The 108,725-nt window shown below is 46.9% G+C and overlaps 1 protein-coding gene across 1 annotated transcript; it reads left to right on the forward strand.

Annotated features, from left to right (window-relative positions):
- The first annotated feature begins 21,412 nt into the window (after window positions 1-21,412).
- On the forward strand, window positions 21,413-97,920 carry arhgef38 (Rho guanine nucleotide exchange factor (GEF) 38). The gene is made up of 14 exons (XM_078568642.1): window positions 21,413-21,608; window positions 53,401-53,588; window positions 55,857-55,980; window positions 62,626-62,773; window positions 63,602-63,619; window positions 65,886-66,085; window positions 68,129-68,262; window positions 70,518-70,622; window positions 73,835-73,957; window positions 76,624-76,962; window positions 79,742-79,894; window positions 87,794-87,992; window positions 89,227-89,510; window positions 93,192-97,920. The coding sequence occupies exons 1-14, from the start codon at window positions 21,413-21,415 to the stop codon at window positions 93,375-93,377; spliced, it is 2,397 nt and encodes a 798-aa protein (XP_078424768.1). The 3' UTR covers window positions 93,378-97,920.
- Window positions 97,921-108,725: the final 10,805 nt, after the last annotated feature.

Genomic DNA, 108,725 nt, shown 5'->3' on the forward strand with positions numbered 1-108,725 from the left:
CCTGAATAAAAACAACAGGAGATTCGGCTGATACTTTGATCCCTGAGAGAAATAGGCAAAGATGTTTCAGGGAGGAATAAGTTTGAGAAGTGGGGGGTGGGGGTGGGGATGAGGGGGTGAGTGGGGGTGGGGGTGGGGGCGATGTTAAAGATGGGGAAATGGATAAAGTCAAGTCTCTTTTCTCCATGCATCCTCCCATCCCCTGCCCTGTGGGGAACGAAATGGCTGAATGTTGGCTGGGTCAAAAACAACAACAGCTTGAAGTTACATTTATATGGCGCCGTTCATGCACTAAAACATCCCAAGGCACTCCACAAGAGTGTAAATCAGACCAAATTTGACACTGAGCCATGTAAAGGGATATTATATAGCAGTGATATTGACAAAAGGGATGCAATCACAGAAAGAGAGTGCACAGGAGGCCATTCAGCCCATTGTGCCCGTGCTGGCTCTTTGAAGGGGCTGATGATGGTGGTGTGAGGCAAAGGACGATGGTCCTGGGACAAGCACAGAAAAGGATGGGTCTGAAAGAGGTTCCAGCAGAGGGAGAGAGAAGCAAGGAAAATGCGGAAAAGAGGAGAATTCCATATCATGGGAATGTGGTGGAGAAAGAGGAGACCCCAGGGTGTGGACTACCCCATTGGCTGTGTACAGATAGGGGGCCCTACCCCAGCACAAGCCCACAACCACCACCCCCACCCCCCACCACATCCCAGTACTACCCCACACCCCCACCCCCAGCACCGACCAACACCCCCACCCCAACCACAGCCCACATTCCCTCATAGCCCCACCTCCAGCATCACCCCGCACCCCGAGCCCACAATACCAGCCCACGCCTCCCCAAACCCACCTCACTCCACCTCACACCCCCTGCTTCCTCACTCCACAGATTGTAAAGAAATCTACTATTTAGAACCTCTAACTCTGTCCTCCACCCCCATTTCCCTGAGGCAGGCAGCCATTTTCTGGTTCTACAGGTTTGGTGCCAGAATGGAGAAGTGTAACTATTATAGGTTAAGAGTGAGGGAGTGCTGTGCTGTCAGAGGATGAGTACTGAGGGAGTGCTGCATTGTCAGAGGGTGAGTGCTGAGGGAGTGCTGCACTGTCAGAGGGTCAGTACTGAAGGAGTGCTGCACAGTCAGAGGGTCAGTACTGAGGGAGTGATGCGCTGTCAGAGGGTCAGTACTGAGGGAGTGATGCGCTGTTAGAGAGTCAGTACTGAGGGAGTGCTGCGCTGTCAGAGGGTCAGTACTGAGGGAGTGATGCGCTGTCAGCGGGTCAGTACTGAGGGAGTGCTGCGCTGTCAGAGGGTGAGTGCTGAGGGAGTGATGCGCTGCCAGAGAGTCAGTACTGAGGGAGTGCTGCGCTGTCAGAGGGTCAGTACTGAGGGAGTGATGCGCTGTCAGAGGGTCAGTACTGAGGGAGTGATGCGCTGTCAGCGGGTCAGTAAGGGAGTGATGCGCTGTCAGAGGGTGAGTGCTGAGGGAGTGATGCGCTGTCAGAGAGTCAGTACTGAGGGAGTGATGCGCTGTCAGAGGGTCAGTACTGAGGGAGTGATGCGCTGTCAGAGGGTCAGTACTGAGGGAGTGATGCGCTGTCAGAGGGTGAGTACTGAGGGAGTGCTGCACTGTCAGAGGGTCAGTACTGAGGGAGTGATGCGCTGTCAGAGAGTCAGTACTGTGGGAGTGCTGCACTGTCAGAGGGTGAGTACTGAGGGAGTGCTGCACTGTCAGAGGGTCAGTACTGAGGGAGTGATGCGCTGTCAGAGAGTCAGTACTGAGGGAGTGATGCACTGTCAGAGGGTCAGTACTGAGGGAGTGCTGCACTGTCAGAGGGTCAGTACTGAGGGAGTGCTGCGCTGTCAGAGGGTCAGTACTGAGGGAGTGCTGCACTGTCGGAGGGTCAGTACTGAGGGAGGGCTGCACTGTCAGAGGGTCAGCACTGAGGGAGTGATGCGCTGTCAGAGGGTCAGTACTGAAGGAGTGCTGCGCTGTCAGAGGGTGAGTACTGAGGGAGTGCTGCGCTGTCAGAGGGTGAGTACTGAGGGAGTGATGCACTGTCAGAGGGTCATTACTGAAGGAGTGCTGCGCTGTCAGAGGGTGAGTACTGAGGGAGTGCTGCACTGTCAGAGAGTAAGTACTGAGGGAGTGCTGCACTGTCAGAGGGTCAGTACTGAGGGAGTGCTGCACCATCAGAGGGTGAGTACTGAGGGAGTGATGCGCTGTCAGAGGGTCAGTACTGAGGGAGTGCTGCACTGTCAGGGGGTCAGTACTGAAGGAGTGCTGCATTGTATTTTTTTTTTAAATATACTTTATTCATAAAATATCTGGAAGAACATTCCAAAACATTTCAAAATCACCATCACTTAAGTACAATCAGATTCAACTTTTACACATGGATCACTAGGTGCATCAATACAATCAATGAATATTACAATCATTTCAATATGGTCAATGCAGACAATCAGACAATGGGATTGGAGTTATCAACATACATCATGTTGCACTCTGAGGTGCTTCAATACAATTACAATACAATTAGTATTCAATGCAGACATTCATTTTGAGCTGTACAGCCCGAGGGGCTCTCAACAGTTCCCAGCCCCTCGGTGCATTGTGGCAGAAAGGTCTTAGACAGTGACCTTTTCCCATTGCGCCTTTGCGGCGGCTGCCCCAAGCTTTAGTGCGTCCCTCAGCACGTAGTCCTGGACCTTGGAATGGGCCAGTCTGCAACACTCGGTCGGGGACAACTCTTTGTGCTGGAAGACCAACAAGTTTCGGGCAGACCAAAGAGCGTCTTTCACCGAGTTGATGATCCTCCAGCTGCAGTTGATGTTTGTCTCGGTGTGTGTCCCTGGGAACAGCCCGTATAGCACAGAGTCCTGTGTCACAGAACTGCTCGGCATGAACCTCGACAGAAACCACTGCATCTCTCTCCAGACCTTCTTTGCAAAGGCACAATCCACAAGGAGGTGAACAACGGTCTCTTCCCCACCACAGCCACCTCGAGGGCAACATGCAGAGGGGGTGAGACTCCTGGCGTGTTGGAAGTATCTGACGGGGAGGGCCTTTCTCACCACCAGCCAAGCTACGTCTTGGTGGTTGTTGGAAATTCTGGCGATGAGGCATTCTGCCAAATGACTTTGACAGTCTGCTCGGGGAACCATCCCACAGGGTCCACCCTCTCCTTATCCCTCAGGGCCTCTAAGACGTTACGTGCCGACCACTGCCTGATGGGCTTGTGCTCAAAGGTGTTTCTCTGCATAAATATTTCCACCAGGGACAGGTGGTACGGCACGGTCCAACTACTTGGAGCGTTCCGCGGCAGTGTGGCCAGACCCATCCTTCGCAACACCGGGGACAGGTAGAACCTCAGCACATAGTGACACTTAGTGTTTGCGTACCGAGGGTCTACGCACCGCTTGATGCAACCGCGCACAAAAGTGTCCATCAGTATGAGGGCGATGTTGGACACGTTTTTCTCCCCTTTATCTAGAGGCTTGTACATCGCGTCCCTGCGGACACGATCCATTTTTGACCTCCAGATAAAGCGAAAGATGGCTCGGGTGATCGCCACCACGCAGGAGTCTGGAATGGGCCAGACCTGCGCCACATACAGCAACAGCGAGAGTGCCTCACACCTGATGACCAAGTTCTTACCCACAATGGAGAGGGAGCACCGCTCCCACATGCCCAGTTTTCTTTTCACCATAGACACTCGCTCCTTCCAGTTTCTAACACATGCCCTGGTCCCTCCGAACCATATCCCCAGCACATTCAGGCCGTCAGCCCTGACAGTGAAGGGGACAAAGGATCGGTCAGCCCAGTTCCCAAAGAACGTGGCCTCGCTCTTCCCACGATTTACCTTGGCTCCCGAGGTCAGTTCGAACTGGTCGCAGATGTGGACCAGTCTGCGCACCGACAGGGGATCCGAGCAGAAGACGGCGACATCGTCCATGTACAGGGAGGCTTTGACCTGAGTGCCTCCACTGCCTGGGATCGTCACTCCTCTTATGCCCGGATCCTTCCTGATGGACTCGGCAAAGGGTCCTATGCAACACACAAACAGGACAGGGGAGAGAGGGCAGCCCTGCCTGACTCCAGATTTAATAGGAAAGCTATTTGATTCCAACCCATTGATTGAGACTGTGCTACTGATGTTAGTGTAGAGCAGTTGGATCCAATTTCGAATTCCCTCCCCAAACCCCATTTTGGAGAGCACATCCACCATGTAGGTGTGCGATATTCTGTCAAAGGCCTTCTCCTGATCCAAGCTGATGAGGCAGGTATCCACACCCCTGTCCTGTACATAGGCAATCGTATCCCTGAGCAGCGCCAGGCTGTCAGAGATCTTCCTGCCCGGCACAGTACAGGTCTGGTCAGGGTGGATCACCAATTCCAGAGCGGACTTGACCCGATTGGTGATGACCTTGGACAGAATCTTATAGTCCACATTCAACAGTGAAATCGGTCGCCAATTTCTAATTTCCTCCCTTTCCCCCTTGTGTTTGTAGATGAGGGTGATGATGCCTTTCCTCATGGATTCTGACATACTACCGGCCAGGAGCATACTCTCGTACACTTCTAGCAGGTCTGGGCCCATCCAGTCCCACAGAGCCGAATACAACTCCGCCGGCAAGCCGTCGCTTCCGGGAGTTTTACTCTTCTCGAAGGACTCAAGGGCCTTAGTCAGTTCGTCAGGAGTTAGCGGTTTGTCCAGGCTCTCCTGCGTACTGTCGTCTAAGACCTCCGTGATAGAGGACAGGAAGGGCTGGGAGGCCGTGCTGTCTGTGGGCTTCACGTCATACAATCTGGCATAAAAGGATTTGCTGATTTTCAAAATGTCGGACTGCGATGACTTTACTGAGCCATCTTCTTCCTTCAGGCTGCTGATCACAGAGCTCTCTCTGTGTACCTTTTGGAAGAAGAAACGTGAGCACGTCTCATCCTGCTCCACGGAGCGGACTCTGGAACAGAAGATGATCTTGGAGGCCTCTGAGGCAATGAGCGAGGCTTGCTGGCTCTTCACCTCTTGGAGATCCTCCTTGACATCGACCCCCATCGACAGCAGCCGGAACAGGTTCTACATGTTTTTCTGGAGTTGGGACATTTTCCTCTGTTCCTTTCTAGCTTTCTGGGCGCCTTTGAGGATGAAAAACCTCTTGATGTTTCTCTTGATCGCTTCCCAGCAGTGTGTCAGGGACTCAAAGAGGGGTTTCACGGTTCTCCAACCTTTGTAATCCCTCTTGAGCTCCTCAATGTTCTCTGGGGTCAGCAGTTGCACGTTTAGCTTCCATGCCCTCCTGCCCACCCTCTGGTCTTCCTCTAAGTGACAGTCCGCCAGTAGGAGGCAGTGGGCAGAGAAGAACACCGGCTTGACGTCGGTGGATCTGACTGTGAACGCACGGGACACAAACAGGAAGTCTATCCTGGAACGGATGGACCCGTCTGGCCGCGACCAGGTGTATCTACGCTGCGCTCCGTCTGCAGGGTTGCTGAAGACGTCGTGCAACTTGGCATCCTTAACTGTTTCCATCAGGGATCTGGACGTAGCGTCCAATCTGCTGTCGGCACTGCCGGATCGTCCAGCCACATCGATGATGCAGTTGAAGTCACCGCCCAGAATGACCAGCCTGGAGGTCGCCAGCAGCAGTGGGAGCTGCTGAAAAACCGCCAGCCGCTTGGCCCCTTGTGACGGGGCGTACACGGTAATTAACCGGAGTGGAGCGTTCTTGTACATTACGTGCTGCACTGTCGGTGGGTGAGTGCTGAGGGATTTTTGAACCATTAGAGATTCTTTCTTTCAGGTGAGATGTTAAGCTAAGGTTCAGTCTGCCCTTTAATGTGAATGTTAAAGATGCCAACATGCTTTTTGAAGAAGCACCGAGAGTCCCATTGATGTCCTGACCCAGATTTGTTCTCCAACCAACACAACTAAAAACAAATCACCTGGTCATTATCACATGCCTGCTTGTGGGATCTTGCTGTGTGCAAATTTGCTACTGTGTTTATGACATTCATTGGCTGAGAAGTTCTTTGGAATGTCCCGAGGATGTGAAAGACACTTAATAAATTCAAGCCCTTTCTTTTGTCCTTTAGTTGATGGTGGGGTTTTTATGTGAAATCAGTTTGAACAGTCTCGATCAGCCCCCGGTGAGTGTAGAGCCACAGAAATATCCTGAATAAAAACAACAGGAGATTCGGCTGATATTTTGATCGCTGAGAGAAATAGCCAAAGATGTTTCAGGGAGGAATAAGTTTGAGGGGTGGGGGTGAGGGGGTGGGGGGTGGGGGTGCGGGTGGGGGCAATGTTAAAGACGGGGAAATGGATTAAGTCAAGTCTCTTTTCTCCATGCATCCTCCCATCCCCTGCCCTGTGGGGTACTAAATGGCTGAATGTTGGCTGGGTCAAAAACAACAACAGCTTGAAGCTACATTTATATGGCGCCGTTCATGCACTAAAACATCCCAAGGCACTCCACATGAGTGTAAATCAGACCAAATTTGACACTGAGTCATGTAAAGGGATGTTATATAGCAGTGATATTGACAAAAGGAATGCAATCACAGAAAGATAGGGCACAGGAGGCCATTCAGCCCATTGTGCCCGTGCTGGCTCTTTGGAAGGGCTGATGATGGTGGCCTGAGGCAAAGGACGTTGGTCATGGGACAAGCACAGAAAAGGATGGGTCTGAAAGAGGTTCCAGCAGAGGGAGAGAGAAGCAAGGAAAATGCGGAAAAGAGGAGAATTCCATATCATGGGAATGTGGTGGAGAAAGAGGAGACCCCCAGGATGTGGACTATCCCATTGGCTGTGTACAGATAGGGGGCCCTACCCCCAGCACCAGCCCACAACCACCACCCCACACCCCCAACCCCATCCCAGCACTACCCCACACCCCCACCCCCAGCACCAACCAACACCCCCCCACCAACCACAGCCCACATTCCCTCATAGCCCCACCTCCAGCATCACCCCGCACCCCGAGCCCACAATACCAGCCCACGCCTCCCCAACCCCACCTCACTCCACCGCACACCCCCTGCTTCCTCACTCCACAGATTGTAAAGAAATCTACTATTTAGAACCTCTAACTCTGTCCTCCACCCCCATTTCCCCGAGGCAGGTAGCCATTTTCTGGTTCTACAGGTTTGGTGACAGAATGGAGAAGTGTAACTATTATAGGTTCAGAGTGAGGGTCTCTCAGAATGCCAAGTAAACACCATTTTTTTTTTTTTTGTAAAAATATACTTTATTCATAAAAAATCTTCAATCACATTCAAAACCATTTCAAAAACAACATTACAAGGGTACAATCCAGGTTAAACTTTTACAAAATGTATCACCAGGTGCATCAGTACAAACAATATTACAATCATTTACAGCCTTTCATTTGATCTGTACAGCCCGAGGGGCTCTAAACAGTTCCCAGTCTCTCGGTGCGCTGTGGTAGAAAGGTCTTAGACAGCGACCCTTCCCCATTGCGCCTTTGCGGCAGCTGCCCCAAGCTTTAGTGCGTCCCTCAGCACGTAGTCCTGGACTTTGGATTGTGCCAGTCCGCAACAATCGGTCGGGGACAACTCTTTGTGCTGGAAGACCAACAAGTTTCGGGCAGACCAAAGCGCGTCTTTCACCGAGTTGATGATCCTCCAGCTGCAGTCGATGTTTGTCTCGGTGTGTGTCCCTGGGAACAGCCCGTAGAGCACAGAGTCCTGTGTCACAGAACTGCTCGGGATGAACCTCGACAGCAACCACTGCATCTCTCTCCAGACTTTCTTTGCAAAGGCACAATCCACAAGGAGGTGAACAACGGTCTCTTCCCCACCACAGCCACCTCGAGGGCATCGTGCAGAGGGGGTGAGACTCCTGGCGTGTAGGAAGGATCTGACGGGGAGGGCCTTTCTCACCACCAGCCAAGCTACGTCTTGGTGCTTGTTGGAAAGTTCTGGCGATGAGGCATTCTGCCAAATGACTTTGACAGTCTGCTCGGGGAACCATCCCACAGGGTCCACCCTCTCCTTATCCCTCAGGGCCTCTAGGACGTTACGTGCTGACCACTGCCTGATGGACTTGTGGTCAAAGGTGTTTTTCTGCATAAATTTTTCCACCAGGGACAGGTGGTACGGCGCGGTCCAACTACTTGGAGCGTTCCGCGGCAGCGTGGCCAGACCCATCCTTCGCAACACCGGGGACAGGTAGAACCTCAGCACGTAGTGACACTTGGTGTTTGCGTACTGAGGGTCTACGCACCGCTTGATGCAGCCACACACAAAGGTGGCCATCAGTATGAGGGCGATGTTGGGCACGTTTTTTCCCCCTTTATCTAGAGGCTTGTACATCGCGTCCCTGCAGACACGATCCATTTTCGACCTCCAGATAAAGCGGAAGATGGCTCGAGTGATCGCCATCGCGCAGGAGTGTGGAATGGGCCAGACCTGCGCCACGTACAGCAACAGCGAGAGTACCTCACACCTGATGACCAGGTTCTTACCCGCAATGGAGAGGGAGCGTCGCTCCCACATGCCCAGTTTCCTCTTCACCATAGCCACTCGCTCCTTCCAGTTTCTAACGCATGCCCCGGTCCCTCCGAACCATATCCCCAGCACCTTCAGGCCGTCAGCCCTGACAGTGAAGGGGACAAAGGATCGGTCAGCCCAGTTCCCAAAGAACATGGCCTCGCTCTTCCCACGATTTACCTTGGCTCCTGAGGCCAGTTCGAACTGGTCGCAGACGTGCATCAGTCTGCGCACCGACAGCGGATCCGAGCAGAAGACGGCGACGTCGTCCATGTACAGGGAGGCTTTTACCTGAGTGCCTCCACTGCCTGGGATCGTCACTCCTCTTATGCCCGGATCCTTCCTGATGGACTCGGCAAAGGGTTCTATGCAGCACACGAAAAGGACAGGCGAGAGAGGACAGCCCTGCCTGACTCCAGATTTAATCGGAAAGCTATCTGTTTCCCACCCATTGATTGAGACTGCGCTACTGATGTTAGTGTAGAGCAGTTGGATCCAATTTCGAATTCCCTCCCCAAACCCCATTTTGGAGAGCACATCCCCCATGTAGGTGTGCGATATTCTGTCAAAGGCCTTCTCCTGATCCAAGCTGATGAGGCAGGTATCCACACCCCTGTCCTGTACATAGGCAATCGTATCCCTGAGCAGCGCCAGGCTGTCAGAGATCTTCCTGCCTGGCACAGAGCAGGTCTGGTCAGGGTGAATCACCAATTCCAGAGCGGATTTGACCCGGTTGGCGATGACCTTGGACAGAATCTTATAGTCCACATTCAACAGTGAAATGGGTCGCCAATTTCTAATTTCCTCCCTTTCCCCCTTGTGCTTGTAGATGAGGGTGATGATGCCTTTCCTCATGGATTCTGACATGCTGCCGGCCAGGAGCATACTCTCGTACACTTCTAGCAGGTCTGGGCCGATCAAGTCCCACAGAGCCGAATACAACTCCGCCGGCAGGCCGTCGCTTCCGGGGGTTTTACTCTTCTCGAAGGACTCGAGGGCCTTAGTCAGTTCGTCAGGAGTTAGCGGTTTGTCTAGGCTCTCCCGCGTACTGTGGTCTAAGACCTCCGTGATACAGGACAGGAAGGACTGGGAGGCCGTGCTGTCCGTGGGCTTCACGTCATACAGACCGGCATAAAAGGATTTGCTGATCCTCAGAATGTCGGACCGTGATGACTTTACTGAGCCGTCTTCTTCCTTCAGGCTGCTGATCACAGAGCGCTCTCTGTGTACCTTTTGGAAGAAGAAACGTGAGCACGTCTCATCCTGCTCCACGGAGCGGACTCTGGAACGGAAGATGATCTTGGAGGCCTCCGAGGCAAAGTGCGAGGCTTGCTGGCCCTTCACCTCTTGGAGCTCCTCCTTGACATCGACCCCCATCGACTGCAGCTGGAGCAGATTCTGCATCTTTTCCTGGAGTCGGGACATTTCCCTCTGTTCCTTTCTAGCTTTCTGGGTGCCTTTGCGGATGAAAAACCTCTTGATGCTTCCCTTGATCACTTCCCACCAGTGTGTCAGGGACTCAAAGAGGGGTTTCACGGTTCTCCAACCTTTGTAATCCCTCTTGAGCTCCTCAATGTTCTCTGGGGTCAGCAGTTGCACATTTAGCTTCCATGCCCCCCTGCCCACCCTCAGGTCTTCCTCCAAGTGGCAGTCCGCCAGTAGGAGGCAGTGGTCAGAGAAGAACACCGGCTTGACCTCGGTGGATCTGACTGTGAATGCACGGGACACAAACAGGAAGTCTATCCTGGAACGAATGGACCCGTCTGGCCGCGACCAGGTGTATCTACGCTGCGCTCCGTCTGCAGGGTTGCTGAAGACGTCGTGCAGCTTGGCATCCTTAACTGTTTCCATCAGGGATCTGGACGTAGCGTCCAATCTGCTTCCGGCCCTGCCGGATCGTCCAGCCGCATCGATGATGCAGTTGAAGTCCCCGCCCAGAATGACCGGCCTGGAGGTCGCCAGCAGCAGTGGGAGCTGCTGAAAAACCTCCAGCCGCTCAGCCCCTTGTGCCGGGCCGTACACGTTAATTAACCGGAGTGGAGCGTTCTTGTACATTACGTCTGCTACCAGGAGTCGCCCGCCCACCACCTCCTTGACCTCGGAGACGGTGAAGTTGCCTCCCCGCAGCAGAATACCCAGGCCGGAGGAACGAGAGTCGTTTCCGCCCGACCAGATCGATGGCCCGTGGGACCACCATCGTGACCATTGCCTGTAGGAGCTGAGGTGCGGTATCGCACACTCCTGCAGAAACAACAGGTCAGCTTTGACCTTGGCTAGGTAGTCCAAGGTCGCAACACATCGCGTAGTAGATTTAATGCTACGCACATTTATGGATACAATCTTTAAACCCATATTAAAGCATTTATTCTCCTACCAAACCCACTGTCTCTGAGAGTCCCAGACCTTTAGTCTGCTCCTTCATACCCGTAGTGAGCTCAAATTCCTTCACTTTGGATGGGCTGAGGTAGATCTCCTTGGCCGTGTTCTGCTCCAGTGGCATCTGGAGGTTCACGTAGTGAGCGGATTTTGAGATGACCTTTGCTGGAGAAGCTTCTCCAAAACTCACCCCCTCTGGGGGGTTGCTGTTCCCGGCTTCCTGGAGCTGGGGTGCGATGATTGCCTCACTGCTCCCAGATTCCAGGGGCTGTGGTGCACTGGCCTCCTCAGGTTGCAGGCCAAGTTGGGGTGCGCTGGTCTCCTTGTTGTCTCCAATTTTCTGGAGCTCGGGTGTCTCGTCCTCCAACGCCCTGGAGCTTTGCCGCCTCTTCTGTCGGTGCCGCTCTGGCACTTCCTCATCCGAAGAGCTGCTGCCCTTGTCATCCGTGTCGGATGGGAGACGCCTCTTGCCGCTTCTCTGGGAAACGCCTTTGCTTCTTCTTCGCTCCCTCTTACTTTTCTTGTTCTTCACCGTCCGCCACTCCCCCTGCTGCTTTTCCACTGCTGCCTCCTCCTCCATTGATTCGCTGTCCTGAGGACTGGAAGGTTCAGGGGGTAGTGCTGTTGATTGGCTCTCTGTTGCCTCAATCTCTTTCTCCACCTTGTCTCTCTCTGTGTCCTCCTTTGTCCCGTTGAGCTCCCTGGGGGCCTTGGTGGTTGGAGTGACACGGAACATTTCTTCTGCTTCCCCGTGGTCGGCTTTGGCTGCCTGTGCGTAAGTACGGCAGCGTTTGGGGCAGGTCCTGTAGAGGTGACTTGCCTCGCCACACAGGTTGCAGCACTTGGCCTGTTTGCAGTCTTTTGTCTGGTGCCCTTCCTGTTTGCAGATCTTGCAGAGGGAGGCGCTGCAGTTGGCCGCCACATGACCAGCCTTGCCGCATGAGCGACAATGCTTGGGTTGCCCAGCGTAGACCAGGTAGCCACGGTTTCCCCCGATAGCGAAACTGGAAGGAGGGTGGAAAATGGCTCCCTTACCATCGGTCTTTAGCGTGACCTTAAACAGGCGTTTGCCTGTCCAGATCCCCAAGTCGTCTCGAATCTCAGTGCCGCTCCCCACCTTATCGAAGTACCTGGTGAGGAAGGTGACCACGTCGGCGACAGGGACGAAGGGGTTGTACACATGCACCATCACCTCACGTTCCCGTTGCAACGGCAGAGAAAAGTGCGGCTCCGCCGTCAGGATCTTCATCTCCGGCAGGTCTCTCTTCTCCTCGAACACCCTCAGGAGCCGGACGCAGTCTGCCACTTGCTTGAAAGTCACGTCGAAATAACCACCTTTGCGGGAGTCGTGCAGGGTGAAGATCTCCGTAGCTTGGAAGCCGCACGCCTTCAACAGGATCCTCCTGGTGAAGAAGCCCCGATCCATAGGTGATCCTCCTTCGTCGCTGTGGTTCACCGTGACTCGGACGGTGATAGGTAACCCACGGTATGAATTCGGATTGCGATTGGTTATCGCCCTTCCATCCCGACCTTGCCTTGGCAGGACCATGGTGTCGCCCCTGCAACACTACACTTGATCTTAGCCAAGAGGCCGAGAAAAGTAAACACCATTGTTACAGCAATCATTACCTGCTTTCTACCCTTAATATCACCATCAGCACATCTTTTAGCTAACATCACTAACATCAACACCTCTTTGTCCTTCTGTCTATGACATCTTTGGCAATCTCTCCTTTGCCTCCACCTATCACTGGCCCTCTATCCCGCTCCACCTGTCCCACCCCCCCACCCCCCTCAAACAGCTTATATTTCACCTCATTTCTATTCCTCTTTAGTTCTCTTGAAGAGTCATACGGACTCGAAACATTAACTCTGTCTTCCTCTCCACAGACGCTGTCAGACCCGTGGAGTTTTTCCAGCAATTTTTGTTTTTGTTTCAGATTTCCTGCATCCGCAGTATTTTGCTTTTAATCATTACCTCACATTTGCAAAGGTCTGTTCAATGCTCTGTTCTGTTGAAGGGTCATGAGGACTCGAAACGTCAATTGTATTTTTCTCCGCCGATGCTGCCAGACCTGCTGAGTTTTTCCAGGTATTTTTTATTTTTTGTTTTTTATTCAACGCTTTTGGTTCAGTCCAAATTGTTTCATTGACACTAGTGAATGGCCAATTGAGACAGAAGATACTGATGGCCACAATCCTCTCAGATAAAAGTGCCTTTTAAAAGGAACCTGGATCTGAATAATGGTGATAATGAGGGAGATCAGTTTCCAAAGGTAACTGTAGACAAAGAGGTGCCAATCCTTTAATTTCCCATCTCATATTTCTCTCTTGTCTTCACAAAACACCACAAACTTTATGCAAATTACAGCACTTAACATCTCCCTCTCCCAAAACCTCTCAAAACTCTTCAACCCCTTTGGCAGCTGTGCTCTTTCACAGTTTCACTCTTTCACAGTATTAGATTTATTTTATTATGCCTTATCCTGTTTATCTTCAAAGAGCTGCAGTGTATCTTATCCCAACAATGCCCCAAATTTAGAATACTCAGTGATGCCTTCAAATCCCTTCATGCCCTCCTCCCCCTCTCTATCTCTGTAACCTCCTGCAGCCACTGAGACCCCCCAACATAGTAAAACCTTCCATGGTGCTTCACAAATGCAATTTTAGGATTGATGATCAAAAGCTTGGTCAAAGAGGTAGGTTTTAAGGAGTGTCTTAGAGGAGGAGAGAGGAGTGGCGAAGCAGAGAGGTTTAGGGAGGGAATTCCAGAGCTCAGGGTCCACGCAACTGGAGGCAGGGTCGCCAATGATGATGCAGCGACATGCAAGAGGCCAGAATTGGAGGACAGCAGAGATCTCAGAGGGCTCCTAGTGTTTTCAGGGACCGGCTGCCCATTTAAGATCCCTCCCAACCCCCCTCTTAGACATGAGTGTTGCAATGTCAAAGGGAACAGAACAGAAACTCTGACCTGCTGAAACATTGCCAGAGAAAAATCCAGCCTATAGAGATTAAACCTATGTTCCCATTCATTTACTTTCAGCTCAACCTCAACTTATTGATGTGCTCAGTGCTTTGTTGGTTTAGGATTTAGAAAGAATGAGAATCTCTTATACACCTCAGGACTTTTCAAACTGCTTTACAACCAGTGAAGCACTTCTGAAGTGTAGTCACTGTTTAATTGGAGGAAACACAGTAGCCAATTTGCACACAGCAATCTCCCGCGTAGAGCAATGCGGTATATACAGATAGATCTTTTCTTTTGGTAATATTTATTGAGGATAAGTATTGTCCAGGACACTGGGGAGAGCCCCCCGCCCTCCCCAAACCCCACACCTTTCTTCGGAATAGTGTCATGGGACTCTGTTTAAAGTCTCATCAGAAAGGTGGCACCTCCAACAGTGCAGCACTCCCTTGGCTTTGGGATTGCATCACACTCCAAGGATACAAACCCACAGCCTTCTGATACAGAGACAGAGGCTGGGATTTTCCAGCCGCCCCCTCCAGCAGCGGGTTCCTACACAGCGGGGCCAGCGAGAGATTGAACCCTCGGTTCACATCAGCCGGACTGCGAGACCCAGCCAGTGTGTGGGGGCTGGAAAATTCCAGCCAAAGTGTTACCCGCTGAGCCCAGGCACTGAGGAGCAGCACTTAAATCTGCTTTTTTTTTCAAACCTCCAGCCCCCATACAATTCAAACAGATTAAACCAACAAATGAGAACTAGAGGTGCAAAGTGGGGGAGTCGGTGAGCCAGCCAGGGTTAGGCAGAATTAAGATGTGCAAATCCATTCATTGACGCGACAATGCTTCACTTCTAAGGATTAGTTTTAAGCATTCACACCATCCCCATTACCTCACCAACTCCTCCCAGCCATTTCCTCGCTGAAGTCATCGACATTTATTATTTAAACACTTTTTAAAAAATGAACATAAGAGACTGTAATAGAAAGTCACTGAAGTTAATGATTGATTTGACTTTATAGAGGTAAAAACTTGCAAGTTTACAGCAGCTTTCATCACCTCAGGACATCCCAAAGCACTTTACAGCCAATTAAATACTTACAAAGTCACTATGTAGGTAAATGTGCCATGGGCAGGGTGGCTGGGTGGGGTTTGGTTCTTTGAATCCTGAATACTTGAGTTCAGATATTGATGTACATATTCAACATTTTTTCATTAATGAACATGAAATATTTATGCAACAAAAACAAAAAATGCTGGAAAAACTCAGCTGGCCTGACAGAGAGAAACAGAGTTAACATTAAATATTTATGACTGCTTTTCAAATGTAACCAGGTGTATTTCGGTGTTCAAGTCCTGGAACACAATTGCACAAAACCTTGCGCTAATTCTATATAATTACTTAAGTCATTGTTAGCAACAACTTGCATTTATATAGTGCCTTTGACAGAGTAAAACATCCCAAGGTACTTCACAGCAGCATTATCAACACAATATGTGGCACTGAGCCGCATAAGGAGATATTCGGACAGGTGACTGGAAGCTTGGCCAAAGCGATAGGTTTTAAGGAGCGCCTTAAAGGAGGAGAGGTGGAGAGGTTTAGGGAGGGAATTCCAGAGTTTAGGATGTAGGCAGCGGAGGCAACCTTGCTGTCACACATGACCCCAAGATGAGCTTCTGACCCCCTTTGTGCCATCACTAAGACCACCGCTTGCCCCTCTGTATGTTGCCCGACTTCACTCTTGTTTCAGCTCATCTGCTTCTAAAACTCTCATTCATGCCTTCATTACACCTCAACTTGCAACGCACTCCTGGCTGGTCACCGAAGTACAACCTTCCATAAATTTGAGGTCATCTAGAACTCTGCTGCCCGTATCTTAACTTGCGGCAAATAAGACCATAAGAGACCATAAGACATAGGAGCAGAAATTAGGCCATTCAGCCCATCGAGTCTGCTCCACCATTCAATCATGGTTGATAAGTTTCCCAACCCCATTCTCCCGCCCTCTCCCTGTAACCTTTGATCCCCTTCCCCTGTCAATCCTGTCTTCGCTGACCTACATTGGCTCCCAGTCAAGCAATGTCTTGGTTTTATAATTGTCATCCATGTTTTCAAATCCCACCATGGCCTTACACTTCCGTATCTCAGTAATCTCCTCCAGCCCCACAACCCTCCAAGATATCTGCACTCCTCAAATTCTGGCCTCTTGAGAACCCCAAATTTTAATTGCTCCACCAATGGTGGCTGCACCTTAGACAGTCTGGGCCCCAAGCTCTGCAATTTACCCCGCACATGCCTCTCCACCTCTCTACCTCAATTTCCCCATTTAATACGCCCCTTTTAAAAATTCATTCAAGGGATATAGGCTTCGCTGGCTAAGCCAGCATTTATTGCCCAACCCTAGTGGCCCTTGAGAAGATGGTGGTGAGCTGCCTTCTTGAACCGCTGCAGTCCATGCAGTGTAGGTACACCCACAGTGCTGTTAGGGAGGGAGTTCCAGGATTTTGACCCAGTGACAGTGAACGACGATACATTTCCAAGTCAGGATGGTGAATGATTTGGAGGGGAACTTCCAGGTGGTGGTGTCCCCATCTATCTGCTGCCCTTGTCCTTCTAGGCGGTAGTGGTCGTGGGTTTGGAAGGTGCTGTCTAAGGAGCCTTGGTGAATTCCTGCAATGCATCTTGTAGATGGTACACACTGCTGCCACTGTGCGTTGGTGGTGGATGAAGTGCATGTTTGTGGATGTGGTGCCAATCAAGTGGGCTGCTTTGTCCTGGGCGGTGTCCAGCTTCTTCAGTGTTGTGGGAGCTGCACTCATCCAGGCAAGTGGGGAGTATTCCATCACACTCCTGACTTGTGCCTTGTAGAAGGTGGACAGGCTTTGGGAAGTCAGAAGGTGAGTTACTCGTCACACGATTCCTAGCCTCAGACCTGCTCTTCTAGCCACAGTATGTATATGGCTAGTCCAGTTCAGTTTCTGGTCAATGGTAACCCCCCTGGATGTTGATAGTGGGGAATTCAATGATGAAAATGCCATTGAATATCAAGGGGCGATGGTTGGATTCTCTCTTGTTGGAGATGGTCATTGTCTGACACTTGTGTGGCACGAATGTTACTTGCCACTTGTTAGCTCAAGCCTGGATATTGTCAAGTTCTTGCTGCATTTGGACATGGACCGCTTCGGTATCTGAGGAATCGCGAATGGTGCTGAACATTGTGTAATCATCAGTGAAAATCCCCACTTCTGACCTTATGATGGAAGGAAGATCATTGATGAAGCAGCTGCAGATGGTTGGGCCTAGGACACTACCCTGAGGAACTCCTGCAGTGATGTCCTGGAGCTGAGATGATTGACCTTCAACAACCACAACCATCTTCCTTTGTGCTAGGTATGACTCCAACCAACAGAAAGTTTTCCTCCCTGATTCCCATTGACTCCAGTTTTGCTAGGGCTCCTTGATGCCACACTCGGTCAAATGCTGCCTTGATGTCAAGGGCAGTCACTCTTACCTCACCTCAGGAGTTCAGCTCTTTTGTCCATGTTTGGAACCAAGGCTGTAATAAAGTCAGGAGCTGAGTGGCCCTGGCGGAACCCAAACTGGGTGTCAGTGAGCAGTTTATTGCTAAGCAAGTGTCGCTTGATAGCACTGTTGATGACCCCTTCCATTACTTTACTGATGATTGAGAGTAGACTGATGGGGCGGTAATTGGCCGGGTTGGATTTGTCCTGCTTTTTGTGTACAGGACATACTTAAGCAATTTCCCACATAGCTGGGTAGATGCCAGTGTTGTAGCTGTACTGAAACAGCTTGGCTAGGGGCGCAGCAAGTTCTGGAGCACAAGTCTTCAGTACTATTGCCGGAATATTGCCAGGGCCTTTGCAGTATCCAGTGCCTTCAGCCGTTTCTTAATATCATGTGCAGTGAATCAAATTAGCTGAAGACTGGCATCTGTGATGCTGGGGACCTCTGGAGGAGGCCAAGATGGATCATCCACTCGGCACTTCTGGCTGAAGATTGTAGCAAATGCTTCAGCCTTATCTTTTGCCCTGATGTGCTGGGCTCCTCCATCATCGAGGATGAGGATATTTGTGGAGCCACCTCCTCCAGTGAGTTGTTTAATTGTCCACCACCATTCACGATGGATGTGGCAGGACTGCAGAGCTTAGATCTGATCCGTTGGTTGTGGGATCACTTAGCTCTATCTATCACTTGCTGCTTATGCTGTTTGGTGCTCAAGTAGTCCTGTTATAGCTTCACCAGGTTGACATATCATTTTTAGCTATGCCTGGTGCTGCTCCTGACATGCCCTCCTACACTCTTCATTGTACCAGGGTTGACCCCCTGGCTTGATGGTAATGGTAGAGTGCGGGATATGCCAGGCCATGAGGTTACAGATTGTGTTCGAATACAATTCTGCTGCTGCTGATGGCCCACAGCACCTCATGGACGCCCAGCCTTGAGTTGCTAGATCTGTTTGAAATCTATCCCATTTAGCACAGTGATAGTGCCACACAACACAATGGAAGGTATCCTCAATGTGAAGATGGGACTTAGTCTCCAAAATGACTGTGTGGTGGTCACTACCAATACTCTCATGGACAGGTGCATCTGCAGCAGGCAGCTTGGTGAGAATGAGGTCAAGTATGTTTTTTCCCCTCTTGGTTCCCTCACCATCTGCCACAGACTCAGTTTAGCAACTATGTCATTTAGGACTAGGCCAGCTTGGTCAGTAGTGGTGCTACCGAGCCACTCTTGGTGATGGACATTGAAGTGCCCAACCCACCTGCACCCTTGCCACCCTCAGTGCTTCCTCCAAGTGATGTTCAACATGGAGGAGCACTGATTCATCAGCTGAGGGAGGGCGGTACATGGTAATCTGCAGGAGGTTCCCTTGTCCATGTTTGACCTGATGCCATGAGACTTCATGGAATCCGGAGTCGATGTTGAGGACTCCCAGGGCAATTCTCTCCAACTGTACACCACTGTGCCGCCACCTCTGCTGGGTCTGTCCTGCTGGTGGGACAGGAGATACCCAGATGGTGGTGTCTGAGACATTATCTGTAAGGTATGATTCCGTGAGAATGACTATGTCAGGCTGTTGCTTGACTAGTCTGGGAGACAGCTCTACCAATTTTGGGACTAGCCCCCAGGTGTTATTGAGGAGGACTTTGCAGGATCGACAGGGCTGCGATTGCCGTTATCATTTCCGGTGCCTAGGTCAATGCCGGATGGTCCATCTGGTTTCATTCCTTTTTTGTGACTTTGTAGCAATTTGTTACAGCTGAGTGTCTTGCTCGGCCATTTCAGAGGGCATTTAAGAGTCAACCACATTGCTGTGGGTCTGGAGTCACATGTAGGCCAGACCAGGTAAGGATGGCAGATTTCCTTCCCTAAAGGACATTAGTGAATCAGATGGGTTTTTACAACAATCGACAATGGTTTCATCATTAGACTTTTAATTCCAGATTTTTATTGGATTCAAATTCCACCATCTGCCATGGCAGGATTCGAACCCCGGTCCAGCAACAATACCACTACACCATCACCTCCACCTTAAATCTACCTCTTTGGCCAAGCTTTTGGTCATCTGCCCTAACATCTGCTTTTATGGTTCAGTGTCATGTTTTGTCTTGTAATGCTCCGGTGAAGGTTCAATGAAGAGTGCAGGAGGGCATGCCAGGAGCAGCACCAGGCATACCTAAAAATGAGGTGGCACCCCGGTGAAGCTACAACACAGGACTATTTGCATTCCAAACAGCATAAGCAGCACGTGATAGACAGAGCTATGCAATCCCACAACCAACTTAGATCAGATCTAAGCTCTGCAGTCCTGCCACATCCAGTCGTGAATGGTGCTGGACAATTAAACAACTCACTGGAGGAGGAAGTACCCCAAATATCCCCATTCTCAATGATGGCGGAGCCCAGCACATCAGCGCAAAAGATAAGGCTGAAGGATTTGCTACAATCTTCAGCCAGAAGTGCCGAGTGGATGATCCATCTCGGCCTCCTCCGGAGGTCCCCAGCATCACAGATGCCAGTCTTCAGCCAATTCAATTCATTCCACGTGATATCAAAAGCAGCTGAAGGCACTGGATACTACAAAGGCTATGGGCCCTGACAATACTCCAGCAATAATACTGAAGACTTGTGCTCCAGAACTTTCCGCGCCCCTAGCCAAGCTGTTCCAGTACAGCTACAACACTGGCATCTACCCAGCAATGTGGAAAATTGCCCAGGTATGTCCTGTACACAAAAAGCAGGATGAATCCAGCCTGGCTAATTACCACCCATCAGCCTACTCTCCATCATCAGTAAAATGATGGAAGGGGTCATCAACAGTGCTATCAAGCAACACTTACTTAGCAATAACCTGCTCACTGACACTCAGTTTGGGTTCCGCCAGGGCCACTCAGCTCCTGACCTCATTACAGCCTTGGTTCAAACATGGACAAAAGAGCTGAACTCCCGAGGTGAGGTGAGAGCGACTGCCCTTGACATCAAGGCAGCATTTGACCGAGTGTGGCATCAAGGAGCCCTAGCAAAACTGGAGTCAATGGGAATCAGGGGGAAAACTCTCCACTCTTCGGAGATAAATGGGAACACCGCCACCTGGAAGTTCCCCTCCAAGCCACTCACCATCCTGACTTGGAAATATATTGGCTGTTCTTTCACTGTCGCTGGGTTAAAATCCCTCCCTAACAGCACTGTGGGTGTACCTACACCACACAGGCTGCAGCGGTTCAAGAAGGCAGCTCACCACCACCTTCTCAAGGGGCAATTAGGGATCGGCAATAAATGTTGGCCTCGCCAGTGACACCCACATCCCCTGGACAAATAAAAAAACACTGTGGAAATCACAACCAGGTGACTGTTCCCAGGCTCCAGACCCCGCATTTGACCCTGACAGGAAGGTTCCGAAGTCCGCTGTAAAAACCATGCCCATAGAGCAAAACATCACAGGAGGCCATTTGGCCCATTGTGCCTGTGCCAGCTCTTTGAAAGAGTTATCCAATTATTCCCACTCACCCTGCTTTCTCCACAGTCCCTTTATCCAATTCTCTTTTTGTTGCAGTAATAAAGAGGTCCTTTTAGCCTGTTCATTTCAGACCCACAATAACTGGCTGCCTTAAAACATTGTTTTCCTCAAGTCGCCTCTGATCCAATGCGTCCCTTCTGGTTACCGACCCTCTCCCACCGGGAAACAGTTTCTCTTTTTTCCTACACCCTCAAAACCCTTCATTACCTGGGGCGCGTCTGCTTCATGGAGCTTTGTAAGAAACACATTCCCTTTAAACGCATCACATTTCGGGTTTGTGTGTGTGTGTGTGTGTGTGTGTGTGATCTTAACACCCAAATCCAAGTTTGCAACAAACGCTCGGTATTAAATCGCCAGGCAGCAGCGGAGAGGAGTGTTCAGACCCGGGCTGGAGTTTGCACAGGTTGCAGGTGTCTGTCTGGCTGTCTGTCTGTGCAACTGGGAGGAGCCTGTGGGGCTGCAGCAGGTAGACCAGACTCAGCCCCAGCTCCAGTGCCCCGGCGGCTGGGGCCATGGAGAGCAGGGAACCCGGCGGCTCCAGCGCCAACGCCAAGCGGAGGAACCTGGGCTTTTTCAAACCCAGGCTGTACATCCTGGAGCGGCGCCGCACCGACACCATCATCGCCGATGAAGCCGGCGAGGAGGAGAGGGCGGGCACCCTGCGGAGGAGCCAGTCTGATCGCACCGAGTACAGCCACAAGCTGAAAGGTGAGGGAGGGAGAGAGGGAGGGAGAGAACCAAACCCATCTAAAATGTTCCCCCTTAAATTTTCAGCAGCTCGGTGGCTTCACCTCTTGGAGTTCCAAGGTCATAGGCTGTAGGTCTGGTCTAGGACTTGAACCGCTAACGCAGCTGACACTTCCAGACCCTGGGGTGGGTAATATTTGAAATTCTTCACCTAGAGCCTGCCTTTAAGCTCAACTGAACCTTGTGACATTGATTTCAACAGACTGAAAGGTGAAATGAGTGGGCTGTACAGCAGACCAATTGGGCTCTGCCCAGTTGGAGGTATTAAAACCAACTCCAGCTGCCCCTTTTGGGTGAGATGAAGGGTAGAATAGGAACACTGAGTCACATCATGTATGAGTTTCAGTGCCAGTGTGATGCCAGGTATACAAGCCGTACGTCCCGACGATTGGCTGGTCGAATCAAGCAGCGTGTTTCTTTGATTGTTGTTCATAGGTTGATATCATTAAGCAGAGTAAAGACCATGCTGAAGTAGCCCATACTTGTAAAACCACGATTGGGCAACACTTGTTGCAAAATCCTGAGTGTGCTAGTACTTACGCTAACCAATTTAAGATAATCAGTCAAACTCATAACATGGCTCATTTACACTTGCTAAAAGTGACATACATTCACACACAGGGACCCACTCTCTGCAAATCAAAGGAATACGTTCAAGCCTTGTGGTTTTTTTGAATTATCCGGGAGCTTGGGGAGCTTACAGTTCCCCGTTTTTTTCCTCCATGGCAATGCCTCAGCCAATCAGAGCAGACTTACCAAACAATTAGCACCCTTTTCTGCTGTAGTATAAATTGTTGTGATCGTTTGAAATTTGGCATTCTTGCATTTGGCCTGGTGAGTGCAAGATGAAAAGCTTCAGCAACATGCCTCTCTTCAATATTCAAACTATGGTATATTCTAACTTGCACCAAGTCCTGCTCTCCCATCGCCTCTTGTGCACGCTGACCTATGCTGGCTCCCAGTCCAGCAACACCTCTATTTCAAACCTCCCATCCTCATGTACAAATTACTCTTTGGCCTCACCTCTCCTGATCTCTGAAACCTCTTCAGCCCAGCACCCTCTAAGATGACTGTACTGCTCCAATTCTGGCCACTTGAGCACCCCTAATTTTTGCTGCTGCATCACTGGCAACCAAGACTTCAGCTGTCTAGGCCCTAAGCTCTGGAATTCCCTCCCTAAACCCCTCATCAACAACAACTTTCTCTTGTCCTTCAGGATGTTCCTTAAAGTTTTTGGTCACCCATCCTAACCTGCCCTAAATTTGTGGCTTGTAATGTTCCTGTGAAGCATCTTGAGAAGTTTTATTATGTTAAAGACGCTGGTCGTGCTGGTCCCAGTTACAGTGAGAATCTTCTGTCCGCCTTTTTAAAAAGGATAAATAAGGGCTCCCACAGCATTGCTGATGAACAAGGGGCTCCTCCAATTGTCCGACTAACATTCCTCACCGTCCAAGAAAAGAATAGCCGCTGGTCATTAATCTTGAGTGTTTGTGGAGTTTTGGTGATTTGAGTTTCCGAAATTATGCCTTTGGTTATGATGTTTCCAGATGTAATGATGCAGAATATAAATGCAAGTTCTTTATTTTAAAAAAAAACATAAATTGGATTTGTGTTATTGAGAAGATGTTGTAAAAGTGGAATCTGCAACAATTGATGGATTTACTGGACCCTCCCTACAAGAATGCCAAAAAAAGGCAGGACAGTATTTACCCTTATTAATGATCATTAATGACCGGAATTTATTTGGTTTCAATCTTAGGCTTGAGTTTTTAAAACCTGAAATCATTTCTTAAAATTTATTTGGTATTGAAATTTGGGAAGTGTTTTATGATTCAGGTTTGTGACTCCGTTAGGACTGCTTTTGATTACTTACAACTCCGTGTACACTACATATTCCTGACTGAATGTCGGGTGTTTAATGCAGCCGAACAGCAGCGAAGTAAAGCCCCACCTGAACCATGAGCAGCCTCTAAGGTAGTTTTAATTATCTGTCATATCCGTCATTCTTTCTTTTCACAATAGGTGCGAGTTGGATTTCTACCAGTTACGTGGTAGTGATTCTGTGAATTGTAGCTGTCTTACCTAAAGGCACAGTAAAGGGTTAAGCATGAGCTCATCCCTCGATGAATCATTGTGTAACCAGAGCCTGGACTTGGCTCAGGTACATCTCATATCATCAGCATAATGTGATCTACCTGAGCCAACAGGTGCATAGCTGAGGACATGATGTAATGTGTTAACAGTTCCTGGTGAACAGGTGAGTACTGCATTCTCCAAAGCCCAAAGTCTTATGAGGAAACTGCAAAATTTGTGGCTTAACAGGCAGTACAAACATTTTATGATCGTGAAGTATATGCATCATTCAGAATATTCTAGAGTGGAATTTCCCCGCACTTTTCATGTTGCCATTGTTCGAGTCATTATTTTGCAGGCTAAAGTTATAAAATTAAGTACCTTTTAATTTAACTTTTTATTCTCAGTAGTGTGAATTAACTGAATTGTATTTGGAATCACAGGGAACTGTTTAAATAAGAACATCAGATAAAATAATAAACCATCCTGCATTGAACCAGTCCACAGTTCAGCAAAGTGTTACCAGCATCTGTTTGTCAAGGTGACCTGCATAGGTGATCTACTTCCTAGCTGCCATTCACTAGGTGTGTATTGCAATCTGTAACATTCTGGACAGGTGCAGATTCTTGTCCTCCCTGTCACCCTTGCCAGGGGCACAGAATCAGCCCCATTTAAAATACATCAGATGGTGTTTTCCCAAAACTTGTTAGAACTAAAGCAAACTAGACTACATCACAGCAACAACCTGCATTTATATAGCACTTTTTTAATGTCGTAAACCATCCTAAGGTGTTTCACAGGAGTGATTAGCAAACAAATTTTGGCAACAAGCCACAAAAGGAAATATTATGGACAGGTTGATTCAGAGTGGTAGCTTTAAGGAACGTCTTAAAGGAGGAGAGAGAGCGGTGGAGAGGTTTAGGATGGGAATTCCTAATAGAGCCCAGACAGCTGAAGGAATGGCTGCCATTGATGGAGCGATGGAAATTGGGGATGTGCACAAGACCAGAACTGGAGGAATGCAGAGAGGATTGTAGGGTTGGTGGAGGTTATAGAGAAAAGGACAGGCAACTTTGTGAAGGGGTTTGAAGACATGTTAAAATTGAGGCATTGCTAGAATGCGAGCACAGGAGTGATGGGTGAAGGGGACTGTGTGAGTTACAATGCAGATAGCAGAGTTTTAGATGAGCTTAAGCTTATGGAAGGTAGAAGCTGGGAGACTGTCAGAAGAGCAGTAAAATAGTCGAGTTAGGTGTTAGCAAAGGTGAAGGTTTCAACAGCAGAGCAGCTGAGGCAGGGGCAGAGACGGGCGATGTTAGAGGTTTTTGACAGGGTCTGATATCTACCGGAATCTCTGAGTTTGTGTTAGATCAAGCGCCTGTAGAAAATGTTAGCAAAGCTGTGGTCATTGGAGAGAAATAGAGCATGACATTTCCTGTATTGACCTGTGTCTGAAGACCATCAAACTATTGGGACAATGAATCAGACTGTAATTGCCACGACAAGGTCCATGACTATTTGGTTTTTGTGGGAAAATTGAGGGAGTTCCAGAATTAAGCTTTCCAAAACTTTAGATTCCCAAGTGGTGAAATTGCAATTTAACTTACTCAGTCAGTGCGAGATAGTGGCTTGGATTGTGGCTCCTGTCCTATATATTCAGCGTTTAAACAATCAGCTGTAGCCTATTGGAAGTAGCTTTTAAGCTCAAATAAACTGCCTTCTTGCAACTGCAGTGACTCATGTGTGGTTTGCCACTTGTTCCCTGCTTAATGTGTGCCAACCCCACTGTTATCAGCCCAATCCAAAGGGAGAGATGAATGGTCCACACCGCGAACTCATTCAGTGTCACCTGTAGAGCCTCATTCTTCAACAAGGTGGTTTGTGCTGCACTTCCTTTCTGCCCCTTCATTGCTCCTTCATTGTTGGTTGCCTAGCGAAGATCTGTCAGAGAGCACCTGAGTGAGATAAGCAGTTTGGATGCAGCTCAAGCCTATCTTCTCCCGAGTGGGAGATGAATACATTGATGCCTTTAGACATAAAGGCCTCAATATTGACATCAACCCTCTGGTAACCCAACATTAAACATGGTCTTACCTCACCATGAGCCCATTGCCGGAATATCAGGCTGCACCTCTTTGACCAAGCTTCGGTCACCTGTCCTAATAACCCCTCATGTGACTCAGTGTCCAATTCTGTTTAATAACACTCCTGTGAAAGACTTTGGGGCATTTTATGAAGTTAAACGCACTATATAAATCCAGGTCGTTGTATAAAGATGTTTTACCATATTAAAGGCACTAAGTGTAAAGACAGCTTGCTCTTGTTATTGTTAATTAAATTGAAAATGAAATCCAGTGGCTGAGGTTTAGGAATAAATTGTTCCTGCTACTCCAGAAACTCATCTTCTCCCATCTGGAAACACTGTGCCGAGAAGAATCCCATCAATAAACTGCCGTTAATTAAAAACCGCCTTTCGTACAAAAGGGTTTATTTTTTCTAATTATTTGAGATGGGTACCCATTGCCAGTAACACATCCTCCATGTAACTGTATTGGATCATTTGTAAATAAAATGAGCTGGAAAGGATTTTCAATTATTTTTCCCCTATTAGCAACAATAGAAGTTATTCCCCGCTCAAAGTAATCAGTTGGAAAGCAAAGCAGTCTATTGAACACCAGGGAAAGGGATTCAATTATCAGGATAAACAGCCTGATGGATTGGTGGGGTAGGTTAGAGCAGATTAGTTAGGTAAATACAAGCTAACTGAAAGCCTAGGGCCAATAGCTCTCAATAGCACCATTGTGAAGCATGCCTGTATCAAAGGAAGTCAACCTAAGAACATAATAAAAGGAGTAGGCCAATGGCCCCTTAAGCCTTCTCCATTATTTAGTAGGATCAGGGTTGGCCTTCTACTTCAACTCCACCCTATCCCCACACCCCTTGATTCACCAGAGTCCGAAAATCGTATCGTATCAACCTCAGCCTTGAATAAACTCCGTGAGCATCCACAACCCTCTGGGGTAGAGAATTCCAAAGATTCACAATCCTCTGAGTGAAGTCTGCCGATGCAGACACAATGGGCCAAATGGCCCCCTTCTGTGCCGTTAAAATTCTGTGATTCTGTAAAGAAATTTCTCCTCATCTCAGTCCTAAATGAGCGACCCCTTATCCTGAGGTTATGATCCCATGTTCTAGACTCTCCAGCCAGGGGAAACAGCCCCTCAACACCTAGACGGTCAAGCCTTCAAAGAATCTTACAATGCATCAATTAGATCGCCTCTCATTATTTCAAGTTCTGCTTACTATATTAGTAACTGTTACTATGGCAGTGTTCAAAGCCCTGGAGACAATAAAAACCTTAATTCAGGTCCTAGATTATTTCATTAGAATCTCTCAGTTCTGAGAGATGTGATTACAATCATACTGGCCTGAGTGAGTATACATTATCTACAGAATGGGAAGACAGACTTGCATTTATATAGCATCTTTCGCAACCTCAGGATGTCCCAAAGCACTTCATAGCCAATGAAGTACTTTTGAAATGTAGCCATTGTTGCAACATAGGGAAATGTGGCAGCCAAACTTAATGCAGCAAGTTCCCACATATAGCAACAAGATAATGACCAGGTAATGTTTATGCAATAAAAACAGAAAATGCTGGAAAAACTCAGCAGTCTGACAGCATCTGTGGCGAGAGAAACAGAGTTAACATTTCAAGTCCGTATGACTCTGAAGAAGGGTCTCATACAGACTCAAAATGTTAACTCTGTTTCTCTCTCCACAGATGCTGTCAGACCCGCTGAGTTTTTCCAGCATTTTCTGTTTTTATTTCAGATTTCCAGCATCCACAGTATTTTGCTTTCATCGTAATGTTTTTGCAATATTGGTTGAGGGATAAATATTGGTCAGGACATTGGGGATAACAGCCCTGATCTTCTTTTACAGTCACCTGAGAGGGAAGATGTAGCCTTAGTTTAACATCTGAAAGACAGCAGCCTTGACAGTGCAGCATTCCCCTGCTATTGCAGTAAAGCGTCAGCCTAGATTATAGGCCCAAGCCTTTGAAGTTGGATTTGAACCCACAACCTTTAGTTCCAGTGGTGAGAGTATCACCCACTGATCTGACATCCAGTTATAGCCAAAGAAAAGGAAAAAGACAGATTCTGAGGTAATTATTTTGGCTTCCATCCATTGGTTGAGGAGGGAAGGTAAACTTTCTATTTTTGTGCTTGCACTAGGGAGCCTTGCCCAAAGGCAGTGTGTGCACAGTGGAACATTGCATGATCTCAATGGACCAGTCTCTTACATAGACCCAGTAGATTATTCAAGCTTGTTACATAGTAACAGGAGGAGCCCATTCAGCCCCTTGAACCTGTTCCAATGTTCAGTTAGATCCTGGCTGATCTCAATTTACTCATCATTGCTCCACAACCATTGATCTTGCCTAATAAAAAGCTATCAATCTCGTTTTTTAAAAATTTTCAATTGACCCCTAGCCACAACCATTTTTAGGGGGAGAGAGTTCCAGATTCCCACTACCCTTTGTGTGAAGAAGTGCTCCCTGACATCACCCCTAAGCTCTAATTTTAAGATAACACTCACTTGTTCTGGACTCCACCCAACCCTCCCCACCTCCCCCCCCCCCACCCCCCCACTACCCACCACCCCCCACCTCAGAGAAAATAGGACAGTGAGAGAGAAAAACTGTTAGAAGGATTACAGAAGTGGAAAATATACCAAGATCTCCTCAAAATTGGGAGCAATGATGGTGGATCTGAGAATCGGTAACAATCCCTTAAAATTGGTTGTGAGGTACATGGATGTGAAATACACAAGATTTGAATATAATTCTTTGAGAACTGCACAGATCAGATAAATTATAGCACATTCCCCCTCACCTCGTGCCCTGTCCACACCCCCTGCAGATTTAGATTTGTATGTAGATAAAACGATGATAAATCTCAAAGGCGAATGACTATTTTTATGTAGGATACTGACTGAAACTTACACTGGGTGAAGATTTTAAATGCAGTCGTAAATTTTACAAGCATTACTTGCACAATACTCTCTGTGTAAAACAGGAGGCTTTAGTCACTGTTCAGTATGAGTGTTTTTGTTGATCCAGTGCTTCCTTGCCCCCTGCCCCCAGCTATTGAGCGATTGATGGATTCACACCTGGATAGTCACTGTACAACCAAGTCTAATCCTCTGCATGCTCAATCTTTACATATGCTTATTATCAGCAAGGGATTATTGGGTAGCGATCACGAGTGGCAATACCAGTTTATCTAAACTCAGATGTTACTACTCAGTGCCGAGTTTGTCTCAATGTGGAGCATTCTCTCCCTCGCAGAAAGAAAGTTTTCTCTGATTTTGTTCTTGTGATGCAGTTTGGGAGTTTTACTTAGCTGAAGACGTTATACAAAGGCAAGTTATTGTGCACGTTATCATGGCTGACTAAGGAAGCTGTCTTTCTAATGAACCATTAAAATTGAGGTAAGCTGCCATGGCAATTTATAAGGAAAAATAAAGAGTTCTCCTGGCCAACATTTATCCCTAAAACCCCCACCATCGCTAAAAAGCGCGCTGTTTCATTTATCCCGTTGCTGCTTTGGGACCTTGCTGTGCACGTGTTGGCTGCCCATAAAACAACAGTGAGGTTTTTTGTTAGGGGGTGTGCGCATCATTGCTGTGGCCAGCATTTATTGTTCATCCCTAATTGCCCCTTGAGAAGGTGGTGGTGAGCTGCCTTCTTGAACCGCTGCGGTCCATGTGGTGTAGGTACACCCACAGTGCTGTTAGGGAGAGAGTTCCAGGATTTTGACCCAGCGACAGTGAAGGAACGGTGATATATTTCCAGGTCAGGATGATGTGTGGCTTGGAGGGGAACTTCCAGATAGTGGTGTTCCCATCTATCTGCTGCCCTTGTCCTTCTAAAGAAGAGATTTGCCTTTAATTAATTGCTTTCAAAACTGCAGGATGTCCCAAAAAAGCTTCACAGCCAGTGAACTACTTTTTGAAGCATAGTCACATAGTAGGAAGGACAGCAGCCAATTTCTGCACAGCAAGCTCCCACAAACAGCAAAGTGATCATAAGTAGACAATTTGTTTCTGTGATGTTAATTTAAGTTTAAATATTGGCTAGGAACCAGGGATAACTTTCCTGCTCTTGTTTGAACTAATTCTATGGGATATTTCTATGTCCACCTTAGAGGGTATGTTGGGTGGGGTGAGGGGTCTGAAATATATGGGGTGCTGAGGCCCCTGCACCCCACTCCCCTCTCCCCCAACCACCGCCCAACCTGCTACAAAGTTGTGGGGGAGCCCAGCCATGGAAAGAACAATTGCCCTGCAGTACAGACTGGAGGTGCAAGTTCTTACCCTCAAGGACAGAAAGTCCCGCCTCAGAGAGCTGTCGGCCAATCAGAGGCCAGTGAGAGCGGTGGCCACTTGGTGATGAGAAGGTGAGCTGTAATGGTCAGAACCTTGTAAGTGCTTGGGAGTCAGCAGGGGTGTGAGGGGGCCAGGGTTTGAGAGGCCCGCGTGGGAGGGCAACCTGGAAGGGTGGGGGTTGACATCTTGGGTGGTGGGGGGTGGGGGAGGGGGGATGGAGGGGAGGTGCCATCAAGCACCTCAGTTGGCCTACTGGAAGAGTGGCCTGTCCAACACCACCTCCGACGCTGGTATAATTGTGCTCGGGCCTGGGGTGCGCAGGTAGGTAGTGGGCAGGCCACACGCTGGACTTAATGTGTCACCCCCCCGCGTTCAAACCCATAGGCCGGAGAGCCTTGAATCCAGCCTGGGGCCTCGGTTTAACACCTCAGTCAAAAGACAGCACCTCTGGCCTTGCAGCAGTCATTCAGCACTGCACTGAAATGACAGCCTAGATTTTTGAGCTCAGATATCGAGTGGAACTTGAGCCCAGAATCTCTGACTCTGTGGTGAGAGTGCTATCCACAGAGCCACAGTTAACACCAGTCACACCGGATGGTGCAGGCCACTGATTGTGCAGCTACTCTCAAAAAAAGCCTTTGCTGACTGGCTGCAGTGCTTCTTGTAGATGGTACACATTTCAATATACCTTCAAAAGCCTTTAATTGTCCGTGAAGTGCCTTGGGATGTCTTGAGATCATGAAAAAGTTATCTGAATGCAAAGTCAATCATCAAAACTAATTGTAATGTCTCTCTTTCCCATTGCTGCCACTTCCTGCTCTACAGAGCTAACCAGATAAACTGTCAGGTACTTCTTTAATGTCTTTGTTGATATGAACAATAGCATGGAATTCAGTCCTTTTAATTTTCAGTGAGGTTTGGTTGGTTCATTTTCTTCCACTTTCCAATGTTGCAAAATCTAGCTCTTCCTACAATCCAGACATTGGACTGGAATGCGGATAGATCCAAGTGTTTTGAAGTAAACGTTAGATAGGGTTTGTGGTTGAATATATTATAGATCACTAATGCCATAAAAGGCTAGTGAAGCAGAGTCTTTAAGATCATTTAAAAGACAATTGGATAAGTGTTTAAAAAGGAGAAAATGGAAAAGATGGCAAAATGCGATTGGAGTATAGGTACCTTTTGTTGAAAAGCTAACAGCAACATGCATTTATACAGCATAACACCTTTTATTTCCACCTGAGAAGGCAAATGGTAAAAGCAAAAAACTGCGGATGCTGGAAATCCAAAACAAAAACAAAAATACCTGGTAAAACTCAGCAGGTCTGGCAGCATCTGCGGAGAGGGACACAGCTAACGTTTCAGGTCCGAATGACCCTTCAACAGAACTAAGTAAAAATAGAAGAGAGGTGATATAAAAGCTGGTTTGAGGGGGGGGTGGGGCAAGTAGAGCTGGATAGAGAGCCAGTGATAGGTGGAGATAACCAAAAGATGTCACAGACAAAAGGACAAAGAGGTGTTGAAGGTGGTGATATTATCTAAGGAATGTGCTAATTAAGGGTAGAAAGCAGGATGAGCAAGGTACAGATAGCCCTAGTGGGGGTGGGGTGAAGGAATCGAAAAAGGCTAAAAGGTAGAGATAAAACAATGGATGGAAATACATTTAAAAATAATGCAAATAGGTGGGAAAAAAAAAATCTATATAAATTATTGGGAAAAAAGGGGGGGATCGGAAAGGGGGTGAGGATGGAGGAGAGAGTTCATGATCTAAAATTGTTGAACTCAATATTCAGTCCGGAAGGTTGTAAAGTGCCTAGTCGGAAGATGAGGTGCTGTTCCTCTAGTTTGCGTTGAGCTTCATTGGAACAATGCAGCAAGCCAAGGACAGACATGTGGGCATGAGAGCAAAAACAAAAAGCTAAAAGCTACTGCGGATGCTGGAAATCCAAAACAAAAACAGAATTACCTGGAAAAACTCAGCAGGTTTGGTAGCATCGGCGGAGAAGAAATCAGTTAACGTTTCGAGCCTTCATGGCCCTTCGGCAGAACTGAAGCATAGTTAGGAGAAGGGAGAAATATAAACTGGTTTAAGGTTGGGGGCGGGGGGGGGCGGGGGTGGGGGAGAGAGACGTTGAGGGTGTGGTGATTGTGGAGATGAGCAGATAATCAAAGGTTTTCCATCCACGGTCGTTGACAGGGCCCTCAACCGTGTCCGGCCCATATCCCGCGCATCCTCCCTCATGCCTTCTCCTCCTTCCCAGAAACATGATAGGGTCCCCCTTGTCCTCACTTATCACCCCACCAGCCTCCGCATTCAAAGGATCATCCTCCGCCATTTCCGCCAACTCCAGCATGATGCCACCACCAAACACATCTTCCCTTCACCCCCCCTGACGGCATTCCGTAGGGATCGTTCCCTCCGGGACACCCTGGTCCACTCCTCCATCACCCCCTACTCCTCAACCCCCACTTATGGCACCTCCCCATGCCCACGCAGAAGATGCAACACCTGCCCCTTCACTTCCTCTCTCCTCACCGTCCAAGGGCCCAAACACTCCTTTCAAGTGAAGCAGCATTTCACTTGCATTTCCCCTAACTTAGTCTACTGCATTCGTTGCTCCCAATGCGGTCTCCTCTACATTGGAGAGACCAAACGCAAACTGGGCGACCGTTTTGCGGAACACCTGCGGTCTGTCCGCAAGAAAGACCCAAACCTCCCTGTCGCTTGCCATTTTAACACTCCACCCTGTTCTCTTGCCCACATGTCTGTCCTTGGCTTGCTGCATTGTTCCAGTGAAGCCCAACGCAAACTGGAGGAACAGCACCTCATCTTCCGACTAGGCACTTTACAGCCTTCCGGGCTGAATATTGAATTCAACAACTTTAGATCTTAAACTCCCCCCCCCCACCTTAAACCAGTTTATATTTCTCCCTTCTCCTAACTATGCTTCAGTTCTGCCAAAGGGCCATGAAGGCTCGAAACGTTAACTGATTTCTTCTCCGCCGATGCTGCCAGACCTGCTGAGTTTTTCCAGGTAATTCTGTTTTGGTTGGGCATGAGAGCAGGTTGGAGTGTTAAAATGGCAAGCGACAGGGAGGTCTGGGTAATGCTTGCGGACAGACCGAAGGTGTTCTGCAAAGCGGTCACCCAGTCTGCGTTTGGTCTCTCCAATGTAGAGGAAACTGCATTGGGAGCAACGAATGCAGTAGACTAAATTGAGGGAAGTGCGAGTGAAATGCTGCTTCACTTGAAAGGAGTGTTTGGGCCCTTGGACGGTGAGGAGAGGGGAAGTAAAGGGGCAGGTGTTGCACCTTCTGCAGTTACATGGGAAGGTGCCGTGGGAGGGGGTTGAGGTGTAAGGGGTGATGGAGGAGTGGACCAGGGTGTCCCAGAGGGAACAATATGTTGGCCTTCATTGTGAGAGGACTTGAGCACAGGAGGAAGGATGTCTTACTGCAGCTGTGCAGGGCCCTGGTGAGACTACATCTGGAGTATTATGTGCAGTTCTGGTTTCCTTACTTAATACTTGCCATAGAGGGAGTGCAGCGAAGGTTCACAGATTGATTCCTGGGATGGGAGGATTGACGTATGAGGAGAGATTGGGCCGACTAGGCCTTTATTCACTAGAGTTTAGAAGAATGAGAGGGGATCTCATTGAAATATATAAAATTCTGACAGGGCTGGACAGACTGGAAGCAAGGATGATGTTTCCTCTGGCTGAGGAGGTCTAGAACAAGGGGTCACAGTCTCAGGACATGGGGTAGACCATTTATGACTGTGATGAGGAGAAACTTCTTCACTCAGAGGGTGGTCAACCTGTGGAATTCTCTACCACAGAGGCTGTGGAGGCCAAGTCACTGAATATATTTAAGAAGGAAATAGATAGGTTTCTAGACTCTAAAGGCATCAGGGGGAATGGGGAGAGAGTAGGAGTACGACGTTGAGATAGAGGATCAACCATGATCATATTGAATGGCAGAGCAGATTCGAAGGGCCGAATGACCTGCTCCTGCTCCTATTTTCTATGTTTCTATGAGAGGGCAGGCTGGGCATTGTTTTAACATCTCAACTGAAAGGCAGCACCTCCAACAGTGCAGCACTACCCCAGTAGGGCACTCGGAGTGTCAGCCTAGATGTTTGCTCAAGTTGAAATATCCTTTATTCTGTTTCATCAGTAACAATTGAAAACATTTTATTGCAAAGAGATCTTCATAATGAGGAAGTGCTGTCCAATGGGATGAATATTGTTTACTAAATTATTGTGCTCTTTTCAGTAGCAGCATGTAAACTGTACGTTTATTAATCAAGAAATCAGTTGTTGAGTTGGTTTTTATTGACAGAAGTGTAGAAAATATATCTTTTATCTTTAATCCCATTCCAGGGATTTGAGCACATAACCTAGGCTGACACACCCAGTGCCATTTACTGAGGGAGTGCTGCACCAAAGGAGGTGCCATCTTTCAGCTGAGACGTTAAACCAAGGCCCTGTCTGTCCATGCAGGTGGATGTAGATGATTCCATGGCCACCATTTCGATGAAGGGCTGGGGAAGGTACCGCAAGAAAGGCTACTTGCTAAGATAAGAGCCCATGGTGTTGGGGTTAGTATATTAGTATGGATAGAGGATTGGCTGACTAATAGAAGACAGAGTTGGGTTAAGGGGGGCATTTCCAGGATGGCAACCTGTAACTAGTGGAGTGCCACAGGGATCAGTGCTGGGGCCTCAGTTATTTACAATCTATATTAATGACTTGGATGAGGGAAGTGAATGTACTATCGTCAAGTTTGCGGATGTCACAAAAATAGGTGGGAAGGCAAATGGTGAGGATGATGCAAAGAGTTTACAGAGGGGTATAGACAGGTTAAGTGAGTGGGCATAAATTTGGCAGATGGAATATAATGTGGGAAAATGTGAGGTTTTGCACTTTGGCAGGAAGAATAGAGGAGCTGAATATTATTTAAATGGAGAAAGACTGCAGAAAGCTGCAGCAGAGAGGGATTTGGGAGTCCTTGTGCATGAATACCAAAAAGTTAACATACAAGTTCAACAGGCAATAGGGAAGGCAAATGAAATGTTGGCCTTTATTTCAAAGGGAATGGAGTATAAAAATAGGGAAGTCTTGCTAAAACTATACAAGGCACTAGTTAGACCACACCTAGAATACTGTGAACAGTTTTGGCCCCTTTATCTAAGGAAATATGTATTGGCATTGGAGGCAGTCCAGAGAACGTTCACCAGATTGATCCCAGGTATGGAGGGATTTTCTTATGAGGAGAGGTTGAGTAGGTTGGGCCTGTACTCATTGGAGTTTAGAAGAATGAGAGATGACCTTATTGAAACATATAAGATTCTTAGGGGGCTTGAACAGGGTGGATGCTGAGAGGTTGTTTCCCCTTGTGAGAGAGTCTAGGACCAGAGGGCATAATCTCAGGGTAAGGGGGCACCCACTTAAAACAAAGATGAGGAGGAAGTTCTTCTCTCAGAAAAAAAACTTCTGGAAATCTTGTAACTTCCTCCTCATCTAAGGAAAATGGATCAAACATAAACTATACATCTGAGCTCCGATGATGCTTCCTGACTCTAAGCCTGTCAGCGGAAAATATTGGAAGCAATTCTGGGAGACAGAATTACTCTACACTTGGAGAGGCAGGGATTAATCAAGGACAGTCAGCATGGTTTTGTTAAGGGGAGGTCATGTCTGACCAATTTGATTGAATTTTTCGAAGAGGTGACCAGGTGTGTGGATGAGGGCAATGCATTTGACGTAGTCTACTTGGACTTCAGCAAGGCTTTTGATAAGGTCCCACATGGAAGACTGATAACGAAGTTAAGAGCCCATGGGATCCAAGGCAATTTGGCAAATTGGATCCAGAATTGGCTGAGTGGCAGGAAGCAGAAGGTGATGGTCGAGGGGTGTTTTTGTGACTGGATGCCTGTGTCTAGTGGGGTTCCACAGGGATCGGTGTTGCTGTTTGCTGTTTGTGGTATATATAAACGATTTAGACTTGAATGTAGGAGGGTTGATCAGTAAGTTCGCGGATGACACGAAAATTGGTGGGGTGGTAAATAGTGAGGAGGATAACCTTAGATTACAGGAGGATTTTGACAGGCTGGTCAGATGGGCTGATCAGTGGCAAATGGAAGTTAATCCGGATAAGTGTGAGGTGATGCACTTGGGCAGGACAAACAAGGCACGGGAATACACGACGAATGATAGGACCCTGGGAAGTACCAAGGACCATGGGACCTTGGTGTGCATGTCCACCGGTCCCTTAAGGTACCGGGACAGGTAGATAAGGTGGTTAAGGAGGTATATGGGATACTTGCCTTTATTAGCAGAGGCATAGAATATAAGAGCAGGGAGGTTATGCTGGAACTATATAAAACGCTGGTTAGGCTCCAGCTAGAGTATTGCATGTAGTTCTGGAATCCGCGTTATAGGAAGGATGTGATTGCACTAGAGAGAGTGCAGAGGAGATTTACCAGGATGTTGCCTGGGCTGGAAAGTTTTAGATGAGGAGAGTTTGGATAGACTGGGGTTATTTTCCTTATAGCAGAGGAGATTGAGCGGGGACATGATTGAGCTGAATAAAATTATGAGGGGCATAGATAGGGTAGACAGGAAGGAACTTTTCCCCTCGGTGGAAGGATCAATAACCAGGGGGCATAGATTTAAGGTAAGGGGCAGGAGGTTTAGAGGGGATGTGAGGAAGAATTTTTTCACCCAGAGGGTGGTGGGAATCTGGAACTCACTGCCTGAAAGGGTGGGAGAGGCAGAAACCCTCATAACATTTAAGAAGTATTTGGATGTGCACTTGCGATGCCATGGCATACAAGACTATGGGACTAGTGCTGGAAAATGGGATTAGAATAATTAGGTACTTGTTTGACCGGCGCAGACTCGATGGGCCGAAGGGCCTTTTTCTGTGCTGTACACCTCGATGACTCTACGACACTCGATGCGAGATCCGGGGATGTAAATTTGTAGCCCTGAATTCCACCAGCGCTCACTTTGAATATGGACTGTTGGCTAGAAGCTGGGAATCGCCCCTTAGGACTGGAATGTTCTGTCACTTTCAGCTGTTCCCTCATGGTTTTGTGACCTCTTGTGTTTACCAAGAAGATCGTGAGTTGATGATCAGGATGTATCTAGTATTTTGTGTGCCGATTATTTGCATGTATTTGTTAATCGTAACCTCTATTCCCAGAGCCAGAGAACAGGACAGTCTTGGAAACGTGCGATTACACCTCCTGGCTTTTTGTGCTCTAATGCTGTTATGTGAAATTCCTAGAGAACTATTTAAAGACTAAAGGTTCACCCTGTAAAGAACAGGGAGTTCACACAAGCACTTTAGAAACAGAAAATTGACTGATGGTGGAACAAGTGATTAAGCCTGACTGCTAATCCAGTCAGAGAGCATCTGCAAGCAGGCAGACTTTAACCTCCCTCCCTGTTGGGTGTTGGTCTTTGGAGAGATTCGGATAGCACAGTGTATTTGCGCACTTTCCCTCTCTGGGATCCATATTGCTTTCCAGCTCAGACTGATGGGATTATAATTCTCTTTTCCTTCTCTCGCTCATTCTTGTTTTCATTGCGGTTCAGTGGTAGCTCTGTCCCCTCTCAATCTGTTGGTGGTGAGATTCAGACTTCAGCGTACAATCTAAGGGTTAACACTTTGGTACGGAGGGAGTGCTACACTGTCAGAAGTGCTTGCTTTTTCGAGATGTTTAGATGAATGCAAAAATAAATCCACTTGAACTATTTCAGGAAAAATATCCAACATATATTCCCCAATCAAATAGCGTTAACTGTTTGGTAACTGAGTATTTCATTATATTCAGCTGGTGGGCATTATTATTAATTGGGGATTCACGTGCTCCTTTCTATAGGAACAGACTGAAACTGTGGTTGTTGGGGGTCAGGCGATGCGTGTTTACAATGTGGGTCTGTGTAAATAAAAGCTTATTGAGTGTGTAAAGATCGCCTCTAGTTCTATCTTTCACCTGGTTGTCTGAAATATAGCAAACAGCACCAAGAATAACTGGTCACTTTCTTTTCCTGGGGCAGAGTTTTATGCCGGTGGAATTTTCCAGTCCTGCTGAAGTCAATGGACCTTTTGAACATGCTCGCTGCATTCTATGGCCCCGCTCCCACTGCAATGGGACTGTAAAATTCCCCCCCGCATGTTAGTGGGACCTAGCTTCACATGATTAGGCTGCAATGTGTAAGTTGGGGAAGGGGTGTTCGGGTTGCTGGGGTGGTGAAAAGATTAGTTCATTGTTAGATTTTTTTTTTAAAACTAGCGGTAACTTTTGCAGTGCCACACGTACATCTTTTATAGTCTTCCTTCACTGTGGCTGGGTCAAAATCCTGGAACTCCCTCCCTAACAGCACTGTGGGTGTACCTACCCCACAGGGACTGCAGCGGTTCAAGAAGGCAGCTCACCCCCACCTTTCTCAAGGGGCAATTAGGGATAGGCAATAAATGCTGGCCCAGCCAGCGACACCCGGCAACATGGTCACCCGGTGACATTCCATGAATGAATTTTAAAAATGCAAGAATGACACAACAAAATCCAACTGGGATTTTGAAACAAACGTTTAGGTCTGTTTTCTATCTCCTAATCTTATAAAGGCGTAATTTTAAAAAAACTTCCAGGCTAGGCAATGCATCATAATTTGGTAAGTCTCATTTGTGGCGTTAAGTTGAGTGAGGTCATCAATGGGTGAAAAAGAAGAAGCGATGAATGAATGACTACCGGAACAGCATTGAAATAAAAACAATAGGATACTGTCTCCCGTTCTTGGTCTGTTTAACTGGTTGGACCACTCCTCAGAGGCTGGTGTTGAAATATTACAACCAGGCATTAAAACATTTTACAGTGATTGTGTAAACTTTATTGGCTGCATGTGTGACACCTCGAGCTGAATTTTCTGGGGCCCATGATGGTTTCCCTGGTGGCAGGAGGGACCGGGAAAATAGTGGGGATCCATGTTGGGACAACTCCCCAGCACATTCCCACCATTAGGGAAGGTGCTGCCAGAACAAGCAGGAGAACAGATTGCTTGACCGTTGTATGGAGCTTCTATCCAACAAGTTGGGGGGTAGGGGGAGGAGGGTGCGCAGGCTGGAAAGGTATCTCCTGCAGCCCCAGCGATCCAACTGAGGGAGTTTCCCCTCAAATCTGAGGATCCTGCTGCCTTCCCACCCTCAGGAATAGTTAATGCTGTTTAAGCCTCTGAGGAAGCCTCCATTTTGAGCCTCCTTCTTCACGAATTTCCTGTCCTGGATTTAATTGGGGTAGAGGTGGTCCCTACCCGCCATCCTCCCACCCGATTAAGTGCCCCCTACCACAAACCTGACACAGTGAAGGGCATTAAATTCCACCCTGTGTGTTGGTTAAGTTATTCTTGAGAAAGGTGTATACAATCGCTGCAAACCCAGCTCGCGTGTTGAATTATCCGTCTATTCTTTTTCCTCTTTGAGTTCCTGTTGGTGGGTATTCCTGAAGCAAATGAAAAATTTACAAGGTTTTGGTTTGCAAAAAGAAGGCCGATGGTGACCTAATCTTCTTCAGTTCCCTGACTGAGAGCAGGCCCCACCCACAGCACCACGACCTCCACCACAGGTAGGCCAAGGAGCCAGGTCCTGAATCCACCCCAGCCACAACAGGGATCGAACCCCACATACACCAACCTGATCCACACCAGCCATCCAGCCACCTGAACACGCTGTCCCCCTGCCCCCACCCCCTCCCCCCCCACCACCCCCCCGAGGGGTCCAAGTTGCTGTGGCAACATACAGTTTTACATGCATGCTGTCGCCTGGAGCTATGGATTGTGATGGCAGAAGTTCCAACTTCTTTCCATCTCATGGCTAACCAGAAATCACTCCCACTCTTACTGCCTGCCATTGGTGTGTAAGATCATAAGACATAGGAACAGAAGTAGGCCATTCGGCCCATCGAGTCTGCTCCGCCATTCAATGAGATCATGGCTGATCTGATAATCCTCAACTCCACTTTCCTGCCTTTTCCTCATAACTCTTGATTCCCTTACTGATTAAAAATCTATCTCAAATGTCTATCTCAACCTTGAATACTTAACGACCCAGTCTTTACCGTAAAGAATTCCACAGATTGACTGCCCTTTGAGAGAAGAAATTCCTCCTCATCTCTGTTTTCAATGGGCGCGCCCTTACTCTGAAATTATGCCCCCTGGTCCTAGACTCTGCCACAGAGTGTTGGAAGGTTTTACACGCTGATACTCAACCTGTTTAGCCATGTTATGAACTCACTTTCCTCGGACATCAAGTCCCACTGTGGGACCGGAAATTCCTGACCAAAAGTCAACAGCCCTTTTTGCTGGTCCATCAAAATTTTGCAGCCCCCGTTCCCAACAATTCCTGCAGTGAGTGGGACCAGAAAATCCCGGCCCTCAAGTGGGCCTTGAACCCTGAGCCTCTGGCTCAGAGGCAAGGATAGCGCCCACTGCTCCACAAGACCTTATGACCTGGTAGAAGCATTGAAAATTATAAAAAGGTTTTGACAGAGTGGATACGGAGAGAATGTTTCCTCTTGTGGGGAAGACAATAAGTGGCAGTGATCGGCTGGTCGTTCAGTTGCCCCAGAATTGCATGTTTGGCTTCAAGTCCCACCCCCAGGGGCTTGAGCACAAAAAGCAAGTCTGACACTTGCAGTCCAATACTGAAGCTGCGCCGTGCTGTCTTTTAGATGAAACCTTAAACGGAGGCCCCATTTAACTGCTCAGGTGGATGTAAGAAAATCCCATCGGACTGTTTGGAAGAAGAGCAGGGGAGTTAACCCTAATGTCCGGGCCAATATTTATCCCTCAATCATCATCATCACCATCATCATCACAAGAACAGATTATCTGGTCATTATCACATTGCTGTGTGTGGGATCTTACTGTGTGCGAATTAGTTGCTCAGTTTCCTACACCACACCAGTCACTTCACTTCAAAAAGTATTTCATTGGCTGCAAGGCGCTTTGAGATGTCCAATGGTCATGAAAAGCTCTGTATAAATGCAAGTCGTTCTTTTTAATCAATGTGGGATAGTCACCAAGAAATCCAAAAGGGAATTCACAAGAAATTTCTTTACCCAGACAGTGGTGAGAATGAGAGTTTTTGAAGCAAGTAGCATAGACCCATTTAAAGGGACAGGCACATGATGGAGAAAGGAATAGTGGATTACAAAGACAGAATTAAATGAGGAAAGATGGGAGGAGGCTCAAGTGGAACATAAACGCTGGCGTGGACTGGTTGGGCGGAATGGCCTGTTTCTGTGCCGTATATCCTATGTAAGTTACCCACTCTGATCTAAAGCTTTGTTTTTTTCCCCATCTTCCTCCAACTTTCTTCCTTCCCTTGGCACTGACCTCTATGGATACACAGATGACCCACCACTGAACATCAAGCCATTGTATCTAGGACTGTCACTGACCTCATCTCCTCTGGAGATCTTCCTCCCACAGCTTCCAACCTCATAGTCTCCGAACCTCGGATGGCCCGCTTCTACCTCCTACCCAAAATCCACAAACAGGACTGTCCCGGCAGACCAATCGTGTCAGCCTGTTCCTGCCCCACGGAACTCATTTCTTGCTATCTTGACTCCATTCCCTCTCCCCTTGTCCAGTCTCTTCCCACCTACATCCATGATTCCTCTGACACCCTACATCATGTCAACAATTTCCAGTTCCCTGGCCCCGAACCGCCTCCTCTTCACCATGGACGTCCAATCCCTCTACACCTCCATCCCCCACCAGGATGGTCTGAGGGCTATCCGCTTCTTCCTCGAACAGAGGCCCAAACAATCCCCATCCACCACTACTCTCCTCCGTCTGGCTGAACTTGTTCTCACACTGAACAATTTCTCCTTAAACTCCTCTCACTTCCTCCAAATAAAAGGCGTGGCTATGGGTACCCGCATGGGCCCCAGCTATGCCTGTCTCTTTATGGGGTATGTGGAACATTCCTTGTTCCAGTCCTACTCTGGCCCCCTCCCACAACTCTTTCTCCAGTACATCAATGACTGCTTCGGTGCTGCTTCATGCTCTCGTCGGGACCTGGAAACATTTATTAAGTTGGCTTCCAATTTCCACCCCTCCATCATTTTCACATGGTTCATCTCTGACACTTCCCTTCCCTTCCTTGACCTCTCTCTCTCAATTTCTGGTGATAGACTGTCCACTAATATCTATTTCAAGCCTACCAACTCCCACAGCTACCTCGACTACAGCTCCTCAGAGTAAGGACTCCATCCCATTCTCTCAGTTCCTTCGCCTCCGTCGCATCTGTTCTGATGATGCCACTTTCAAAAACAGTTCCTCTGACATGTCCTCCTTCTTCCTTAACCGAGGTTTTCCACCCACGGTGGTTGACAGGGCCCTCAACCGTGTCCGGCCCATCTACCACGCATCCGCCCTCACACCTTCCTCTCCCTCCCAGAACCATGATAGGGTCCCCCTTGTCCTCACTTATCACCCCACCAGCCTCCGCATTCAAAGGATCATCCTCCACCATTTCCGCCAACTCCAGCATGATGCCACCACCAAACACATCTTCCTTTCACCGCCCTGGCGGCATTCCGTAGTCATCGTTCTCTCCGGGACACCCTGGTCCACTCCTCCATCACCCCCTACATCTCAACCCCCTCCCACGGCACCTTCCGATGCAACCGCAGAAGGTGCAACACCTGCCCCTTTACTTCCCCCCTCCTCACCGTCCAAGGGCCCAAACACTCCTTTCAAGTGAAGCAGCATTTCACTTGCACTTCCCTCAATTTAATCTACTGCATTCGTTGCTCCCAATGCGGTTTCCTCTACTTTGGAGAGACCAAACGCAGACTGGGTGACCGCTTTGCGGAACACCTTCAGTCTGTCCGCAAGCATGACCCAGACCTCCCTGTCACTTGCCATTTCAACACACCACCCTGCTCTCATGCCCACATGTCCGTCCTTGGCCTGCTGCATTGTTCCTGTGAAGCTCAACGCAAACTGGAGTAACAGCACCTCATCTTCCGACTAGGTACTTTGCAGCCTTCCGGACTGAATATTGAGTTCAACAACTTTAGATTATGAACTCTCTCCTCCATCCCCACCCCCTTTCCGATCCCCCTTTTTCCAATAATTTGCATATATTTTTCTTTTCTCACCTATTTCCATTATTTTTAAATGTATTTCCATCCATTGTTTTATCTCTACCTTTTAGCCTATTTCGATCCCTTCCCCCCCACCCCACCCCCACTAGGGCTTATCTGTACCTTGCTCGTCCTGCTTTCTACCCTTAATGTCAGCATTAGCACTTTTCTTAGCTAATATCACCACCATCAACACCTCTTTGTCCTTTTGTCTATGACATCTTTTGACAATCTCCACCTATCACTGGCCCTCTATCCAGCTCTACCTGTCCCACCTCCCCTTAAACCAGCTCATATTTCACCTCTTTTCTATTTTTCCTTAGTTCTGTTGAAGGGTCATACGGACTCGAAGAGTTAACTGTGTTCCTCTCCGCAGATGCTGTCAGACCTGCTGAGTTTTTCCAGGTATTTTTGTTTTTGTCACAGATAGTGGTAGTGGTGACGTGTTTTGTTGATGTGGCCATTATTGAAGTGTGATTGCTGACCAGATGCCTGACTATGAAAGACACGGGAACCTCTGCACAGCAACCTGGAGCAGGGATCTTTCCACTTATCCAACGCTGTCCAATAGCAGTCACTGACTAGGTCACTGGTGTGGCTGTGGTGACACTGTTTTAGTCACATGCACTAATTTTAGTAGAAAATGTCTCTCATACAGATAAACACACTTCACAAAGAGGTATATTTTCTAAAGAAACATTCACCACCATTTTGTGACCAAGGGGAATTGGGTAGGTCACAATGATCAAAAAACAGTCACACATTTTCCTGTTCAGCTTACCATTTACATCAAGTCACATTAAGTCTACAGCACTGAAACAGGCCATTTGGTCCAACTGATCTTTGTCAGCATTTATGCTCCACACAAGCCTCCTCCAACTTTAGTCTAACCCATCAGCCTGCCCTTCTATTCCTTTCTTACTCATGTGTTTATCCAGCTTCCCCATAAAAGCATCTATATTGTTCACCCCAACCGCTCCCTGTGGTAGCGAGTCCCACATTTTTATCACTCTCTCTGAGTAAAGAAGTTTTGCCCGTGTCAAAATCCAGCCCTTAGTCTCAGCTTCTTTAGCTGGGAGGATGGGTTAGGAAGATCTTAAACAGTTTGAAGTTTCACCTGATGATGCTCTGTGCTGGTGCTGAATTAGCATAAACATGTGCCTTCTCCAGGGTAAAGGTCCCTCTAGTGATTTTTTTTTTTTTCTTTTCTTCTTGAGGTGATTCATTAAGCTATTGCTAGGCAACTTGGCAAAAGTCAAGGATAGGTGATCACTTGGGAAGTGTGCAGCTGGGGTTTGGAAGAAAGTAAGGTCTAAAGGGAGTATTGGGACAGCACAAAAGCTGATCTGGAATTTCTAACCTCCACACTGAGTGTGGAAAAATATTCCATTCTTCTTTCTCTTAAAAACATAAACACTTTTCTTCACAAACAAACTGTACATTTATCAGGTTTTACTTATACAACCCTTGCTGATGTACAATTACACCATCACATGGCTGGAAGAATGTTAAATGTAGGAGAACATATTAGCTGCAATATGTTGCAAGGGCATGACACGTTAGGGTGTTAAGACTTGAATGTACGCCTCAGGATAAAAGTTAGAATCCATCTGTGGTTATTCAAACTCCAAGAGGAGTTTGAACCTTGAATCTCTCCCCATGAATGGCTGTTCTATAGAAGGAAGATTCCGTGCTCCAATTTATTCAATTTGCAGTCAGGGACAGGTCGCAGAATGAATAGTAAGCTTACTACAGTGCAGAAAATGGAGAGTAGGTGTTTAAGGATAGTTAATTAGCCTGGCAGAAGGTGGGAAGTGGTGTTCAACAGGGATTGGTGTTGGGATCACTATTGCTCAACATTTAGAAAAATGACTTGGGCTCAGAAATCAGAAAGACAATTTCAAAATTTGTGGATCACGCCAAATTAGAGGGTATAGTTAATACTGAGGAAAACTGTGACAAGTAGTGTGTGAAATAGCCTTAATGAAGCCTCCAGCATTTGTGTATAAGCCTGCTATCTAATGAAATTGAAGCTGGAGAAAAGCCATTTGGAATTCCACTTTCCAGGGTATTGTGTTAACTTGATGAGTTTGTTTTAATCTAAAACCTATTGTAGACCGTTGCCTTAAAGAGAGTGTAACTGGGGGTCAGATTAATTAGGAACTTTAGGAGTTATTATACTAGCGAGTAATTGTAGTCTTATGTATGTGCTTGAAATCTTTTATATTTTGTTAATAAATATTTTAATTTAATTTTTAAAATCTCTAAAAGGTCTTGGATTTATTACTTCTGAATTCGGTGCACACATCTCGCAATAAATGCAAGTTGTGAAATGGTTGTGATAATGCGACCAAGTTTCCCTTGTGGATTTGGTTTGCTTGGCACACATCATCTGCCACGTTATAACAAGACTCTCTTGACCTCTAAGCTAGTTTACTGTTGATGTAGCTAAACACTCGTCCCTTTTGTTCAACTTCGCTGATCATATTTGAATAACCTGGCTGTGATTACACATCATTTTTAATGCTTCAATCAAGTCCCCTTGAAGTCTAGAGTAAAAACGCCCATCTCTCTTAGACTCTCAGTTGTAAGGGGTTTTAAGCTAGATATTAATCTACTGGCACTCTTATGAAGATTTTCTAAGGCTTCTATATCTCTCACCATGACATACAAGGTTCAAATAGTCAGGAAGAAGCCTATAATTTAATTAGTTTTATTGGTAATAGCTTTTAATGAAGCCATTCTTAGATGATTTAGTCCCATTCCTAAATGATGTAGTGCAGCTCACTTGAGGAATTTGCTTTGGTTTTGATTTCTTCTATCAGGTAGTTCGATTGAGAAGAAAGATCCTTGACTTGATGAATTTTAGAGAGCCACGAAACGTTGAACATAATAATGGGGTTGAGCTTCGGAGAAAAACCATTTATTCTCTTTCATGGTGAGCCTGGGCTGTGAAATCCTCCACTTTAGACAAACCGAGGCCAAGATAAACGGAGCCTGTCCTTTTATACACCATTTACCTACCCCAGTAGGTAGTTTACAGTCTACCTCCAGGGAATGGAGAGAACAAAGAAATACCTGTGGCAAATTCAACAAAAATCCTCTCCAACTGCTTAAGACAATTGATATAAGGCACTAGGAGAATACAGTAGCCAATAACACCTCATAATCCCAGCGGACCAGCAATTTATTTACAAATGTCCTCTTCTTACAAGAATATGTCAAGTTTGCCATGTCAGTCATTTATGGAAGAACAGAGTTCAAAGCTCAGTATGCTGCTGTGAAGAGCCATGGTTACAGGAAGCCCATTACTTGTATAGGCTATCTTTGAGCACTGTGTCTAGTTATTGTATCTCCAGTGATAGCAAACTCCCTCAAATGGCATTTGTTGTTGCTTTACTTTCAATAAAGGCTAAATACATTTTCATGATTAAATATTTGTTTTTCCATTTTATTCAATGAGAGGTTTATTCACAATACAACAGGGTAAATAAATATGAAAATGGCCATTCAGTCGATTTTAGTTCATTCATCTAGAAAATCTACAGTCCCTTATCGTGGCACCAACTTTCTCTTAAATGATACCTTACCTACAAGTCTAATGTCAGTCACTGCATGAATAGTCTCAAATTAGCCTTTCACCCTTACATAGAATTGCACAATATTTACAGCATAACTGGTCTATGCTGGTGTTTAGGTTCTACACAAACCACCTACCACTCTCCTTCACCTTGCCCTACCAGCATATCCTTCTATTCCTTTCTCCCTCATGTTCTTATCTAGCTTCTGTTTAATGCTGCATCAATGCTAGTCATCTCAATCACTTCATGTAGTAGTGGTGAGTTCCACATTCTCACCACTCTGGGTAAATTTAAAGTTTTCAGTGGGGTGAGGGAGGCAGAATGGAAACTGAGTGGTCCACTCACTCCCACCTGCCATCTCAGTTCATCCAATCAAGGACTGGATGGCCAATTAGTGGCCGTCTATCGGGAAAGAAGCCAATTAGAGGAGCAAAGCGAGGGTGGGCGTGCGACTCTGCATCCAATTGGGACTGTAGGCCGGGACATCATGCGCAGAGGGGCCATCCTGCAAGTTGTTCATGGTTACAAGCAGAAAGGCCCCCTGCTCTCTGAATCAGCTTTCACTTTTTTTTATTGAGGCTCACAAAAGATAAAAATGAGTTAGAAAATCATTATGGATGCTGCCGCCTTCCCCAGCAGAATCTGCTGCCGCATTCAACCATGGCTAGGGTCACCAACCCTCCAGGATTGGCCTGGAGTCTCCAGGAATTGGAAGACCAATCTCCAGGACACTGCTGTGTGCAACCCTAAAGAAAAATCACTGGAATATTAAAAAATATTGGATTTTTTTGTCATTTTCTTTCAACATTTTTTACCAGATATAAAAATATTGAAAATGGCGGGGGGGGGAAGGCTGTTTGGCTTGACAGTCCAGCATCATCCAATTGGATAATGAGTCTTTCTGCTTTCCAATTGGCGTAGGAAGGCAGTACATCACAAGGATGGACGTGTTGGCCGACTAATGCCTGGAGTGTGGGGGAAAGTTATGTGATGTATTCCTCTGGGAATTCCTTTAATCACCGTTGACGACCCTACCGGTAGCAGACCTTCTTTTCCGCCCTTGTACCGCCTCATCACAGCTGCCGTAAAACATTCCCAAGATTTTTCACGTCCGACAGCGAAAAATGCAGCGGGTAACGAAACGTTGTGGTCAGTTGGGCCTTTAACGAGCACAACAGCTTGTTAATTAGTCATCTCAAAATGGCGGGCAGGCGGGCTGCCGATTTCCCCCACTCACTCGCCCTTCTATAATTTCGGAGACTGGCGGGATGACGTCGTATTGCTGACCTGACGTCATCACATCCTATTTTACGTTTGCACTGGAGGTGGACGGGTTGTGGGGGGGTTGGCAGCTGCCGGATTTGCAGATATAAAACACAGCCCAAGGAGCTTCTCCTGAATTCTCTATTGGATTTATTGGTGACTACTTTATAGTCACTAGTTTTTCAGTCCCTCAAAAATGGAAGCATCTTCTTTACTTCTACCATATCAAACCCTTTCATAATTTTAAAGAGCTTTATGAGGTCACTCTCAGCCCTCTTATTTCTATAGAAAAAAGGCCCAAACTCTTCAGTCTTCCATAGTTATAACCTACCACATCTGGTATTATCCTTTTAATTGCTGCCTATAATATCATAGAATGAAAGAACTCCTCATAATATGGAGACCAGTCCATGCACAGTGCTCTTAAGTTTAGTCTAACCTAGGTTACACATAAGTTATAACTCTCTCATCGTGCTTATCTTGAAGTAATGATATTTCCTTTTCTATACCATCCACGCTGCATGAACCTCTCTCAGGCACCTTAAAGGATCAAAATCCTCAGATTATCTTCAATAGTCAATTACTTTGACTAAGGAGATCCTGGAGGTTTGACTTGTGATTTACTAATGGCGACTGTGCCACTAATACACCGTGCCTATTGAAGGTGTCATGTTTAATGGATGGCCAAAGTCTATTTAGATCAAGGTTGTTCATTAAGTGTACATTACAACAACAACTTGGAGTTATATAGTACCATTCCATGTATTAAGATGATCCAAGACGTGTCACGCTTGGGCATCTGAACCAAGCGGAATGGGAGGAGGGTTGGATGAAGTGATAGAGAATGACGCCAAAATCAGAGGTTTCAGATGAGATGAGATGAGAGGAGTGAGGGGGAGCGAGAGTTTAGTGAAGATGCTCAAGAATGTTGAGCCAGCAATGACTGAGTGGAGGGAAGGGGTAAACACACAGTAGACCATAGGTGGGACGTTATAATAGGGGAGCAGGGACTTGGGGGTGAGTGCAGTTGCAAAGATATGGACAGGTCAAATTATGGTGGGATTCGAAGATGAAAAATGAAGATTTTGAAATCATCGAAAGATTCAGCACAGAAGGGGTCAACTTAGCCCATCGTGCCTGTATCAGCTCTTTGTAAGAGTGCATGGGGAGCCAGTGGAGTAGAGCAAGCACCAAGGTGAAATGTGAACAGGTGTTATATGGGTGAGCATTACCCAGTTTCTGTACCTTTCTCTGCAACAGTGATTACTCTTCAAAGTATTGAATTGGCTATGAAATACTTTTGGATGTCCTGAGGGTGTAGAAGATGCTCAATGAGCATCAGTCGTGTCTTAGTCGGCAGCACTCTTGTTTCTGAGTCACAAGGTTCTGGATTCAAGTCCTCATCTGGGGGTTAAGTACAAAAATCAATGTTGCCACTCCAGTACATTACTGAGTGAGTGCTGCACTGTCAGGGGTGCTGTCTTTCAGATGAAACATTAAACAACTTATGCACATAGAGCATCTTTTACACCCTCAGGACATCCATAAGTATTTCATAACCAATTCAATACTTTGAAGAATAATCACTGTTGCAGAGAAAGGTACAGAAACCAGGTAATGCTCACCCATGTAACACCTGTTCACATTTCACCTTGGTACTTGCTCTACTCCACTGGCTCCCCATGCACTCTTACAAAGAGCTGATACAGGCACGATGGGCTAATTTGACTCCTTCTGTGCTGCATCATTCGATGATTTCAAAACTATCTGCCTGCTCGGGTGGATGTGAAAGATCCCATGACACTATTTTGAAGAAGAGCAAGGGCTTGTTGTCCTGGACCAATATTCATCACTCAATCAACACCACAGAAACAGATTCTCTGGTCATTATAACAATGCTGTTTGCGCGATCTTGCTGTGTGAAAATTGGCTGCCCTGTTTCCTACATCACAGTGACTAGACTTCAGAATGTACCCCACCCCCACTAGGGCCATCTGTCACTTGCTCGTCCTGCTTTCTACCTTTAATGTCACCATTAGCACATTCCTTAGCTAATACCACCACCGACAATACCCTTTTGTCTATGACATCTTTGGCAATCTTTTCTTTGCTTCCACCTATCACTGGCCCTCTATCCAGCTCCACCTGTCCCACCCCCCTCAACCAGTTTATATTTCACCTAATTTCTATATTTCCTTAGTTCTGATGAAGAGTCATAGACTTGAAACATTAACTGTGTTCCTCTCTCCACAGACGCTGTCAGACCTGCTGAGTTTTTCCAGCATTTTCTGTTTTTGTTTCATATTTCCAGCATCCGCAGTATTTTGCTTTTATTTCAATAAGTACTTCATTGGCTGTAAACCTCTTGGTGCCATCCACGGCCATGAAAAGTGCTCTATAAATGCATGTCTTTGGCGGGGATTTTGGCTCCTGTTGGCGGCAGGTGGGTGTGAGCAGACATTATGGCGAGAAGGCCAAAAATCGGCATTACACCATCATGATACCAGTTTGCGATCGTCCACCCCGCCCGTTAATGGCGGGATGCGTTTCCCACTGCCACACGCACACAACCTCGTTTCAATACTTCAGCACAAGAATAAAAATACCTGGAAAAACTCAGCAGGTCTGGCAACATCTGCGGAGAGGAACACAGTTAACGTTTCGAGTCCGAATGACCCTTCAACAGAACATTCTGTTGAAGAGTCATACGGACTCGAAACGTTAACTGTGTTCCTCTCCGCAGATGCTGCCAGACCTGCTGAGTTTTTCCAGGTATTTTTATTTTTATTTTTGTTTTGGATTTCCAGCATCCGCAGTTTTTTGCTTTTATTTCAATACTTCAGCATCCCATTATAAGCCCTGCTCACCGGAATCATTCCCCCCTCCCACACTGGATCATCCGAGCACCACGCCGACATGTTTCACAACAGCACATAAACAACGTGCACCTGGTGAGCTGCACGTCACTCGGGACTTCGAGGTTTGTTTGCCTACCTTGCTTCGGGCAGCACTCGCAGTCATCAGCGCCAGGCTTCACAGACAGCACCACATCACTTTCAGGGGGGTTCACGGGCAGGTCTCTACCTACCAGACCAGCTGTAAGGTAGGGGGGGCAGGGTTTTCAATGTCTGCAGGGCTAGGGCTTACTTGGGGAGGAGGGAAGAAGTGGCCTCAGGCAAGGGAAGAGGCTGCAGGGCGAGGGCTGCACTGGGAAGGTGGGGTATCCCAGGGTTTCTGTGGGGGCACAAGTTGATCTGTGTAAGTGGTCTCAAGATGGTGAGGGCTGAGGAGACATTCTCCAGAGGAGATGAGGCCAGATGGAGATGTGAGGGTGTGTGTGAGAGAGTGAGTGGTCTTGTGCCTTGAGCTGGCAGTGAGTGAGATGCCAGTGAATGTGTAATGGCCTTGAGTGTGTGAGTATAGAGATGGTTGCCTTAACCTGGCAGCACAGATGTGATCATTCACATCTGTGCAGCATTGGCACTGCCCACCACTGCCACTGTCTCCCAAGCTGGAGTGGTGAGATTGCCGGACCTCCTTCAGCCAGAGTGGAGATAGAGGACATCATGGTGAGCCTCCAAAAGGCATTCCAGTGATGGTCACTGAACTCCTCTGGGCTTTCAGTGCCGTGTCTTCACTGGAGCTGTCCTGGGCTGCAACATTGAGAACTGTGTGCGCAGCTGCAGTTTAGATATGGCCCTCGGAGTGAGGAAACAGTGAGGTAATGGCATGGCGGGCAATTCAGAGGCTGCCTGCTGGTGAGATGGCGTGTTTCCTGTGGCTGCATAATTAATGAGGTGGGAAGTGGCCAATGTGGCGTGAAAACCTGCCATTGAGGCTAGGGGGGGAGTAAAACATCTTTTTTCACGCCCGCTACTGCTCTTAGTGCAAATCTGGGATAATTCCGCCCTTTCTTTCCTTTTTCATAAATGTAAATTCTTTCTTCCAAAATGTTTGCTTAAAATGCAAGTAAATGCAAGATACCCACTGGATACCTTGTTAAATATCTAGGCAATATAAATTGAATGATATATTTTTAAAGGGGATGCCAGAACACACACACCTGAGGGTGTATGTACACCAAACTCTGAAGGTGGCAGGACAAGTTGACTAAACTGTTTTTAAAAAGCAAATCAGATCTTTTATTTTATAAATAGCGACATACTGTACAAAAGCAAAGTTTAGTGTGAGATGGTGGCGCATTGGTCATATCACTGGACTAGTAATCCAGGGGCCCGACATGGGTTCAAATCTCACCATGGAAGTTGGTGAACTCAATTAATAAATCTTGAATTGAAAGATGCCCTCAGTAATTGTGACCTTGAAACTATCATAAATTGTTGTGAAAACCCCATCTGGTTCCCCAATGTCCTTCAGGGAAGGAAATCTGCCGTCTTTACCCGCTCTGGCCTACATGTGACTCCAGACCCCACAGCAATGTGGTTGACCCTTAACTGCCCACTGAAATGACCTAGCAAGGCACTCGGTTCAAGGGCAATTAGGGATGGGCAATAAATGCTGACCTTGCCAGTGGTGCCCACATCCAATGAAAGAATAAAGTTATACTAAACCTTTATAAATCACCGGTCAAGGCCCAGCCGGAGTACTGCGTCCACATTTTAGGAAGGATGCCGACGTCTTGGAGAAGGTGCACAGGAGATTTACTAGAATAGTACCGGGGATGAGGGAGTTCAGTCATGTGGGGAGGCTGGGGAAGCTGGGATTGATCTCCTTGGAGCAGAGAAGGTTAAGCGGAGATTTAATAAAGGCGTTCAAAATTAAGAAGGGGTGTTGATCGAGTAACTTGTTTCCACTGGTAAGAGGGTTGGTAATCAAGCAACACAGATTTAAGATAATTGGCAAAAAAACCCAGGAAGAGAAAAGAATGTTTTACACAGCAGAGTTAACCTCTACCTATGTGAAACTTTAACCTTAAAATTGGAGCTAAGCATTTCAGGGCTCATGTTGGGAAGCACTTCCTCAAACAGAGGGTAGTGGAAATCTGGAAACTCATCCCCAAAAAGCTGCTGAGACGAAGGATCAATTGGAAGTTTCAAAACTGATAGATTTTTGTTAGGCAAGGGTGTTAAGGGTTGAGGATTCAAGGTGGTCGATGGAGTTGAGGGAGAGATCAGCAATGATCTAACTGAATCGCGGGAGAGGTTCGAGGGGCTGAGTGGCCTCCTCCTGTTCCTTGGTTTCTCAAAGTCACTGCTGTTTCTGGATAATCTCTTCAGCATTCTTGAATCGTAGACTCTAATGTTTCTTCCTTTCTTCACAGCCAAGATGACTCCACACGCAATTCCTGAAGCACCAGTGACCCCAACACTGGACCCAAAGGAGCATAGGGAACGCATGATGTGCAGGAGGTTAAAGGTCATTGAAGAACTAGTAGAGACTGAAAAAGATCACTTCAATGATCTGGATCTGTGCATCACACAAGTGGTTCAACCACTAAGAGAGAAAAAAGTAATATTCTCAAAACAATTCTTACCCATTTGAATAAAAGACTGATTTTTCATCTTTATAGCTTATATTTGTTGACATACTTCCTTAATGCACTGGTATTTCTCTAGTCAATTGGATTTTTCAGAGTTAAAACTAATCCCACATTTTTAGCTTTTCTCAAACTCTGCAATACTCTATATCCTCTCCATCACCAAAACGACCTATTTCCGGCTCCATAACATTGCCTGTTACCTCTCTGCCTCAGCTCATCTTCCACTGAAGCCCTCACATTTGTCGTTGTTATCTCTATTCCAACCATTTCAATGTTCTTCTGCCTGGCCTTCCTCCTTTCCCCATTCCAAGATTGAACTTGATCTCACCCAAAACTCTGCCAATCCTAATTCACATCAAATTCTGTCCGCCCATCACCCTTGTGCATGCTGATCTACCTTGGCTCCAAGTTGGGCAGCACCTCGATTTTAAAATTTCCACCTTTGGTTTCAAAACCCTCCATGGTCTTGTCCCTCCTTATCTCTATAACCTCCTCCAGCTCTACAACCCACCAAGTTCTCTGCACTCCTCCAACTGTAGCCTCACGTCCATCCCTGATTTTAATCACTCCGCCATCGTGCTTTCAGCTGCCCAGGCCCTAAGCTCTGGAATCCCCCCCTAAATCCCTCTCTCCTCCTTTGAGACACTCCTTAAACCTTCCTCTTTGACCAAATCTTTAGTCACCTGTCCTAATGCTTCCTCGAGTGGCTTGGTGTGAAACTTTCTTTGATGATGGCTCCTGTGAAGCGCCTTGGGGCATTTTAATTATGTTAATGATGCTAAATAAATGAAAGTTGTTGTTGTTGTTGAAATATGGAGTAAGGGCAATCATATTAACCCACTGAAGAATGAATAGTCGTTGGTGAATCACAGATGTGTGTATCGTGTTGAACTGATTTTCTGTATCTTTGCATATACCTGACATCACTTGCAGTTGTGATTGGCCTATGTCCAAGATGCTGCTTTTACATTGTCCTTCTCTTCCCCTTCTTCCTTTTCTTCTTTTCCTCTATCCCATCTCCCCATCCTTTCCCCTTTCCTTGTCCTTTCACATAATGATCGACAGGTGTATAATGCCACACAGGTAACGGTTCGTTTCCAAGAGCGTTTGTTGAAAAGAAAAGAGAAGCAAGTCACACACAAAATACTGAAAATCTGAAACACTCAGCAGGTCTGTGGGGAGAGAAACAGAGTTAACCTTTCAGGTCGATGACCTTTCATCAGAATGGAAAAAGTTAAGGGATGTGATAGGTTTTGAGCAAGTACAGAGGCAGGGGAGTGGGAGTGAAAAGGAAAAAGGAAGGTCTACAATTGGTTAGAGGGCAGGAGGCATTAAATAATGGTGCAAGGCAGAAAAAACACTGATGGGACAAGAAAAGGGAATAAAAGAAGTCAGGTTTGTTCTATCCCTGCCCGTGGTTATATGCGTCCGTGCGCGAGGGTGCGTGTACATTAGTTTTATTGAATGCTCACCGTTAAACCTTGTTCTCAGAGAGTTACCAGGCAGATTAGAAATAAAGTTTTGATACATCAGATGATTCCGCCTGGGCTAAAATGGTGAGAGGTTGTTAGAATGACAGCATTTTACAGAACTGGAGAAGTGACATTAGCCCAATGAGGCATTGGAAGATGTGAGAAAGGTTGACCAGGATGATGCCAGGACTGAGCAGTTACAGTTATCGGCAGAGGTAAAACAGGCTGGGGCTCTTTTCTTTAGAAAAGACAAGGCTGAGGGGTGACCTGATGGAGGTCCATAAAATGATGAAGGGATTTGATAGGGTGGACATAGAGAAGATATTTCCATTTGTGGGGCAAACCAAAACAGGCGGCCATGATTATAAGACAGTCACTAATAAACCCAATGGGGAATTCGGGAGAAACTTCATTACCCAGAGAGTGGGGAGAGTGTGGAACTCACTAACACGGGAGTGGTTGAGATGAATAGTGTAGATACACTGAAGAGGAAGCTAAATAAACACATGAGGAAGAAAGGAACATAAAGATATGCTAATAAGGTGAGATGAAGTAGGGTGGGAAAAGACTTATGTGACCAGTTGGGTTGAATGGCCTGTTTCTGTGCTGTAAATGCAATGTTATTGGATTCCTGAGCTCAAAGAGATGAGATACTTTACCATTTATTTCCACCTAGTGCGGTAGTAGATAAATACAACAAAGACTAGATTGTGTTACCTTTGTTGTGGCATGTGTTTGTAACTTGATGTGGGTTTGTATCTGCAGATGGAGTGTCTCGATGTGGACAGGTTATTCCGCAACATTGAATCAGTCCATCAGATATCAGCCAAGCTCCTGTCAATGTTACAATATGCTGTCACTGAGGATGAACCAGAAATGCAAATGATCGGTATGTAAGCAGTGAATTAGAATATACTTGTGTTTAACAATCGGACATCCCTATAGGAACCAGAACTTTAAAGAGCAGTAGGAGGCCGTGTAGCTCTATCTGACCTCACCGATTTTGTGCTAGAGCAATTTAAAACCAATCTCGTTCTCTGCCCATTGCCCTATATCCACTTCTACATTTAATTGTTTATCTCTTTTTTTCTTTCTTTATAAGATGCAGTGGTCTCTGTTTCGACCGCAGCCTGTGGCAAAGTGTTCCATCCTGCAATAATAACGCTCCACGCAAAGAAATATCTTGCCATTTTCCTCCTTACTTTCTTGATATTACCCCTTTGTTTCTAACTCCCTAAACAGAGTAATCATCTTCTCAATTCACTCAATCGGAGCCTTTGTAATTTGAAAAGCCTCTATTCAATCACCTCTCCATGGAATCAATCACTATGGGGATTGGGCAGGAAAGCAGAGCTGAGATATATAATCAGCCATGGCCTTATTGAGTGGGGGAGCAGGCTGGAGGGGCCGAATGGCCTACTCCTCCTATTTCTCAAGTTCTTAGACTTTTCTGCTCTAGTGGCAAATCCCCCCCCACAATATTTCGAATCTCTCTTTAAACCCACAGTTCCCATCTCTGGCATCACCCTTTCATCTATGTTGCCTACTTTTTATGGCTTTTAATGTTCTTTCTAAAAGTGTCCGCAGTGCTCCAGCTGTGACCTGACCAATGTTTTATACAAATGCATAATTAACTCTTTACTCTAGTACTCAATTTATAACACACAAGAAAGCTTTTTGTTTTTTGTAAAGCTTTCATACCTGCGCTTACACTGTCAGTAAATGTTGTCTCTTCCAGTGAAATCAACTTGAAGCAGGCATTACATTATTGTATTGGGAGTAAGGCTGGAATTCATTCATGTTACTGTTGGATAATAGCCTTGTCTTCCTTATGAATTTGATTGACAATCAACAGAGAAAATGAGAAATAGTTTAAATCTTTAATGTCCCTCCCCACAATTCTCTCGTTCATGTGAAACGGGAGATTGACGCTGATTTACTGATGTGAAATAGAGTTGCCAACGCTTTCACCCTCCACACTCTTACCAGGCAGCTTCCTACACTGAGCTGATGGCGCTAGAAGCCATGACCATAGGTGCCAATTGCAAAGGCGAAGCTTGTGAAGTATTTCGGGTAGTTCAGTAAGTACCTACCCTCTATTTACCAATGGGAATAAAAAGCTCTGCTGCTGATTTTGGGCATTCTCAGGTCTGTAATCTGCTTCTCACACCGGGGGTGGGGTGGGGGGGTGGGTGGATGTTTCCTTTGTCGGGCGGGCTCGACGGGGTCAGGTGAGGGTGGTCGGGAAGCCGACTGCCACCCGCGATAGGGGCCGGAACGCGATTTCACGTTGTGTGGGGCCAATTAAGGCCCGCCCGGTGGGAAACGTGTGCTGCAGCGCTCAGGGTGGCCTGTGTAGCGGGGGAAGGAGGAGGACGAGTGTGAACTCCGCGCACTTGAAAATCTCCCTGAGAGACGCAGCTGCCTCGGTGAGATGAACATTTTTCAAAATAAAAAAATAAAAGATTTTTGAAATGTTATAAAACATGTCCCCTCACGTGACCCTATCACATGAGCAGGGACATGTTAAATATAATGTTAAGAGTTTTTAATTTTTTTTTAATGACTGGTTGATACCTCATCCCGCCCCGGTGGATGAGGTTTTGGCGTGCAGGGGCACTAACTTTGGCGCGATGGAACGTCACTTTCCCACTGGCAGGAAATTAGTTTGGAATTTTGTTCTCCCGACTTTGATGGTGGGGTAAAGATGGGCCGAGTTTCCTGCTGATCTATGTCAGGAACCACAATTGCATCCGTTTGCATCTCATGAAAGCTCATTAAAAGGCCAACTGGGCAGAATCACATTCCCTCCCCAAATTATGTGCCCCACTAGCGGATAATTAGAACGGCCTGTTTCCCGATTGTATACATGTGGCATGCACCTGGCCAGCTTCGGTTTATCAATGACTGTGAGGTATGTAGACATTGTTTTCACCTACTTTTAAGATGGCTGCTGCTAGATTTTGGTTGCCTGTATCACAAACTGTGCCAAGGTTAGCCACAGGAGGCGATGCCAGCAGGGAGGGAGGAGACAGAGGTAGGACTGGGGAGGGCGGCGTTGTGGAACACTGGGGTGGGGGGGGAAGGCAGGACTATGGGGTGGGGGGAATGGGTGGAACAGGGAAGGAAGGGGGAAGAAGAACAGGACTAGGGAACGGTCAATGAACAGAGTTGAGTAGTGAAAGACTGTCCAGGAGCAAGAGTTATAAGACAGTCCACGGAAGAGTCAGAGACTGTTGTGCGGCTGAGGCCACACTGTTGGGGGCATCTTGAAGAGAGAGACTTGGGAATGCGCAGCCATGTTAGAGGGCTCTGCATGGCGCACATGTCTTGGTCCCAGAGGGAAAGGCCTCTCTGGGCAGTGAAGGTCATGCACAGCATGGTGGGCAGGGGTGTGGTCAGTCACTTGCTCCTGGGGATTAGAGGTGTGATACTGTGAGGCAGATGACACAGTCATGGTCAGGGAAGGCATCTGCATCTTGTAAGCCTGTAGCTGAAAAGTCTTGGGTTGGGGGGGTGGTATCGGTGTGGTATTGGATGGTCTCATTGGGGTGGTGGGGGGATGGTGTGGAGGTATCCCAGAAAGTAAGGGTGCATGTGGTCTTGAGAAAGGGAGGATTCAGGTCGACAAAGGGCATGGGGCCATCAACATTATAGGGTTTGGGAAGGACGGGAATATCCACATGGACTATCTTGACTCCATTCTCTCTCCCCTTGTCCAGTCTCTTCCCACCTACATCCGTGATTCCTCTGACACCCTACATCATATCAACAATTTCCAGTGCCCTGGCCCCAACCCCCACCTCTTCACCAGGACGTCCAATCCCTCTACACCTCAATCCCCCACCGGGATGGTCTGAGGGGTCTCCGCTTCTTCCTCGAACAGAGGCCCGAACAATCCTCATCCATTACTACTCTCCTCCGTTTGGCTGAACTTGTTCTCTCACTGAGCAATTTCTCCTTAAACTCGTCTCACTTCCTCCACATAAAAGGTGTGGCCACGGACATCTGCATGGGCCCCAGCTATGCCTGTCTTTTTATGGGGTATGTGGAACAGTCCTACTCAGGCCCCCTCCCACAACTCTTTCTCCGGTGCATTGATGATTACTTCGGTGCTGCTTCATGCTCTCGTCGGGACCTGGAAAAATTTATTAATTTTGCTTCCAATTTCCACCCCTCCATCATTTTCACGTGGTCCATCACTGACACTTCCCTTCCCTTCCTTGACCTCTCTGTCTCAATTTCTGGTGATAGACTGTCCACCAATATTCATTACAAGCCTACCGGCTCCCACAGCTACCTTGACTACAGCTCCTCACACCCCGCTTCCTGTAAGGACTCCATCCCATTTTCTCAGTTGCTTCGCTTCCGTCACATCTGTTCCTTGACCGAAGTTTTCCACCCACGGTAGTTGACAGGGCCCTCAACCGTGTCTGGCCCATCACCCGCGCATCCGCCCTCACACCTTCCTCTCCCTCCTAAGGAAGAAGGAAGACATGTCAGAGGAACTGTTTTTGAAAGTGGCATCATCAGAACAGATGCGACGGAGGCAAAGGAACTGAAAGAATGGGATGGAGTCATTACAGGAAGCGGGGTGTGAGGAGCTGTAGTCGAGGTAGCTGTGGGAGTCGGTAGGCTTGTAATGAATATTGGTGGACAGTTTATCACCAGAAATTGAGACAGAGAGGTCAAGGAAGGGAAGGGAAGTGTCAGAGATGGGAACAGGCTGACACGATCGGTCTGCGGGACAGTCCTGTTTGTGGATTTTGGGTAGGAGGTAGAAGCGGGCCTGAGGTTGGGAGACTATCAGGTTGGAAGCTGTGGAAGGAAGATCTCCAGAGGAGATGAGGTCAGTAACAGTCCTGGAAACAATGGCTTGATGTTCAGTGGTGGGGTCATGGTCCAGGGGTAGGTAGGAGGAAGTGTCTGCGAGTTGACGCTCAGCCTCTGCGAGGTAGAGGTCAGTGCGCCAGACAACAACAGCACCACCCTTGTCAGCGGGTTTGATGACAATGTCAGGGTTGGACCTGAGAGAACGGAGTGCAGCAAGTTCAGAGAGAGACAGGTTAGAATGGGTGAGAGGAGCAGAGAAATTGAGACGGCTAATGTCACGCCGACAGTTCTCAATGAAAAGATCAAGAGAAGGTAAGAATCCAGAGGGAGGGGTCCAGGTGGAGGGAGAATATTGGAGGTGGGTAAAAGGATCCGTTGAACGGGGAGAGGACTCCTGCCCAAAGAAGTGAGCACGGAGACGAAGGCGGCGGAAGAAGAGTTCAGCATCGTGCCGAGCCCAAAATTCATAACTCATAACTCTACATTTGTTGGACGGGTGCCAAGTTTACATGCCTGGCCTTTGGGAGAGACGTGGCCCAGACAGTTTTGACCCAGCAGCCAAGGAGAATACGGCGAACCATTTAAATCTCCATTCGGTTCGTCAGAACCATAATATCCCACCGAACGGGAGAGGCCGTAAAATCCTGGCCTCTGCTTCTCACCGCTGAGTGGACGGGTTCATCACACAGCTCTGACAGAACACACTCATCCCCATCCAGCAGAGGGGGAGGCAGCGGCATAGCCATATCGCCACTGGACTGATAATCCAGAGACCCAGGGGAATGCTCTGGGGACCCGAATTCGAATCCCACCACAGCGGATAGTGGAATTTGAATTCAATTAAAATCTGGAATTAAAATGATGATTTATGATTGTTGTAAAAACCCAACTGGTTCACAATCCCCTTTAGGGAAGGAAATCTGCTGTCCTTACCTGGTCTGGCCTCCGTGTGACTCCAGAGTTGACTCTTAAAAGTGCCCTCTGAACAAGGGCAATTAAGGATGGGCAATAAATGCTGGCCGAGCCAGTGATGCCCACATCCTACAAACAAATTTTAAAAAGACACACCAAGTGGAACCGATGCTCTCCCATCGCTCAGCACCATGTATCGGGGGAGTGGGGGCTAATAAAGGAATGACATTCAGCTTTGTATGCAGAGAAGAAATTACACTGCGCAGAGGCATGAAAGGCCATGAGATTCAGCGATAATACTGCTTTAACCAAAACCTCACAGTAATAAAATAAATGCGTTTGGGTGAAAAGACTCCAACATTGGTTGTGACTAATACTTAACATCCACAGACTACAGATTTCAGTGCGAGAGCATCAGGATAATCAATAACCTTGACCGATTCTTAGGAGGTCACATAATGTCTGTCTGAGAGGCGAGGGTTACATGTGTCTTGTCCATCGTTTTGATATAGAAAGTGTCTTTGTTCATGTCACTGATGTGGAACTAGAGGCGAATCACTGTCATGAGATTGAGTGAGGCTGAATGAAATGGAGGAACGAAATGGGTGATAATGGGGATAAACGTGGGACCTTGCATCACGTTGATTAGCCATTCACTACCTGAGACTTGAAGAGGAAAAGTGAAATGTATTTACAATGGTGCAAACTATCCACAGTGGACGAACACCTGTGCATTCAAAACTTCTTAATTTTCCTAACTCTACCATTACATCCAGGTGCAGCTCCGACATCCCACAGCAGAAGTGGAGGCAGCCTGCAGACTGCTATGCCCTGTTGTCTGAGATGGCTTCAGCGGGCAACCCCCATGGCCTGACCTGTTGGAGTTGATGGGGTCATAGGCAGAGGGGAGTTGGAGTGGCAGGGCACCCTTGGAGTGTCCTGGGTGGATTCCCCGGGGTGTCTGGGGTGCCCAAGGAGCCCCTTCCTGACTCCTTGAGGAGAAGGGGCACCTGGAGGGAGGTTGAGGTACCCCATCCTCCTCTCACCTAGCCACTGCTGGAACGCACCTTTGGCTACAGCAATGGAGTACAGGTCCGAACGCAAATCTGACAAACTGCTGGACCTGGGTCTCCAAGGCAACCACCATGTTTCACATGGAGACTTTGATGCGTTGGCATGCTGGAGCCATGATATCAGACAGAACATGGAGGAGGAGGTGGGGGTGTGGGGGTGGGAGTGGGAGTGAAGGGGGTGATGGGGGTGAAGGGGGGGTTGGGGACAGTGGGGGTAGGGGGGTGGGGTGAAGGAGGTGAGGGTGGAGGAGGTGAAATGGACATGTGTCATTGGAAACAGTCGGGAACAGGTTTCTTGATTGGCTCTTTTCCTTTTCCAGACCAATCTTAAGACCGATTGCAACAACAACTGATATTTGTACAGCACCTTCTGATTCTTAGAAACATCCCAAGGATGTATAATCAGCCAAATGAAGTAATAGGAAGGGCGACTTTATCAAATAGTTTTAATGAAGGCCTTAAAGGTGGAGAGAGAAAGAGAAAGAGAAATGGAAAGGATTAGAGTGAAAATTCTAGAACTTAGGGCTTAGACACAGCCACCAATGGTGAAGCAAACAGCGTGTGAGGCCAAAGTTATTCACACTGACCTTGGCCGAGATCAGTTAAGTGTCCTTGTAGGATTAATTTATTTTTTAGTGTGTTTGAAGTGTGAAGACTTCAGCCTGTTTCCAGGACTTTTTTTTTTTAACTTGCATTGTCTTCACTTCTTTAAACAGGTGAAATATTTTTGCAGCTTAAAACCCCGTTAGAAGAGGTTTATAAAATCTATTGTTATCATCACGATGACGCCAACAGTCTGCTTGAAACATACGACAGAGACGACGAAATTCAGCGGCTTTTAAGAAACCAAGTTGATGCGCTGAAGTAAGTAATTGGTGTTTTGAGTCAGCAAATGAGTCGACTGTGGGTAGCAATCTTGATTAGGAGCCTGAAGGTTCGGGTTCAAGTCCCACATGAGAGGCTTCACTAAATAATGGAGGCTGACACTCCCAGCACAGTACGGAGGGAGTGCTGCACTGCCAGAGGTGCTCTCTTCTGAATGAGACATTAAATCGAGGCCCTGCCTGTCCTTTTAGGTGGAGGCAAAAAAATTCCAGGCCACTGTTTCGCTCTCTAAGTCCCCCCCCGCCTTGTGTCCTGGCCAATATTAATCCCTCAAATAACATCAGAGGTCATGTGGTCAAGAATCATGTGATCAAACCTCCGAGAATGCCTCCAACTAGAGTTGGCAGCCCTTTGTTGGGGATCAGGTAGAATGATCACAGTGCTGAACCTGTTCTCCATTGCATCTGATCCACATTCTTTTTGACGTGGAAGTGTTCAGTGAGTTCGAAGAGTACCCGCACCTGGAGGAGAGCACCAATATAAGAGTCTGAAAAGCTGCCCGGTGATACTGAATAACATGACTTATACTGAAAAAAGAGACATGCTGTCAAAGCTTTTCATCTTGCACTCATCAGGGCCAACCAATCGGCACCCTTTTCTCATGCAGTATAAATCGTTGCTCCCTTTGAAATTTGGTATTCTTGTATCTGTCCTGATGAGTGCAAGATGAAAAACTTCTACAGCATGTCTCTTTTTTCAGCAATATATCTTTTTTGTTAAATTATAGCCTTCAACTTGTTTTTTTTTCTAAATTTTTATTTAAGTTTTTAACTTGTTTTAATTATGGTTTATTTCTTTTAAAATTAGGAAAATATACCAGGAACAGTGAGTATACAATTTTATCCAAAAAAATTGCTTCCACTTTTATCTTTCCTACGTCCTCTTGCTCTCACTCTGGCTCTCTTTAAGCACACTATGATTTATGCATTAGACCTTTCACTAGAATAACTTCTATTTGTTCTGTGGCTGTTTAGTCATCGTTTGGTTGCCCTGCCGACATGACAATTAATTCAGGAAAATAATCTCTAAATATCTGAGTGAATGTTTATCCCAGAGTTATTGGTCACCCACCAAAACAGACAGGGTTATAAATTAAGCTCATTATCAAATCATTCATTTAAAATTTATAGGTATTACCTTTCTCAGAAAAGACATTTGGAATATCAACAACAAGAGCTACATATTTCCCGAAAATAAATTGAGTGAGAACCGTGAATTTCGAACAATGTGGAAAGTTATAGGTGAAATGTAAACACATGAGTTCTGCCTGGAATAAATAGAATATGGGATTGTACAATTGATGCTCACCACCACCTTCTCAAGGGCAAATAGGGATGAGCAACGAATGCTGGCCGAGCCAGCGACGCCCACATCCTGTGAAAGGGATACATATAAAAAAGTAGTTAAATGTGTAATGGATAACAATAGATGTAAACTGTGATACTTTTATGACCGTATCATAAAATGTCGCAATGTACCAACAGCAATGGGTTGCAAAGTTCAAATCCCAAGAGTTTGAATGCTTTCACTCATTAACCAGCAAAGTAAGAACAATGCGTTCCCTCGGACAGGCCTTAGAATCAAGAAACCTTCTCCCATGAGTCTATTTCATACCCAAATTTTGCAACAGGTACTTATCCAACTGTGCTTCACCTCAATGTCCCTTCATTGTTTCCCCCCTCTGTTTTCTAGTAGGTCCTTTTCAATCCCCCATGGAAACCCACTCCATCTGGGCAAATATTTGGCTTCCCTTCATTCCTGGGATCCTTTCCCATTCCCCCCACTCCAAAAATGTTGTCTCACCAATATATTGCAAAGCCCGAAAGAGGTTGGTTTCGAGTGAGCGTTTGTAAGGCACCTTTCACAACCTTGGGACATCCCAATGTGATTTATAGCCAATGAGGTGCTTCTGAAGTGTAGTCACTGTTGTAATGTTGAAAATGTGGTAGCCAATTGTGTACAACAAGCTCCCACAAACAGCAATGCCTTATTTGGCTAAATAATTTGTCTCAGTGATGCTGTTAAAGGCTTGAAAGCCTGCTTTGCTCAGTTGATAGCCCTTAGTGCTGAGTTAGTTCAAGTTCCACTACAGGGCTTGAGTATGTAATCCTGGTTGATAACCCAATGTCATACTGACTGAGTGCTGTGTTATCAGATGTCCTTTTTATCAAATGAGACATCAAACCGAGGCCCTGTTAAGGTGGATCACAAAGTGTACTGTTCAAAGAAAAACATGGAAGAATCCCAGCCAACATTCTTCCCTTCGTGAACACCACTGAAAGAAAAGAAATGAACTGCTCATTATCTCATTTCTGTTTATGGAACCTTGCTCTGAACATATTGGCAGCATAAAGTGACTTCTCTTCAACAGTAATTCTTTGGCTGTGAAGTATTTTAGGCTGCCTGGAGTACATAATCAGGCACTATATAAATCCAAGTTAGAGTCATGGACTGATACAGCTCAAAAGGAGGCCATTTAGCCCATCATGCTGTCTCTTTGAAAGCCCTAACCAATTAGACAAACTCCCCTGCTCTTTCCCTATAGCCCTGCATACATTTCCCTGCAAGGATTTATCCAATTTTCTTTTTGAAATTTACTATTGAATCTGCTTCCACCACCCTTCAGGCAGCACATTCCAGATCACAAAAATTGTTTATTTTCTATTATTGAATTAACTGATAATTATTAATTAATTTTCTCTCAATGAAACCTTCTAATTGACCCTCATCCTCGGTAACTTTTTTTTTTGGACTGGGTGGAAGAGTTCTTGATTTCTGCTACCATTTGTATGAAGATGTGTTTGCTTATATCGCGCCCTGAATGGCCTGGCTCTGATTTTAAGGTTCCTCCCTCTTGTTCTGGGCTCCTCCCACCAGAGGAAATAGTTTCTCTCTATATACACTATCAGCTCTTTTAATCATCTTAAAACACCTCAAGGAGCTGAATGATCTACTTGAGTTCTTAGATCTTCAAAATGCTGTAAAACATTGATTAAAATTGTTTGCTTGTAAGTAGAAATAGAATCCTGTTTGGCACATAACAGCTTCTGTGTGTGTGTGTGTGTGTGTGTGTTTCTGTCTCTGTTTCTAGAGGGAAATCCACCTTGTTGGACATGGGCTCACTGCTTATTAAGCCAGTGCAACGAGTGATGAAGTACCCACTGCTACTGAGTGAGCTTTTCAAATCAACCCCAGAGTTACATGCAGACCACAAACCAGTTGAAGATGCGTTGGCAGCAGTGAGGCAAATCAATGTGAACATTAACGAGTTTAAAAGGAGGAAAGATCTGGGTAAGGAGATTGTTCAAAAAAGCCTGTTGTTCATCATCGTAAACACTTAGATATAAAAGGGAGATACTTATCACAGGTTTTGGGAGTGAAAATTGCCCGGACCATGTGACTGAAGCTTCTGCCAAGAGTAAATGAAACATCCAACCAAATCCAGCGGAGTCGTGGACAATTACATCCCAAAGTCTGATGGGAGGAGATTATTCTTTTCAACACATTTTGGAAAAGGTTTTCTGCAATTCGATTGGTAGAAAACAGACCAATGAGGAAAGAAGTTTGGTGTAGCCCCTTCCAAAATCCATGACCTTGCCATTGGATTTAGGGGCACAGTCAGGGCAAGTATGAGCAGAATGTGGAGTCAGACCAGTTTATACAGAGTCTCAGCCCAAATCAGTAGCAGGGTTTGCTGCTGAGAGAGGCAACTTTAGCACCACACCCCCCACACTGTCACCAGTGTCCACCTCCTTTTCTCACCCCTCATTGCCTACATCCCCTTGTCCAGACCAGAGACTGCATACAGTCTTAACCAATGGAAGATCCCACTGGCCTCAGGGTGGATAGAAAGGCACTTTTTCCAATAGTGGAGGGGTCAGTAACCAGGGGGCATAGATTTAAGGTAAGAGGTAAGAGGTAGAAGGCTAAGAGGGGAGTTGAGGAGAAATTGTTTCACCCAGAGGGTGGTGGGAGTCTGGAGCTCGCTGCCTGAAAATGTGGTTGAGTCAGAAACTCTCATAACCTTTAGGAAGTATTTAGATATTCACTTGTGTTGCCATAGCCTCCAGGGCTATGGGCCAAGCGCTGGAAAATGGGATTAGTGAAGTCAGATGTTTGTTGACCAGTGTGGACACGATGGGCTGAATGGCCTCCTTCTGTGCTGTAAATGTCATTGAGACTATGAGAGCCTCCACGCCCACACTCCACATCAGATTGGAAATGGATACAGTTTACAGGTTTACCCTATAGGGGCATCTCTGAAATTAATTTGTTGCAATGTAAAATTCCTTTGGAAACTTTGTTGACTTGTCTAAAAACCTAAAAAGTTGGGTAGAAAAGCCTTAGATGTATCCCTTTCACCTGGGAAACTAGCGTAAACTCTGGATTGGCCAATGTGAAGCACGTTTAGGTGGTATAACCCCAGGGGAAAGGGCACTGGTATAATCTGGGGTGGGGAGGTGGGTGGAGGGAGGGAGGGCAGTGGTATAATCTGGGGGGGCGTGAGGGGCACTGGTATAATCTGGGGGTGGGGTGTGGGAGGGGCAGTGGTATAATCCAGGAGGTGTTGGGGGAGGGGCAGTGGTATAACCCCAGGGGAAAAGGCAGTGGTAAAATCCAGGGGGGTGGGGGATGGGTAGTGGTATAACCTGAGGAGAAGGGGCAGTGCTTTAACTTGGGGAGGGGTGGGGGGCAGGGGGGTAATGATAAAACATGAGGTGGAGAGGAAGGACAGTGGTGGTAGCCTGGGGGGCAGTTGTTGCAGTCGGCAGGGGGTCTGGAGGGGTGCGGGGTGGGAGCGTGAAGGGGCAATTCTGGCCTTTGGGCTCTGACTTTCTTAGCCTGGTGATGTGGCCATTGGAGACTGAGCAAATCAGTTCTCTTTGTATTTATATTTTTATTATAGATGATAAATTATAAATTAATTAAAAAGGCCCATTTGACCTTTATGTTTGGTGACTTGCTGAATGAACCCAAAACAGAATAGCAGTTTCTCTGAAGATTGAGGTTTCAACTTTATAAGATGTGGTTTCTAAGGCCCTGTGGTCCTAACAATTTATAAATCAAAAAAAACAATAGCCTTGGACACAGCTGCTGTACAGTGAGTTTAGTTTCTCCCCTCTTCTGCAATGTGTTTGCTGTGATGGTGAAATTTTACCAAATGACCGAGAGATAACCGGGTAAGTTCATCAGAGGCTGCAGGATCTCTGAGAGTCAAACACCACTCACGTCACATTCCTCTGGAACTGGGCTTTCAAAACCTGTCCTAAGAAAGACGCACGTAAAATTTTCTACTGTAGGACTAATTTACTTCACTTGCAACTTATTCCCTAGTGATGAAGTACAAGAAAAGTGAGGAGGATGAGTCTCTAAGAGACAAACTGTCCAAGGTGAACATTCGGTCAATCAGAAAGAAGTCCAATCGAGTCACCAGTCACCTGAAGATCCTGACTGGGGGGGAGCTGCAGGTATTTTCCATTTTATAAACCCTGAGCTGTGCTTCGACCTATTACCTTCTCCACCAAGGATCCTCACTTCCAATTCCATAATATCTCCAATTTCTGTCTCTGCCTCCACCTATCTGCTGCAGGAACCCCTACCCATGCTTTTGGCATCTCCCAGACTCAACTATCCGAGACTCCATGGCTGGCCTCTCACCTTACCTCCTCTGCAAGCTTCAGCTCATCCAGAACTCTGCTGCCCTGTAACCTAGCGACAGGGCCCCATCACCTACCAGCCCTGTGCTCGATGACTTGTCTTGACGCTGCCTCAGATTTATAATTGTCATCCTTTGTATTCAGGTCCCTCTTTAGCCTTGCCCCCCTCCCTAACTCTTTGACCACTTCCAGCCCACAACACCCTGAGCCCCTCCAAATCTGGCCTCCAGTACATCCCTAATTCCTTTTGCCCCACTATTGGTGCCTAAGCCTTCAGCTGTCAAGACCTTGAGCTCTGCTATTCCCTTCCAAAACCTCCCCCCCACCCTCCGCCTTCCTGCTTTAGGATGCCCTCGGAAACTGACCTATTTGACAAAGCTTTTGGTCTTACTATTTTCTGATGTATCTGTGATAATCCTCCTATGATGCTCTTTGGGATATTTTATTTGTTAAACTTGTTAAATAATTACAAGTAGTCGTTATATAGATTCCACATTACATTTCGAATTGTATTCTATAGCTCTTGTCATTTAAAAAAAAGCTAATCAAAATCTCCATTTTATCACCTTTATCCCCCTGAGATACCGTGAATCTGGAGCCCAAGCCCCTCAGCTTTTCCACATCGCCACCCCATTCAAAGTATAATTATTGCTTTCATAGTTTTGCTAATAAATACCAAATTCCATCCGCTATCTCTTGGCCCATTCCATCATCTTATCAGTATCCTCCCACACACCCACCCCTGCGGCCCTCAGAATGAGTTACTATGGTTGCTCTTTCAGAATTCTCAGCAAGTTTTGACTTTCCAGCCTCTTATCCCGATATCCGAGTCCGCCACGTAGCTAAGGAAACAATAGCAGAAAATGCTGGAAAAACTCAGCAGGTCCGGCAGCATCTGTGGAGAGAGGAACAGAGTTAACGTTTCGAGTCCGCATGACTCTTCTTCAGAGCCATGAAGAGCTAACGAAACAACTGGGGCCTTGCTTGACAGCTGCTTTGCCTGGAGGCTAGTTTTATGAGCTCATATCCTAGACAGGAAGGAGGGTCTGGGCTAGAAACTCCTTGAATTTTTAATTGGCTTTAAGATGGCATCAGCAGCAATGGGAGCTGGATTTGAGTTGATCTTCTGTGACAGATACGATAATCCCAGTAGGTGATCCCAAGCAGTTCTTCGGGATACAGTTACTGATCAATCATCTGCTCAAGTTCATCTTAAAGAAAAGTGAGAGCCAAGAGGTAACCAGACACAGGGCATTAAGATTACAACAGGGTTTGATAGGGTAAATGTAGAGAAGATGTTTCCACTTGTTGGGGGAGCCTAAAACTAGGGGCCACAGATATAAGGCAGTCACTAACAAATTCAATGGGGAATTCAGGAGGAACTTCTTTACCCAGAGAGTGGTGAGAATGCGGAACTCACAGCCACAGTGAGTGGTGGAGACAAGCAGCAAAGATGCATCCCAGGGGAATCTCAATAAGCAGGTGAGAGACGAGAATCAGAGGATATGTTTGTGGTGAGATAAAGTGGGGTTGGAGGAGATTCATATGGAGCAAAAAACACCAGCATGGAGCTGTTGGGCTGCTGGATCTGCCCCTATGCTGAATATTCTGTGTAATCCTAAATCAAATACCCAGTCTGTGACTCTTTGACCATTGACAGTGAATTGCAATAGGCACTTCCAGTGTGTGCAAAGGCCGAACAGATTGGAACTTTTGCCCTTAAAACCAAGTTCTCTTATGTTTACATAATTATAATATATCTGATGATATATCCTGGCAGGGACATACACCATCTCAGCATTGAAGCTGAGTTACTGATTAGTTTAGTTTGCTCGTACGTTCTGCTGGTGTTTAACCAGCTAAAACCATACAGTTTGGCAACAGTGAAGCCTCTGCCGCTTGTCCAGGCCGACCACTTGGCTGGCTGGAGACTGACTCCCAGATGTTGTTTGCAGCTGAGTTGGACGAATGTGTGCAACTGATAGGACTTAATGGCTTATCCAGTTGCAGGTTAGAAATGTCGCCTTGTATATGCATTTGCATAAATTGTATTTGGTTATTTACAGGTCAAAGATGAGACATTTGATAGAGAAGAGAAAACATTTCGAAACTTGGAGAAGGCTGTGAGACTTTGTTCAAAGAATACTTTCTGTTACCTTCAAAACATTCAGGTAAATGTCAGTGCTGTTGATGAGTTGATTATTAACAAGGCTTTACCCAACTTTGTGTTGGTGACTGAAGTTATATAATCACAGCCGCTTTTGGGACTTATTTTATGTGTAAGTTATAGAAAACTGAACTGCCTCTTTATCTGTGGAGACATGTATTAAAGCCAGAAAGTTAATAAACTTTACACTGGTACAGTAAGCTTTTCTACTACATGTAGGTTACAGGAATAATAAGAATATGTTTCACTCAATGAACTTTCATGGGCCAGGTGCCAGTTGTTGGGTCTCGGGAGAGCCTTATCTCAATATGCTCAGGGTGACAAGTGTGCACAGATGTATAAAACGGAAATCACATCTGACCCTCTGACAGTGCGGCACTCCCTCAGTACTGACCCTCTGACAGTGCGGCACTCCCTCAGTACTGACCCTCTGACAGTGCGGCACTCCCTCAGTACTGACCCTCTGACAGTGTGGCACTCCCTCAGTACTGACCCTCTGACAGTGCGGCACTCCCTCAGTACTGACCCTCTGACAGTGCGGCACTCCCTCAGTACTGACCCTCTGACAGTGTGGCACTCCCTCAGTACTGCATTGGGAGTGTCAGCCTGGATTTTGTGCTCCAATTTCTGGAGCAGGACTTGAATCCATGGCTAACTGACTCCAAGCAGAGAGTGCTACCCACTGAGCCACAACTGACTTGTGTTAGCCCAGGCCCTGAGAGTGGCTGGTGAAGAGGGGCAGAGGTTCAACACTGCAAAGAAAACTTTGAACAGGATATTTATGAATTCTGAAATTATTTACATTGTTGTTTACCATAAACATTTAGCTGTAGGAAATGGGGTTTGTGTTGTCTAAGGTACCACTCAAAGCACTTGAATTTCTGTTTGTTATTTGGTTGCTTGGGTTTGGGTTTGTTTATTGGCTCCAGATGAACAACATTTTTCTAGCAATTTAGTGAATGGAAATGGATTTTATTGGCATGAGCAGGAGATGGTGGTTTTTAAAAATTCATTTCTGGGATGTGGGCGTCACGGGCTAGAACAGCATTTATTGTCCATCCCTAGTTGCCCTTGAGAAGGTGGTGGTGAGCTGCCTTCTTGAACCGCTGCAGTCCATGTGGTGTAGGTACACCCACAGTGCTGTTAGGGAGGGAGTCCCAGGATTTTGACCCAGTGACAGTGAAGGAACGGCGATATATTTCCAAGTCAGGATGGTGAGTGACTTGGAGGGGAACTTGCAGGTGGTGGCGTCCCCATGTGTCTGCTGCCCTTGTCCTTCTAGATGGTAGCGGTCGTGGGTTTGAAAGGTGCTGCCTAAGGAAGCTTGGTGAATTCCTGCAGTTTATCTTGTAGATGGTACACACTGCTGCTACTGTGCATTGGTGGTGGAGGAAGTAAATGTTTGTGGATGGGGTGCCAATCAAGTGGGCTGTTTTGTCCTGGATGGTGTCGAGCTTCTTGAGTGTTATGGGAGCTGCTCTCATCCAGGCAAGTGGGGAGTATTCTATCACACTCCTGACTTGAGCCTTGTAGATGGTGGACAGGCTTTGGGGAGTCAGGAGGTGAGTTATTCATCGCAGGATTCCTAGCTTCTGACCTGCTCTTGTAGCCACATTATTTATATGACTAGTCCACTTAGGTTCCTGGTCAATGGTAACCCCAGGATGTTGATAGTGGGGGATTCAGTGATGGTAATGCCATTGAACATCAAGGGACGATGGTTGGATTCTCTCTTGTTGGAGATGGTCATTGCCTGACACTTGTGTGGTGCGAATGTTACTTGCCGCTTGTCAGCCTAAGCCTGGATATTGGACAGGGACTGCTTCAGTATCTGAGGAGTCGTGAATGGTGTGGAACATTTTGGAATCATCAGTGAACATCCCCACTTCTGACCTTATGATGGAAGGAAGGTCATTGATGAAGCAGCTGAAGATGGTTGGGCCGAGGACACTACCCTGAGGAACTCCTGCAGTGATGTCCTGGAACTGAGATGATTGACCTCCAACAAGCACAACCATCTTCCTTTGTGCTAGGTATGACTCCAACCAGCGGAGAGTTTTCCCCCTGATTCCCATTGACTCCAGTTTTGCTAGGGCTCCTTGATGCCACACTCGGTCAAATGCTGCCTTGATGTCAACTCGGGAGTTCAGCTCTTTTGTCCATGTTTGAACCAAGGCTGTAATGAAGCCAGGAGATGAGTGACCCTGGCAGAACCCAAACGGATCATCAGTGAGCAGGTTATTGCTAAGCTAGTACCACTAGATGGCACTCTTGATCACCCATTCTATCACATTACTAATGCTTAAAGGTGTAGTGGTAACGTCACTGAACTGGTAATTCAGGGGCCCAGGCCAATGCCCTGGGGCTGTGAGTTCAAATCCCAATACAGCAACTGATAGGATTTAAATTCATTTAATAAAATCCAGCATTGAAGGATACTCCCAGTAGTGAATCATCAATTGTCATCAAAACCCAGTGCCCTTTAGGGAAGGAAATCTGCTGTCCTTACCCGGTCTGGCCTATATATGCAGATATGCAGCAATCTTGGAACTCTATCCCTAAAAGCATTGTAAGTGCTGTGAAAGCACCTACACAACATGGTACTGCAGCGGTTTGAGAAGATGGCTCACTACCACCTCCTCAAGGACAATTAGAGATGGGCAATAAATACCAGCCTTGCCCCCTAACGCCCACATCCCATGAAAGAAATTTGCGATTGTACTTAACCAGTTTTTTTTTTTGCCAATATATTTGTGCCAACCATGATTTTGCCGTCAGCCATTTTCTAGATATGACCTCTACAAACATGCAATAGCTTTAATAAAAGCATTAAATTACATTGATTGATAAAAAAAAACAACAAAAACTGCTTAATATCGCATTTTTAGTGGAATAAATCATCCAGAGGTGCTTCACAGGAGTGAGATCAGTCAAAATTTGATTGAGCAGCATGAGGAGATATTAGAGTCATGGCCAGAAGCTTGGTCGAAGAACTGGCCCTTACAAGAGCAAAGAATGAGGTTTAGGGAAAGAATTCCGGAGATTAGGGCCGAGTATCAGAGACTCAGTTATGTACTGCACTCAAGCTTTTAACATGCGTTCCCTAAACCCAAGCTAATTTTTCATCATTAATCTTTATTTTCTTAAAGGTGTTTTGAACAATAGGATAATGATTGTGTTTTGCAGTTGTTAATGGTTGATTGTTTTCTTGTTCAGGAAGGTATGTTATTAGCTGTTCAGAATGTTCATGGCCTTCAGAGAATTTTACAGGATTGTGACCACAGAAATTCTGACCCCCTTCAGGAATTGAAGAACTATCAAAATTCCTTTGAACATTTTGTGAGTACCCTACGTGACGTTATAACCCCCTTTCATGTTTGGGTTGCCAACCACCCCCCCCCCGCCTCCCAGTATTGCCCTGGAATCTCTGGCAATTAAAGATTAACCTCTTAGACAATGCTGGGAGCAAAACCCAGGAGAAAAATCCAAAGGGCTTGGTAAAAAAAATGGTTTTTTTTCATCGTTTTCTTTAAACGTTTAGTTTTATAAGGTTATCGAAATGTTGGTGATGGGGGAGAAAGGTCTTTGGGTGAATAGATTGGTTGGAGGTCGGAGGTTCTTCTGATAAAACCACAAGGAATAACCCAAAGGCAGTTGGCAACCCTGTGCCAGTGTGGACTGCCTCCCTGACCACTTGAGTCACTGATTTTTGTACCAAACCCCTTTGGGAGGATCTCTGCTATTTTCCATAAATGAATACGCTCATGTAGGTGACCAGTGCCAAGGTGGAAGAACATCCCCAATCAATTCAGTGTCAACAACGAGATCAGATACAGCCCAGAGGAACTGCAGATTGTCTGTCAGTTGTGATCTAGTTGAGTGCCAGAACAGGCTTGAGGGGCTGAATGGCCTTCTGTTCCTTTTTCCTCTACGTCCCCCCCCCCTCTGTCCTCCAGGTGTAAATGTTCACAGTCTCCAACTTGGAGAGGGCTTTATCCAAGTTCTGGTACAAAAAGAATATTCCAGCCATTTAAAGGAAAATGTAAGAGGGAAGCCTGAACGATTGATGGATCGTAACATGTGGAGTAATTATTTAAGCTGCAAAAGGGAAAACTGGGAGGGGATGATTGCTATTTTTAGTATTTTAAAAACCATTTAAATACCATGGCTACAAGAGCAGGTCAGAGGCTGGGAATTCTGCAGCGTTTAACTCACCTCCTGACTCCCCAAAGCCTGTCCACCATCTACAAGGCACAAGTCAGGAGTGTGATGGAATACTCTCCACTTGCCTGGATGAGTGCAGCTCCCACAACACTCAAGAAGCTCAACACCATCCAGGACAAAGCAGCCTGCTTGATTGGCACCCCATCCACCACCTTCAGCATTCACTCCCTCAACCACTGACACCCAGTGGCAGCAGTGTGTACCATCTACAAGATACACTGCAGAAACTCACCAAGGCTCTTTCAACAGAACCTTCCAAAAACCCACAACCTCTATCACCTAGAAGGACAAAGGCAGCAGATGCATGAGAACACCACTGTTCTATTCCACAAAGCCAGTTGGTGAAGGACCTAACTAGAGTCAATCTTTACATATTTTTATAATTATTCACAGAGGTACACATTAGAAGCATACACCACCTAAGCCAACAACCACAGTTTTTTGTATCGATTTATAGTGAATTCAGGTGAATCCCAAGTTAATGCCTGCCATCTGCGTACCATTAAAACAAGTTAACACCACCACCTGCCAGTTCCCCTCCAAGTCACTCACCATCCTGACTTGGAAATATATCGGCCGTTCCTTCACTGTCGCTGGGCCAAAATCCTGGAACTCCCTCCCTAACAGCACTGTGGGTGTACCTACACCACAGGGACTGCAGCGGTTCAAGAAGGCAGCTCACCACCACCTCCTCAAGGAGAATTAGTGAAGGGCAATGAACGCTGGTCTAGCCAGCGGTGCCTTCATACCAGGAACGAGTGTTAAACAATTCTAAAGAAGGAGATAAAGTCAACTTTGATGAGTGGTTCCACCTTGTCCCTAATGGGTCCAAAGTCTCCATGTAGGGCAGGCAGAAAAATATTCCTGCCTCTTCCATTCCCTTAAATGATACCACAATGAAGTAATATTTTTGAAACTTACCTTGACCTCTTCTGACCATTCGACTCCCCATCTTTCGTGTAGTTAAACACCCCACAGGGGCTTCACAGGAACATCATCGGATTAAGCCGCATAAGGATACTAGGTCAGATGACCAAGAGCCTGTCAAAGAGGAGGAGAGAGATAGAGAAGTGCAGAGGCCTAGGGAGAGAATTCTAGAGCTTAGGACCCAGGCAGCCAAAGGCATGGTCGCCATTGGTGGAGCGACAGAACTCGGGGATGTGCAAGAGACCAGAACTGGAAGAAGTGCAGAGTTCTCGGAGGGGGTGCAGGGCTGGAGGAGGTTACAGAGATAGGGAGGGGTGCAGGGCTGGAGGAGGTTACAGAGATAGGGAGGGTTGTAGGGGCTGGAGGAGGTTACAGAGATAGGGAGGGTTGTAGGGGCTGGAGGAGGTTACAGAGATAGGGAGGGGTGCAGGGCTGGAGGAGGTTACAGAGATAGGGAGGGTTGTAGGGGCTGGAGGAGGTTACAGAGATAGGGAGGGTTGTAGGGGCTGGAGGAGGTTACAGAGATAGGGAGGGGTGCAGGGCTGGAGGAGGTTACAGAGATAGGGAGGGGTGCAGGGCTGGAGGAGGTTACAGAGATAGGGAGGGGTGTAGGGGCTGGAGGAGGTTACAGAGATAGGGAGGGGTGTAGGGGCTGGAGGAGGTTACAGAGATAGGGAGGGTTGAACGGGCTGGAGGAGGTTACAGAGATAGGGATGGATGATGCTTTTAATACAAGGATGAAAATGTTTAAATGTGAAGTGTTGCCAGGCTGTGAGCCAACGTAGGTCAGAAAATCAGCTTGTGTCTATCCTGAGGCTAACTGCATTACTCCCATCTTTATGCTTTCGTTTTAGAAAGACCATTTGGAAAGGCTGGTGGTGGTGCCACTTGCCACGTTACAGGTCCTATTTTCAGCTCCTCAAAAGCTCATACAGAAACGCTACGACAAGTTGCTCGATTATGTCAGCTGCCTCAAGCAGTCTGAAAGCGTGAGGGAAAAGAAAGCCGCGGAGGAACTGAACGACGCAAAGAAAGTCTACGAAGCACTGAATGGCCAGTTGGTGGAGGAGCTTCAGACATTTAACAAAGCGGCAAAGAAAATTCTAATTAACTGCATCGACTGTTTCATGGCTGTCTTCAGGGATCTGATGATCTCGGCACTCCAGGCTTCTCCAGCTGTAAAGAACAACCTGGTGGGTTTTAATCTGTAGGGAGGAGATAGATTATTTAAACCAATCTAGAAACCATTTTTATTAAAAATGTACCGTTGAAATTCTCTGTTAAATTCTTCATGGCAAGTCAAAGAATGCATCAATTTGGAAATGTGGAAGATTCAGGCCTGAATTTCACATTCTCCCACCAGGGGGTTTTTTTTAGGCAGGTGGGGGCTGGGGCGGAACGTGAAATAAAGTGATTGAGCTTCCAGTTGGGTTCCCGCCCACCCCGATCTCTCAGCGATTTTACACGCTGGGGGGGATGAGGCCTGGGATGGGCAGTGAGGCCTGGGATGGGCAGTGAGGCCTGGGATGGGCAGTGAGGCCTGGGATGGGCAGTGAGGCCTGGGATGGGCAGTGAGGCCTGGGATGGGCAGTGAGGCCTGGGATGGGCAGTGAGGCCTGGGATGGGCAGTGAGGCCTGGGATGGGCAGTGAGGCCTGGGATGGGCAGCCTGCCCTGGCCCCAGTTAGTGGCCAATTAATGGCCACCCGGGGCTGTTTCCCACCCAGCCTCAATATTTAGGCTGGGGGTGGGGTGGGGGGGGGGTTCTCCTGGGTATGGGGGATGCCCAAAAAATGATCAGGCTTGGGCCTCGAGGAGGAAGGTGGGGAGGATTCCATCAGAAGCCACATTCTAACTTTGGGTGCCCCACCCCTTAAGGTTCAGTGGCTGCTGGACCTCCTCCCACCCCCCCGGCCTCTCCCTGGACATCCCAATTGCCCATTCTGCACCATCCCCCAACCCCCACCCCCACCTTCCCTATCCTCTCCACCCTGGGACCCTGAAAACTCACCTTTCCGCCCAGCTCCAGGACAAAGGCCCTGACATCTTCAGGAAGTTCCTCCTCTGTCCACTGCAGGGATGAGAGAGCTGCTGGCCAATCAGATTGGCCGGCAGCTCCCTAAAATGGGACTTCCTCCCAAGCGAGGGGCGGAAGTCCCGCCTACAGCCAATTGACACTCATCCGAAATATCCTGGCCTAAGAAATGATCTCACTGACGTATTTAAGATGATTAAAGAAGTTAACTTATATCCTCCGGAGGAGCACGGAGTCTAGAATGAGGGAACATAAAAATAAGAGTTAGACCATTCAAGAGGTGACGTTAGCGAATGCTTCTTTGCATAAAGGCTACTGATTTTAGTTCCCACAGCCTTTCGCTATACTCGTGGTGTTTTAGCGCTGCTACATAATAGATCAAATATCTATCACTGCGTGCACTATGTCATAATTTGTGATAATACCAGCACTCTAACATCTGCAGTGCATCTTGTTCACACCTATATGTATTACAATTGATGGGTCACCCACCCTTTAACTGCACATTGTTCTTACACTAGGTGGCAGTGCTAGCATTCTCTCATCAGCTCTGTTCTTGCCTTTAGCTTCCACAATCTATAGAGTCCAATGCCATTGTCATAGAATCATACAGTACAGGAGGAGGCCATTCATCCCATCCATGCCTGTGCAGGCTCTTTGAAAGCTATCCAATTAGTCTCACTCATCCCCGTCCTTTCTCTACAATCTTGCACTTCTTTTCCTTTATCCAATTCCCTTTTGCAAGTTACCATTGAATCTGCTTCCACTGCTCTTTCACAATCATGACAACTCGCTGTATAAATAAAATTTCTCTTCGCCATGTCTCCTGTTCGTTTACCCGGCACATGCCCCAGTGCGCAGGAAGTAGCAAGAGGAACATTTGGAGCTTTTAGCTCCTTGTTGGTATTTTACTTCTGCTTAGATTTTGCTACATCAGATGTGCTCCATTTTACTTTTGTTCCCCAAGAATGGAATGAATCGATAAGCCAATCGTCAGCACTACTTGCAATGTGTGTAAACGTATAAAGGGTGAAACTGGTGCATTACAGGAAGTTTTTCATCCTCTTAGTTGGTCTTGCTTCTGCTCTTCGTCAACAGTTTTAAGTCTGTTCAGGGCTCCAGATTTTTTTTTACCTTCTTGATAATCAATTTTTCATTTGCCTGAGGCGTCAGACTTATTACAATTGGCAAGTAAACCAAAGGGGAAATGAGGAGACCTTTTTTTTTAAACAGGGGCTGTTATGATCTGGAATGTGCTGTGTGAAACGATGGTGGAAGGAGATTCAATTGTAACTTTCAAAAGGGCCTTGGATAAATACTTGAAAAGGAAAGGAATTGCAAGGTTATGGGGGAAAAGAGCAACAAGAGTGGGACTAATTGGATAGCTCTTTCAAAGAGCCAGCATGGGCACGATGGGCCAAATGCCGCCCCCACCCCCCCTCCTCCCCCCACCCCCCACCCCCGGCCAGGTGCTATATGATTTTTAAAATTTATTCTTTCATGGGATGCGGGTGTCATTGGCAAGGCCAGCATTTGTTACCCATTCCTAGATGCCTGTGAACTGAGTGGCTTGCCACACCATTTCAGTGGGCAGTTAAGAGTCAACCACATCGCTGTGGGGTCTGGAGTCACATGTAGGCCAGACCAGGTAAGGACGGCAGATTTCCTTCCCTAAAGGACATCAGTGAACCAGATGGGTTTTTATAACAATCGGCAATGGTTTCATGGATCACCGTTACTGAGACTAGCTTTTCAATTCCAGATGATTAATTGAATTTAAATTCCACCAACTGCCATGGTGGGATTTGAACCCTTGACCCCAAAACATTAGCCCAAACATTTAGATTACTAGCTCAGCAACATTATAACTAGGCCGCGTTGTCCCCACAATTTGATGAATGCTGAGGACTCATACCCAGTTTTGTTTTCTCATTTTAGGTTTCTCCTTCAGGCAGTGTTCGAGACAGGCAGAAGCAAGCCATTGAAGAAATTCATAGCCTGTCGTTTGGTAAGGAATTCGGATCTCACAGAGTGATCGAAAGGAGGGCCAGTTTAGAGGATCGGTCAAAGAAAAGGTCATCTGCCTCCATGGTTAGTGAGTGTTGTCCCTGTCATCAAGATGCACAGCCACAATTATTATAAATACAAAGGAAAAGTCTAAAGCATCAGCTGGGTTATTTCCAGTTCTCGGCAGTTCGGTACAGCTGACGCCCACTCTCTTCGTACTGGAGCAGTTAGTGCACCTAAAGCATTATCGGTAACCTAAAATGGTACCTTAGCTGCCTGCAGGGGCCCTTAGTTCTGGAACTCCCCCCCTAAACCACTCCTCCTCTCTACCTCTCTCACCCCCTTTAAGATGCTTCTTAAAACTACCTCCTTGTATCAAGCTGTTGATCACTGTCCTGATATCTCCGTATGTGATTCGGTGTCAAATTTTATTTGATAACCATCCTTTTGAAGCACTTTGGGAAGTTCTACATTGTCGAATGCGCTGTGGGATTGGAGGCTGTTACTGTATTCCTGTATCCAGTCAGTTTGTTTCATGGGATTGAATTAATTACCTGAGTTGAAATGATAAAGTTTGCAGCCAAACCCAGCAACGTGACCAATAATTCAGCATTTTAACATTTGACTCATAGCTGCCTTTTGCTGAAGGGCATTGACACTTTTCCCCTTCTTGTTTCACTTCAACTTAGGCTTCCTTTTCTGATCTAGTTCCTTCCATTGGGCTAGTCAGGGAAAGATGCCCCATCATCTGAAAATTCAGAAACCCCCCCTCCAAAAAACAGCTGAGACCATCTAAAACATTTCGGAACTGAGATTAATAAACTTTTTTGCTCGATAAGAGTAATACAGGTTACGGAACTAAGCCAGAAAACACAGACCAGCCATCACCTAACTGTAAGGTGAAACAGGCTTGAGGGGCTGAATGATCTCTTCCATTCCTATTACCCCCATTACCTCAGTTAATGGATCATTCCAAATCTTCTTTAATCCTTTCCCTGAGATATGTTCTAAATTTACATTTAGCTATTTGTATTTATGGCTGGAATTTTATGGGCCTTTTGCTGAAGGGCATTGACTCTTTTCCCCTTCTTATTTCACTTCAACTTAGACCTCCTTTTCTGACCTAGTATTCTCCCCTAGTCACGCCCCCCCCCCGCCCACCACACCCCTGCTCCCCCTCCCCCTCCACCGGGCCCACACACACCCCCACTCCCCACCCCCGCTCCCACCCACCACACCCCTGCTCCCCCTCCCCCTCCAGGAGACAGGATTGTAAGGGGGGTGGTGCAGTAAATTTGATGTCTCGTGGGCGGATGCGCACCCAACCCGAACGGGGCGTGAAATAGCGCCAGGTGATATCGGGCGAGCGTCCCAACATCACCCCGCACGCGAGCAATCTTCAGGCTGGCCAGGCCCATGGGTGTTGGAGCCGCGCCCACCAACGATTAAAGGGCCGTTTAAGATCATTAGAAAGGCCATTGAACCCGATTTTCCATTGCCTGTGCAATTTCACACTCATCCCACCGGCCAAACGGGCAGGCGGGCAGCCCACATTTAACAAAATCTCATCCACGGGCGGGATAAGAAGGTTCAGCAGCATTGTCATTGTGAGGAGTGAGGAGTTTAGGAGGTAGTTTGCTGCTGGTTGCTTATTTGAACTTTACAGCTTCATCTGTTCTGAGCTCCGTCTTAGCATTTCCAGGCTTCATTTCAGGACTCATTGTGTCTCCAAGGCCCCCGGAAGATTTTGACCACGTGGACCCTTCCAGACAACAGACAGCCTTCCCTTACCCTGGGAATGGGGGTTGTGGTCTCTGCTGGAGGTACCTCCTCTGAGGAGGAAGAGAGGGGCAGAAGGGAGAGGAGGCCGGGTGTCCCTGTGCAGCTTCCAGGGGAGGGACCTGTGGGAGGAGAGGCGCAGGCACAAGGGGCGCAGGGTCAGCAGGAAGTCCAAGGTGGAAGGGGCCACAGAAGATGCCACTATCCTGCTGCCAGGGTTTACAGACAGCGATGCAGCTACCTCAATATGTCTGAGGTGCAATGCTGAAGGAAGCTCCACCTCTCCAGGGAGACCATGACCTCCATTTGTCAGATGGTTGGGCCTGAGATCAGCTCCGACTGTGTGTGTGTAGACACACCAAGCCAGTGGCTCTAAAGGTCACAGTGACCCTCAACTTCTCTGCCTCCGGCTCTTTCCAGGGGTCAGTGGGGAATCTGTGTGGAGTCTCCCATTCAGCTGTCCAAAGTTGCATCAAGCTGGTGACAGAGGCTCTGTTCAGGCGGTTACTGACCTTTATTCTTTACTGTAAGGATGAGGCCAGCCAGGCTGAGCGAGCCAGAGGCTTTGCAGTGATTGCGCAAACATGGATATCGAGGTGCCAGCGGGTGAGCCCGGTGCCTTTGTCAACAGGAAGGGATTCCACTCCATGAACGTGCAGATAGTGTGTGATCACAGGATGCTGATTCTACAAGTCTGTGCAAGGTAACCAGGCAGCTCCCATGACGCCTACATCCTCAGACACTCCCAGGTGTCGGAGCTCTTCAGTGCTCCAGCCCGGCTGGATGGGTGGCTGCTGGGTGACCAGGGCTATCCATTGAAAAGGTGGCTCATGACGCCTCTCCGCCACCCAGGAACAGAGGCAGAGCAGCATTATAATAGGATCCATGCCTCCACAAGGGCAGTGATAGAGAGAACCATAGGTCTTCTGAAGATGCACTTCTGATGCCTGGACTGTTCAGGGGGAGCACTACAATACCCCCCAGAGTGGGTGTTACTGATAGTGGTTTACATGCTGCACTCTCCACAATCTGACACTGGCAAGGGGGCACCCACTGGAGGAAGAGGATCTTGAGGCAGCCCCACAGGCCACAGGAGATGAATCCAGTAGTGAGTCAGGAGAGGAGCACGGTGAGGAGAATGCTGAGGGCGTGGAGGGAGACCTCAGTAACCTGCAGGGAGGCAGGGACACCAGGGACACATTGATCCAAAGCTCCTTCAGCTGGGCTGCCAAAGATCTGCTTCCACCTCAGGCCAGGGCTGCTGCCTCCATCCCGGGATGTCTGAAATGACCCTTTCCTTTGACCCCAAAGTCCACTCAGTGCCAATGTAATAAAGTTTAGAGCCACCCACGCCCAGCATTACACACTGGCGTACCCCGCACCAAAAAGATAAAAAGGTGATGCATACTCAGGCCACTGAGACAAAGCAAAATTTATATCTCACATCAAATGAACATTACTATATCTGGTGTTAATGGTCACACGAGTAAACATATTAACAAAACATTACACAAGAGAAGGTCACCTATGAACAGTCCCTCGTGGTGCCTTAAACTTACATTTTTGAATGCTGCGTCTTGTTGCCCCTCACAAATCCTCGCTGGTTCCGGCATTGGAGACAGCTGCTGACTTTGCTGTCCTGTTGGCCTCAATGACCTTGGTGATCGTCCTCTGGCCCGTGGAGCCTGTGCTGGCCCTGCCTGGGAGGGAGTGGCCAGAGTCATGGCTGGCATCTCCCCAGTCATCGCAGCCTCATCAGATGCCACGTTCACTGGCGGAGGGGCAGAGGAGCTGCTGCTGTCCTCCAGAGTGCCCTGAGAAGATCCCACTGAGCTCATGTGCCAACGTGAGGTCGCTCTGGACCTCCCTGCTCACCATTGATGGACGGGCACCAAGCTGGGATACTGGGTGCCTCATCCATCTCCCACACTGACACTGACCACCTGAGGTCAGTGCCTGTGTGAGGGCTGCAGGTCCGAGCACAACCCCAGGAACCCTTGATTCTGTCCCTGGAGCTTCCTGTCCATGAGAGTCGCCACTCTCTCAATGGAGGAGGCAATGCGCTCGGCCATGAGGGTCAGCGCAGTGTCACACTCCACATGGACTCCTCCACACCAGAGACCATGGCACGTGTACCCTCATGGATCTCCGCCAGACCCTTCTGCACATCCCGCTGGACATCCAGCATCTGCTGAATAATGGACGACTCCAGAGGCTCATCATCTGCCTTCGACTCAGCATCGTCCTGGTCTCCAGCAGCCCTCCAACTGCCGGTGACCTGGGCGCTCTCTGCCTCTGCCTGCACCTCAGCACTTGTGCACTGACATTCTAGCCGAGGATCTAATGCCCACCAAGGTGCTGGTACCTGCACTGGTGCTTGGTGCAGAGAGGGGGTGTGATGCAGGTGCATCTAAAGCCCCATGGTCTTCTGGCGTCAAGGGTGACTCTTCAGGGTCCTGCGTTCATGGGGGAGCTGGCGATTCTAGGGGAGAACTCTCTACCAATCGCTACCATTGCAGCCTGGCAAACCCCTACCCTGGGACACCTTGCAGGGCACATCCGAGTCGTGGCCCTTGACCCGCAAGGTACTCAGGACAAGCAGCCAGGACTCACCCCCTTGGCTGTGACCGGTGTCATTGACACTTGGCATTCAGACTCTAACATCCCTGAGCTCCACGGGGGGGAACAGTCCTTAACAGTTCTCCATGCTGATCCATGCCAACTCGGTACTCACCCTTGCCTAATGCAGCAGATCATTGAACCTTTTGCGGCACTGCACCCATGTGCACCGCACAACGTCATGGCCGCTGACCTCAGCTGCCACCTCCTCCCAAGCTTCTTTGGTCGGAGTTGGTGGCCTCGTCCTGCCATCCCTGGGTACTAGAGAGTCCCGCCTGACACCCACCTCCTCCACAAGGTCCACAAGGCACTCGTCCGAGAAGCGGGGCTGAGTGCCCCACATTGCCCTCCTGTCTGACATCTCCAGCCGCTGGTGAGGCCATTGTTCGAATGACATGGTTTCCTGGACAGACTCCAAAGATTCTCCCCTGGCAGCCATCAGGGAGCTGCCTCTGCCGGTTTTAAAGCGCCCAACCCGCTGGATCGCCATTGGACTCAGAGCCCGACAGGCTTCCAGCCCTTCCCGACCACTCAGAAGATGCGTTTCACGCTGATCAGACCTTAATTGGCCATCCAGGATTGAAAACAAAAACAGAATTACCTGGAAAAACTCAGCAGGTCTGGCAGCATCGGCGGAGAAGAAAAGAGCTGACGTTTCGAGTCCTCATGACCCTTCAGCAGAACTGAGTATAGTTAGGAGGAAATCTCTCCTAACTATACTTCAGTTCTGTTGAAGGGTCATGAGGACTCGAAACGTCAGCTCTTTTCTTCTCCGCCGATGCTGCCAGACCTGCTGAGTTTTTCCAGGTAATTCTGTTTTTGTTTTGGATTTCCAACATCCGCAGTAGCTTTTAGCTTTTTGTTTTCATCCAGGATTGAAAATGCATTTGCAATGAGGCTGTGGCCGGGAGCAGATTTCACATCCGCTTCCATCCTGCCGACTTGGCCAACCATGAAATTCAGGCCAGTATCTTCATTTGGATGTGTTTACTGTAGCCAAATTTATAGATTTTTTTTTTCCTTCCTAGATTTTATGCTGGATTTTATGCTCCCTCACTGGCAGGTGGGTGACCATCTGACGCCTACCTGTCCGTCCCTGACCTGTCTGAAATTTTAACGAACCTGGTCCTCCACTCCCCCCCCCTCCCCTCGCCCACATCGCTGAGACCCGAGACCCTGGACCTGTCTGGGTTCCTCAGGATTGGGGACTGCCTGTAGTTCCTGCAGTGACCACTGCTCCCGGAGGCGCTGCTGGGACTTCAGAACTGCTGGGCGTCCGATTGACCGGCACCTCTCTTAAGGCAGGACTTCCTCCTGAGAAAGGGGCAGAAGTCTCACCTTAAAGCAATTGGCATTGCTCCGAGCGTTAGGTTGATGTGGGGCAGCCATCGGGATTGTGCACGGCTCCCGCCCTCTCCCGCTCCCGAATTTTTAGCCGGGTGGTTGGGGCGGGCGGGGACCGCAGAGTGCCACAAAATTCAGCCCATGACTCAAAAAGCTTCTGTTGCCCCATTCAATAATCTCACCGAAGGTTTATTTCCAACAAGTTCACAGCACCCCAGTCAGATTGATTCCAATTCGGAGCGCGTTCATCCAACTGGGCAACGAGATCCCAAGTACAGACAATTCTGTCCTTACTTATATCACCGAGCGTCAGCAGGTTGGTCAAATGATGTGGAACATCACAGGCCAAGTTTGAACTTGCCTTCATCACTCAAAACCGCGCCTGGGCACCTCCAGCATCGGTGATTAGATAGCGATCAAGAGTTGGTATTGTTGCCAGTTTGGTCCTCCATAGATCAGAGCCTCTGAAAACAACCACCAAGGAGAGAAGTTGTGATAAAGTTGTGTAGAATCTTGGTCACGGAGTATGGTACACAGTCCTGGTCTCCATATTAGAGAAAGGATGTAGAAGCACTGAAAATGCAAAAGATAACTGAGATCAGGCTGGATTGAACAGACTGGGGCTCTTTTCCTGCAGGTAAAGAAGGCTGAGAGGGTGACCTGATAAGAGATCTTTAAAATGTTAAAGAAGTTCAATAGGGTAAGACATGGATACGATTCTACTTGTGGGCAACATGCCCTCTTAAATTTTTTTTCGTAATGTGCAACCAATAGGGCCACGGGGAGAGGGCAGGGGAGCAGCACGAGGTGGATTGCTCCTTCAGAGGGCCAGCACAGACACAACGGGCTGAACGGCCTTCTTGCTGTAACCGTTCTGTGATTTGTTTAAATTCGCGGGCCCTTTAAATTTTTTTGCACAGCCACACACGTGTGTGGTCGCTTAAAGGGGCCGACGTGTAGGTGGCCCGAACAGGAATTCTCAGGTTGCTGCATGTCTGGGTAGCTCGGAAGGACCATCGCTGGGTGGGGGAGGAGCCATAAGTAATATCAGATATTCACAAGATGTTGAATTTGCCGTCCGAGGGAGTGGATGAGGCGGAATGCGTGGATGCAGTCATGGGGAAGCTGGATTAACAAGAGGGGGAGAAAAGATTGGAAGGTTATGATGATACGGTGAGGTTTGGTAGGATGGGAGGCGGCGCTTTGGGAGCCTGATCACTGGCATGGACAATCTGGGTTGAATGGCCTGGTCTTGTGCTGTAAATTGTGTTTAATTCTTTCCCTCGTCATTCCCCTACTTTCTATAGTCTCCGAGATGTTCTCCGCACTGGGGGCATTTACGCTTCACTTGAATTTCTCAGTTTAAAAAGGTAAAATACGAACTGACGATGAACGATTTAGCAACTAGGGATGGGCAATAAATGCTGGCCCAGCCAGCAAAGCCCACAGCCCGTGAATGAATTGTTTTAAAAAGCATGAAGCTTCATTCTGTGACTTGTCTTTGAAATTTATAATAGAATCTCTTTTCCATGTTGCCTTTTGAAACCAGTTTAGATTTGTCCATTTTCATAACCCATTGATCTGGTAACCAACTAACTTACCACTTCATCCTGGTGTTGTTTTAATCTTTCCATTTCCAAAATGGCTCTTCTGTCATTTCACTGACTTTAGATTTCAATTTGCAATGTAGGAAATGACAATACTTTTATTGCCCATGAATGAGCTGAGTATCTCCACCGCTTTCTTTATTAAAACAGCTGCCTATAAGTTTATTGACTTGTAGAGTCATAAAGTCATTATGGTCTAGAAGGACGCCATTTGGCCATCGAGTAAAACCCCTCACGTTCCCCTCTCCCACCACCGCTGTGTCAGCTGAAAGGAACCGATTTTCTTTGTCTTCCTTATCTAAACCTCTCATAATCTCGTACACCTCGATCAAATCTCCCCCTCAATCTCCTCTGCTCCAAGGAGAACAATCCCAGCTTCTCCGGCCTGAACTTGTAACTAAAATACCCTCATCCCTGGAACCATTCTGGTGAATCTTCCTGTGCAGCCTCCCAAGGACCCTCACATCCTTCCTCAAGTGTGGTGACCAGTTGTGGCCTAACCAGACGAATTGGGTTGGAGTTACAACAATATGAAAACGTCATTGTCTGTGATATATAGAGTTGTATACAAAGGAGGCTGTGAATTTGCTCTGAGGTTTTTACTGGTATTTGTCCTATTTCTGTTTCCCCGAAGCCCCAAGCTCCCCATCAGACTGAAGAGGACAGGGCTAAGCTCTTGGCGACCCACAGCCCTGACAAACTGTTTCAAGCAAAGCGGAAATTCAATGCTGCCCAAAATTTAGATGCATCTCTTCATGAAGGTGAAATCGTGGCAGTTCTTGAGAAGCAGGACCCTCTGGGGAGTGTGAATCGGTGGCTCGTTGATACAGGAAGTGAGTGTTTTTAATGTCTATCAACATGGGTTGAGCTGAATACTGTTGGTCTTTTAATGTTCCAGCTGATTAACTCCATTGCTCCCCTTTTAGGCAAGATGGGGGTGAGGCAAAACGACACCCTCACACTGCCCATCCTCTTTAGATTGTTGCATTGGGAATTTTGACTCAAGTATAACCTTTATTGAAGAGTAATTGTAGGTTGGTTGTGATTGTGTTGGAGTGGGCTTTACACATTTCATGATGCTGGTATGAAAATCAAAAGCACTCCCTGGCTTAGTCAAACCAAAGCTTTCTTTGGCTGGAGTCTCATCCCGAAAGAACAGAAATGAAATAGTTAACTGAGGAAGGCTGTTATGCTCTTTATTAAACATGCGCTAAACATGGCTTAGCGTCTAGCGCTGTCACCTCCGAGTCAGAAGGTCGTGGGTCTCAGTCCCACTCCGGAGGTTTGGGCACAGAAGCCTAGGCTCACACGTCCAGTGCCACACTGAGGGACTGCTACATTGTCAGAGGGTCTCTTTTTCAGATGAGACATTTAAGTGAGGCTCCATCTGCCCTCTCAGGTGGAAGTAAAAAAAATCCATGCCACTATTTCGAAGAAGAACAGGGGAGTTCTCCCTAGTGTCCCGGACAAATATTTATCCTCATCCAGCCTCACAAAAAAACATCATTGCCCTGACTTCACTTCACAGACACTTCATTGGCTGTAAGGTGTATTGGGCCAGCCTGTGTTTACATAAAGTACTATAAGAAATACTAGATATCTTTTGCGACTGATTTTATCAACTTTGCTGAGGTTGAACTAAACTGACTCACTCCCTGGTCCCTTATTGATGCCTGATACATTGAAAGATGGGCTAGATCTAGCCCAAGATAGCTCACATACATTGGCAAAGAGCTGGCAGTAATGTTATGACTTACAAAGGATTCTCAGGCATGGGGAAGGAGAGTGTTGGTTGGAAGGAGAGGTTAATCAAAGTGGGCGGTTTAGAATTTGGGATGAGATTTGGATCCACTGTGTCTCCAGCTCTTCATATTGAGAGCATGTGGCCAATCAGCTCTCACCACAGGGGCAGAAACTGAGATAAGATATGGTGATGGTATGCTAGATAATGGATAAAAATGTGGTTTGATCAGTCATGTGCTTTCCTGGATGTATTCTTTTCGATATGGTGTGATACAAGTTATGAAGAATGTGTTGTGAATAATGACTGCTTTTGATTCCTTGTAGTGACGCAAGGCTATGTGTATTCCTCATTTCTGAGACCATACAACCCTGTGATTGGGCAGAACGGAGTGTCCACAGATGGATTGGTGACCGATGGGGATTTTGACGACATTAGCCTGTTTGTGTCTTCACACTGCGGAGATACCAACAACACGAGGAGTTTGTACTTCAGCACCAGTGACAGCGAAAGCCCACTAAATGATTCTCAGGAAGCGAGTCCTTCTACCCCGGAGACAATGTCAGTCAACGGAAACGATGATAACTCAAGTGACTTAGGAGAGCAGCAGGTAAAGCAGGTCAACTGTTCAAAAGCTACTAGGTGGTGCTAACCAATAGCTTCAACGCTTTACTGGCCACAGACCTAAGCTTGATGCCAACGTTCTTCCCCGAACCAATACCCATTCTACGTGACTTTCGGACACGTAGGGTGGAATTTTACAATCCCCCGCTGGCGTGTTTGAAGACGGGGGTCTTGTAAGATGCAACACGTGGTCTGCCTGCCTCCTAGCCGCCCGCCCCGACCCGCCTCCCATTTTACGGAGGGCAGTGGAGGCATTGGGCGGCCCATCGCCCTTGGGCCTATTGAGGCCCTTGAGTGGCCTATTAATGGCCTCATGCTGCCTCCGCCGCTATTTTACCCATGGCAGGAGGAGGCCCATGCCAGGTAGGTAGCTCAGCATCTTTCACAGGGGAAGCTGCTGTTGGGCAAGGTGGGGGGTGGGGGGGCTTCCTTTGAGCAGTGGCCACCACTGGAACCTGGCACTTCTGAGACGACAGAGCTGCCGGCCAATCCAATTGGCTGGCAGGTTTTTAAGGCTGGACTTCCTCCTGAGATGGGGGATGGAAGTCTAACCCTTAGCCAATTATTGTCCCACTAACCATTAACTGGATGCGGTGCAGCCAGTATTAACAAGCATGTGTTCCCCACTGACTCTCAGGCAGCAGACCCCACAAACCAAATAATTTTGCCTGTAGAAGAGGTCACAAATTGCCATGTAGAATTAAACTTGGTGAACAATGCTAGTATCCAGTTCCACAATCGCTGTAGTAGATGTTGACGCACTGGTAGCACTTTTATTTCTGAGTCGATAATCATGAGTTTGAAGCCCGCAGGACACAGATCTAGTTAGACCCTTCAGTGCGGTACTGGGGGGAGCCCCACATTGTTCGAAATGTTGTCGTTTGGGTGAAATGTAAAATCAAATGTCCAGGTGCTAAGCAGATGTAAAAGATTGCAGAGCATGTGTGCAAAATTGGCCGCTGCATTTGCCGAGGGTTTAAAAGGAATTACTTGCCTGTGAAATACTTTGGGTTGTTTTGAGGACTTGACGCAGGGGCAACCTCTCGGTCTGAGCGCCACACCTGGGCGTGGAGATGGTACGGTGGCCCATACGTGCTCAAGAAATGAACAACTCGTGCTTAAATAGGGACAATGCGTCACACTGCTCCACATACTAAATACCCTTAGCACCAAGAAAATTAAAACTAAAAATTCTAGTTTTTAAATGCCCCAAAATGATCTATCTAAAGCCTGTGGCAGTGGCACCTGGGCGACTGGTGTTGACCCCTGGGCAATCCAGGGAGGGTGGGCAACTCCACTCAAAAAGCCAGCAGCAACTCCCTGCAAAAGAGAAAGGGCAGAGACAGCACCTGCTGCTGAAAATAAGCAAAACCACATATAATAATAACAACGATTTGGAGCGGGCACAATAACGTGAGCGGGATTTTCTGGCCCTGACACTGGCAGGCCACATCACGGGCAGGACGGGAAAATTTGGAGAACCGGTTAAAGTCAACGGCTCTCCAAACTTTCCCATTCCACCCGCGGTGATGCCCTCCGGGATCAGGGCCAAAAAAATCCTGCCCTGCGAGTGAGGACTTCTCCGATCGGACTTTTGTTACAGCTTCCTTCTCACATCTACTCTACTCATGTCTGCACTGGCAGGACTTGCCCACTTCCCCCTCCATCACTCTCCTCAGAATTTAGTTTAATTGTGAAATTTCTCCTTGGAATAATAACCTTTCTCCTCGGGGAGCACCCGAGCGGTTGCCGTCCCAAAGGGTCCGCCAAAATCCTGCCGGCCATTGGTACTCCTGCCATTGGATAAGACACGTGGTGCAGAGCCCACTGAAATATGTATTTCGCAACGTCTGGCTCCCTAGTGGGAGAGAAAGGTGAGGGTCTGCAGCTCCTGAGATGCAAACCAATGGAACTGGAGGGCCAGATGAAAAGCACCATGGGCTGGATGTGGCTGGTGGGCCATAGGTTGCCCACCCCTGACTTAAAAGGTGTTCCTTTCTTGGGAGATAAAAGGAACGTCACCCAAAAAACTCCTTCTCTGTTAGTGTCTGGTTGATAATTCCACTCATACATCTTTGACGGATGGAACACTGGCTAACCTGGTTAGCGAATTATCTTTATTCTTCTGGACAAGCTCACACATGGAGAATTGATCAAACAATTCAGCACAAGTGAGAAATGTGATTCATCGGTTTTGACGGAGCCTCTAGTTATCAATGTTTTTTTACAGTGTTTTTCCGTGGATTCCTATTAAAATTGAAAATTAAGTGGTGATCCAATCGAGGTGTTTTAAGATGATTAAAGGATAGGGTAGGTGGAGAGGAACTATTTCCTCTGGTGGTGGGTGGGGGGGTGGTTGGAGTCCAGAACAAGGGGGCAGAACCTTAAAATTCGAGCCAGGCCGTTCAGGGGCGATGTCGGGAAGCACTTCTTCACACAAAGGGGAGTGAAAATCTGGAATTCTCTCCCTCAAAACCCTGCTGAGGCTGGGGATCAATTGAAAATTTCAAAACTGAGATTGATAAATTTTTGTTAGACAAGCGTAAGTGGTCACGCAACCAAAGCACATCGATGGAGTTAAGCACAAATCAGCCGTGATCTGATTAAATGGCAGAACAGACTCAAGGGGGTTGAATGGTCTCCTCTTGTTCCTAAAATCTAAGATGATCTAAGTGATACAGCACAGGAGGAGGCCATTCGGCCCATTAGACCAGTGCCCCAGGTGTTTGGTAAAACTATCGAATTAGTCCTACCCTCTCCCTATATCCCAACAAATTGTTTTTCTTCAAGTATTTATCCAATTCCCTTTTCAAAGTTACTATCAAAATCTGTTCCCACCACCTCTTCGGGCAATGCATTCCAGAATACAACCACTATAACTTGCTGTGTAAGAACTTATTTCAACTCCCCACTTTTGCCACCTTAAAATCTGTGTCCTTCTTCTCCCAATGAAAACAGTGTGTCCTTATTTAATCATCTGTTTAAAGATAACAATATGCAGCAAATTCCATCCTCGCTGCAAAGCATTGAATACATTTATCGTCAAAATGTCACTGTGTCACTTGATTTTAATTTAATATTATACGCTGCCACATTAAGAAGGGCGTAACTGGTTGTTTAATGCACTGGGCACTGACCTTTACCTTCTGGGACCTTGAGGTTATAACTATCAGGAAATATTGATCAGGCAGGGGCTCTTTTCTCTATTGGTGGAGTGACCTGATAAGAGCAGCTTTAAAATTCTGAAGTTATTTGAAATGGTAAAGAAGAGGTTGTCGGGCAGCCTAAAACCAGCAGGACGTAATTATAAGATAGTCACTAATAAATTCAGCAAAAACAAATCAGGGAGAAATCCCTTTACCCAGAGTGTAGTGAGAATGTGGAATTCGGCGCCACAGGGGGTAGTTGAGGCCAATGAAATTGATGCATTTAAAAGGGAAACTGGATAAACACAAGAGAGAGAAAGGAGTAGAAGGATTTGCTGATAAGATGGAAGTAGGGCCGTGTGGAGCGTGAACACTGCCATGGACCAGTTGAGCTGGATGGCCTGTTTCTGTGCTGTAAGTTCCACGTGTGCAAGCAAGGCAGCAAATTAAACAAAGGGCTTTCCCCATCAATGTGCCTTGATATATTTTTTAACTGTGTTCACTGTTTTATCCCTTTACAGATCTTTTATGCAGTCTACCCTTTTCAAGCACGGAGTAAACATGAACTCAGCCTGCAGGAGTATGAGCGAGTGAAGGTAGTGAAATCCAGCGACTTGAGTGGAAACACAAGTTGGTGGTTGGCAGAAGTTAAAGGGAAAAGGGGTTATGTCCCTGCCAACTACCTGGGAAGAATGTCCTATGCCTGAAGTCTCAACATGTGGAAACCTTTAAAGAAACTCATGGGTGGAAAGACATGTTCTTGTGGACATTCTCCTAGCTCGCTAGATCATGGTGAAGGAATCAAGTGTGTTTTACTAGACATTTAAAGTTATAACAGGAAGACATGGTCACAGCTACTTGGCCTGGGCTACACTGCTTTCTATTGTGACTGTGGTGGTCTCATTCCCCATCCTCTTGCTTCCATTCCCAACAGCATCCAACTGTTCCAGTAGACCCAAGTCACAGGTCTCCCGTGTTTACACATTTTCAAATTCTTTGCAATTGAAGGAAGCTTAACTTTTCAGGAAGGATAAGAAACTATTAGCACATAGCAACTTTGTAGGGACTTTGTCCCCATGCATGTGTGTGTGTGTAATGTGTGTGTGTCCATGTGTGTAAGAAGGAGATGAACAAAAGTGAGGGAAAAGGCAAAATTCACTTGCTTTGTACAACAACCAATGGGTCTATAATTTGATCTATATTCCTAGGACGTTGCTTTTAAATATTACTCCTGTGGAGTAAGGCCTTTTAAATTGAAGTCATAATGGCCTGCAGATATAAAATGGTACTTTATCTTTCATGGAATGTGGGCATCACTGGCAAGGCCAGCATTTGTTGCCCATCCCTAATTGCCCTTGAACTGCCATTTCAGAGGGCAGTTAAGAGTCAACCACATTGGCCATGGGTCTGGAGGCACATGTAGGCCAGACCGGGTAAGGATGGCACATTTCCTTCCCTGAAGGACATTAGTGAACCAAATGGGTCTTTACAACAATCAGTTGTCATGGTCATCATTACTGAGACTAGTTTTTATATTCCAGATTTATAAACTGAATTCAAGTTCCACCAGCTGCCTTGGTGGGATTTGAACCCATATCCCAGAGCATTAGCCTGGGCCTCTGGATTACTAGTCCAGTGACATTACCACTACATCACCATCTCCCACCCTATTGCTCGTTGATTTGAAAGCTTGGACAATCGGGAATGTTGCCGTCTGTTTACAATTCTCCAATGTGATTCAGGTCCATTTTCAGTTTAGAAGTTACTATCACTGATACATTTTACCAGATTTAGTGTTCATCTGGCATCCCTCCATCTGGCAGCTTCATGCAATTGTTGTCCATAGGCTCACTGGAGCTTTATACATGAAGTAGAATTTCTAATCAACAAATCTTTTTTTTTCTCAAACATTTGTAGAATTAAACAAAAGTAAAATGATGCCGCCCAGAAGGAGGCCTTTCAGCCCATTGCGCCTGTGCCGGCTCTTTGAAAGAGCTATCCAAATATCCAGACCTGCTGAAGTATGTGTGGGTGACACTTGCATTAAGCTAGCAGAGGGAGGAATGCCAGATGAACACGTTAAGTCTGGTAAAAATACCAGTGACAGTAACTTCTAAACTAATAACGGGCCTGACTTGCATTGGAGAATTGTAGACAGACAGAATTGCATTCCCAATTTTCCAAGCTTTGAACTCAATGAGCAGGAAATTGGGAGCACCATAAATTAGGTGCACTGACTTTCAACCCCTTCACCTGAGCTGCCTTATTTGAAGTTAAGCAAGACTCGGTACTAGGGAATGGCACGTTGTAAATACCATCTGTAATGTTTGGACTAAATTTGATGCATTTGATCATTATGCTAGAGTCACATAATGGTCACAGCACAGAAGGAAGCCATTCAGCCCATCGCATCAGTGTTGACTCTCCGAATTAGCAATGCATCTAGTGCCATTCCCCGTAACCCCGTACATTCTTCCACTTCAGATAACAATCTAATTCCCCCTTGAATGCCTTGATTGAAGCTGCCTCCACAACGCTCTCAGGCAGCACATTCCAGTCTTTGTTTCTTTTGGAAATTACCTCAAACCGGTGCTGTTTTGAGCAGAGGAAGCCTCTGCATTGCTGGATACATGGTTCCCTGGTCATGCTTCCCTCCTGGAAAGAACAGAAATGTTATTTTGTCTTTTTCGTCACATTCCTCGTGCCAGAATTTAAAAAGCTGTTTTCTGTTCAAGTCCGTGCAATAAAGACAGGAGCTCTCGATTGAGGGACCTCGGGTTCAAAATTGCCGGTGGTGTTATTTTACAAACACTGCTGGAGGGCACCAGCACCAAATTCCTGTGTCTGTTATTTTAGCAGATTAATTAACCCTTTTATTTATGCATTAAGTGTTTGCACAATAACATCAGTGACGGTAACAATTGTGGCAGTGCCCTGGGCATGGTGTTGGGTTCATCCAAAATTATACTGCCCTAGCTTGTGTCACCATTCCTATTGATGTTTGCACTCAGCTACATCAGCTCCTGGCCTGTCTTAAATTTAAATGTCTCAAATTTAAAATTCACATCCTAATATTTAAATTCCCCCTTGGCCTCACCTCTCCCAGTTTCTGTTAAGTCCCGCCAATCCTGAGCTGTCCGAGATCTCTTCCAATTCTGGCCTCTTGCATTTTTCCTCCCCCCCAACCCCACCGATTTACATTTCTCCAACATTGTCGGTCGTGCCTTTAAATGCTAAGCTCTGGAATGCCGCCCTTATCTTCTCTGCCTCTCTACCTCTCTCTCTCTCTCTCTCCTCCTTTGAGAGGCTCCTTAAAACCTAGCTCAATGACCAAGCATTTGGTCACCTGCCCTAATTTCACTTTACCTAGCTCAGCACCAAATTTTGTTTGATAACCCCACGTGTGAGGCGCCTCGGACCATTTTACTGTGCTGAAGGCAGCATATAAATGCAAGTCATTGGTGTTGTTTTGGCCCTGCACTAAATACCGAGAAGGTCGGGAGTTTAAATTCTCCTGTTGAAATTGAAAGTGAAGCTAACATCAGAATGTCCGTCATTAGAAAAATCCAGCTGTATCCTAAATCACTCTCCAGCAAAGAGAACCTGCCGATGTTAGCAGATCTGGCCCACTGCAGTCCTAAAGGACTCTTAGTGGCTTCTGAAACGGCCTTGGAAGCCGCTAGTTGCTAAAACAATTGATACAAAACAAGAAAGCCTACGGCCCTGGTCGCAGGGCTCAGTGCTGTCACGCGAATGCTGTCTGTACTGTGTGAACTACTTGCAGTATTGCTAAACTCTAGTCAATGGGGTCACCCCTTGAAAGCTAATGATTCATTTTGAGTCATATTTATCTCAAGTTCCTTTTTACTGTTGAATTAAGCTGCCCTTCCATGTTGCCGCCTTTTTCACCTAGTTTGATGGGTTGGTTTTAAAATTGTAATGTGCCACTAACTCTGAACTATAGTCTGCCATTTCCAGACAGTTGTAATTGTGACTTAATTATATGCTGAATTCTGACATGAGGTGTTGTGCATTTTACTAATTTTCCCATTTTTGATCTTTAGAAAAGGAGTCTAGCTCTTTCTGTTGGAAGTTTTAAGTGAACTAGGCATTAAAGCAGAAATGAGACTACAAAGTAGTTGATTGCCAGATAACTAGACCCAAAGTGCCAACTCTTTAACCCATGAAATGCTGAGAGTTTCCTGCCAGTCCCTTATTTCCTTAGGGAATGTTTCTATTTTTTATATAAATGTTGTGATGAAGTTTTGCACAATTGCTCTCACATATTTTACTGCAAAGAGCCTGATGTAGTACAGATTGCATAATAGTTGCAGGTATATACAATGAAGGTCACGAAGTTGTACAGTTTGAGACAATAGGTGTGTGTTTGTGGTTGTGTGTGTGTGTGGTTTGTGTGTGTGGTCGTGTGTGTGTGTGGTCGTGTGTGTGTGTGGTTGTGTGTGTGTGACGGATTTTGCACTAGGTATATGCAGCACAACTCTTTTTGGTATTGTTTAGACCCACCCTTTCACCAGTCTGCCTTGGGCTGATATAATTCTTTCACCACATAATACACGGAAGCTTTTCGACTAAAGCGGAGTGGAGCCTTGTTCCGTCTACGCTTGAGCAGTAGGCATTTGAAGGTGTTTAGATGACCCGTCACAACTAAAGGTTACATTTCCCACTGTTCCCCATACATTGAGGGATCTGTAGAGGTTGGTCGATTAGCTCCCGTTCTCAGTCCCGAAGCTTGTTACAGCCATAGAATGAATTCCTGCACTCCAGGGGTACAGGCCAGGCCAGTTCTAATCACCCCCCTGTGCAGACCATATCCTGCTCTACATCTTCAAACCCGCCACCCAATTCTCCAGCATAATCCAGTCCATCAAAAGACTCAGCCAGTTATTGGACTATAAACTTAATTTGAAGACAACCTTCATAAATTTCCAGACAATCTTTTGCTCACAGAGTGCACAAAACGTAGGAATGATTGTTGGCTTTGAAATGGGTCAGTGTGCAAAAGTAGAATGCGCACTTTCAATAATCTGCTGTTTTTCTTGTGGAAATTTTATATTTTGTGTGTTTAGCATTTTAAACATTGGCGCAATTGTTGCTTTTCCTGTGAGGAAATGACTATTTATCTGGTTAACCCAAGATTCATTGGAGGAATTGATGCACGAGTTGTTCAATTCATAACTTGTACCTGACTTTCTGAACTAACTTGCACTATAAAATGGTTATTTTTTTTTTCTATCTTGCATTGGGTGTAGAATTTCTTTTAGCGTCGAGAGCAAACTGGATGTAAGGGTAAATAGTTCTGGCAGTGAGAAAGAGGATACATTTTTTTTTAAAAGGGTTCTCGTTGCAGAGCGAGGAGCTTCAGAAAATTGACCATCAGCTGCTGCCTCTATCTCTGCTTACTGTTTATCAAAGGAGAAAGGGCTGGACTTGTTGAAGGGTCACGAGGACTCGAAACGTCAACTGTGCTCTTCTCCACCGATACTCGAAACGTCAACTGTGCTCTTCTCCACCGATACTCGAAACGTCAACTGTGCTCTTCTCCACCGATACTCGAAACGTCAACTGTGCTCTTCTCCACCGATACTCGAAACGTCAACTGTGCTCTTCTCCACCGATACTCGAAACGTCAACTGTGCTCTTCTCCACCGATGCTGCCAAACCTACTGAGTTTTTCCAGGAATTTCTGTTTCTGTTTTTGTTTTACCAAGCCACTTGACTGCCTTGAAAAGTCATAAACTCAGTCACCTCAGCGCACGCAATGTATTGCATGCTTGTTTGCGTCTGCTGTCACGCACACTGTGTAAAAAAAAAACAAGATTTTTCAAGCTGATTTCTTGGAGGTATACGTTAACCAGAAATTTGTACCATTTATGTTGCAATAGGCAGCAGAGCGACACAATGATCCTATTTGCAAGCAATATCTGTGCCTACTCATTGCCCCTTGGGGCTGAGTATCCCAGATGAGGAGAGTTCAGGATTGAACCTCAGACTGAGCTGCCAGTCTCAACAGCGGTAGCCTAGAACTGCATTGAATTTACAGCACAGAAACACTATTTGGCTCAGCTGCTCCGTGCTGTCCTTTGTTCTCCACACGAACCTCCAATCAGCCAGCATAGTCTTCTGTTTTTTTTTCTCCCTCATGTGTTTATCTGCCCCTTAAAAGTACCTATGCAATTCAACTCAACTATTCAAGCCTTATGGTGGTGAGTTCCACATTCTTACCGCTCACTGGGCTTTTTAATTAATTTATGGGATGTGGGTGTCACTGGCTGGGCCAGCATTTATTGCCCATCCCTAACTGCCCTTGAGAAGGTGGTGTTGAGCTGCCTTGAACCGCTACAGTCCATGTGGTGTGGGTACACCCACAGTGCTGTTAGGGAGGGAGTTCCAGGATTTTGACCCAGTGACAGTGAAGAAATGGCAATATATTTCCAAGTCAGGATGGTGAGTGGCTTGGGGGGGAACTTCCAGGTGGTGGGTTTCCCATGTATCTGCTGCCCTTATCCTTCCAGATGGCAGTGGTCATGGGTTTGGAAGGTGCTGCCTAAGGAGCCTTGGTGAGTTTCCGCAGTACATCTCGTAGATGGTACACACTGCTGTCATAGTTCATTGGTGGTGGGGGGAGTAAATGTTTGTGGAAGGGGTGCCAATCAAGCGGTCTGCTTTGTCCTGAGTGGTGCCAAGCTTCTTGAGTGTGGTTGGAGCTGCACTCATCCAGGCAAGTGGGCAGTATTCCATCACACTCCTGATTTGTGTCTTGTAGATGGTGGACAGGCTTTGGGGAGTCAGAAGGTGAGTGAGTTACTCACCACAGGATTCCTAGTCTCTGACCTGCTCTTGTAGCCACAGTATTTATATGGCTAGTCCAGTTCAGTTTCTGGTCAATGGTAACCCCCAGGAGGTTGATAGTTGGGGATTCAGTGATGGTAATGCCATTGAACATCAAGGGGCAATGGTTAGATTCTCTCTTGTTGGAGGTGGTCATTGCCTGTTACTTGTGTAGCGTGAATGTTACTTGCCACTTTTCAGCCCAAGCCTGGATATTGTCCAGGTCTGGCTGCATTTGGACATGGACTGCTTCAGTATCTGAGGAGTCTCGAATGGTGTGGAACATTGTGCAATCATCAGCGAACATCCCCACTTCTGACCTTATGTTGGAAGGAAGGTCATTGATGAAGTAGCTGATGATAGTTGGGCCTAGGACACTACCCTGAGGAACTCCTGCGGTGATGTCCTGGAGCTGAGATGATTGACCTCCAACAACCACAACCATCTTCCTTTGTGCTAGGTATGATTCCAACCAACAGCGGGTTTTCCCCCTGATTCGTATCAACTCCAGTTTTGCTAGGTCTCCTTGATGCCACAACTGGTCAAATGCTGCCTTGATGTCAAGGGCAGTCACTCTCACCTCACCTATGAAGGTCCATGTTTGAACCAAGGCTGTATTGAGGTCAGGAGCTGTGTGACCTTGGCGGAACCCAAACTGGGCGTCAGTGAGCAGGTTATTGCTAAGCAAGTCCGCTTGATAGCACTGTTGATGACCCCTTCCATTACTTTACTGATGATTGAGAGTAGACTGATGGGGCAGTAATTGGCTGGGTTGGATTTGTCCGGCCTTTGGTGTACAGGACATACCTGGGCAATTTTCCATATAGCTGGGTAGATGCCAGTGTTGTAGCTGTACTGGAGCCATTACTAAGACTGCCACTTTCCACCTCCATCATATGACCTGTCACTGCCTTGTGGGTTCAGAGCCACAAAGAATTGAAGTGACAAAGAAGCAAAAAAGGTAAGTGATTGTGTGGTTGATGAGCATTTTTTTCTTCTCTTAACTAAACTCGGGGATTTTTTTGAGGAAAGTATAACATTAATTGAAATAATAAGAATAAGAACCTTCCGAAATTTGGGTAATTTAATAGTAAGCAGATACTCCAACTTGCCTCACATTGAGGCGCTAATCACTCAAAACCAGCTCGCTGGACAGGACATGTCATTCATGCACCCGATACCAGAGTCCCAAAGCAACTGCTCTGCTCAGAACTTGGTTATAGTGGGTGACCCCGCAGGAGGAGGGTGGAAACACTGTAGGGGTGTCCTCAAAGCACCCATGAAGTCTCTTTTTGGAAGACAGTGAACACATCGAGAGACTTCGTTGGGAACGTGCAGGCAGGAAGAAGAGTAGTAAGTAAAATTGGAAAGCAACAGAACCAGGCCAGCGCCAAGTAGGGTCAAATTACAGAAAAATGTTTAAAAGGCAAAATTAAAGACACTATCTAAATGCACACAGGATTTTTAACAAGGCAGATGAATTGGCGGCCAAATAAAAGTAAACAGGTTTGACCTAATTGCCTTTATGGAGACATGGCTGCAGGGTTACCAATGTTGGGGACTGAATGTTCAAGGGCATTTGACATTTAGGAAAGATAGGAAAAAAGGAAATGGAGGTGGGGTAGCTCTGTTAATAAAGGATGAGAGCAGTACATTTGTGAGAAAGGATCTTAGATCAGAAAATCAAGATGTAGAATCAGTTTGGGTGGAGCTAAGGGGCAGCAAACATTAATGGGAGTTATTTATAGGCCGCCAAGCAGTGTTGGTAATGTAGGGCATGTTATAAATCAAGAAATTAGAGGTGCATGTAACAAGGGTCATACAATAATCATGGGGTACTTAAATCTGCATATAGAAAGGATAAGCCAAATAAGCACTAATGCTGTGGAGGATGAATTCCTGGAATTTATACAGGATGGTTTTCTGGAAAAGTTTGCTGGGGAATCAACAAGGGAATGGACTATTCTAGATCCAGTATTGTGGAATTGAGAAAGTTCTAATTAATCTCATTGTAAAGGAGCCTTTAGGGAAGAGTGACCATAAAATGATAGAATTTTACATAAAGTTTGAAAGTGATGTATGTAGTTCAATCTGAAACTAGGGTCTTAAATCTAAAAAAAGGAAACCACGAAGGTATAAAGGGCAGGTTGGCTGTGGTAGATAGGTGAACTACATTAAAAGGTATGATGGTAGAAATGCAATAGCTGGCATTTAAAGAATTAGTAGATGGTTTACAACAAATGTACATTCTTTGAGGCTCAAAAACCCAACAGGAAAAGTGGTCCAACTGTGGCTAACAAGAAAGGTTAAAGATTGAATTAGATCAAAGAAGAGGCTTATAAAGTTGTCCAAAAAAAAGTAAGCCTGACGATTGGGAGCTTTTTAGAATTCAGCAAAGAAGGACCAAGAAAAGAGTAAACAAGCGAGAAACATAACGGATTGTAAAATCTTCTATATGTATGGAAAAAGGGAAAGATTAACAAAGACCAATGTGGGCCCATTATAGGCAGAGACAGGATAATTTATAATGGGGAATAAGGAAATGGCAGAGAAACTAAACAAATACTTATTGTCTTTCTTCACATAGTAAGATACAAAAAACCTCCCAGAAATACTAAGGGACTAGTGGGAATGATTAAGTGAAAGAAATTAGCATTAGTAAAACAGTAGTACTGGTGAAATTAATGAGATTGATAAACCCCTTGGACCTGATGAACTACATCCTAGTGTGTTGAAAGAGGTGGCTGTAGAGATAGTGGATGCATTGGTGATCATCTTCCAAAATTCTATAGATTCTGGAATGGTTCCTGCAGATTGGAAGGTAGAAAATGTAACCCTACTATTTAAGAAAGGAGGGAGAGAGAAAACGGAACTACATGTCTGTTAGCCTTATATCAGTGGTAGGGAAATTGCTAGAATCTATTATAAAGGACATGATAACTGAGAACTTAGAAAATAATGGTAGGTTTGGGCAGAGTCAACGTGGATTTATGAAAGGGAAATCATGTTTGACAAACCTATTGGAGATTTTTGAGACTGTAACTAGCAGTATAGATAAGGTGGAACCAGTGAATGTGGTGTACTTGGATTTTCAGAAGGCTTTCAATAAGGTCCCACACAAGAGGTTAATAACAAAATTGGAGTGCATGGGATTGGGGGATAATATACTGACATGGATTGAGAATTGGTTAACAGACAGAAAACAGAATAGGAATAAATGGGTGATTCTCAGGTTGGCAGGCTGTGACTAATGTGCATCACAAGGATCAGTGCTTGGGTCCCAGCTATTCAAAATCTAGATCAATAATTTGGATGTTGGGGCCAAATGTAATGTTTCCAAGTTTGCTGATGACACAAAACTTGGTGGGAATGTGAGTGGTGAGGAGGATGCAAAGAGGTTTCAAGGGGATTTAGACAGACTAAGTGAGTGGGCAAAAACATGGTGAATGGAATATAATGTGAAAAACTGTGAAACTATCCACTTTGGTAAGACGAACAGGAATGCAGAATACTTCTTAAATGGTGAGAGATTGGGAAGTGTTGATGTCCAAAGGGACCTGGGTGTCCTTGTTCACAAGTCACTGAAAGCTAACATGCAGGTGCAGCAAGCGATTTGGAAGGCAAATGGTGTGTTAGCCTTCGTTGCAAGGGAATTTGAGTACAGGAGTAAAGAAGTTTTGTTGCAATCGGTGAGACTGCACCTGGAGTATTGTGTACAGTTTTGGTCTCCTTATCTAAGGAAGGATATACTGACCATAGAGGGAGTGCAACAGAGGTTCATCAGACTGATTCCTGGGATTGTCCTTTGAGGAGAGATTGAGGAGATTGGGCCTGCATTCTCTAGAGTTTCGAAGATGAGAGGTGATCTTATTGAAACATACAAATTTTTACAGGGCTCGACAGGGTAGATGCAGGAAAGATGTTTCCCCTGGCTGGGGGGGGTGGGGGTCTAGAACAAGGGGTCACAGTCTCAGGGGTCGGCCATTTAGGACTGAGATGAGGAGCAATTTCTTCGCTCAGAGGGTGGTGAATGTTTGGAATTCTCTGTCCCAGGTAGCTGTGGAGGCTCAGTTATTGAGTATGTTCAAGACAGAGGTCAATAGATTTCTAGTTAGTAAAGACATCAAGGGATTTGGGAGTAGTGGGGAAAATGAAGGTAAGGTAGAAGATCGGCCATGATCTAATTGAATGGCGGAGCAGGCTCGAGGAGCTGAATGGCCTACTCCTGCTCCTTCTTCCTATGTTCCTAAGAAGACATAGGATATATAATACAGAAACAAACCACTCAGTCAAAACCAGGGTTTACGTTCCACTGGTGCATCCTCTCATCTTTCCTCTTCTAAATCTACCTTCATAACCCTCTAGTCCCCTTTCCCCCAAAAGCTTGTTAAGCTTCTCCTTAAATGTATCAATACTATTCACTTCAACCACTCCCTGTGGGAGCAAGTTCCACATTCTCCCCACTCTTTCGGTAAAGAAGTTTGTTCCTGATTGGATTTCTTGGTGATTAGCTATGGTGATAGTCTGTAGTTCTGCTCCTCCCCACAAGAGGAAGCATTCCTTCTGTATCAACTTGATCAAAACCTTTCAGAATTTTAAAGACCTCGATTAGATCACCCCTCAGCCTTTTTTTTTAAAGATAAAAGAGACCCAGCCTGTCAATCCTTTCCTGCTATGTAAACCCACAGGTTTCTGATATCATTTTTGTAAATCTTCTCTGCACCCTCTCCAGCGCTTCTATATTCTTTTTATAATATGGCAAACAGAACTGCAGGCTGTACTCTGTGTGTGTGGTCTAACTAAGGTTCGATACAGGTTTAGGATAACTTCCCTACTTTTTAATTCTATTCCCCTATAAGTAAAACCCGGTGTTTGGTTTGTTTTTTTTATGGCCTTGCTAATCTGTGGCACAACTTTTAGTGATTGGTGTATTTCTGCTCGAAGATTCCTTTGTTCCTCTACCCTTCCTGGACTTGCACCTAATAAGTGACCTCCCTATTCTTCCCTTTAAAATGTACTACCTCACATTACCTGTTTGAATTTATATTGCCAATTATTGTCCATTCTGAAAATGTATTCATATCCTCCTGTAACTTATTGCAGTTCTCCCCAGTACTGACCATCTTCCCTCAAATGGGGTGTCGTCCTCAAATTTAGAAATTGTGTTTTTGATTGCAAAATCCAAATTGCCAATGTAAGTTATGAACAGCAGTGGTCCCAGCACTGATCCCAGTGGAACACATCTTCTCACTTTCTGCCACTCTGAATCACTAGAGCCTTAACTCCCGCTGTCTGCTTTCTGTCTTGGAACCTGCTGACAATCCATTCTGCCACTTGTCCCCTGATTCCACATTCTCCGACCTTATTCATACATCCATTATGGAGCACCTTATCAAAGGTCTTTGAAAATCCAGATAAATTACATCTACTACGTTACCATTATCTATTCTCTCTGTCATCTCCTCAAAAAAAAATTCACTAAGGTTGATCGAGCAAGATTTACCTTTTGAAACCCGTGCCAACTATTCATTCTTATATTTCTCATTTCTAAATTTTCTAAATGTATTGATGAAACGTCAGTTCACACAACAGCGTAGGAGCCTGTGTGTGAGGGCCTATATGCTCAGAGCACTGCAGAAGACAGTTGGGGCGGAATTTTGCAGCCCTCCCGCTGGTGGGAGTTTCTGGTCCCATCGAAGTTGAATGGAGTTTTGAACTGCTCGCCGCATTTTACCGCCCATGCCCCACTCCAACAGGGCTATAAAATTCTGCCCATAGTCAGCGCTGAGTGCATTTGAGGGCGCAGTGCTTTATGTTTGTGTTTTGAGTGGCTTGGTAGGCAGTTTCTAAGGGAAGTGAAGCAAGACGAGTAAACCACACTGTGTGACTGTGCGCACAGCAGTGCAAAGAGGCTCCTACTGAGTTTGTGTTCAAGGCAGAGTGTGTTTGTGAGTGTATGTTTAGAGTGGTGTAGAGTTTGTGAGTGTATGTTTAGAGTGGTGTAGAGTTTGTGAGTGTATGTTTACAGTGGTGTAGAGTTTGTGAGTGTATGTTTAGAGTGGTGTAGAGTTTGTGAGTGTATGTTTACAGTGGTGTAGAGTTTGTGAGTGTATGTTTACAGTGGTGTAGAGTTTGTGAGTGTATGTTTACAGTGGTGTAGAGTTTGTGAGTGTATGTTTACAGTGGTGTAGAGTTTGTGAGTGTATGTTTAGAGTGGTGTAGAGTTTGTGAGTGTATGTTTACAGTGGTGTAGAGTTTGTGAGTGTATGTTTACAGTGGTGTAGAGTTTGTGAGTGTATGTTTACAACAGTGTAAGGAGGCAATTACCGAGTGTGTAGCTTAAGCAGTGTAAGAGGTTGTTACTGACCTTTGTTACACCTCCTGTGTACTCTGTACTTGTTCACCAGTATGTGTTAACAGTGGTACCGAAGACTCAGTAATCTATGTGTAGCAGAGTTCAGTGCAGCGGTCCGAGAGGAAGAGGCGATGTTGACACAGAGGGAGGAATTCGCTGCAGACACACCAAGTCTTGTCAAACAGAAAGTCACATTTTGAGAGAGGCAGCGACTTGAACTCAGCCAAATTTCGCGGACTAAATGCTGTCGCTTCTCCAGCGTTATTTCCGGGACACTCCTTCCACAGGGGGTGAGGGAAAGATTCATGTAACATTCAGGGGAGGGGGAGATGTAACAGGAGGACATTAATCCTGTTTGGAGTGAGATTTGGGAACGGGTGATTTGGAGGTAGACAATAGGATGTGCTGTAAATCATGAAACATATTTATTTTATGCAAAAAGCAAAAAAAAACTGCGGAAGCTGGAAATCCAAAACAAAAACAAAAATACCTGGAAAAACTCAGCAGGTCTGGTGGCATCTGCGGAGAGGAACACAGTTGATGTTTTGAGTCAACCTTAGTTTTGTTGAAGGGTCATGAGGACTCGAAACGTCAACTGTGCTCCTCTCCGTAGATGCTGCCAGACCTGCTGAGTTTTTCCAGGTATTTCTGTTTCTATTTTTGTTTTGTACCTTGCTCGTCCTGCTTTCTACACTTAATTAGCACATTCCTTTAGATAATATCAAAACCGTCAACATTTCTTGTCCCTTTTGTCTGTGACATCTTTTGGTTATCTCCACCTATCACTGGCCCTCTATCCAGCTCTTCTTGTCCCACCCCCCTTTAAACCAACTTATATTTCACCTCTTTTCTATTTTTACTTAGTTCTGTTGAAGGCTCATTCGGACTCGAAACATCAACTGTGCTCCTCTCCGCAGATGCTGCCAGACCTGCTGAGTTTTTCCAGGTATTTTTGTTTTTATTTTATGCAATGTTTGTTTACCAGTTTCTGTGTAGATTTATTTCTATGCCTCATCCCTATTAACAGGATATCAATTATTTACAATATGTAACTGCAAAGATTTGGAGAAAAGTTACTGCATTCCTTGAATGATTTCCTTTTATTTGGTTATTTTTTTCTAAGTTAGTTTTGTGAATGGTAGCCGTGTGTTTACGTTAAGTGCAGTATAAAATGTTCAAACATAGAAACAAAGCAAGTTTATTGGAACAGTTTTATAAATGGTTATAAACTGTGTAATCTAACCATGTGGACGAAAAACCCCAGTGTTTCCTGTAGAGCTACAAAGGAGCTGTCGTATTTATACAGGCAATGTGCTCCTCACTCTCCATTCAGATAAGCTTCACTGCCCAGTCCCTGTTCACTTAGCTCGGCTGTGAGTGAGCAGAGGATTGAGGTTGGGGGTCGGATTGTCTTCCACGACCCACCTCTGCTCACATCCTTCTCCACCCACCCCTTCTCTCCCCTCCTCCCCTTGTCTCCCCCCCTCCCCTTCTCTCCCCCCCTCCCCTTCTCTCCCCCCCTCCCCTTCTCTCCCCCCCTCCCCCTTCTCTCCCCCCCTCCCCTTCTCTGCCCCCCTCCCCTTCTCTCCCCTCCACCCCTTCTCTCCCCCCTCCCCTTCTCTCCCCCCTCGCATTCTCTCTCCCACCCTCCCCTTCTCTGCCCCCCACCCCTTCCCTCCCCCCCACCCCTTCCCTCCCCCCCCACCCCCTTCCCCCCCACCCCCTTCTCTCCCCCCCGACCACTTCTCTACCCCCCACCCCCTTGTCTCCCCCCCCACACCCCCTTGTCTCCCCCGCGACCACTTCTCTCCCCCTCCACCCCCTTCTCTCCCACCCCACACCCCCTTCTCTCCCCCCCCCACACACCCTTCTCTTCCCCCCATCCCACCTCCTTCTCTCCCCCCCACACCCCCTTCTCTCCCCCCCACACCCCCTTCTCTAGCTCCCCACACCCCCTTCTCTCCCCACCCACACCCCCTTCTCTCCCCCCCCACACCCCCTTCTCTCCCCCCCCACACTCCCTTCTCTCCCCCCCCACACCCCCTTCTCTCCCCCCCAACACCCCCTTCTCTCCCCCCCCACACCCCCTTCTCTACCCCCCACGCCCCTTCTCTCCCCCCCCCCCCACACCCCCTTCTCTCCCCCCCGACCACTTCTCTCCCCCCCCACCCCCTTGTCTCCCCCCCCACGCCCCCTTGTCTCCCCACCGACCACTTCTCTCCCCCCACACCCCCTTCTCTCCCCCCCACACCCCCTTCTCTCCCCCCCCCCCACACCCCCTTCTCTCCCCCCCGACCACTTCTCTCCCCCCCCACCCCCTTGTCTCCCCCCCCACGCCCCCTTGTCTCCCCACCGACCACTTCTCTCCCCCCACACCCCCTTCTCTCCCCCCCCACACCCCCTTCTCTCCCCCCCCACACTCCCTTCTCTCCCCCCCCACACCCCCTTCTCTCCCCCCCAACACCCCCTTCTCTCCCCCCCCACACCCCCTTCTCTACCCCCCACGCCCCTTCTCTCCCCCCCCCCCACACCCCCTTCTCTCCCCCCCGACCACTTCTCTCCCCCCCCACCCCCTTGTCTCCCCCCCCACGCCCCCTTGTCTCCCCACCGACCACTTCTCTCCCCCCACACCCCCCTTCTCTCCCCCCCACACCCCCTTCTCTCCCCCCCCCACACCCCCTTCTCTCCCCCGCCCCACACCCCCTTCTCTCCCGCCCCACACCCCCTTCTCTCCCCCCCCACACCCCCTTCTCTCCCCCCCCCACACCCCCTTCTCTCCCCCCCACCACACCCCCTTCTCTTCCCCCATCCCACCTCCTTCTCTCCCCCCCCACACCCCCTTCTCTCCACC

The sequence above is a fragment of the Cetorhinus maximus genome, chromosome 1 (genome assembly GCF_964194155.1).
Source record: "Cetorhinus maximus chromosome 1, sCetMax3.hap1.1, whole genome shotgun sequence".
Lineage (NCBI taxonomy): Eukaryota > Metazoa > Chordata > Chondrichthyes > Lamniformes > Cetorhinidae > Cetorhinus > Cetorhinus maximus.

Coding starts and splice junctions, on each gene's coding strand:
- arhgef38 (XM_078568642.1), top strand. CDS start 21,413: ATGGAGAGCAGGGAACCCGGCGGCTCCAGCGCCAACGCCAAGCGGAGG. Junction 21,609..53,400: donor GTACAGCCACAAGCTGAAAG/GTGAGGGAGGGA, acceptor CTTTCTTCACAG/CCAAGATGACTCCACACGCA. Junction 66,086..68,128: donor TAAAAGGAGGAAAGATCTGG/GTAAGGAGATTG, acceptor CTTATTCCCTAG/TGATGAAGTACAAGAAAAGT.